Below are 138843 nucleotides of genomic sequence, written 5' to 3' on the forward strand. Positions count from 1 at the left end.
AAGACTTAGTTTAGAGTTTTAGAAATCAAGACAGGGACTTCCCTGGTGGCAGTGGTTAAGAATCCACCTGCCACTGCAGGGTATATGGGTTCGATCCCTGGTCTGGGAAGATCCCACATGCCGTGGAGCAACTAAGCCCTTGCACCGCAACTGCTGAGCCTGTGTTCTGGAGCCCACAAGCCACAACTGTTGAGCCTACGTGTCACAACTACTGAAGCCCGCGTGCCTAGAGCCTGTGCTCCGCAATAAGAGAAACCACCGCAATGAGCCCCTGCTCGCTGCAACTAGAGAAAGCCTGCGCGCAGCAACGAATACCCAGTGCAGCCAAATAAATAAATAAGTCTTAAAAAAAAAGAAATCAAGACAGTGTGGTGTTGGCAAAAGAATAGACAACTCAATGGAACAGAATAGAGAGCTCAGAAATAGAGCCACACAAAGTCAGCTGATCTTTGACAAAGGAGAAAAAGCAATTTAATGGAGAAAATATATATTTTTTCAACACATGGCATTGGAACAATTGGACATTTATATGCAAAAACAGAATGTAAACATAGACGTTACACCTTTCGCAAAAATTGACTCAAAATGGATCATAGGCTTAAATGTAAAACCCCAAACTATCAAACTTTCATAAGAAAGCATAGGAGAAAATGTAGGTGACCTTCGGTTTAACAGTGAGTTTTTAGATACAACCTCAAAAGCATGATCCACGAAAGACAAAATTGATAAGTTGGACTTTATTAAAATTAAAAACTTCTTCTCTGAGAAGAGAATGAAAAGCCAAGCCACAGATTGGGAGAAAATATTTGCAAAGACATGTATGATAAAGGACGGATGTCCACAATATACAAAGAACACTTAAAATCCAACAAGAAAACAGACCAATTTAAAAAAATGGGCAAAAGGTCTGAATAGACACCTCACCAAAGAACATATACAGATGGCAATGAGCATATTGAAAAGATGCTTGCTATCATGTCATTAGGGAATTGAAAACTAAAATAACAATGAGATATCACTCTACGTGTATTAGAATGGCTAAAATTTAAAAATTGAACAATATCAAATGTTGGCAAGATTCAGAGCACAGGAACTCTCATTGCTGGTGATTCAAAACGGTATAGACACTTTGGAAGACAATTTTGCAGCTTCTAAACTTACATGATCTGGCACTCAGCACTCCTAGGTATTTATCCAACTGAGTAGAAAACATATTCACCTGCATACAAATGTTTATAGCAAGATTATTCATAATCACTCAAAACTGGAAGCAACCAAGGTGTCCTTATATAAATGAATGGATAAACAGTGATACATCCATATAGTGGAATATCATTCAGCAATAGAAAGTAATGAGCTATCATGCCACTAAAAGACATGGAGGAACCTTAAAGGCATGTGCATAGTGAAGGAAGCTAATATGAACAGCTACATACTTATGATTCCAATTATATGACATTCTGGAAAAGGAAAAACTATGGAGACATTAAAAAGATAAGTCGGGACTTCCGTGGTTGGCGCAGTGGTTAAGAATCGCCTGCCAATGCAGGGGACACGGGTTTGATCCCTGGTTCAGGAGGATCCTACATGCCGCAGGGCAACTAAGCCCATGTGCTGCAACTACTGAGCCTGTGCTCTAGAGCCCACAAGCCACAACTACTGAAGCCCGCGTGCCTAGAGCCCGTGCTCTGCAACAAGAGAAGCCACCGCAGTGAGAAGCCTGCACACCGCAACAGTGTAGCCCCTGCTCAGCGCAACTAGAGAAAGCCTGTGTGCAGCAACAAAGACCCAACACAGCCAAAAATAAATAAATAAATTTATTAAAACAAACAAACAAACAAAATAAACAGTCGTTGCCAGAGGTTCATGAGGAGGATAGAAGGGATTAACAGGTGAAGCACAGGTGATTTTTAGGGTGGTAAACTATTCTATATGATACTATAATGGTGGATATATTGTCAAATCCATAGAATAGTACAATACAAAGAGTGGATTTTAGTTAATAACTGTGTCAGTCTTAATTTATTAATTGTAACAAATGTGCCACACTAATGCAGGATGTTAATAATAGGGGAAACTGTGTGTGTGTGTGTTATGTGTTTCTCAAAATGGCGTAATATATGGGAACTCTGTACCATCTGCTCTTATATTTAATATGTTTTTAAAAGGGGAAATAAGCAAATGTTAAAGAGATGTTGTTAAAACCATGAGTGTGCAAAGCTGAGGTATTTTATAGCGTGTAACAAAGTAACTTTAGAAAATTTAAAAGGCAGGAGGAAAGCCCTATAGTAAACATTGTAATCAGTGATAGAGTGACAGCTTTTTCTGAGATGGGAAAGAGAAAAAGATGTCTTTCATTACAATTATTGGTACTAGAGAAGATCACAGCCACTTCAGTAAGGCAAGAAAAAGAATAAAAAGTATAATTATTGGAAAGGAAGGAAGAAAATTGTCATTATTCTCAAATGTATTGATTTTGTTTGTAGAAAATCACTAGAATATATAAATGAATTTGGAAATGTTGCTGTATGCAAGACGTAGTATATGAAAGTTAAGTATATATACTAGGAACAATTAGTAAATGCCATTTTAATAGTAACATCATCAAATAACCGGGGGGGGAAATCTAAAAATGAACAAAACATCTATGTGGAAAACTACAAAAATTACTGTGAGAAATTAAAGAAGTCCTAAATAAATAATGGAGTATATCATGTTTCTGGGTTGGAAGACTTAATATTGTCAAGATCTCAATTCTCCCCAAAGTTTCTATAAATTCAACATAATTCCAATAAAATTTTATAAAGTTTTCTTGTGTAAATAGATATGCTGATACTAAAACATAAGTGGAAATTAAAAAAAAGAAAAAAAGAGTAGCCGAGAATAACCAAGGTAATTATGATGAATAAAAACAAAGTTGGGGACTTCCCTGGTGGTCCAACGCAGGAGGCCCAGGTTTGATCCCTGGCCAGGGAACTAGATCCCATACGCATGCTGCAACTAAGAAGTCCACATGCCACAACTAAGAAGTATGCGTGCCGCAACTTAACATGCTGCAGTGAAGATCCCACGAGCTGCAACTAAGACCCAGGGCAGCCTAAATAAATAAGTAAGTAAATAAATAAATAAATATTTTTAACAAAAGAAAAACAAAGTTGGGCTTAACGTTACCAGACATCAAGAGCTTAAAGCTTCATGATAAAAACCGGGTCTTATAGGCACAGAGGCAGACAGACCAGTGAAGCAGAATGCAAAGTCCAGAAGTACGGGCTTCCCTGGTGGCAGAGTGGTTGAGAGTCCTCCTGCCGATGCAGGGGACACGGGTTCGTGCCCCGGTCTGGGAAGATCCCACATGCCGCGGAGCGGCTGGGCCCGTGAGCCATGGCCCTGAGCCTGCGCGTCCGGAACCTGTGCTCCGCAATGGGAGAGGCCAAAACAGTGAGAGGCCCGCGTAACGCAAAAAAAAAAAAAAAAATCGATTCCTATATACTCCTGTGTGTATTTATTTATAACCAAGTTGCAATTTTAGTGCTTTTCTAATGAAGGGTGAAGTTAACACATTTGAGGTAGGAAGCAATTTCCAGGAAAAAAAAAGTTTTGGAAGGGCCAGAACCTGATTTCTGACTACTCTTATTCCTTTAGCTATCTCTGTTTCTATTACCAATGTTCCAGGCTCTGTCATTCAGGGTGTTTATTTTATTCATTGGAACATGATTTGGGAATTTGGCTTAATTTGGCAGTTTGGAGTCTTATCACGCCTATTTAGAAAAATATATATTTATTTATTTGGTTGTGCTGTGTCTTAGTTGTGGCAGGTGGGCTCCTTAGTTGTGGTATGTGAACTCTTAGTTGCGGCATGCATGTGGGATCTAGTTCCCTGACCAGGGATCAGACCTGGGCCCCCTGCATTGGGAGCACAGAGTCTTAACCACTGGACCACCAGGGAAGTCCCTTATCATGCCTGTTTAACTTGTGCACATTCAAGTATCTGTGTATGTGTGTTGGGGGGATAATGTAAATAATGAAGGCAATCTACTTTTTCATTCAGTAATCATAATGTTGGGTAGTAAGCATGAGATGAGAAATGCAAACTTGTGTTCCAGCTATTGATTCTCACTTGTGTCCGAATGTGTGAGCATCTTGTTTGAGTTAGTGTGATTCTAGTGTTTAAAGAGACATGTTTTGGGAATTCCCTGGAGGTCCAGTGGTTAAGACTCCGTGCTTTCACTGCTGAGGGCTTGGGTTCGATCCCTGATCAGGGAACTAAGATCCCACAAGCCACACAGCTTGGCAAGAAAGAGAGAAAGGGAGGAAGGGAGGAAGGGAGGAAGGAAGAAAGAGAGGAAGAAAGAAAGAAAGAGAGGAAGAAGGAAAGAAACATATTTTCCATACAGCATGCTCACTCAACACAGACTGCTTCATCTGCTGTGCAATTGAAGAAATAGATTCTAGTCTAATCCTGAGGGAACAACAGCTGTGTTAAACTTTCTAGGGCACTTTATGTAGGGTCATGGGCTTGGGCTCTCAAGCCAGACTACCTGGGTTCAAATTCTGGCTCCGCTCTTCCTATCTGTGTGGCCTTGGCAGGTGCCCAGTGTTCCTATCTGTAAAATGGAGATCGTAATAGCACCTCATGGCATTGTTGTGACAATTAAAGAGTGACAGCTAGCACGTGTAAGTGCATAATCAGTGTTAACTATGATTATCAGTATTGTTATTATTACTGAGAGGTGATAGAGTATGTTGGTCTCCAAGATGGTACATTCTTGAGGGATTTTCAAGGGAAACTTAGTTAACTCCTTTCTACCTTCAGCTTGTACTTTAGAACCCAATGCCAGTGTGTGATATGATTCTGCTGTACCATGCTCATTTCTCTATCTGGTCCTTGGTCTTTTCGTGAGCTGACGATCAGTTGTGGCTCATTGTGGAATGGTTGTATGGCACAGAACACAGACATTTGTGGTGGTGGGGCAAGATGTATTACCACAGAAGCAATGTAGATGTGCAGACACCCTGAAATATGTTTAATATATATAAGTACACATTTCCAGCCATCGGCATTTTCCTATGTACAAAGTTCCATTGAGTCTTTTTAAGATCAGTGCAGCCCTTATGCTTCTGTCCTTTGCTTTTCTCTAGAAAATGATTGGAGCCTATATTGTACAACAGTATCTACGCTGTCACTGGCCCCATGGTGCTGCCTGTGGGTGCTTTATTGTAGGGTGCAGTGCTCTGGTGTTTTATGGATCTACTATCTTCTCCAAGCCCATGGATTTTCCATGCACTGCTGATTGTTACCTTTGGAGAATTTTGGAGAACTTTTTAGGTGGCTGTTTGCCGTTTCACCTTCCACACACACAGGCACAGACTCTCATATTTACCTTCCGGTACTATGGGGATTGAGACCCTATTGTTGTCCCTGACCTCGTCCCCATCCACTCTTTGTCTCTCAGGAAAGCTGCTCTTTGTTTTCAGCTGTGACTGCGGAGCGCTGAGGCACACACAGCTATTTGCCACTGTGCTACATCAGCAGCTCATCTCCACTGCCAGAATGTCAGAACCTCCCTCTGACCCTGCCATGCTGACAGCTACTGCTTCCACTGGGGGACTGCTGGTGTCAACTAAGCTTTTGTTTGCTTCTCTCTGCTTTGCTTTTTCCCCATCTTCTGTAACTTCTTGGCTTTTGCTCAGGAAATGAGCTCCATCTTTCTGCCCTGTGAGCAGATAGATAAAAGGTGAATGGGTTTTATTGTTGAGCTTTTCTTGGCCATGTTATTTGAGGCTCAGGCACCTGAGCCTGTTTCATGCATCTACCACCAAAAGTGGGGTTTGCATAGGAATTAGAATGATTTAGCCCTCACTAGGCTCAATGCCTGGGAGGTGAGAGATTGGTCTTTTTTTTTCTTTTTTTTAAAGTTGTCTCCTACAGCTCACTGATTGATGTTGTGTTCATCTATTTATTTATTTATTTGGTTGCACGGGGTCTTAGTTGCGGCCAGCGGGCTCCTTAGTTGTGGCAGTTGGGCTCCTTAGTTGCGGCTCACCAGCTCCTTAGTTGTAGCATGTGAACTTTTAGTTGCGGCATGCATGTAGGATCTACTTCCCTGACCAGGGATTGAACCCAGGCCCTCTGCATTGGGAGCTCAGAGTCTTAAGCACTGCGCCAGCAGGGAAGTCCCGAGAGATTGGTCTTTGAATAGAACAGGTTGTGATCTACTGTTCCATGTCCATGACTTAGAACAAGGGAAATAAAAGTTTAATGAATTCTGGGTTAAGGGGATTTGTGTAGTGTGTCTAAAACAGCTTTGGAATGTGCAAACATTTAATATGTCATAGTAGTGATGAACAATTATAGTGCACTTGTGTATTACGAATTGAGGAATCTTGAAAAAGTTATGAATATCCAAATGGCTCATTAGATTTTATCTTTCAAGTTATAAATATTCTAAAATGTTAACACCATCTCATTTTTGTGCTTTTTTCCCCCTTTCTTCCTAGAATATTTTCCTTCTTGGATATAGTAACTTTGTGCCGATGTGCACAGATTTCCAAGGTAGAGTATTAACCAAATTTGTAATGAAGAAATATAAGTTTTATTAGAATGAGGATGAGTTCAAGTTAAAAATTAAAATGTCATCTTTTATATGTAACATAACACAATGTTATCATAATTCCACATTTGATTATCAGCTTAATGTCTATCATGAATAAACATTTGGAAATATAAAGGTTGAATCAAGACTTTCTTTAACAGTCGCAATAAATATATCTTTTTCACCCTAATCTCTCCCAACCTCCCAGGCTTGGAATATCTTAGCCCTGGATGGAAGCAACTGGCAAAGAATAGACCTTTTTAACTTTCAAACAGATGTAGAGGTAAGTTAACCTTGTTTTAGACAAAAGACTTTTTTAAAAGATAAGTAAACTGCTCACTCTTTCCTGCCTTTTTATTTTGCTGCATTTAGATTTAATATGAAGGTGCCAAGGTGGAATAGAGAGGAAAAAAACCTGGAAGATATTTGCATACTTCAAGACCAAAATTCTGTTTGCATTTTACTTTTTAACTTTTATCAGTAACAGACTTCTACTTTTCCCCCTTGATCATGTTTATAATCTAAGTTTTACCACTCAGCTTTTCAAAGCCTCACACCTGTATCATTAACACCTGGTTCAATGCTTATCTTAGGAGACTCTTGACAAATATTTATTGATCTGAAAACTCCATTGAGAATTCTAATTCAGCATCAGGAATGGAGAAATGGCAGAAGCAGGGACTCGGGAATGAGGCTGGAATTATGAGATATAACTCCAGCTCAGCCACTTAAGACATTTACTCTCTTAGTGCCTCAGTTTTATTATTTATAAAATGAAAGTGAAATAATCCTTAGAGCCTTTATAATTCCAGGATTCTGGTGTATTTATCTGGAAATATGTAAATATCCTCATTTAAGAGTGGTAAACCAGGTCAAATGAGAAAAGTTTATTTTAAAACAACTTTAATATTAAATACCAATTTATAACCAAAAAGAAACAGGGAAGTAATAAAGAGCATTGTACATAGTAATTGTTGGGAGTGCTGTTTTAAGGGTCTGGGGATGTTGAAGTTCATTATCTACCCAATGTTAGTAAAACCTTATTGATTTCTAGTTTAGCCAACTCAGTTACAATTGTATTTTTTTTTTTTTTTTGCGGTACGCGGGTCTCTCACTGTTGTGGCCTCTCCCATTGCGGAGCACAGGCTCCGGACGCACAGGCTCAGCCGCCATGGCTCACGGGCCCAGCTGCTCCGCGGCCTGGGGGATCTTCCCGGACCGGGGCACGAACCCGCGTCCCCTGCATCGGCAGGCGGACTCTCAACCACTGCGCCACCAGGGAAGCCCTGGAATTGTATTTTAATTCAGTTACTCACATAGCATGTTTATCACTTGTTTTTATTGAAGTAAATTCTTTGTATCTTTTTTAATGGATAAGGAAATGAATGTGTTTAACAGTGAGATGGGCCCAAACAATTTCCTGTGACTCACTTAAGCTGGTGTTACCTACAAGAACTGATGGCCAGTGGTGGAGGCCCTTCACCTCCTTCTCTAGGTTACTTGCTGCTTGCCAGGCTCTGGTCCCATCTCAAACCAGTGGAGCAGAATCCCCTACAGGAGGTGGGGCTGAGCACAGCATTTCCCACTGCTCAGGTTGCTGTGCTCTGAGCTTGGAAGCTGGCAGGGGCCTCAGGGCTTCTCACTCCCTGGAAAGATAAGCTGTAGCTCCTGGCTTGGACCCTGGTCCATAAATCAGGAATTCTTTAATGCTCTTTCCAGACTACACGATTAACAGTGCCCTTCCCAAACATGCTGACGTGTAATTCCCCTTCAAACTGATAATCTGTAGTTCATGGTTCATTGTGTTACTTAGTGATGTTGAGGAGAACATTAAATTCCAAAAATTGTGGTCATTTCTTCTGGCCAAAGAGTCATTGTTTTAAAAAGTTTTGTAAAAAATTTTTTTTCTGTGGTTTTTTAATTGTCTCCTCAGTTTTCTTTGATGATTTTTCCAAACTACAACTTTTTGGAATGCACATAAAAAACTTTTAAATTCAAGATATTAAAAAATACTATTTCAGGACTTCCCTGGTGGTCCAGTGGTTAAGACTCCATGCTGGTTTGATCCCTGGTCGGGGAGCTAAGATCCTGCAAGCCGCGCAGTGCAGTGCGGTCAAAAAAAAAAAAAAAATACTATTTTAAGTAAATGTCATTACCTTGTGCATTATTTGATTTCACAATTTTAGCTGACTGCTGACTACAGCTATATAAACACATTGCAGAAGTACTTGAGTACTTCTACCAATGACAGACCAGTTTATGGTTTACCAGTTACGTAGAGAACTACATGTGAAAAATATAGTCTAATACTATTTAGTTCCCCCTTTGGGCTACCACTTTGAATCCAGGTTGATTCTGAACCAAGTGTGGGGCCTCCCATAGACACTAACAGGACCCTCTGGATGCTTATACTGGGAAGCATCCCATGGATAAACTCATGGTCTCAAATTCATTTCTTTGGGACGAAAGTGGTGATTTATGGATCTGTTGAGAGAAGAGAAAAGGTGCCAAGGATCAGGACTAAGAGTATTTACTGTGTGCCAGGCACTCTTCTGAGCACTTTTTGTATATTAATTAATTTAATCCTCTCAAAAACACCATGTTGAAGAAACTGAGGCACAAAAAGTTTGAGTAACTTACCTGAGGTCCCTCACCTAGTAAGAAGAGAGAGTAGGTACCTTGAACAGTGGGTTTCATGACTTGAATTTCAAAGAAAAGGCAGACTAGCACATGCAGGTGACTAATGTGCATTGGGCCTCTCCTTGAGCATCACTCTCTCCTAAGTAAACATCAGGTTTCCCTGATGTTTAGGCATTTTCCATGCCTTTAAAAGTTGAACATTTTGTGGTTAGTCCCCATGGTCATTAAAGATTCTGTGAGGCCAAAAATGAGAAATAACCAAGTAGTATGTTATCTAAAACTCATAAGTCCAAGGGTCTCTCCATTAGGCCTTATTTTTCTGTAAAGCCCTTCTTTCTAAAATGCATACCTACAACATATCTAATAGATGTTACACAGTGTCATTTGCATTTGAAAAGGATTTACTCATTTTTTTCTCTTAGTTGGAAACAGTGGAACAGAAAATTCTGAATGTAATTTTTTTATTCCAGTACAGTACAAAAACTTTTACTCCAAAAAAGGAAGAATAGGAAGTTTGTATAAACGTGACTAACTTGAAATGGAGAATATAGATGGTGTGCTCTATTTGTAGACATTGGTGTGGAATTGTTTTTGCTGTTTTATTTAGTACTTAAATATTTATCTTGGATTTCCAAGTCATAATGTTTTTCCTCCCACTGACAGAAATTTATTTTACAGGTGTCTGGAGTGTTGGTTCAAAAACTAATATTTATTTTTTATTTATTTATTTTTTTTGGTATGTGGGCCTCTCACTGTTGTGGCCTCTCCCGTTGTGGAGCACAGGCTCCGGACGCGCAGGCTCAGCGGCCATGGCTCATGGGCCCAGCCGCTCCGCAGCATGTGGGACCTTCCCGGACCGGGGCACGAACCCATGTCCCCTGCATTGGCAGGCGGACTCTCAACCACTGCGCCACCAGGGAAGCCCCAAAAACTAATTATTAACTTAGATAAGACTCAAGAAAGCATAGATAAAGTCGCCAGCAATATCAGAGTTTGGATTTTCAACTTAATTATTAGCCAGATATAATATGTGTGAGCCCTGCTTCTGTGATACTGTAGTTTGATGTGTCCTAGTGAATTCTTAGTGCTTAGAGTTCAGTGTCAAGATTGCTCTTTTATAAAGTGAGGATAATAAGTATTAAAAATGAAACAAAATGGCCTTTTCAATGTTTTCTCCCTTGTGGAGGTGGTAATTGTGCAGAACATACAGCTTTTAGAGTCAGTTAAACCTGTTATAAACCCCAATTCTACTACTCACTAAAGTGTAACCTTGGCAATTTAACCATTTAATTTCTTTATGTGAAAAATGAAGATAATGGATCCAATCTGTATTAGTCAGGATTCTCCAGAAAAACAGAACCAGTAAGATACGTGTGTACTATTTACAGTAGCCAGGACATGGAAGCAACCTAAGTGTCCATTGACAGATGAATGGATGAAGAAGATGTGGCACATACATACAATGGAATATTACTCAGCCATAAAAAGAAACGAAACTGAGTTATTTGTAGTGAGGTGGATGGACCTAAAGACTGTCGTACAAAGTGAAGTATGTCAGAAAGAGAAAAACAAATGCTAACACGTATATATGGAATCTAAAAAAAAAAAAAAAAAAAGATTCTGAAGAACCTAAGGGCAGGACAAGAATAAAGACACAGATGTAGAGAATGGACTTGAGGACACAGGGAGGGGGAAGGGTAACCTGGAACAAAGTGAGAGAGTGACATTGACATATATACACTACCAAATGTAAAATAGATAGCTAGTGGGAAGCAGCCGCACAGCACAGGGAAATCAGCTCGGTGCTTTGTGTCCACCTAGAGGGGTGGGATAGGGAGGGTAGGAGGGAGACGCAAGGGGGAGGGGATATGGGGATATATATATGTATGTATAGCTGATTCACTTTGTTATGCAGCAGAAACTAATACAACGTTGTAAAGCAATTATACTCCAGTAAAGATGTTTAAAAAAGTGTATATTAATATAGACATAGAGATTTATTATAAGGAATTGGGTCATGTGATTATGGAGGCTGAGAGGTCCCAAGATCTGCAGTCAGCAAGCTGGAGGCCCGGGAGAGCTGATATGTAGCTCCAGTCTGAGTCAGAAGGCCTGTGAACCAGCAGAGCCAGTGGTGTAAATTTCAGTCTGAAAGCTGGCAGATTCAATATCCAAGAGGAGTTGATGTTTCAGTCCAAGTCCATGGGCCAGAAAAGATCAATGTCAGCAGTCAGGCAGGAGTTCTCTCTTAATCAGCCTTTTTTGTTCTATTCATGTCTTCAGTTGATTGGATGAGGCCCATCCACACTAGGGAGGGCAGTCTGCTTTACTCAGTTTACTGATTCAAGTGCTAATCTCATCCAGAAACCCTTACAGACACAGCCAGAATAATGTTTGGCCAAATGTCTGGGCACCCTGTGTCGCAGTCAAGTTGACACATAAAATAAATCATAAGTTCACCCTTTGTCAACTTGGCACCCATAGGCATGTCCTTTAACCATACTTAATTTCCAAATAAAGACGATAACAGAGGTCATAATGCCACCTAATATGATACAGCTATCCAGCGTACAACCCGAAAGACACTCAGCCCTTCCTCAGAAGAGGAGGTAAAGTCCTAGAGTCAATTTCACTCTTCTTGATATTCTGTGCCTTAAATACTTTGATGTAGAATTGACAGTACTTAAACACTTATGATATAAAGTCAGTACACGTTGTGTCACATGATACGGGGATAAGAGAGGGAAAAAATACATATTTGTACCACACACACATGCATTCATAATAAAATAGGGAGAAAATACTTATGACAATTATAGTCCTAATTTCTGTAACTGGTCATGTGGTCAGAGTTGGTATTTATAACTACCTTCTGCTTCCCATTCTGTATTCTCTTTGTCTTCAGCAAGCACCTCAGCTGGTCGTGGTTCCTTACCTGGTAGAGTGACCCAAACCATCATTCCTGAAGCCATGAGTAGTCTCCTTGGATTGGCTTTTAGTTTTCCATTGACTTTAATCAGAGGGCATATTAATACTAAGAGATATCCTAAGGGATTTCCTGTATTCCATACATAGACTCTTCCTTATTTCAGTGTGGAGCAGTAGTCCATGTGGTTGTTGTGAATATTAAATGAGCCATAGCAGGTACAAGAAAGTGTTAAAATCATGCCTGAAAAAGTAGAAGTGCTTAATCAATGTTCATTTTCTTTTTTTCCTCCCCTAATGTATCTGCCAGTACCAGCCAAAGTTCCCATTTTTAAAGCAAATGTGTTTAAATAGGGGATTGCTAAGAAGAATGAGGAGTAGATTTTATGATACATCTTCAAATTTTTAGAGTGGTAATGTTTAGCTAAAATAGAATTTCTTTTTTTGAGCAACATTGTTTTAGATCTCTGTGTTCCCAGCACAGCAGTGTTCCCCAAAAGCTTGACCTCAGAAAGCCTTGTAATTGATGGAGTAGCCATGAGCCCTGGCTAGGGAAGGCCTAACTCCAGAGTCAAGGCTTTCAAAAAATAGTGTGTGATTTAAAAAAAATACTTAATGTTTTCATTGAAAACATTTTTTCAGTGCTTGCAGCCCCTTTATACACTAGGAGCAGAAGTGGGATGTTGGAGGAATGTTCCAAAATACCTTCTATTACACCTGGAAATACATATTCAGTTCCTAAATTTCAGGTTATTTTGCTGTTAGATAAGCAGCATGAAACAAGATTTTTTCCAACTTTCTCCACTGAAGGGTCGAGTGGTGGAAAACATCTCAAAGCGATGCGGTGGATTCCTGAGGAAGCTCAGCTTGCGAGGTTGCATTGGCGTTGGAGATTCCTCCTTGAAGTAAGTCAGTCCACCGTGACTCACTCTGTTGTGGCAGCCTGTAGCTGACATTTTCATCAGCAAAAATAAACCAAGCATATTATTTGCTTTTCTTCTGTTAAAATCTTTCTATGGTAATTTGCATAGAGTAGTGAGAATATCATGATTTTGGAGCCAACAGGCCTGACCTAGAAACCGAGCTCCAGTGTTGTCAGGGATGTGACCTTGGGACAAACACTTTGTTGTCAGTTCTGTCTTCTGCAAAGAGAAGGCAGTTATAGCTCTTTCATGAGAATGTCCTGGGTATCACATGAAATAACACATATGTAGTACCTGGCACATAATCATATTATGATATTAGTTCACCTCTCTTCCTTTCTTCACTTTCCCATCTTCCTAGGTTCCTTCTCATAATCGTGGCTACCTTCTTGTATAAATTATACTAATTAACAAAATAATTCTTTCAAAAAATTCCTTAGCATAACCTGGGATTTTGCTTAACCATCATGGGTTGTGATTATCACATTCATTTTATAATAGTTTATAATAGTTGGATATACCCTATGCAACCAAATGCTTGCCCACCTCTTATTGGATAGCCATTATTTATTGGAAATGTTATCACTCCACTGTTAAGGACATGTGCTTTGAGCTTTTCTGGAGACAGGACATAATACCTTTATGTCTTTATCCTTGTGGCCTCTTGTATTGCTTGAGGTTGGCTAAATTAGGACACGCACTGCCCCTAGAATCTTGGAGCGGACTGCCTCTTGGAGACTTAAGCATACCACAGTATAATCAGTCACAGACCTCCAGTAAGAATGTGCAGTGTACAGTGATTTCAGACAGTAGAATTTGTAATTGAAACATCTGCACCATTGCTAAGAAAATCAATTCATAATATCAATATCTTTTAAGGATCAAAACATTCCCTCTGTGTTATGCAACACAGGTTTTTTTTTAAAAATCAATTCAGGTCATCAGAATTTTCTGATACTTCAAAAGCTTTGTAAACCAGTGGAACAGATTGATTCTGCTTTAACAGGAAGCTTAAATATACCGAATAGGTCCTAAGACGACTTGTAATAGAGAACATAAATCTAATAGTGGTTCCATTAAAGAAACTAAAATAAATGTGAAGATATGGATTGTCAGTGAGGAATATCAAAGAAACACATTCTCATCTTGGCACTTGGAATAGAGCCAAGATGAGGAAAAAACTATCCTATAAAGTGAAACTATAACAAAACTATCCTGTAAAGCTAAGAATGTTATTGGTTTACCATAAATTTTAGAGCCGAAATCTATGTTAATATCTATATAAATTTTTAATATGTGAGGCCAGATTACTGTGAGAAATAATGATAAGCATAATCACAGAATCATGATTCAGAGAGCCCCGGCAAGCGGGGGCTACTCTTCGTTGCGGTGCACGGGCTTCTCATTGTAGTGGCTTCTCTTGTTGTGGAGCACGGGCTCTAGGAGCACATGCTTCAGTAGTTGTGGCTCGCAGGCTCAGTAGTTGTGGTGCACAGGCTTAGTTGCTCTGCGGCATGTGGGATCCGTGTCCCCTGCATTGGCAAGCAGATTCTTAACCACTGTGCCACCAGGGAAGCCCTCAATGCCTTTTAAAAAAAATTTTTATTGGCGTATATTTGGTTTAAATATAGTGTTAGTTTCAGGTGTACAGCAAAGTGATTGAGTTATACATATATTCATTCTTTTTCAGATTCTTTACCCATATAGGTTATTACAGAATAATGAGTAGAGTTCCCTGTGCTATATAGTAGGTCCTTGTTGGTTATCTATTTTATATATAGTAGTGTGTGTACGTTAATCCCAAGCTTCTAATTTATCCCTCCTCTCCACATTTCCCCTTTGGTAACCATAACTTTGTTTTTGAAATCTGTGAGTCTGTTTCTGTTTTGTAAATAAGTTCATGTATCATTTTTTTGTTAGATTCCACATATGAGTGATACCATGTGATACTTGTCTTTGTCTGTCTTACTTCACTTAGTATGATAATCTCTAGCTCCATTCATGTTGCTGCAAATGGCTTATTTCATTCATTTTTATGGCTGAGTAATATGTCATTGTATATATGTACTACATCTTCTTTATCCATTCCTCTGTTGATGGACATTTACGTTGCTTCCATTTCTTGGCTATTGTAAATAGTGCTGCCATGAACATTGGGGTCCATGTATCTTTTCTAATTATGGTTTTCTCTAGATATATGCCCAGGAGTGGGATTACTGGGCCATATGGTAGCTCAATTTTTAGTTTTTTAAGGAACCTCTATACTGTTCTTCATAGTGGTTGTACCAATTTACATTCCCACCAACAGTGTAGGAGGGTTCCCTTTTCTCCATACCCTCTCCAGCATTCCTTGTTCGTAGACTTTTTTATTATGGCCATTCTGACCACTGTGAGGTGATACCTCGTTGAGGTTTTGATTTGCATTTCTTTGATAATTAGTGATGTGAGCATCTTTCCATGTGGTTTTTGGCCATGTATATGTCTTCTTTGGAGAAATGCATATTTTTTTTGCGAATTTTTTGATTGTAATGTTTGTTTGTTTTATTTGTTGTTTTTTTTTTGTGGTACATGGGCCTCTCACTGTTGTGGCCTCTCCCGTTGTGGAGCAACAGGCTCCGGACGCGCAGGCTCAGCGGCCATGGCTCACGGGCCCAGCCGCTCCGCGGCATATGGGATCTTCTCGGATCAGGGCACGAACCCGTGTCCCCTGCATCAGCAGGCGGACTCTCAACCACTGTGCCACCAGGGAAGCCTTGTTTTTGTTTTAAATATTGAATTGTATGAGCTGTTTGTATATTTTGGAAATTAATCCCTTGTTGGTCACATCGTTTGCGAATTTTCACCCATTCCATAGGTGGTTTTTTCGTTTTGTTCATGGTTTCCTTTGCTATGCAAAAGCTTATAAGTTTGATTAGGCCCTATTTGTTTATTTTTGCTTTTACTTTTTTTTTTTTTGGGTGGTACGCGGGCCTCTAACTGTTGTGGCCTCTCCCGTTGCGGAGCACAGGCTGCGGACGCGTAGGCTCAGCAGCCATGGCTCACGGGCCTAGCCGCTCTGCGGCATGTGGGATCTTCCTGGACTGGGGCACAAACCCGTGTCCCCTGTATCAGCAGGCAGACTCTCAACCACTGCGCCACCAGGGAAGCCCTGCTTTTACTTCTTTTGCTTTGGGAAAATTATCTGAGAAAGTATTGCTACAGTTTATGTCAGAGAATGTCTTGCCTATGCTCTTTTCTAGGAATTTTATGGTGTCATGTCTTATATTTAAGTCTTTAAGCCATTTTGAGTTTATTTTTATGCATGGTGTGAGGGAGTGTTCTAACTTCACTGATTTACATGCAGCTGTCCAGCTTCCCAACACCACTTGCTGAAGAGAGTGTCTTTTCCCCATTGTATATGCTTGCCTCCTTTGTCGTAGATTAATTGACTGTGGGTATATGGGCTTACTTCTGGGCTCTCTATTCTGTTCCAGTGATCTCTATGTCTGTTTTTGTGCCAGTACCACACTGTTTTGATTGCTGTATCTCTGTACTATAGCCTGAAGTCTGGAAGGGTTATGCTTCTGCTTCCAGCATTGTTCTTTTTCCTCAGGATTGCTTTGGCAATTCTGGGTCTTTTGTGGTTCCATATAATTTTTAGGATTATTCTAGCTCTGTGAAAAATGTCATGGGTATTTTGATAGGGATTGCATTAAATCTGTAGATTGCTTTGGGTAGTATGGCCATTTTAACAGTATTAATTCTTCCAATCCAAGAGCATGGGATATCTTTCCATTTCTTTGAATTATCTTCAGTTTCCTTTATTAATGTTTTATAGTTTTCAGCGTACAGGTTTTTCACCTTCTTGGCCAAGTTTATTCCTAGGTTTTTTTTTTTTTGATGCAATTTTAAATGGAATTTTTTTAGTTTACTTTCTCTTTTTGGTATTTCATTGTTAGTGTAAAGAAATGCAGCAGATTTCTGTATATTTATCTTGTATCCTGCTACCTTGCTGAATTCATTTATTAGTTCTAATAGTTTTTATGTGGCGACTTTAAGCTTCTCTACATAGAGCATCATGTCATCTGCAAATAGTGACGGTTTTACTTCTTCCACTCCAATTTGGATACCTTTTGTTTCTTGTCTCATTGCTGTGGCTAGGACTTCCAATACTATGTTGAGTAGAAGTGAGAGTGGGCATCCTTGTCTTGTTCCTGAATTTAGCAAGAAGTCTTTCAGCTTTTCACCATTAAGTATTATGTTGGCTGTGGGTTTGTCCTAAATGGTCTTTATTTTGTTGAGATATGTTCCCCGTATACCCACTTTGGTAAGAGTGTTTTATCATGAACGATGCTGAATTTTGCCAAATGCTCTTTCTGCATCTTTTGAGATGATCATGTGGCTTTTGTCTTTTGTTGATGTGGTGTATCACGTTAATTGATTTGCATATGTTGAACCATCCTTGTAACTCTGGAATGAATCCAACTTGATCATGGTATATAATCCTTTTTATGTGTTGTTGGATTTGGTTCGCTAATATCTTGTTGAGGATTTTTGCATCTATATTCATCAAAGATACTGGCCTGTAATTTTCTTGCGTAGTGTCTTTGTCTGGTTTTAGTATCAGGGTGATGGTGACTGCATAGAATGACTTTGGGAGTGTTCTCTTCTGTCTTTTGGAAGAGTTTGAGAAGGATCAGCATAAGTTCTTTGTATGTTTGGTAGAGTTCCCCAGTGAAGCCATCCAGTCCTGGCCTTTAGTTTACAGGGAGGTTTTTTTGTTGTTGTTTTAAATTACAGGTTCTATTTCATTTCTAGTGATTGGTCTGTTCAAATTATCTGTCTCTTGACTCAGTCTTGACAGGTTTTATATTTTAAGAAACTTGTCCATTTCTTCTAGGTTGTTGAATTTGTTGGCATCTAACTGTTCATAGTATTCTCTTATGATTTTTTATATTTATGTGGTATCAGTTGTTATTTCTCCTCTTTCATTTCTTATTTTGTTTATTTGGGTCCACTCTTTTTCTTCTTGGTGACTGGCTAGAGTTTTATTGATTTTTAAAAAATCTTCTCAAAAATCTAGCTCTTGGTTTTATTGATCTTTTCTATTTCTTAAAAAATTTTTTTCCCTTGTGATGAGAACTCTTTTTAAAAATATTTATATTTATTTTGGCTGTGCTGGGTCTTAGTTGTGGCATGCGGACTCCTAGCTGCGGCATGCGGACTCTTAGTTGCGGCATGCGTGTGGGATCTAGTTCCCCATCCAGGGATCAGACCCAGGCCCCCTGCATTGGGAGTGTGGAGCCTTAACCACTGGACCACCAGGGAAGTCCCTGATCTTTTCTATTTCTTAAAAAATCTGTATTGTATTTATTTCCTCTCTGATCTTTGTTATTTCCTTCCTTCTCCTGGCTTTGGGTTTTTGTCTGTTCTTTTAAAAATTCTTTTAGGTGGTAGTTTAGTTTGCTTATATGAGATTTTTTTGTTTCTTGAGGAAGGCCTATATCACTATGAACTTCCCTCTTAGAACTGCTTTTGCTGTGTTGCATAGATTTTGTAGGTTGTGCTTTCATTTTCTTTTGTCTCAAGGTATTTTCTGATTTCTTTATCTTATTGTTGACCCACTTTTTTTAGTAGCATGTCATTTAATCTCCATGTATTTGTTCATTTATTTTTTCTTTCAGTGGTTGATTTCTAGTTTCTGGTTGTGTTCAGAAAAGATGCTTGAAATAATTTCTATCTTCTTAAATTTGTTGAGGCTTTTATTGGTGACCTAGTATGTAATCTGTCCTAGAGAATATTCCATGCACACTTGAAAAGAATGTGTATTCCTTTGGGGGTGTGTGTGTGTAGTATCCTGTAGATATCAATTAAGTTCTACTGTTCTGTTGTGTCATTTAGGACCTCTGTTTCCTTACTGATTTTCTGTCTGGATGGTCTGTCCATTGATGTCCGGGGTGTTAAAGTCCCCTACTATTATTGTATTATTGTCCATTTCTCCCCTTATGTCAGTTAGTATTTTATGTATTTAGGTGCTCCTGTGTTGGGTACATTTATGTTAAAGAGTGTAATATCTTCTTGTATTGAACCCTTTATCATTATATAATGTCCTTCTTTGTCTTTCTTTATGGCCTTTGTTTTAAAGTCTATTTTGTTTGAAATGAGTATGCTACCCCCACTTTCTTGTCGTTTCCATTTGTATGAAATATCTTTTTCCATCCCCTCACTTTCACTCTGTGTGTGTCTTTTGCCCTGAAGTGAGTCTCTTGTAGGCAGCGTATTGTAGGTTCTTACATTTTATCCAATCTGCCACTGTATGTCTTTTGATTGGAGCATTTAGCCCATTGACATTTAAAGTAATTATTAATAGGTATGTATTTATTGCCATTTTAATTCCTGTTTTCCAGTTTTTGTAGTTCTTCTTTGTTCATTTCTTTTGTGGTTTTATGTTCTTCTTTTGTAGCATGCTTGAGTTCCTTTCTTTTTGTTTTTTTTCGAATCTCCTGTATATTTTTGATTTGTGTTTACCCTGGAGTTCAAGTATGCTGACCCATAACTATATCTACTTGCTTTAAACTAATAGTCATACAAGTTCAAACACATTCTAAAAGATTTACTTTTTAATTTTAATTTAATTTTTTTGGCTGCGCCATGCAGCATGCGGGATCTTAGTTCCTGGACCAGGGATCGAACCTGTGCGCCCTGGCTTGGAAGTGTGGAGTCCTAACAACTGGACCGCCAGGGAATTCCCAAGATTTACATTTTTATACTCCCCTTCCCCACATTTTGTGATTTCGATGTCCTATTTTACATCTTCATGCTTATTCTTTTACTATTTATTGTATTTATAATTGCTTCTACAAAATTTTTTGATTGTTTTTTAATCTATGTACTAATCTATTTAAGTGATCTTCAATCTTTTTGTATATTTGCCTTTTCTATTGTGATTTTCTCTTTTGTATAGCTTTCTTGCTTCTCTATTTAGAGAAGATCCTTTATCATATTTCTTTTAGAGTAGGCTTAGTATTGTGAATTCTTTCAGTTTTTGCTTGTCTGGGAAATTCTGTATCTCTCCTTCTATTCTAAGTGATAAGCTTGGTCAGTAGAGTATCCTAGGTTGCAGGTTTTTCCCTTTCAGGATTTTGAATATATCATGCCATTCCCTTCTGGCCTGCAATGTTTCTGCTAGAAATCAACTGATAGCCTTATGGGGGTTCCTTTGTAAATGACTCTTTATTTTTCTCTTGCTATCTTTAGAATCCTCTGTTTAACTTTTGCCATTTTAATTATATGTATTGGTGTGGGTCTGTTTGGGTTCATCTTGTTTGGGACCCTCTGTGCTTTCTGGATATCTGTTTCCTTCTTTAGGTTTGGGAAGTTTTCAGCCATAATTTCTTTCTTTCTTTTTTTTAATTGAAGTATAGTTGATTTACAATGTGCCAATCTCTGCTGTACAGCAAGGTAACTCAGTTATACATACACATATATGTATGTATATATATATTTTTTTTAATATTCTTTTCTTTTTTTAAAATATTCTTTTCTGTTATGGTTTATCCCAGGAGATTGGATATAGTTCCCCGTGCTATACAGTAGGACCTTGTTGTTTATCCATTCTAAGTGTAATAGTTTGCATCTACCAACCCCACATTTCCAGTCCATCCCTCTCCCTCTCCCCATCCCCCTTGGCAACCACAAGTCTGATCTCTATGTCTGTGAGTCTGTTTCTGTTTTATAGATAGGTTCATTTGTGCCACATTTTAGATTCCACATATAAGTGATATCATATGGTATTTGTTTTTCTGACTTACTTCACTTAGTATGATAATCTCTAGTTACATCTATGTTGCTGCAAATGGCATTATTTCATTCTTTTTTATGGCTGAGTAGTAGTCCATTGTCTATATGTACCATGTTTTCTTTAGCCATTCATCTGTTGATGGACATTTAGGTTGTTTCCATGTCTTGGCTATTGTGAATAATGCTGCTATGAATATAGGGGTGCATGTGCCTTTTTGAATTATAGTTTTCTGTGGGTATGCCCAGGAGTAGGATTGCTGGATCATATGGTAATTTGATTTTTAGTTTTCTGAGGAACCTCCGTACTGTTTTCCATAGTGGCTGCCCCAACTTACATTCCCACAGACAGTGTAAGAGGGTTCCCTTTCTCCAGACCCTCTCCACCATTATCTACAAATAACACCATTTGTTATTTGTAGACTTTTTAATGATGGCCATTCTGACTGGTGTGAGGTGGTACCTCATTGTAGTTTTGATTTTCATTTCTCTAATAATTTGTGATGTTGAGCATCTTTTCATGTGCCTGCTAGCCATCTGTATGTCTTCTTTGGAGAAATGTCTGTTAAGGTCTACTGTCTATTTTTTGATTAGGTTGTTTGTTTTTTTTTGTTGTTAAGTGTATGAGCTGTTGTATATTTTGGAGATTAAGCCCTTGATGATTGCATCATTTGCAAATATTTTCTCCCATTCTGTAGGTTGTCTTTTTTTTTTTTTTTTTGCTGTGCTAAAGCTTGTAAGTTTGATTCAGTCCCATTTGTTTATTTTTGTTTTTATTTCTATTGCCTTGCAAGACTGACCTAAGAAAACATTTATGTCAGAGAATGTTTTGCTTATGCTCTTGGTGAGCCTGGCCAGAAGTTTTATGGTGTCATGTCTTATGTTTAAATCTTTAAGGCATTTTGAGTTTATTTTTGTGCATAGTGTGAGGGTGTGTTCTAACTTCATTGATTTACGTTCACCTGTCTAACTTTCCCAGCACCACTTGCTGAAGAGACTTGCTTTTTCACATTTTATATTCTTGCCTCTTTTGTCAAAGATTAATTGGCCATAGGTGTGTGGATTTATTTCTGGTTTCTCTGTTCTGTTCCATTGATCCATATGTCTGTTTTTATACCAGTACCACGCTGTTTTGATTACTGTAGCTTTGTAGTATAGTCTGAAGTCTGGGAGAGGTATGCCTCCTGCTTTTTTTTTTTTCTTTCCCCCTCAGGATTGCTTTGGCAATTCTGGGTCTTTTATGGTTCCATATAAATTTTTGGATCATTTGTCTAGTTCTGTGAAAAATGTCATTGGTAATTTGATAGGGATTGCATTAAATCTGTAAATTGCTTTGGGTAGTATGGCCATTTTAACAATATTTATTCTTCCAGTCCGAGAACATAGGATATCTTCCATTTCTTTGAATCCTCTTTAATTTTCTTTATTATGTTTTAAAGTTCTCAGTGTATAAGTTTTATATAGTTCTCAGTGTATAAGTCTTTCACCTCCTTGGTCAAATTTATTCCTAGGTATTTTTTTTTTTGTTGGTGTGATTTTAAAAGGTATTTTTTTTTTTTTTACATTCCCTTTCTGATATTTCATTGTTAGTGTAAAGAAATGCAACCGATTTCTGAGTGGTAATGTTGTATCCTGCTACTTTGCTGAATTCATTTATTAGATCTAGTAGTTTTTGTGTGGAGTCTTTAGGGTTTTCTATATATAGTATCATGTCATCTGCATATAGTGACAATTTTACCTTTTCCCTTCGAATTTGGATACTTTTTGTTTCATCTTCTTGTCTGATTGCTGTGGCTAGGGCTTCCATTACTATGCTGAATAGAAGTGGTGAGAGCGGGCATCCTGGTTCCAGATTTTAGCAGGAAGACTATCAGCTTTTCACTGTTGAGTATTATATTGGCTGTGGGTTTGTCGTAAATAGCTTTTATTATGTTGAGATATGTTCCTTGTATACCCACTTTGGTAAGAGTTTTGTTTTTAAAAAAATTTATTTATTTATTTATTTATTTTTGGCTGTGTTGGGTCTTTGTTGCTGTGCGCGGGCTTTCTCTAGTTGTGGCAAGCGGGGAGTATTCTTTGTTGCAGTGCGTGGGCTTCTCATTGTGGTGGCTTCTCTCATTGTGGAGCACGGGCTCAAGGCACGTGGGCTTCAGTAGTTGTGGCACGCGGGCTCAATGGTTGTGGCTCACAGGCTCTAGAGCACAGGCTCAGTAGTTGTGGCGCATGGGCTTAGCTGCTCTGCGGCATGTGGGATCTTGGCGGACCAGGGATCGAACCCGTGTCCCCTTCACTGGCAGGCGGATTCTCAACGACTGCACCACCAGGGAAGCCCCTGGTAAGAGTTTTTATCATGAATGGATGTTGAATTTTGTCAAATGCTTTTTCCTCATCTATTGAGATGATCATGTGGTTTTTGATTTTTTTTGTTGTTGTTAATGTGTATTACATTGATTTATTTGCATATGTTGAACCATCCTTGTGAACTTGGGATGAATCCCACTTGGTTGTGGTGTATGATTTTTTGTGTGTGTTGTTAAATTCGGTTTGCTAATATTTTGTTGAGGATTTTTTTCTTTTTTGGTGATACCTTTGTCTGGTTTTGGTATCAGGGTGATGGTGGCTTCATCACAAGTTTTTGGGAGTGTTCCCTCCTCTTAAATCTTTTCAAAGAGTTTGAGAAGAATCGGTATAAATTCTTCTTTGTATGTTTGGTAGAATTTGCCTGTGAAGCCACCTGGTCCTGGACTTTCCTTTGTAGTGAGGTGTTTTTTTTTATTACAGATTCTATTTCAGTCCTAGTGATTGGTCTGTTCAAATTATCTGTTTCTTCTTGATTAAATTTTTATGGGCTGTATGTTTCTAGAAAGTTGTCCATTTCTTCTAGGTTGTCAAATTTGTTGGCATATAATTGTTCATAGTATTCTCTTATGAGTTTTTTGTACTTCTGAAGTGTCAGTCGAGCTTTCTTCTTTTTCATTTGTTATTTTGTTTATTTGAGTTCTCTCTCTTTTCTTCTTGGTGAGCCTGGCCAGAGGTTTGTTAATTTTGTTTACCCATTCAAAGAACCAGCTCTTGGTTTTATTGATTTTTTAATCTATATTTTATTTATTTCCTCCCTGATCTTTATTATTTCCTTCTTTCTGCTGACTTTACGTTTTGTTTGTTCTTCCTTTTCTAATTCTTTTAGGTGGTAGGTTAGGTTGTTTATTTTAGATTTTTCTTGTTTTTTGAGGAAGGCCTGTATCTCTATGAATTTCCCTCTAATAACTGCTTTTCCTGCATCCCACAGATTTTGTGTGGTTGTGTTTTTATTGTCATTTGTCTCAAGGTATTTTAATTTCCTTTTTGATTTCCTCGTTGATCCATTGGTTTTTTAGTAGCATGTTGTTTAGTCTCCATGTAATCATTTTTTTCTCATTTCTTTTCCTGTGGTTGATTTCTTTTCTTTCTTTTTTTTGTTTTTTTGAGGTTAATTTGTGCCTTTATTTGCCAGTATAATTTAACTACAGTTGCCTGCAAACTGTTCTGATCTAAAAAATACATTTTACATCACAATCCAACAAACACACATACATATATAATATGTATACTTAAAAGTGAAAGAAATGTTTTGCCAAAAAGGCCTACCCTGAGTGTTAATTTTTTTTTGAGACTTTTTTAAACGCAGTTTTGGTTTACAACAAAGTTGACAGGAAGGTACAGAAATTCCCCATATACCTAGTCCCCTCACATGCATAGCCATTATCAACAGAGTGGTACTTTTTTAAAAAAAAACAAAACAGGGATGAACTGCATTGACACATCATACCCACCAAAGTCCACAGTTCACCCTAGGGTTCACTTTAATGAAGTGAATAATGTTGCACATTCTATTTTGGACAAAAAGTATAATGACATATATCCATCATTATAATGTCATTCAAAGTATTTTCACTGCTCATAAAAACTTATACGCTTTGTGTATTCATCTCCCCTTTCTCCCAAACTCCTGGAGACTGTTGATCTTTTTATTGTCTCCATAGTTTTGCCTTTTCCAGAACGGCATATAGTTCGAATCTATTGTTCTTTTTTCTTTCTCCTTGAAAAGAGAGGTTCAAAGCCTTTATGTTTATAAGACCACTCGTGACCTGCCCATACATGAACCACGGCTCTAGGTGGCAAACTCCCCCACTAAATACTGTAGCTTTTCTTCCAGTATTGAGCCCTGTCCCACTGGTCCTGCCCAGCAGCCACATGGAGGTGCAGGGGAACACATGTTTGGTATTTGTTCATAGGAAGGCCACAAGTTTTGTGCCCCTTGTCACAATGAAACCTGTGGTCGATTTCTAGTTTCATGCCATTGTGGTCAGAGAAGAGTCTTGAAATAATTTTTTTCTTTTTTTTTTAAGGGTGAGAGGCTTGTCTTTTTTTTTTTTTTAAATATACATTTATTTATTTATTTATGTATTTGGTTGTGTCGGGTCTTGGTTGTGGCGGGCGGACTCCTTAGTTGTGGCTCACCAGCTCCTTAGCTGCGGCACATGGGCTCCTTAGTTGTAGCATGCAAACTCTTAGTTGCGCCACGCATGTGGGATCTAGTTCCTGGACCAGTGATCGAACCCAGGCCCCCTGCATTGGGAGCGTGGAGTCTTAACCACTGCGCCACCAGGGAAGTCCCTTGAAATAATTTCTATACTCTTAAATCTGTTGAGGTTAGTTTTGTGCCTTAGTATGTGGTCAGTCCATATGCACTTGAAAAGAATGTGTTCTGTTTTTTGTTTGTTTGTTTGTTTTTGGATGTAATGTCCTGAAAATATCAATTAAGTCTGTCTGTTCTGTTGTATCATTTAGGACTTCTGTTGCCTTATTGATTTTCTGTCTAGAAGATCTGTCCATTGATATGAGTGGGGTGTTAAAGTCTCCTACTGTTATTGAATTCCTGTCAGTTTCTCCTTTTATGTCTGTTAGTATTTGTTTTATGTATTTGTATGCTCCTATATTAGGTGCATATATGTTGACGAGTGTAAAATCCTCTTCTTGTGTTGGTCCTTTTATCAGCATGGAGTGTCCTTCCTTATTTTTCTTTATAGCCTTTGCTTTAAAGTCTATTTTGTCTGATATGAATATTGTAACTCCCTCTTGCTTGTTATTTCCGTTTGCATGAAATATCTTTTTCCATCCCCTCACTTTTTCTTTTTGTGGTACGTGGGCCTCTCACTGTTGTGGCCTCTCCCGTTGTGGAACACAGGCTCTGGACACGCAGGCTCAGTGACCATGGCTCACGGGCCTAGCCGCTCCGCGGCATGTAGGATCTTCCCGCACTGGGGCACAAACCCGTGTCCCCTGCATCGGCAGGCGAACTCTCAACCACTGCACCACCAGGGAAGCCCATGCTGTCTGCTGTTTTGATTGGGTAATTTCCATTATTCTATCTTCCAGATCACTTATTCTTTCCTCTGCATTATTTATTCTGCCATTCAGTGCCTTTAGCTCAGTTTTCATCTTGGCAAATGAGTTTTCTAATTTTTCTTGGCTCCTCCTCATAGTTTTTAGTTCCTTTTTACAGTAATGTGCATTTCTGTCAGTAGCCTTTCTTGATTCCTTCAGTATTTTCATTTGCTCCTTTTTGAACTCAGTGTCTATTAGACTGAAGAGGTCTGTTTCCTTGTTTGTTCCTTCAGGGGAATTCTCTGGGTCTTTTAACTGGGAATCGTTCCTCTCCTTCATTTTGCTTATATTTCTCTTACTTTGTGAGTTCAGGAGAAACAATTATCTACTGTAGTCACGGAGGGCTGTTTATATGCAGGAGCATCCCTGCATAGCTTGTGTAGGTTCAATATTTTTTTGCTGTGAGGGCTGTTTTTGGTTTGGATGCTTGCTGTCTCTTTTCTCCACATGTGCTGGTTGTTATCCCCTTGATAGGGGGTGTGCAGGTGCATGTTCCATTCATGCTTCCAGGAAGGCAGGGACAGTGCTTGGCTCTTGGTCGCGGGACCCTTGGTGGCAGCGGTGGCGGGCTGCATTCGCTCCTAGGGAGGGGAGGGCAGTGGTTGGCACTGGGTTGTGGTACCCTCAGCGGTGGTCGTGGTTGCTCCCAGGGAGTTGGGGGCAGGAGTTGGTGCCTGGTCACGGGACCCTCTGTGGCAGCGGCGGTCTGCGCCTGCCTCTGGGGTCTGAGATGGCAGTGCGGTGGCTCACACCAGCCCCTGGAGCTCGTGTAGGTGGTGCCCTGCTGCCTGAGGGAGCTCATGGAGAAAGAACCTCCTATGGTGGCCTGCCCTTTGAGTGCTCCCCAACAGTTGTGCCCTGCCTCTCTGGTGGGCCCAGGCCTCCTCCCATACTCCATTGGTTGTGTCTCACCACACCCTAGCCCCCTCAGGGTGTCTCCATGCAGCCAGCCCCAGTCCTCTCCTCCAGATTTGACCTCCGAAGCCTGAGCCTCTGCACCCAGCCTCTCCTGCCCCAGCAGATGAGCGTCTCAGGCCAGGGAGTGCTGCGCGGCACTGACCTTCTGCGCAGGTCTCTCTCCACTTTGCCCTCTGCAAACCAATTGCTGCGTTCTTCTCCAAGGCTCTGAAGCTCCCCCTCTGTCCCAGCTGATCTCAGTGAAGGGACTTCCCAGTGTGTGGAAACCTTTCTTCTTTCACAGCTCCCTCCCAGGGGTGCAGGTCGCGTCTCGATTTTTTCTCTCTTTTATTTTTCTTTTGCCTTACCTAGGTACATGGGGAGTTTCTTGCCTTTTTGGAAGTCTGAGGTCTTCTGCCAGCGTTCAGTAGATGTTCTGTGAGAACTGTTCCACATGTAGATGTATTTGTGGGAGAAGGTGAGCTCCATGTCCTACTCCTCCAACATCTTGATCCAATCTCCCATAATTTCTTTAAATACATTTTCCATCCCCCTCTCTTTCTTTTCTCCTTCCAGAACCCCTATTATGTGTAGGTTGACATGCTTTATATTATCCCATAGATCTCGTATGTTGCTTTCAGTTTTTTTCATTTGTCTTTCTGTCTGCTCTTCTCTTGGGTGATTTCCATTATTCTGTTTTCCAGATCACTTATTTATTCTTCTGTGTCTTTTAGCCTGCTCTCCATTGTTTCTAGATTGGTTTTTCTCAGCAATTGAATTGTCTACTTTTGAGTGGTTCATCTTTATAGTTTCTAGTTCCTTGTTACAGTGACCTTGCTATATATTTGTATTGCTAATCCTTCTTGATTCCTTTGTCTTTTTTATTATCTCCTTTTTGAACTTGGGGTCTAGTAGACATTACTTGTTCTTTCAGGAGATTTCTGTCACTGTTTAATTGGTAGTAGTTCCTCTGCTTTTTCATTTTACTTAACTTTCTTTGTCTCTATGAATTTAGGAGAAACATCTGCTGTGGTTTTGAAGGGCTGTTTTTATGTGGGAGCATCAGTGTGTAGACAGTTTGTGTCCAGTGTTTTTGGTGTGAGGGCTGGTTTTGGTATGGATGCCAGCCACATCTTTCCTCAGAGTGTGCTGGGTGGTATACCCTTGATAGGGTACAAACACAGATAGGGGCTGTGTTTGGTGGTGTAGTGTATTGAGCTTGTGCTGGATGTGAGGCGGGGCTTTCTGTTTGCTGCATCATTGTCACTGCCCTGTCGAGGGCAGGGTCTGCTCCCCGGATGTTGGAGTAGAAGCTCTGAGGGTCGGGCTTGATCAGGCTCCATTGTCCTTGAGGGCATGCCCTGCGCCAAAGGAGCTTATTGCTGAAGCAGGTGAGGCCTGTGTGGTCACAGCAAACCTGTGTACCACCTGTGTAGGCATCGGCAGTCCCGCTCTGAAGCAGCCCAAGGTTGCATCCCTTTCTCTGTTGTGTTTATCCCAGATCTAGCGCAAGGCCATGGTGTGGAGTAGGCTGGGGCTCGGGGCCAGGGCATTGTGGCTGCAGGAACTGAGGTGGCTGTGCTGCCACCTGAGATCTGGGCTGCCTCTGTGGTAGTCTTCTCACGGGACCTGTCTGCCCCAGGTCTAGGGCTAAGCTAGAGGTGGAGCCCTTGGGTGGAGTCAGAGTGCTCTTGCTGGAGAATGAAATGCTGCACCCTGCTGCCCGGGGCCTGTCTGCCTGGGATGCGGCACTTAGCTGCTGCACACGCTCGCTCGTACTGCTCCCCAGTGTGCACACATGCAGGGTCTGCCGCAGCTAGACCCGCTGCCCTGTGTGGATGTTGACAGTGGCCTCTGCCGCTCTGCCTGGATCACACCCTAGGTGTGTGTCTGCATAGCGAGACTGAATCTTTGCCCAGATCTCACACCAGGCTGTGGCGTGGAGTGAGCAGGGCCAAGGTGTTCGCCGCTTCAGGTTGGGAAGTGCAGCAAGGCAGCAGCTGCCAGTGCAAGGCTCTCTCCGCCCTGATTGTCAGCAAGCCAGAACGTGCACACTCCTCACAAGTAGAGACTAGGCTACCCCAGCCCTTCTGTGCCTCAGTGGATTCCCAGCAAGCAAGGGGGCTTGTCTTCTTTTGCAAGACCCCAGGCCTGGGATGCCCAGATGGTGAGTCGACTTGCTCCCTCCCCAGGGCAAGGGCCCACCAGTGTACACTTTCTCTTCCTTTCAGATCCTTCCCAGGGGTGCAGATCCCGACCTGATGCCCTCCCCCTACCCTGTGCCCCCTGCCTTTTTTTTTGTCCTACCCAGTTACATGGAGATTTTTCTTGCAGCTTTGGTTGTTTAGGAGTTGTGCCAGTTTCTAGTTCGTTTTCTGTGAGAATTTTTCCTCATGTAGACGTATTTTTGATGTGTTCATGGGGGGAGATGAGCTCCACATCCTCGTACTCTGCTATCTTGATCCCCCTTCTTCCTACATTGGTTGATGTTTGAATGTTAAACCAACCTTCCACCCTTCAGATAAGTCCCTCTTGAGTTGTCATGTACTGTATTTTTAACATGTTGTTGGATCCTGTTTGCTAAAATTTTGTTAAAATTTTTTACCTCTGTGTTTGTGAGGGATATTGTTCTGTGGTTTACTTTTCTTGTGATATTTTTGTCTGGTTTAGGTATCAAGGTACTACTGGCCTTATAGAATGAGTTGAAATGTGTTTTCTCCTCTTCACTTTTTTTGGAAAAGTTTATGTAGAATTTGTATTGTTTTTCTTAAATGTTTGGTAGAATTCACCTTTGAGGCCAGCTGGGCCTGCATGTTTCTTTTGTGAAAGGGTTTTAACTGCAAATTCTATTTTTCTAATATATATAGAACTGTCCAGGTTTTCTATTCCTTCTTGAGTAAGCTTTGGTGTAGTTTTTACCTTTCAAAGATTTTGTCCATTTCACCTAAGTTCTAGAACTTTTGGCATAAAGTTGTGAGTAATACCCTCTTACTATCATTTTAATATCTGTAACATCTGTAGTGAAAGCTCCTCTCTTTATTCTTGATTTGGGTAATTTTGTTTGTTTGGTTTTTTGTTTTTACTCTATGAAAGTAGTTGCCACGTCTAATAAAAATCACAATGGTTGTATAGTACCTATTGCAATATATATATTCTTTGAATTTTTTACTGACATTGATACCAATTTTTAAAGAGTAAAGATGAGTAAATTTCTCTGATATTGGTAATTTTTGTCTTTTTTTCCTGGTCAGTCTACCTAGGGGTTTATTAATTTTATTGATATTCTCAAAGAACCAGCTTTGGATGTCATTGATTTTTTTCATTTTTTTTTTGTTTTCTACTTCATTGATTTCTTCTCTGGTCTCTATTATTTACTTTATTTTGGGTTTCATGTCTTCTTTTTTCTAGTTTCTTAATGTGGAAGCTCCTTCTTGTAACATATATATATATATTTTAAAATTAATTATTTTTGGCTGCATTGGGTCTTCATTGCTGCGCACAGGCTTTTCTCTAGTTGCAGCGAGTGGGGGCTACTCTTCATTGCAGTGCATGTGCTTCTCACTGCGGTGGCTTCTCTGGTGGAGCACGGGCTCTAGGTGCACACACTTCAGTAGTTATGGTGTGTGGGCTCAGTAGTTGTGGCTTGCAGGCTCTAGAGCACAGGCTTAGTAGTTGTGCATGGGCTTAGTTGCTCCACAGCATGTGGGATCTTCCTGGACCAGGGCTCAAACCCGTGTCCCCTGCATTGGCAGGTGGACTCTCAACGACTGCACCACCAGGGAAGCCCATAGGTTGAGTATTTTTTATGATTACATTTTATGTCTTTTTTTTTTTTTGCGTAGTAGCTATAACTCATTATTTTGTAATCTTAGTGGTTATTTTTGAGTTTATATTATAGATTTTAAAGTGATTTTAGTCAATCCTAAAATTATATTACATCTTACTTCCATTTTCCTTTGCTCAGCCTTCATGCTGTTATTGCCATACACTTTAAAATTCCAAATATGGTATGAAATCCACACTAGATTGTTAGTATTTTTGTTTTAATAGTCAATTATTATTTTTTTATTATTATTTTTTGCGGTATGCGGGCCTCTCACTGTTGTGGCCTCTCCCGTTGCGGAGCACAGGCTCCGGATGCGCAGGCTCAGTGGTCATGGCTCACGGGCCCAGCCACTCTGCGGCATGTGGGATCTTCCCGGACTGGGGCACGAACCCGTGTCCCCTGCATCGGCAGGCGGACTCTCAACCACTGCGCCACCAGGGAAGCCCAACAGTCAATTATTTTTAAAGAGATTTAAATAATTAAAAAATTGGCTCTCTATACTCAAGTGGTTACTATTTCCAGTATCCTTCATTTCTTTGTGTAGACACAAATTTTCTTATGTCATTTTTTTTTCTGCTTGGAGAATGTTCTTAAAGATTTCTTGCACTGCATATCTGATGAATTTTTCAGCACTTATGCCTGAAAAAAATCTTTATTTTCCCTTCAGTTTTGAAAAATATTTTTGCTGAATATAGAATTCTGTATTGACAGTTTTTTGTTTTCAGTATTTTAAAGATGCTACTCCTCTGTTTTCTTTTTTGTTATCAGTGAGAAATCTTCTATCACCCTTATTTTATTCCTCTGTATTAGGCATATCTTTTTTCTCTGGGTGCTTTTAATGTTTTTTCTGTCACTGGTTTTGACCAATTTGGTTAAGCTGTACCTTGGTGGATTTTCCTTCATGTTTCTTGTGCTTGGAATTTTTTGAGTTTCTTGGACTTGTAGGTTTATAACTGTCTTGTCATAAAACTTTTGACCTTTATTTCTTCAGATTTCCCCCCCCCCCCCGCCCCACTCTTCCATTCTTTAGGGACTCCACTTGCATGTTCATTAGGTTGTTTGAAGCTGTCCCACAGTTCTTTCATGCTCTGTTCTTTTTTTCTTGTTTTCTTTCCATATTTCATTTTGGATACTTTCTCCTGCTGTGTCTTTAAGTTCACTAATCTTTTCTTCCTCAATGTCTCATCTGCTGTTAATCCCATCCAGTAAATTTTCATCTCAGCCATTGTGGTTCTCATATTTAAAAGTTTAATTTGTATCTTTGTATATCTTTCATGTCTCTATATAACGTGTTTAATAAACATAACATGTTTAATAAACATGAGATGTTTAATGTAACATCTTCACTCTAGCTTCATAGAACTGTATTCTACAGAACATAGTTATGATAACTTTTAATGCCTTTGTCTGCTATTTCTAGTTTCTGGGTCAGCTTTGATAGATTGAATTTCCTCCTCATTATGGATATATTTTTCCCTCTTCTTTGAATGGGTGGTAATTTTTTGTTCAGTGCCAGACATTGTGAATGTTACTTTGGGTGCAGAATATTTTTGTATTCCTATAAATATACTTGAGTTTTGTTCTGAGATGCAGTTGAGTTACTTGGACATAGTTCCTTTGAGATCTTTTTTTTTTTTTAATTTGTTGGGTTGGACCAAAGCAGTGGTTAGTCTAGGGATAATTGTACTCCACTCCTGAAGCAAGACGCTTCTCAGTACTCTACCCAGTGCCCCACAAATTATGACATTTTTCACTGTTGTCTGGTGGGAATGGGTACTTACTATTCATGGCCCTGGGTGAGCTCTGGCTGCTCTCCCCTCTAATGCTGCTTGTTGAGTCTTTCCCTGGCTTTAGGTAACTTCCTCACATGCACACTCTGACTAGTACTCTACTGAATTCCTGAGGGGAACGCTCTGCAGATCTCTGACATTTTCTCCATTCTTGTACTCTTCTCTGATACCTCTGATTGCCTTGCTCAGACTTTTGGCTCCATATCCTCAGCTCAGGGAGTCCACCAGGCTCCAGCTGAGTTCCCTTTCCCTGTACCGTAGCAGAGCGGAAGTAACAGGTAAGAGTGACATCTGGTTTGAGGCCAGGTTTTGGAGACTTAGGGGTATGCATGGAAGCATCAGGATTCAATCCTATAAGATACTGCAGAAGCCATATTTCAGGAAAATGCAGATGACCTGAGCCAGTCCTTGCTGAATATGTTAAGGAATAAGTGGTGAGTAAGGGGTGTTTAATTTTCTGCTCTGGCCTTGCTGCCAGCCCACAAATCATTGAGGACATCACCCTTCATGGCTCAGTGTCCTCACCAGTAAATGATGGTTCCTGGTACTGATCAATTACTGACCCTATCGGTGGCCGGAGATGGCTTCTCCAGAAGGGCCCTGGGGTAACCAGGTGACAGCATGGCACAAGACTCAAGCCCCCTTGCTGCCAGCTGATTTTTCTACAGAGGAGAAGGAACAGGGAGCCAGACCTCTACTCTCAGATGACCGCCAAAATCTGAGTGAAGAAGAGTTTCAACTGATATGTAGTCAGTCTAGGGCTTTGCTTTCCAAAGTGGTGTCCCCAGAGTAGCAGCACTAGTATCGCTTGGGAGCTTCTTAGAAATGCAGACCACCAAGCAATTTGCCTGGATCTACCATCAGATTCTGCACTATGAGAAGAACCTCAGTTGTTACACGTGCTCATCAGAGTTTGAAGAACACTGGTAGCTGTAGTCAACAATTATATATTATACACTTAAAAACTTGTTAAGAGGGTAGATCTCACGTTAAGTATCCTTTCCACAATAAAATAAAATTTTGAAGAGCATTGTTCTAAATGTAAATGGTTATACATGCCCTCTAGTGGCTGCCTAGCAACTTGCAGGGAGTTTTAAAATGTTTTCTCATTTTAGGACCTTTGCACAGAACTGCAGAAACATTGAACATTTAAACCTCAATGGGTGCACAAAAATCACTGACAGGTAAGTAGTGGAAATTACTTTGGTGACTGGTTGGCTGTGGGAAGAGTGAGGGGAGAGAAAGGGGGTTGAAAATACCTTTAGTGCATCTGATTTTTTTCAGCACGTGTTACAGCCTTAGCAGATTCTGTTCCAAGCTGAAACATCTGGATCTGACTTCCTGTGTGTCCATTACAAACAGCTCCTTAAAGGGGATCAGGTAAGAGTACCTGTTGTTAGCGGTCATGAGAAATACCCAAAGCTCTGAGCATTTTGGTGTGTCTGAAACCTTTCTCACGGTCCCGTTGGAGCAGGAAGTGGGCGACTCGGGTTACAGAGGTCTCTCTCCCCTGAACTGCTTGTGGGCTGCTAAGCTCAGAGCTGGTCCTAAAGCCTCCGTGGGATGGACTGCACATGTGTGGCTTTGCTTCCTGTTCTCCAGCGAGGGCTGTCGGCACCTGGAGTACCTGAACCTGTCATGGTGTGATCAGATCACGAAGGATGGCATCGAGGCCCTGGTGCGGGGTTGTCGCGGCCTGAGAGCCCTGCTGCTGAGGGGCTGCACGCAGGTACCGGGAGTCCTCACGGCCTGGCTTGTCTAACGTGTATCTAATGTTAGGTGTGTGCACGTGATTATGGAACCTGTGCCCCACTGTCCCCTCACCTGGTTCCATCTCTTTTTTGTTTTCTCCATTCACTCAGCTAGAAGACGAAGCTCTGAAACACATTCAGAATTACTGCCATGAGCTTGTGAGCCTCAACCTACAGTCCTGCTCAGTAAGTAACATGCCTTTTACGTGAGCTCCCTCCTGTTCCTGTTCCCTCCGTCAGGAACCTGCTGGGGCCCTGCTGGGAAGCAGCCCAGGCAGGTGGGAGGATTGCCACACCCTTATGTCACATCCTGTGTCCTTATGTGATCTCCCAGTTTCCCACAGGATGGAAGAACAGCAATCTAAACAAAAAGGCCAATACAAAGCCATGGGCACTTCCCCTAAAAACAGCATAGATCAGGGTCTTGGTTTATTTTAAGACATCAGGAATGCTGTGAACTAGTCACTAACCTAAACAGTTCCTGGTAAGGTCTCAGTGTCTTGTCTTTACTTATAAACTGGGGGTGATGACACCTCTCATGGTGTCTCAGTGGATAAAATGAAATAACAGATATGAAAGTGCTTTGAAATATAAAGGGCATATTCAAGAGCAAGGTGTGATTTTCATCAGTGCATTATTAGCCTGTGAAGGATGATTTTTCTTCACTGCCATTGTAAATATTGGTAATTGGAGAGGGTGCTTGCTATGGCCAACTGGGTTTCTCAAGGAGAATGTCAATTTTGAGGAAAGTAAGAGAAATCCCTTGTATTTGGCATTTAGTAAATGAATCATAAACCTAAGGTCCCTAATGGTGGGAGGTAAAGCAGAAACTATCTTCTGGGCAAATATTGACCTTATGGGGCTGCACTGTTCAAAAATAGGACCTTGAATTGCATGTAGGGTAGCACTGGCAGGTGGCTTGAAGTATGATATAAATGTATCTGTTTATTTCTGCATAAATCAGCATATTCAAATAAAGATTAATTTGAATCTTCATGGCTAAATTCATAGAATTCTAAGCCATTTATTAATAATTTAGTGATTTACTTAATTTTGCTATTTTCTAAAACATTTCAGACAACATAAAAATACATGTATATGATTTATATAGTAGATATCTAAAGCATTAATATGTAGAAACTCAACCAAAAATTAATGTCACTTAAGCAAGTCTCATGAGCTGTTCATTAAATCTGATTTTTAACACAAGTTTATGAATATTTCCTGAAAAAAAAAATCAAACGATTCTGGGTAGAAAAATGGAATTTAAAAATTTTACTCTCCATTAGTAATGCTTGAATATTTTAAAGCTGTTCAGAAATAACATAAATATCTGTCTTCCCTGTACTTCACCTTATTTTGATTAAATTATCAGGATAAAATGCTAGTAACTGGCAACCTAAACTAGTTGACTAACAGGGGACTCCATTTGTCTGCGGCTCCCATTTCACTGTTGCCCGTGCCTTCTGATTTTCCTTTCTGCTTTGGTTCTCCCCAGCGCGTTACGGATGAAGGCGTGGTGCAGATTTGCAGGGGCTGCCACCGGCTGCAGGCCCTCTGCCTGTCTGGCTGCGGCAACCTCACGGATGCCTCCCTCACAGCCCTAGCCTTGAACTGCCCAAGACTTCAGTGAGTGCACCACGCTTTCAGCTTTGCCACTCAGAGCTTGGGGCTGACTGGGAGGGCTTCCTGCAGGAGGAGAAAGGCCTGGCAGTGGGTTGAGGCGGAGGCAGTGGTTGTGTTGTTGGCTTTTGTCAGATGTATTGGGGTGGGACACTGTAATCTAGTTCATTTAAGGATGTGTGGAGAGTCCCACACTGTCCACCACCAGGGAATCTGAGCCTTAGTTTCCTGATGGACTTCACTCATGTGCCCACCTGATTTGCCTCGCCCTGGTATTACTTTTTTTTTTTAACATCTTTATTGGAGTATAATTGCTTTACAATGGTGTGTTTGTTTCTGCTTTATAACAAAGTGAATCAGCTATACATATACATATATCCCCATATCTCCTCCCTCTTGCGTCTTCCTCCCACCCTCCCTATCCCACCTCTAGGTGGTCACAAAGCACTGAGCTAATCTCCCTGTGCTATGCGGCTGTTTCCCACTAGCTATCTCTATTACATTTGGTAGTGTATATATGTCCATGCCACTCTCTCACTTCGTCCCAGGTTACCCTTCCCCCTCCCCGTGTCCTCAAGTCTACTGCGTCTTTATTCCTGTCCTGCCCCTAGGTTCTTCAGAACCATTTTCTTTTTTTTAGATTCCATATATATGTGTTAGCATACGATATTTGTTTTTCTTTCTGACTGACGTTTCACTCTGTATGACAGTCTCTAGGTCCATCCACCTCACTACAAATAACTCAGTTTTGTTTTGTTTTATGGCTGAGTAATATTCCATTGTATATATGTGCCACATCTTCTTTATCCATTCATCTGTTGATGGACACTTAGGTTGCTTCCATGTCTTGGCTATTGTAAATAGAGCTGCAATGAACATGGTGGTACATGACTCTTTTTGAATTATGGTTTTCTCAGGGTATATGCCCAGTAGTGGGATTGCTGGGTTGTATGGTAGTTCTATTTTTAGTTGTTCTTTTTTTTAATTTTTGGCTGCACTGGATCTTTGTTGCTGCATGCGGGCTTTCTCTGGTTGTGGCGAGCAGGGGCTACTCTTCGTTGCAGTGCGCGGGCTTCTCATTGCAGTGGCTTCTCTTGTTGCGGAGCACAGGCTCTAGGCGCACGGGCTTCATTAGTTATGGCTCGCGGGCTCTAGAGCACAGGCTCAGTAGTTGTGGTGCACAGGCTTAGTTGCTCCATGGCATGTGGGATCTCCCCGGACCAGGGCTCGAACCCGTCCCCTGCATTGGCAGGCAGATTCTTAACCACTGTGCCACCAGGGAATCCCCCATTTGTTTTTGTTTTTATTTCCATTTCTCTAGGCGGTGGGTCAAAAAGGATCTTGCTGTGATTTATGTCATAGAGTGTTCTGCCTATGTTTTCCTCTAAGAGTTTTATAGTGTCTGGCCTTACATTTAGGTCTCTAATCCATTTTGAGTTTATTTTTGTGTATGGTGTTAGGGAGTATTCTAATTTCATTCTTTTACATGTAGCTGTCCAGTTTTCCCAGCACCACTTATTGAAGAGGCTATCTTTTCTCCATTGTATATTCTTGCCTCCTTTATATAAAAATAAGGTGACCGTATGTGTGTGGGTTTATCTCTGGGCTTTCTATCCTGTTCCATTGATCTATATTTCTGTTATTGTGCCAGTACCATACTATCTTGATTACTATAGCTTTGTAGTATAGTCTGAAGTCAGGGAGCCTGATTCCTCCAGCTCCGTTTTTCGTTCTCAAGATTGTTTTGGCTATTTGTTGCCCTGATATTACTTTGACATGTGAGCAGACAGATAGCCTCATGTCCAAATGGCACCAGGTTCTCCTCTAAACCAGCTGCTAAATGGACAGAAGGAGGAAAAATCACAGCCACCTTATTTATCATTTTTCCCTAGCAAGAAGAAAAGTTTTAACAAATAATGATTTATTTTCTGATTCTCCATGTAATATTGTGAATATTAAAACTTTAATAATGGCACCAAAATACTAATCATGCTTAACATCAGTTGAACTCATATATGTTCCAGGCTCTTTGTTAGCACTTTCACAAGCATTGTCTCACTTAGTCCTCACTGCATTGCTAGGAGGTGTAGGTACTGTATTCTCACTTGTTTTGCAGAGGAGAAACTGAGACTCAGTGAAAAGCACATGGGGCTTCCCTGGTGGTGCAGTGGTTGAGAGTCTGCCTGCCGATGCAGGGGACACGGGTTCGTGCCCCGGTCTGGGAAGATCCCACATGCCGCGGAGCGGCTGGGCCCGTGAGCCATGGCCGCTCAGCCTGCAGGTTCAGAGCCTGTGCTCCACAACGGGAGAGGCCACAACAGTGAGAGGCACGCGTACCGCAAAAAAAAAAAAAAGAAAAGCACATAATTTATCCTGGGTCACATGACAAGTAAGAAGTAAAACTAGAATTTGAACTTGTAGAGTTTGATTTTAGAACCAGCAACCTTAACCCCTACAAAAGAGGCAGAAAAAAGATACTTGTTTTGTTACTCTTTACTTATCAGTGAAACTGATCCATTTCTCATACACCAGTTAGATATCTTTTTTTTTTTTTTCCTTTGGCTGCACCATATGGCATGCAGGATCTTAGTTCCCTGGCTGAGGATCGAACCCATGACCCCTGCAGTGGAAGCGTGGAGTCCTAACCACTGGACTGCCAAAGAAGTACCCCCCCTGCCCCCCCCCCCTTTATTTTGGTTATACCTTCTGAGGATTGTCTTATTTTGCCTTTTCCCCGTTTTTCTTACTGTTGAATTAGGGAAGATTCTAGAGAATTTTGATGTTTCTGCATGGTAGAAGGAATATAGGTGGTCAAAACTGGTCAGAAAGGAGGTCAAAATTATTGCTATAAGGGAGTAATTTAACTTAAAAATATTATTTAAGCATCCATCCCTGTTAAGCATGGATGTTTTCATTGGCTGTGAATTTTTAAAATTTCCTTTAGGGTGACTGGGAATTTCAATAAATGCAGTATATCAAGATGATTTTGTTGGGCGAAAGTACATTTTAATTGTTTAGAAGTCAACACATATTAGAATAATATCTAAAAACAGCAACCATGTGCTGGTATTGTGGGAAGATTCCTGGATTTACTGACCAAGTTTGGGATGGGACTTTGGGCAGGTCACATTCCTCCTGAGCCTCATTTTTGTGTCAGAGTGGAATAAACTCAAGAGCATTGTAAAGTACGCTTTTCTGTTGTTAACCAGTCGCCACTTTGTCTTCTGTGCACTCCTTATCCCAGGATCTTGGAGGCTGCCCGATGTTCCCATTTGACTGATGCAGGCTTTACACTTTTAGCTCGGGTAAGACAGAGGTTTTACAAAATCAAACTCTAATTCACCTCCCTAGTCAAAGTGAATTGGAGTGGTCTTGGAGTGTGCAAAAAACTACCTTCAGAAATGACAGGCACCAAGTAGAATAGAGTCCTTGTGGGGGGGTGTTCTGAATTTTCCCCAGCAGGCTGGAAAGCTAGGCAGGTCCTGTACCAGGCGTGGACCTCACTCTCAATTGGTCAGGTGGGACCCCAATGAGAAGGGCCTCCTCCCTGCCAGGAGATGCCCTTCCTCACATAGACCCCGACTCAGCCTCTCAGTAGCATCCCTCAGCTGGACTGGGCTCTGCCTCTGCCCTCTCTTTCCACACTGCCCTGCCAGTGCCAACCACTGTGGGGCCCCTATGGCCTGCTGCCCAGAACCCATGTCCTCCTGGGGATGCTGATACACTCTTCCTCCTACCCCAGCCCTCCACCATCCCCACCGTGGCTGAGCGCCCACCCCCACGACCTCCCAGAGCCCATTCCATGGCTAAAATCTCTGTGCTGATACCTGTGAGCCACTGGGAAGGTGCAGACAACTGCCTTTCCAGGATGAGAGAAGGAAATGCAGCCCTAATGCCCATTTCCAAAGTGAATATGATTCAGAGGGCACCTGCTCAAAAGTGCTGGCTCACTGGGTCACCTTCGGAATGGGGTGTCTTATGGACTCTTATGGACTTTTTCAGAATTGTCATGACCTGGAGAAGATGGATCTCGAAGAATGCATCTTGGTGAGTGGACTCCTGACAGCTCTGCAGGGCGCCCCTCAGCCACTGACAGGCGTAACCAGAGACGCCAACTGGCCATTGTCTGGACCCTCCTTGCCCCAGCATAGGTGTAAGGGCTTGGGAACCTGTGAGGGCCACAGGAGGGGGATGCATAAACTTTGGGCTGTTCTCAGTCATCAGTTACAGCCAAGTTCAGGATAGCACCATCTTTTGCCAAACATTAAGAAAACAAAAGGACTCATTTTCACAAAACTTAAGGGAGAAATAAGCTTGCATGTCCAGTGATGAGGTGACTCTACAGAGAAGAATCTTGGGGGACCCTCTTTGTCCCTTTGTCCCTCGGGCTCCCAGCCCAAGTGTGCTTGAGATGAGTTTTTAATTCTCTTTTGCACCTTTTGATTCTTGTATTCAGGAGAAGCAGGATTAGGTGTTAAGTTCTGGTGTAGAAGCCACACTGACACCACGTGTTTCTCTCCAGATAACCGACAGCACACTCATCCAGCTCTCCATTCACTGTCCTAAACTGCAAGCCCTGGTGAGTCTGAGCTTTTTGTTACGTTACTTACCTCTTAGGGATGAAAGAACCCCCGTACTACAGCAAGAGCTTTCCTTTCCATAGGGTGTCATCATTCTTGGTTTCAAAGGTCTGTGCGTTGGGCTCACTTGGGAGGCAGGGTATCTAAATGTCACTGCTTTCATTTTAGGGTGTGAACCTAATACAGGGACCAGCGTCCTTACTCAAATTCATGTTCATCATGTCGGGTATAGTGAAAGTTAGCACGGTTAAAATGAGGCCATCCTTATGTTACATTTCATATCTGCTCAAATATCTATGGGGGGGATTAGAATATACTGAAAGATCTAGAATGAGCAATGAAAAGTGTCATTGACACTCTCAGCCATGCAGACGTCGCATGCACGTTTCCCATCCGGCTGCTGGATGTGAAGCAGGGGTGGAGTCCCCATTTGGCTGCCTGCTCCCACCAGATACACTGACTCACTGAATCCCAACACAGCCCTGTGATGCGAGCACCATGGATATCCCTATTTTATCAGTGAGGAAGCTGAGGCTCAGAGCGGTTAAGAAGCTTGCCCAGATTTACACAACTGCCCAAAGGACCCAGATCTCGTGGCTTCCGTAGGGTCTGGTCTTTCCACTGCCCTGAGATACACGACAGATTTTTAAGCCAGCTCTCTCTATCCCCTTTGAACTTGCTCTGTCAGCAAGGGCTAGGATTTTATAACATCATTAGAGCTCCATTTGGCCTTGAGTTACTCTCCCCACCAGTTTTCCTTATTTCCACATTCCTTCTGGATGCTTCTCCCTCAGGCACAAGTGTGCTGGGCTTTGGACAGCTCTGGGACTTTGAGTTTGGTGTCAGATTTCAGAGATAGTCAGAAACCAACCTGTTTCCAGATTCTCTGCTGAAACTGTTTCCCCCTACACACCTGCAGATAATTTTGTCGTTCTAATGTCTTTACTCCCAAATTAGTTCTGATCTGGTTTTATAATTGATAGAACCAGTTGTCTGATGGGCTTTCTCCACCCCTTGTCCCCGTGTCCCTGAGATGGCCTGCTTCTCAGAGGTGTGGGGAAGGTTAGGAGCCCTGTGCTTTGTTTCCTGTTTTAACCCCCCTCCTCCCTGTTGCCCAAGGGCTCTCTCCCCAACTCGGAGATACCCTGGACTTGGACTCCCACCCCTTGGGCAGTGTCGTCTCTTGTGTGCACGGGACAAGGCCTTCCACCAGCTCCCTAACTCCTGCTTCCTCAGGAGTGCAGGCCCACCTCAGCGACGGGTCAGGAAATGTCTTCCAAATAGTGTTCTCCCCAGCGGGGATCCTGGTGACTGAAATCTTCTCCATCTTCCCCGATATTCATACAAGCTACTTCCAGAAAGGGGGCTTAGAGTAAAAGATAAACTATAATAAAACCCAGAAGTCCAAGATAAGAGCCTCAGATGAAAATAAAAAAGAAAAATACCTGGAGGATTATTAGCAGAAAAGCAGGGAAACAGTTGCAGTTGAAATCTAAACTTAGCTTTGGAGATGCCTAGTAGCCCACACAGAAAAGGGAAATGCTGTGGATTAAATCTGATTATATTCATCAAATTCACTCTACAAACACCTCTTGAGGAGCACTACATGCCGGGCACTGTTCTAGGCACTGGAGAGTGAAAAGATCATTCATCAGAAGAGACAGACTTTATCGTCACTCAGAAATTGCACAGCAGTGTGTGTCTGGATCCTTGTTAACGGATACTCCAGGGGCTCTCCCTGCTACGGACATGGTAGCAGCGCCTCTGTCAGCCCCCAGGTAGAGCCAAGGGTGAGTGGAAGCTCAGGGTTGTTGGACGTGCGTTTCTGCCGCTGCAGGTCTCACAGCACAGATGCACAGTCTTGGTGCGGGGCAGCCCAGGTGCGCCTGGGACACGCGCATAGGAGCAGCCGGTCCCCACCTCCCTGGGGGAGGGCCAGAGCTCTCCATGCTGGAGCCTGGGGTCCACCCCAGGGAGTCCTCCCCCAGCCTGGGGAGCTCAGAGGAGCCAATGCTATTGGGGCAAAGCTCCATAGATTCAGAATTTTGAAATCTGGTTTTTAGCTTTTACTAAAGGTCTGCAAGCAGGAAGAAATGAGGGAAGTGACCACTAGCCCTGAGCCAGGTAACTATCACACCTCATTTGCTAAACTTCAGTTCCCCGGTTCTTCTTTACATGTGAAGGAGGCAAGTGTGCACATACCCCCACCCCTTCCAGGAACTGCTCTGTGATCCTCAAGGGAGGAAGGGCCTTGTACTCTCACAAAAACCAAATCTAGAAGGCCATTTTGAAAGGGAAACTCATCATGTTTCTTTGAAAATAAGTCAAATATACAGTTGCAAACAAGGGGAACTCCAGATTCAAAAGAACACAGAGGAGTTTATGAAGTTTGTTCAAAGGAGGTTAAGGATCCTCTTTGTTACTTTAGTTTGTGGGATGTCATCAGCAGGTTCTGTTGATAACTGGGGGGCTGGTTTCCTCTTCAGTACCGGAGCCGGTTTTTTTTGACTTTTAAAATATTAATGCAGCTCATTGGTCCTAGAAGCTATCTAAGAATTTTAGCTATTATATTAAAGAATAAAGAATTACAGCCAATAAAGACTGTATTATTTTCTTGATGCCACAGAGTTTTATCTTTCACCCTGATTTATCACAGCCTTTACCAGTGAGATTTATATCTTCATATGTTTTCTTGTTACTAATTAGTGCCCTTTTCAGCTTAACAAAGTCCCTTTAACATTTCTTGTAAGGCAGGTTTAGTGATGATGAACTAGTTTAGCTTTAGCTTGTCTGGAAAACGCTCTCCTTCCGTTCTTTTTTTGTGGCCACGCTGTGCGGCTTGCAGTGTCTTAGCTCCCCAACCAGGGACTGAACCTGGGCCCCAGCAGTGAAAGCGCTGAGTCCTAACCACTGGACTGCCAGGGAATTCCCATCTCTCCTCAGTTCTGAGTAGCTTTGTTGGGTTTAGTGTTCTTGGTTGGGATTTTTTTCATTTCTGTCAGCACTCTGAATGTATCGTGCCCCTCCCTTCTGGCCTGCAGCGTTTCTACTGAAAAGCCTGCTGATAGTCTTACGGGGAGTTCCCTTCTGTGTAACAAGTTGTTTTTCTCTTGCTGCTCTTAAGATTCTTTAATTTTTGACATTTTAATTGTAATGTGTTTTGGCATGGGTCTCATCTTATTTGGAATCCTCTGGGCTTCCTGAATCTGCATGTGTTTCCTCCCCCAGGCTAGGGAAGTTTTCAGCCATTATTTTCTCCATTAGCTTTTCTGCCTGTTTCTCTCTCTTCTCCTTCTGTTACCCTCATAATGAGAACGTTAGTCCACTTGATATTGTCCCATAAGTCTGTTAGGGTATCTTCTTTACTTTTTTTCATTCTTTTTCTCTTTGCTGCTCTGATTGGGTGATTTTCACTGCCATGTCTTCAAGTCACTGATCCTTTTATCTGCTTCATCTAGTCTGTTCTTGAAACCTTCTACTTTATTTTTCAGTTCAGTTGTATTCTTCAGCTCCGTGACCTCTGTTTGGTACTTTTCCCAGATAAGGGCGTAAACTCCTGTCTGGGGGGATACTGACCAGGGAGAGTGCAGAGATGGCATGTACCTGCACCTACCTTTGCTGAGAGCACATCTGTAGGCCTCTAGATGTGTACCAGACCTGAAGCCCGCCGTGTAAGCTCCAGGACAAGCAAATAGGCCTCTTTCCCAGAAAGGCTGGGGGTGTGTTTCAGCCTGATGTCTGTAAAGTGCCCTGGAGGTGGTAGCCTGCCAAGAACTCTTTCATGTTAAAGTCCCATGGGACCTAGGAATACAAGCCTTCTTTGGCCATCAGGGCCAGGTGAGCAAGGAGCATCCCATGGGCACCTTATACAAAGACTGGGGCACCAGAAATAGAAACCAGGTCACCAGGCAGATGTAAAAGCTCCCCTCTGGGAGATACTGGTGCTCTGGAGCATGGCAGAGGGGAGAGCAAAGACAGCATCAGCCTCCAAGGTCTCTAGTAAGGATTACAGTCAGCCCTTGGACGTGTGTTTAATTAGAAGCTTGTGCCCCTGGCTGCAGCTGTGAGGACAAGCTCCTAGTCCTCCTTCCGAGAAAGACGACTCCTGGGTGTTTTCTCTTGCTGATCCCGGGACGTGGGAGCCACTTAACAATCTCTCCATTGGTTACAGTCCCGTGGGACCCTGCAGGCCAGGAGATGGACGTGTCCCCTGGCAACAGCTGCAAAAACTGGGGCACCAGACACACGTGAAACTCTCCCCCTGAGAGAAACATAGAGACAGAGAATGAGGATGGCACCCTGGCGCGAGGCAGAGGCAGGGCCAGGAGAGGATGCGAAATAGTGCTCACCGGGAAGGAAGAAGCCCAGAATTTAAAAAAGAAAATGTCATCCAGTGGCTGGAGCTCGGCAGAGGGAATGTGCAAAGATGGCCCCCGCCCATCTCTAGGCCCTGGGGGCACCCCAGCAGGCCCCCCAATGTGTCACCTAGCAGGCGAGCCTCCCACACCCAGGCTGGGCTCCCCTCCATCAGCTGGGCCCTGGGGGTGGGGAGGGCCCGGGTGTGAAAGTCCTTTGAATTCCTCCTCACATTGCTGTGGTCTCTGGGTCTCCGGAGGTCAGCGGGTTGGTTTTTCCAGCTAGACGTTCAGGTGCCTGATGTGGGGTTAAACCGTTCTAAACCATTCGCTCCTCAGTGAGAAGCTCCAGGTTATGAGTTCCCTCCTGCCCGGGGGTCTCCGCGCTTGGGGCCGGGGTTCATGACAGACTGTGACCCAGCCTCTTCTTCCGCTTCCAAGTGGGCCTTCTCTCATCTGCCCAACGTGGAGAGTCGTTCAGCCAGTTTTTATGTTTTTTTCTGGAGGAAGCTGTTCCCTGTGTAGCTGTAGATTCGCTGTTTGCGGGAAGAGGTGAGTTCAGGATCCTCACGGCGCAGACCGCCCTCTGCAGTGTCGGTTCCCATCTTTACCTGGCGGGAAGGTGAGAGAAGCCGCTGCCCATGGGCCCACAGCTTTGTGCTCCATCCTCCCACTGCTCAGTGGTTCCCAGGGACGCTGCCTGGGCCGGCTTCCCTGCTCTGCCTGGGCCGTGAGCCTTGGAATGAGAGGGTCCGGCAAACATCTGTGCTTCCCCTCATTCCAGAGCCTGTCCCACTGTGAGCTCATCACGGATGATGGGATCCTGCACCTGAGCAACAGCCCTTGTGGCCACGAGAGGCTGCGGGTGCTGGAACTGGACAACTGCCTCCTCATCACTGACGTGGCCCTGGAGCACCTGGAGAACTGTCGTGGCCTGGAGCGCCTTGAGCTGTACGACTGCCAGCAGGTCACCCGCGCGGGCATCAAGCGGATGCGGGTAAGTGTCGGGCAGCAGCCACACCTGGCAGTTTCTCAGCAAACGACAAATACACCAAGAATCAACATCCATTTTCTACATTCTGTCCTGGGCCAATAGTTATGCAAACTATCCTCTTAGACTTCTTCTAAATTTCCTTATTAGACCCCACCCTGGAAAGAGTCGACTTCTAGAATGGGTCTGGGTGGAGGTTCCATGTGGTCTGTTGATTAGCAAACTTATTAGAAGGAAAGGGACTTCAGGCCGTTATCAGTAGGCTTGATCTTTGCTAATTTCTAGGTATAAAGTGTCTTAATAACTGTGGCGTTCTTTCCGCATGTAGTTCACCTGCATCGTTCTTGAATACGCTTTAAGTTTAGGCAACTTAGACCCCTAAGCAGCCCCAGGTGCTACAGCTGTTACATCTCTACTCGGCTTGCACACAGGGACAGCGACCACCCCTTTGTCTTTAAAAGGTGCTGTCTGGGGAGACGTGCGTGTCGACAGGAGCAGCGTTAGCGCACACCAGAAATTCTGTGGGACTATCTGCCTAATGGTAGAATGAACTGGGCTCTGTAGGAGAGCTGTGGGCTTTTCTGGGGTTACGCCTGCAATCCCCACACTGTCTTATGACTACACCTTGCCTTTCTACTTTCAGGCCCAGCTCCCTCATGTCAAAGTCCATGCCTACTTTGCTCCTGTCACCCCGCCGACAGCAGTGGGAGGAAGTGGACAGAGGCTATGCAGGTGCTGTGTCATCCTCTGACAGCAGCTGCCCAGCCCAGGGCTTCATGAGGTGTCCCTTCCTCCCGAGGACCCGAGTCTTTCTGACGTACTCCACCAACATCCAAATCTGTTGATTCTCCATTGGGAAAGGCATTTACAGGTAAAAGACTTCTGCAGGGACTGCAGTAACTCTTGTGATAGTTTTTACCTTTATTCTGCTGTGATGCAATCAGTTCGAAGCCTTGTGTCAATTACCACAGGGCAAGAGTGGTCATAGTGCAGCCAGGACCGTGCAGGAGCCCTGGATCTCTAGAGGTGGGTGCCTCCCTCGGTACAGGACTCCTGCCCTTGGCTTTGTCAGCATTCCTCGAACAGACCATTAGTGTTAGCACAAATTGAGCAGAAAAATAAGCTGTTGATTCTCTACCTGATACTTCAGCCAGGGGCCTACTTTTATTCACAACGATTCCATTTTGATTAGCAGGACTTTTCCACTTTGAAGATTAAATAGTAACTTTATCAAAGTGACTATACTGCAAATTCATAATGCCCGACAGTTTTCTATGTAGCGACTTACGTGGAAGGCAAGTTAATAGGTTTCCATGAGACACCAAAGAATGAGGACTCTAAACAGGGTGAAGCAAGGTCTTCACCTTTCTGTTTCTGTCAACTTGTCATATATCCTTTTGGGGACCAAAAACTAAACAAAAGCAACTCAGTTTGTGTTGCCTGATTGGAAATCATAAGCTCTGGCGTAGGCTATGGCACATAATGTGGTGTTGTTATAGAAAAGCTGATCATGTCATGTCTCACAAACTTTGGGGGACCTTAAAGAAACAGAATTAAGGCTCAAGTTATCTATAATATAATCAATTAAAAATAATGGATGCATGTAGAATGGGTGTGATTTTTTTCCAAGTTTATTTTAAAATCTTAGAAATCAAGTTACACCAGGACTATTCAAAAATTTTACACACTTAAAACTAAAATCAGTAAAGTGTTGGCACCTTTGAGACTTACATAAAAATGAATAAACCACTGCAATGCTTAAGCCAGAGGGTTTTATTGCTATTATCTCACGGCAGACAAATCTGAGCAAAACCATCTTCCAAATTCAGGCGTTCCTAATGTTACCTGAAATCTGATAAGATGATCTGGTTTCTGCTCTGTGCTGTCCACATTTGTGACCTTTACTGCATCTCTGTGTTAATGGTAGCCAACCCTTCTTAGTAACCACTCCCCAAACTGAAGAGCCCAGAGCTCACGGGAAGCTGAGGGAAACAGCAAAAACGAGAAATTTCTCCATGACGAGCAATACTTCTAATTGGGTTATGGTTCTATTAGGTGGAGAGTTTTAGAAGCATTTAGGATCCAAGGCCTCAGCTGCATTCTGGGGAGAGAAGGCAAATAGATGGATAATACAACTCTATAAATCAATTAACAGGATTATCAGAATAAGCATTAAAGTCCTGATGATTTTGCTGCCTTATTGTGTGTATACCATAGCAGTTATCTAAATATACATTTACACCACTGTGTGGGGGAAAAAATGGCTGTTGCAGGAAGCTATGAATATAGTTTCTATTTCAAAAATTTAAATGACCATGGGCCTTCTATACATTATCTCTTTTGAGCCCGGACACAACCTCTCACGGCTACTGGACTCTGGCTGAATGACGTTGGACCACATCTACAAAACAGGAGAACCTCTGTTAAGAAAAATCAGGTTTGCTTCCCCTTTAAGTGTGGCACAGTCACTGGATAAGCTGTCCTCAGTTGCATCAGCTTTGAGGAAACAAACTGAAAACACACACTCCCATCAGCTCTTATAACAACATTGGGACTGGTGTGTACTCAGAACACACACAGTGAACTCCTTGATTCTATGACATGAGGTGACACACTGGCAGGAACTTGGATTTTAAATGAGACACACATTTGCAAAACAATCGGAAAACATTTATTATACTGAAATGTGTACATCCTACTATTAAAAAAACAAAGTAGCAAATTTGCTGGTGCCATAATTTAACCTGTTTCACTGGGACAGACTAATGTTCAGTGCTGCTTGGTGTCATTTCAAGTTTGATGAGCTTTAATTATTTTTACCCCACTTGTAAAAGCTGATGAGGAATTCAAAACAGCACACAGCATTAAAAATGACATTTATTGTTCCATAAATCTTGAGACTCAAAAAGGAATGCTAAATAGACAAGCAAAACTCTAAACAATTAAGAGAGAAGCTCACTTCTTTCCCAAGTGACTGGTACAGAAAACATGTGGTCATACAAAAGCAAAGGGGAAATGACGGAAAGGAAAGCTCTCCTGCTTTAGGGTCTATACAAGTTATGGATATTTTCAAACCAAAGATGGAATATTTAGAGACATTACTTTTTCATATCAGATAACCCCCTTTATGAATAAAACATAAAATGCCAAAGCTTTCACCCACTGAAGTAGTTTTGTCTTCTGGGAGAGATTTTAAACTCAAAATTACCCATTCCTATTTCTGCCTGAACAGAGATAGATAGATAGATAAGGATCAAATAATACACTCAAAACCAAGACACTGGGTGAACGGACAGAAATGGTATAATTAAAATGGGATCGAAAATTGTGTCTAGTACACCACAGGCCTCAAATGCTTGCTGATGAATTCTGGGAAGGCTTCGGGTGAAGGGGAGAGATACTAATGATTGATTGATAGTAGAAAAAATTGCAAAAACAGTGATTCCCTTTGGAAAGTATACTGGCCAACAAGCATTGGTTTTGTGAAAGAGGCACTCTTTTTATAGAAAAAGAAGCTATTATGTGGTGTATAAAAAAGTCCCTAAATAATCACCAGAATGTTACCCGTGATTGTACTAAAGCTCCATATTAGAGAAATGTGAGGAATTTTGATGGTACAATATAGTGTTTGTCTGTGATGTCTAGTGTTCCACAAATAAATTTCAACTCTTGATAATGAAGACCCCTTAACACCAAGTCAGAAACTATCACACTGTTTTCTCCTGCTTAGGTGTATGTCCAATGTTGGGGACAGGTCTTTAAAAAAGTTTAACAGTATGGTGCAGGGTGGGGTGGGTAGACAGAGACAGAGAGAGGGAGGAAAAGGAGAAAGAAAACCACATGAGTTTAAAAGGCATTGGGGCTTCAAAAATGAAAACCAAAATGCTAAAAACGGAAGCAGAAGCAAAAAGTTTTTCAATAAATCTGTGACAAAGCAAAAACACAAAAGTCTTTGTACCTATTAGGATTTACACTGATCCTCTCACCAAGGTACTCTTGATAATGCAGTTTGCTTCACGCCCCTCTTCCTGGCTTGGGGCTTCTCCGATCTGGCATGATCACGGCAGATGCGCACCCTCAGACATGATTTTTTCCAAGAAGGCGCCAAGCCTCTCCCCTGACCACTGATCGGCCCATATCAGCGCCGGCCTCCCTCTCCCCACACGTGGATTTGGCACTGGCCCCGCAGCAGCCAGTGCCCCCCCACCCCCACCCCGGTCAGCATAAGGTCCCGGCAGCAGAAGCCGAACTGGCCCAGAAAGGTAAATGCCCACAGTACGTCTTTACATTCATTTCCAAACCGCATACAGTGTAAAAAGACAGCGAAGGCTGCTTCTAGGGACTGTGTCTACTGGCCTCTCTGGCAGAGAAGCAGGCGGCCTACCTGCACCGGGGCCCGACGTGCTCACTGTCCCGGGGCGAGGCCGAGGCAGTGAAGCGAAGGAGACGTGCCTCTCATCCAGCTTGTGAGAAAGGTCATCCTGTGTTTTCAATATGAAACATTTCATACGGTAAAATCCAATCCCAAGACTTCTTGGATTCAGTCTTCACACACTTTTAAGCGTAACTTTAACTGGTGCTGAATAGAGTTCAGACTACGTCAAGACGTCACTTCAAAATTATGTGGACGCCACCGCCGTTTTCAGCTGCGGAAAAATGAAAGGGACGTTAGGCGCAATTTTTTACCAGGCTGGAGAATCAAGACTACGTTGAACACTCCTAGAACTCTACAACCCCCCGCCCCAGTTCAGAGGGTACCTTTAAATATTCTAGAGGAAAACAAGCTAACTTGCTCCAGTCCCTCTTGCCTACGGCAGCATCACATGCACATTCCCTTTGCCTGCCCCACCCCCCACCTGAGGGCAAGGCACAGGGCACAGGCTATCCAATGAACTGGGTGCTCACATCCACCTTTTCAGGAAATAATTTTTGAACTCCTCAAAAGTAGATCTGAAACATTTTAAAAAACACATCACTACTTTTGCGCGATGGCCTAGTGTTTCTCGGGAGATGGCGAGAAGCAGCAGTACAGGCGGTCATCAAGAAACAAATGAATTTTTCCATAAGGACCAATGTCTGAAAACAGTACACTGAGCAGGGCGGGGACGTCCTGTGATGCCTGACACCAGAAACCCCACCGCCTTCACAGGACGCAGCCACACATTCACTGTACGAACTGCCTCTTTTATAGACAGTGTGAGTTTTGCAGAGTAAAAACTGCATTGTTTTGAGAACGAAAAATTGAGCCAGAACGGTACTAAACTAAACATGTCTGATAAGAAAAGATAAAGTGGGCCAGTTCACAGACTAAACAGCCCTGCACTGCAGGTTAACTTGGTGGCTTAGGAGACATGTCAGGCAGGCACAGGGTGAAGTCCTAACTTCAGCTCCTCCCTTCAAGGTGGGCTGCTCTCTTCCCAGGAAAGGGTGACACGTGACATCGTGCTCTTTGAGGTGCAGCTTTAGATCTTAACTCATCAGACTTTTAAAGGTCTCTTCTCATAGTAACTTTACATTTAAAAAACCCCTCCTTTATCCAGCCCTGTAACTGGAACTCTACTGAACCCCGTCTGGGCCCGCTCTTCACATTCTCTCCCTCCATAACCTCAAGAATTTCTACCGCTTTGAGTCACGGCGGACACACTGAAGGCTTCCAGGTTTACACCTCAAGCCCAGGCCTCTCTTGCCAGCCCGAGCCGGCTATGATTTCCACGTCCTAAAACAGAAGCCTTGGCCGCTTCCCCCAAGCCCGCCTACCTCTCCACCGCGACCACCGCCTGCCCAGCTGCTCCTGTGAGAGTCACAACCACTCCTCCCTCCAGTGTGGAGCCCAGCAGGGCCCTGTCTATCAGCGTCCAAGATCCCGTCACCTCTCATCTAGATGACATCTCCTGCCTCCAGTTTTCCCACCTTCTCATCTGTCTCCAGAGTTGCGAGTGGAAGAAAAGAAAAATCTATTCACATTACTCGTCTGTTTAAACAACATCACTGACTTTCCAGTGCATTTCAAATAAAATCTAAACTCCCACCACCGCCAGGCATTGCCTACCAGACCCGCCTCCAGCTCTGCTTGTCCTCGCCCTGCACAGCAGCCACGGGCCCTCTCAGCCCTCCAGAGCAGCCACGCTCCTTCCTCTGCACCCGGCCCCGCGCCAGCTGGGGTGCTGCTCCTCGTGTGTTCAGTTCCCCCTCAGTCTCCAGGTCTCAGCGTTCGTGACAGCTCCTCAGAGAAGCCTCCACAGCTGCGTGGCCCCCTCGTCCACAAGCAACCCCACTTCCCCATTCATTCATGGCACCTAAATTACCTATTTGTAATCTGTGTGCATCTATGGACCAATTCTGGTTTCCTTTCCCCATTACAGGAGGGGAAGACCTTTCTAGCACCAACGGCATGTGTCTGACATGAGGTGCTCAGTAAAATGTTGGCTAAATGGACTGGGGTTTTTCTCCAGGCATCCAGAAGGACTGATTCCTCTTCCTTGCTTGCTAGTTAATTTCCACAATATTTCAGTCACTAGAAATATTTCCTTGATTCCTTTTTCAAACTTCTTAAAATTAGTAAAGCCAGCATTTCCAAAAGTAAATATGCAAGATGACTGCTGATTTCAGGCACACACTATCTTTCATGATTCTCGCATTTCAAGACACACGTACCTTTTACTGTGGAGAATAAAAAACAACTCTCATCTTGAAAGTTCTGAACCATCTAGAAGGATAAAGCAGATGTATAATTAAGATCCAACTGTCTTTTCTTAACTGAGTAAAAGTAGTAAAAGAAGAATGTCATAATCTATATATAGCTGCACAAGTACAGGACTCAACGGCCAAAATGGTAATTCAAATAGGCAGTGTGAGGTAGCAAGGGCTTACACCTGCTGTACTGGCCAGCTCGGTGCTGACCGTGCTTGCCCATGGGGGCCCGGCGATCTGGTCAGTCACCCTCCGGCCCACGGGGAGGCATTTGCCGCTGGGTTCTGTGATAGTGACTAACAAAAAGTTGCTGCCAAAGTGCTCTTACTTGCTTGTCACTGAACACGGGGCGGCAGTGAACTGCCCTTCTAACCTCACAGCTTTTTAAAATCAGCCATCAAATAGTACACAAAAGGAAAACACATTCAAATGCCTTGCTAAAAAGGGCCAAAGGCTCGCTAACCCAGAGCCCCCCAGTGACCAGTGTCGGAGTTCAAAGAGGGCGGGATCGGAGCTCCGGTTCTCCTTTACCTGTATTCCTTCTACCACCCAGGACACCTAGAACTCTTGGTTATAAATTCTTCCCAATCTTGATTCCCAACTCTGAAAATGATTCTCATGAGTACTTGCCAAAGGTGTCACAGATTTTTTTTCTATAGCACTTCAGTAATACATATAAAAGTAAATATCAGTGTGAAAGGGAAAAGGGCATGCCAGTTACCTGATCGCTAACAAGAATGTGAATACCGGTGGGACCCTGTCTGTAAACCTGGTTAATTTGGTGGAAAGGAATATTAAACACCAACGCAAGTTTTCGAGCAACTTCTGAAGCAACCATTTCTTCTAAGTAGATTGCATGATAAACTGAAATAAAAAATAAGAACAGCATTTTAGCAGTAATCTTTGATCTATTTTCCACCTGATCTATTGGAAGATCACTCCTTTCAAAGTACTAAAGCAATATAAGAATACTTCTCCCCTTACTACCCATGTGAATATAATAATACATTATCTATGCTCACACATAATTTAATTTACAATAACCTCTGTACAAAAGTATCTGAGGTTTTATCTTAAAAGCAAGCAGGAAGTGACTGCAGATGGGCACAGGTGATCATTCTGGAGTAATGGGACTGACACTGGATTGTGGCAATGGCTGCAAAACTGTAAACTGATTAAAGTATCGCTGAATTGTGCGCTTGCAGTGGGAGGACTTTGTGGTATGTAAGTTACACCGAAAGAAAGCCATTTTCAAAAATGCTATGTATTTCTAGCCACATATAAAAAGAACTCTAAAAAGGTCATAGTTTTTGATTCAGTAAACCTACTACTGGGAATTTATCCTAAAGAATAAAAAGCTACCTCTCCCCTCTTCCTTTCCCCTAAAGAATTAAAAACAGTGTAGAAGACGGCACACGAGAAGCTAAGGATGTGGACCACGAGGCCTCCTGCTTCTCTACAGAAAGCCCAGCTGTTTTTGGAACACCTGACGATGCAGCAGCCCTTGTCTGCAAAGCGTCAGGCACATCTGCAGTGAGCCTGAGTCTCGCAGGTCCTGCTGTACTACTGACTCAAGCCAAACACGGATCAGGAACATCAGTGCTTTTACTTTGCTTCCCCAAACAAGGGTTTTTTCATGTGTGTGAGTACAGAAACCTTTGCTTAGAATTTGGAACTACAATTAAGGTAAGACTACAGAGAGGCTCTAAAGCAGGGGTGCCATACTCTGCCCTACACTTGTTCTTTTAAAATTAAATTTTATCATAACAACAGCCGAGAAGGGCCACTGCCTCTCACCGCTGCCAGGACAACCCGGTGGCCCCCACCAACTCAGAAGGACAGTGGCAGGAAGCCGAGTGTCCTGGCCCCCCCATCCCTGCCCGCCCATACCCACCGTAGGGCGTGGCGGCGCTGCCGTCGCCCCCGCCACCCGCTGCCTGCTGCTGCCCCTGCGGCGCCGGCTGCTCGCGGCAGACGTAGAGGGTCAGGCGGGGCCGCACCGACCTGCAACCAGAAGACAGCGCTTGTGAGCCGGCAGGAGGGCCGCACGCGCAAGCGACAGCTACAAGAATCTAGGGTCTATTTCCTTAGGAGAACTTTACAACGTTACTTCATTATACGAAATAATTTACTAGGAAGAATATAAAAACACACACCTCACACCAACTATCACAGGTTATCACAGGTGGTCTAATCTGATGATCCAGACTCTAAACCATTGAGATGGTCGGTCAGATGCTGGTAAATTTAAGTTTCAAGATTATGTCAGCAATGTAACATCAGTAAAATTCAGTTTAATGGAATTCTCACACCACAAGTCTAGAAATACCAACGATAGTAAATGGATCTTAAAAGCCAGCACAGTTTACAGTTCTATCATTTTAATTCACAATTAGAAGTTTACATTTTTAATAACTGTTTAGTAGTGTCACATGACCTTGAAAACCATAGATTCTGTAGAGCTCACCTAAATGAGAAGTTTGTTTTCTTGGCAACAAACCCAGTCGTCTTCCAGACCACAGTCCTGCCCATGTGCATTTCTAGTCTTACAGTCTACCTCTGCCCTCAGTGCCTGCATCATATCTGGGCCTGCCTGAAGGTGTACACAAAACAGTCTCCTCGTGAGCACGGCGGGCCAGCGGCCACAGCGCAAGGGCACACGCCGACGTGGCGTGGACACATCCTGCCCGCAGTCCCCACGCGAACAAGGGCACATTCTTATTTCAAGCAGAACAGTTCCTTTTAAACACGGTATTTTACCTTGACTTCAGTGAATTATAGAGCCGAATTCCATCGGCTGCACCACAAATTTGTACTAGATCTTCCTTTGTCAGTTTTAACAAGTCGGCACCTGGAGAAGAGCAAAAAGAATCTTCTCAAGGAAATGGGAGAAGAACCAAGCAGTACGGGCTACTCTGCAGCATCTGTCTTCACAGTTTAACGTCCTTCGAAGCCATCGCCAGGTCTCCTGTGTATACACATACACATGAACAACACACACACATACCTGTCCCTCACAGCCAAAGAGAATGCTGGCTCTCCATGTTCTCTATCAAGAAGGAACTCAGAAGCCCAGAGGCTGGAAAATCAGAGCAATGAGCCGACAGCAAAGGGCCGACAGGAATGTCTCTTCCCAATACAGGATTTCAGTGCCTGCCTTATTCTGGCTGGGTGGAGCTCGTGAAGATGAACATGATTCTGACCCCAGATAGTTCACCTTGAGATGACCCAGACCAATCTTTAATTTACAAAAGGAAGAAATGGAAGTCAGAGTTTGGGGGACCTGCCCAAAGGCACACAAGTTGGCAGCAGAGCTAGGACTAGGTCTCTTATTTATTTATTTTTGCGATACACGGGCCTCTCACTGTTGTGGCCTCTCCCGTTGCGGAGCACAGGCTCCGGACGCGCAGGCTCAGTGGCCATGGCTCACCAGCCCAGCCGCTCCGCGGCATGTGGGAATCTTCCCGGACCGGGGCACAAATCCGCATCCCCTGCATCGACAGGCGGACTCTCAACCACTGTGCCACCAGGGAAGCCCCAGGACTAGGTCTCTTTATACTGTAACATGCTACATACAGTGCAACATTCTATAACAAACAACTCCATCACAGCAGCCAGTTTTAATACAAAAGCATGACAGAGAATTGCATATTATACTTAAGGTTTCCCCCAGAAGTATTTGGTGTGTAAGTGACATGGTATCTAGCATTTGCTTTAAAGTAGGACAGAAAGGGAAGGTGGGGGGAGTGGGAGAGAAAGACACTGATCTAGGCTGGTCGTCTCTGGAGCTGGGTGTGGTGACACGAGCTCATCAGACTCTTTCTTCTATGTTTTACGTTTGAGTGTGTCTACAGTCTTTTGTTTTACCTTTTATTGACGCTCAAGATGTAGTTTATTGGGAGAATTAAGATGCCCTCTGGGATTAAAGCATGACCTCCATATGATAAATATCCACTTACATATGTAACGAGATTAATGGAGTTATCTACTTTTGAGGGCTTGAATGTTAAGAGCCTAATCATCTTCTAGTTTGTAAAAGGACAAAGACCAGAGGAGCACATCTCCCATGAGGCACGAGCACTGTTGGAGCTGTTTATGGAGTCAGGTAAGCAGAGACAGACGCTGTCATCTCTACCAGGGGACCTTCCATACACACCTCTGCCAACAGGGCTCCCAGGAGCGACCAGAGACGTGTGTGCCCATCCTTCACCCACACACAGAGCTGGACAGACACTGCACAGCCCTCTCCAAAACATGACTGCCTAACAGGCTAAGAGAAAGAAGCCTCCCTCTTCTCGCCTTTCTACTGTTGGGAAGCTCACAGGGGAAGGAAAAGGCAGGAGGCCAAGCCACCGTGATCACCAGTCAGAACTATAACACGCATCGTCTGACAGAACAGGAACCTGGGCCCTCGTGGCAGAGCCTTCCGACTGTGCAGTGCTCTCCCTGTCTCCCCTGTGAGCATCCAAGATGCGCCCCACACCCCGCAACACGCTGAAATTTTTAAATGAGTTTTTCACAGATAAAAGGCTTACTTAATCATAAAAATGTGCATCCCAGCTAGCCAACGACTTTCACCCAGCACTTTAATTTTAAAGAGACAAAGCGCTACCTGGGGAATGACTAACCATGACACAAGCACAGCAATAAAGGGCTGATGTAATAGAAAACCACGTTCTTTGTGAAACCAGGCTTTCCTCTAGGCCAGCTGTGTGCACACATGTTCTCTCCTCTTAAAAGGCTCGAGCTGCATTTGGATGGTCCCCCAACACCATGGGCTAAGGAGAGCCAGCTGCCACTTCACCATGGCCCAGGAGGAGTTTGGCCAGGACATGTTACTAAGTGTTCTGTCAGGAAAGGGTCCCAGGGCCAAATATGTTTAGGAAATGCTGCCCCTGCCCCAGCTGGCGTTATCTTATTACTGTCCCTCCAAACAGGCTTCCTATAGCACCAGCTGAAGCAGCACCGCCCGGTCCTTTCTGAAATTACATCTAAATACTCCCTTAGCTTACTAGGCAAGAAAAAAACTTAGGTCTATAAAAACCATATATGAGTACATTCATACCCTCTAATGCTACATAGCAATAAAGAGGAACAAACTATTGATACAACATCTTGGATGGAAGTAAGGGCCTTATGCTGAGAGAAAAAAAGGTAACATACTGTATGATTCCATTTATGTAACATTTTCGAAATGACAAAATCATGGAGACAGAAAATACATTAGTGGTTGCTAGGTATTAGGGATCATGGGGGAGGGGTAATTAGGGAGATCCCTGTGGTGATGGCAAGATTCTGCATCCTAACTTCGGTGGTGGTGGGCATACAATCTATACATGTGATAAAATGACACAGAACTGTATACACACATAGCACCAATGTCAATTTACTGGTTTTGATACTGTACTGTAAGTATGTGAGAAACTGAGTGAAGGGTACACTGGAACATATCTGTGTTATTTTTGCAACTTACTGCAAAGCAAAAATTATTTCAAATAAAAAGTTAATAAAATCAAAAAAATTGCATATAACTATATACACGTATACAAAAATGAGGGCATGTAAACCTGGTGAAACAGCATCGAGTTCCTGTTCTGATACTGCACCATAGGTCTGCAAGACACTACCACTCGGGACACTGGGCAGCTCCCTGTACAGGTACACAGGAGCTCCCTGTACAGGTTTGGGCAACTTCTTACGAATCTACATACAGTTACTTCCCCAAAATTTAATTACAGCTAATAAAAGTACAAAAACAAACAACGTGTGGGTGTGCACACACAAACACAAACATACCTAAAAAATTGGAGAACAGTCTTGTGTAGGAAGAGAATCTGTTTTTGAGCAGCCATTGTTGTGTTTCCTGGATCGTGGCTGAAGGCTGAAGTTGCTATTAACAAAGAAAATGAACACAAAACAGAGGAAACTATTAAGGCTTACAAAAAATAATCCAAGTCACTGGCATGTTATAAAGAACATTTAAACAAAACACAGAAATCCTCCAGGTTTAAAGTTTAAAACACCCACGAAGAGCACAGGTGTGATTATTCAGTGACCCAAACAATGACTCAAACCCCTGTCAGAGGCTTCAAAATGCAGGACCCTGCAAGCATGATAGTTTAGGGTAAAGATACTTACTTCACTAGAGGTCTGTGAAACTCCATCTCCTTGATGATTTGGGGAAGAAGAATTGCTGGGGAGAAGGAAGAAAAGAATGATTATTATGATATATATATTTTAATCAAGACATTAAAGGCTATTAAACTAGGTGAACTTAAAATAATACTGTGGGACAGAGCAATGTAACTATGGAAAAAGAGTGCACAACTGGTCAAGGAGTCAATATGTTGATAAGATTAAGACACAGAAGGGAATTCCCTGGCGTTCCAGTGGTTAGGACTTGGCGATTTCATTGACATGGCCCATGTTCAACCCCTGGTTGTGGAACTGAGATCCCTCACAAGCTGTGCAGTACGACCAAAAAAAACCAAACAAAAAAGTTAAGACACAGAGGACGGTTTAATTTGTGCCTTCTCCTCCTACATCTGTTCTAGTAAAAAAGTCACGTTTCATGACACAGAAGGGCTCCAATGATTTCCAGGGGTGCCAGGAAAATGACAGATGCTCATTCATTTTAGGAAAAAAGTATGAGAATCAAATAAGATAATCAGTTGAAAATAACTGCAAAAGAATCTACTTTAATTATGAGCTACAAGAAATGATATAATAATCCTAAGCCAAAATAAAAATAATATCCCTTTAATGAATATATTTATCCATGATTAAACAGGGTGAAATTCAAGAGAACAAAAGAAACAAACTTGTGCCACTAACCCTGTGTTTCCAAGGGAAAATGAGAACAGCTGCTCAGGGAGTGCATCCACCTTTCTGGTCCCTTCTTAGCACCTGTACCCCAGTTACTTAGGTTTACCATGTTGATTGTTTACTGTCCTCTGCCCACTGGAACTTGAGCTCCTTCAGACAGGGCTTTCTCTCACTCACATCACAGTACCCGGAACAGTGCTGGGCACCGTGGGCTCTCGGGAAATATCTGGTGAGCCTGTGTGTACACGAATTCACAGCTCCTCTCTGAAACTGTTGTCATTTTCTAGGATTATTCAGTCCCCTGCATGGTAACATGTTGGTCCCAGAGTCCAGGAGTGTCCCCCTACCCTGAAGCACAATAACCTACATGGAAACAAGCTGCCTCTTGGTCTATCCATCGCCTCAGGGAAAAGGCATGTTCTCCTTTGTTTTCTCACCAGACCCTGCTACAGACTGAATGTTTGTGTCCCCTCAAAAACCACAGGTGGAAACCTTACCCCCAATGTGCTGGACAGTATTAGGAGGTGGAGCCTTTGGGAAGTAATGAGCATTAGAAGAAGCTGTGAGGACGGAGCCCCAGGAATGGGATCAGTGACTTCGTTAAGAGTCGTAAGAAGAGTCTGCCTCCTTCCCTCTGCTCTCCGCTGGGTGAGTACACAGGCCGGTAGCCTGCACCCGGAGAGAGTCCTCACCAGAACCCGTTCCGGCCAGCATGCAGCCCCTGGACACTCAGCCCCCAGGCTGGGAGAAATGAATTTCTGTTGTTTATAAGCCACTCAGTCCCTGGTGTTTGTTATAGCAGCCCGAGCTGGCGTGACCAGAGTACAAAAATGAGAACCCTTTCCTTTTTTTTTTTCTTTCTTTTCCCCGCACCCCGTGGCTTGCGGGATCTTAGTTCCCCGACCAGGGACTGAACTGGGCCACAGCAGTGAAAGCGCTGAGTCCTAACCACTGGACCACCAGGGAATTCCCTCCTTTATGGTCTTAACTTTCATAATTTTACTTCCCAGCAAGAAATGTCATAACAGCGGGGACCTTCTGATCTGACTACTCAGCAGGAGCTCCTGAGCAAAGCCCCAGGAAGGACAATCTCCCTGGGGCACTGCTGACCAGCAGCTAACAGTCAAGGCCAGAAAATAGGATGAACAGAGCCCACCATTCCCATTTCTAAAACCAGAGCAAGTCTTTAAAATGGAAAGTCCTTCAAGTTTTAAAGACTTAATTAAAAAAAAAAAATTAGTGTCTTTGGGAGGGAGAAGAAATAGGGTAGAAAATAATCTTTGTTCGACATGGTGAGCATTGAAGTGTACTTTATCATAAACTCAATTGTAACATATTCAAGTCACAGTTTCACCTTAATAACTCACTGTCCTTTTCTCTATCCATGAAGCTCATTAATGCTGATTTTATCTCACAAAGACTGTATCTTGAAAATGCAACCTTTTCTATAATTTCCACAGTTGTGAGTGTGTGAGGCACAAGGGGGCTAGGAGCAAAAAGGCGGGAAGGTGAAGAAAAGACAGTTTTGCCCTGCAGCAGGCTATTTGTAATTACCACATACCCCAGATACACACACAAAGAGGCTGCGTAACTTGACAGGAAGGGACATAAAGGAGCACGGGCACTCGTCACGCACACCGGCTACCTGTCCGGGACACTGCAAGTGCTCTGCTGCGGGGCCGTGAAGGTGGGCGCCGTGGAAGGGCTGCTATTCACATAGGCGGTGGGGGTGTCAGGCCATGGAGAGCACTGCGGACAGAAACAGAAATAAATTAACAGTTCGCTTCTAAAGTACATGGGAGTAATAGCCTTGTAATTCACTCTCTAGTCTGGCCAAATGCAAGATCGTGAAACACAAGACACCTAACATTCATCAAGCAACCTCACAGAAACGCATCAAACTGACTGGTGTGTGGCAGGGAAAATGTTACCTGCTGTGCATGTCTAGACACTGATTACTCTCAGAGAGGACCTGAGGTGACGACAGCAGCAAACATTTCTACAGGTGTTTTAAATGTGTGTTTAAGTACAATGTGCTTTCAAGAACTTTCACCTCCCTCTTCATCCATTCCCCAGTAGGTACCTATCGAGGTTTAAAGAACAGCAGAGGCAAGAAAGGATTCAGAAGCAACATTTGACATCGCGTGGTGACAAGGACAGTAGATCTGTCCCACCTAGTGCTCTTTTCGCCCTCTTCCCCAAGGAGCAGCCTCACCGGTACCCATGTACTTCCCCGATCTCTCTAAGGTTCATGATCATCCCCAAGTAAGATGAGACAGGCCCAACATCAAAATACATCAACTGTGGATGGTACTGCCTGTAGCCATCTACCTACCTACCTACGTTTATTGTTTATACTTTCTAGAAGGAGCAGGGTGGACTTAAATATTTTTCAGCACTTGGCACAATTCTGACCAAAAATAGAGCCAAGATACAAAGACACACTAACTATTACAATTAGGAATACTGAAAAAGCTAAAGTCAAAACATGCTGAATAGGCCAGGGTGGCCTCAAGTGCTGAGGATGGAGGGAATTCATCTCACTCCACGGTATTCTTTCTAAGACTGAGAACGCCCTGGGTTTCAAAGGTCCCCTTTCATAAGCACTCTCCTCCCATTTCACACACAGACGGCATCCTGTCTCACCATGGCTGTGGGGTGTAAGGCTCTGCCAAAAGCCAAGTTAAAGACCATTCAAAGAAATCAGGGTAGACACTAAGGAAGTACACAACTCTAAAATTCTTCTCTACGTCAGGGGGTTTTCAATTCTTTGCTTTCAAAATAATTCAGGAGGACATCTTGTCAGCTGACAGACACTGAAATAATTTATTAGATCATACAAAGAGAGATCATTGGAATTTCTGGCAGGTATCTCAGAAGGAGTTCCAAGACCTGAATGACACTGCTGAAAGAAAAATAAATTTATCTAAACAAAGTTTCTCTTACCTATAAAAAATCTAGAATTTAAATATGTTCTACCCTGTCTCATCATTCAAAATGCATTTCCAATAACATTTCTATTTTTATAATTAAAAATTTTTCATCAAAATGTGTATGATTTGTTGTTTTGATAAACTGGTAAAAATAATGTTTTAAATTCCTCAACTGACTTAAGTCTTACATGGTCACAGGAAATTTTAAAAATTAAATTTCAAATTATATTGTTTGTTGTAAAAGAGTAATTAAGGTGACCATTAAAAGATTTCCAGGCATGAAAGTATGTCCTATTTGGACAATATTATTTAAGGGGAGTGAAGGAGAAAACATGAAATGAAGAAGGAAGAGCAGAGTAAAATTTCAGACTTAAGTGATGGCTTCACCTTAAGTTGTAAATACAGATATTCAAGTATGTCAGAAAATTGTTTCCTTTGCAGCTACTTAAAAAAATTTTTATTGCAGTACAGTTGCTTTACAATGTTTTGTTAGTTTCTACTGTACAGTAAAGTGAATCAGCTATATGTATACATATATCCCCCCCTTTTTTTGAAATCCTTTGGAACTATTTAAATTTATGATGAAAACTTTCAGATGTCAACCTAAAAATGTGCAAGGGAGTATATTCTTTTTCAAAATTCTTTTGAGTGAAGTCAAGACCACTAGTGTGAAGGACTCTGAGCTCAGAAACCAAGTCTCCCCAATGGTTACAGGAGCTTCCAACAGCGTGTCTGACACCCATCAACAGCATGGGTACAGGGCTTCCCTGGTGGCGCAGTGGTTAAGAACCCGCCTGCCAATGCAGGGGACATGGGTTCGAGCCCTGGCCCGGGAAGATCCCACATGCTGTGGAGCAACTAAGCCCGTGTGCCACAGCTACTGAGCCTATGCTCTAGAACCCACAAGCCACAACTACTGAGGCCCGCACACCACAACAAGAGAAGCCACCGCAATGAGAAGCCCACACCGCAACAAAGAGTAGCCCCCACTCGCCGCAACCAGAGAAAGCCCACGCGCAGGAACAAAGACCTGATGCAACCAAAAATAAATAAATTAAAAAAAAAAAAGCATGGGTACAAAGAAAATAAAACAGAAATCCCATAATCTCAACATTCTTTACAACTACCCATTAGGTATCCCCTCAGAAATGGGGAAAATGACTGCAGACTTAATGTTTCAACTATTATCAACTTTCAAAAAAGAAATCTAATTTGGCTGGAATGCATTGCTAAACCCTCTCTGCATGTTGTACCAATTTCACTATAAATGACATTTTACACAATGCCCATTCTTTTTAAACTAGGGTCTTTTGTTTTTCTTTCCAGTTTACAAAGTAGTACCTCCCCAGCTTATACAGTTTGAGGAACCCAAGATGCTGTGGGCCGCCTGGCAGGTCTCCTAACTTGCGGATGTCACATGCTCATGGTCACCTCTACTACTTGGAAGATCTTCCCGCTACACCATTCTCCCCAGATACAAAATATTACAACACGGCATAACACGCACATCAAAACCGTATAGACCTTTCAATATCATCAAGTCTCCCCAGATCTGCTTTGGTAATTATTGCCAGCTGTTTGAGGAAATAAAGCCATCAAAAGCTCCAAGTGAGCATGGCAGGTGATACAGCAAAGACACCAAATTTACTGAAACTCCATAAACATACCTATTTCACTTTTACACATCTAGATTCTTCTAGCAGTAGAAAAGCAGGGCTGTTTGACATCTAAAACTTGCCCAATAAATAGGAGACTCAATTCACAGAACACAGGAAAACTAGCATTCAATGAAAACTGGTCCTGTTAGGAGGCCTCTACTTTTAGAAATGATGGATTCCAAGTTCCTCAATGGCCAGGCTGGATGAAACACCAAGACTCTCCCACCTGCTTTTTTCGTAAGTTTCTCTTACAGTCTTGACCCAGGAGAGTACAGGCATACCAAGGAATATTTTCAGTGTTTCTTCTACCTTGTCATTCTTCCCTGTCTTTAAAAGTAAGCAATGGTACTGATTCATCAAGGCTCCAGCGATATCTGGCCTGGACTTGTAGAGTCGCAGCTTTGGTACACTAGGAACAAAGTCCCTCCGCAGGCAGATTAGAAAATGAGGACTCACTGCAGACTGTAGACACTGGCAACCCAGATTTGAGCCAATGAAATACAGCTCAGATGCAAAGACCAACAGAGACACTAAGGGTTTGGTTGTGCTGTGGCTCTTGGGAACCTACAGTGCTGCCTCTATTCAGTGCAGGACCATCTCACACATCGCCATGTAGCTTTGACAGGTAAGTCTGGATACCCTTTCAATTGAAAGCCAATTGTAACTATCAGAGAACTGTAAGAAATGCTGGCCTTCTTTTGTAGGTGCTTGAAGAAATATATAAAATGCTGCGGATTTTCTTTTTTAAGGGATTCATCTGTACCTTGCTTTTAATGAACAGGTTTCCAAGAAGACCTCTAACCACCCCTAGAAGTATCTTAACCAAACCAAATGCGGCCCTGGGAAGCAAGCAATGCACACCTGGAAGATGTGAAATCCTAGGCCAGTGAACTGCTGACGTTTTGCATACTTTAGACTTGCATCTTCGGATGAGCGCTAGGCTATAACAGATTTCTTTAATTTACAAATTATCAGACCCATTCCTTTTAATTAGTTTATAACAAAAGGGGAAAAGTGATTTGAATTACCAGTGTCTCCCCAAAAAAGTTTACTAAGAACCATTTGTGTCTTCAGCTGGGAAATTAGGAGAATAAAAAGATAAAACTGGAGGGGCGGGCGTTTTGGGGAAGGAGTATACAGTTGTTCCATACAACTTTTGATTTGAATCAAAAAAGCCCACTTAAAGAAAATGCAACATGGTGTGCTCCCCTGCCCCTCAGAGAGGACATTTTCAGTTTTATTGCATATATTATTTAAATGCATATAGAAGTATTTAAAATATTTTCACTCAATGCTTTAATTTGGAAATAATGTTCCTGTGATAATGCCTGTGGCTTTCATAGTCTACAGATAATTACAGATACATGTGTAAGAGTGAAAACTCCATTTCTGGCACCTTGATAGTACAAACACTGCAATGATGAAACATAACCATTAATATGTATGATAAGTTATTTTTAAAAATTATTTAATGTTCTCTGTTTACATTTACTGCTGGTATATAGCTGATCTAAGTTTATATAACAAGATAACCCTTTGTCAACTGTTTGATGAAGAACTGTGTTATAAAATAAAGATCTGCTCTACTTAATAAGCTGGCAAAGTTCATATTCAACCAAAACCCCCCTGGACTACAGTGGGGAACCAGGGCTGAGTGTAGCAAGGTGTCCTATGCTGGCCTGAAGCATAAGGTCACAATGCAGGTGCCAAGAGGAAACACTAATGCAGTCAAGGATTGTTTTTCTACCAGTGCTGCCAATCAGGCTTTTAAAAGCAGACATGTTCTTACGCTCCATGCAGGGAAATGGGACACAAAGTACTGCGTATGTTAACGTCAAGCTTGCTGCCATAATTTCTCCAAATATCTGTGACACTTTCTTATCAGTTACACACACGAGAAAGCAAAAACCTTTTTTAATTACACAAAAATAACTATTTTACTAAAGAAAGTATTTTCAATTAATCTCAGTGCTCGTAAAGCAAGTGTATGTGCAAAGGAGAGAGAGGGAGGGAGGAAAGGAAGGAGACAGGGAGGGAACACATTTTTGAGTGTCATTTGTTTTCTCTCCAAAACCACCCAATACGGTCAACTTTGTTTGAAAGTGTTAGATTTAGGAAATTTTCCTCAGTGAGGAACAAACAGAAAGCAGGAAGTCTAAACAAAAGCAAATTAAATCAAGACAAGGACATCAAAAACAAATTTGGCTTTACTTTTCAGTGGAAGTTGGTCCTATATCTAACACTGCACAAGGTTTCTTGCACAATGAAAAGAGAAGCAGAAGCCCTTACACTGCCTCGCTTTGCCAGAGAATCACCGTAGTCTGCTGGCAAAGTCCGCTTGCTGGACTTTTTCTGCTCATGTTCAACTGCATCTTCAATTATAGGCTCAAGCCTCATCTGGACAAACACCAAAGATTGGGATCAATGTCTTTTCATTATACAAAGAAAGATCTAATACCCTGTTTATGCCTCTGCCGTCCAATTAAACAAACGTATGACTAGCAGGATTCAAAGGTAAGGAAGATGCAAAACCCCAGCAGTGACAAACATCGGACATTCTGGGCCCCAACATAATTTCTATCAACTCCAAGGATTTTAAGGTCTGTTTCTGAGACCCGATTGGGATTTCAGCATCTTCGTCCACGATCCCACCCAGGAAACGAATCTATTAAAATCCCCCAATTTAAAGAGAATATTTTCCCCACAAATATCACCAGGAACATTATGTCAATCTACCACCCAATCTTCCCAGACCCTTTGCAGCCAAACTCATCCTCAGAGGTGGTGCCAGAGTGCACAGCTCGGCTTCTCCTCAGAACCGGAATGGTGCCCGCATTACCTCTGTGAGGACCGTGGTGTCATAGGACGGCTGGTACTTCTCCTTCTCATGAGCGGTTCTCTTCTCCATCTTCTCTCGATCAGTTTTTTGTTTCCTATCTGCACCTTTCGGCTTAAAAACAAAGTAGACTTTTTCATCTATCAGGCTTCAGACAAACACCTTTACCAGCAACACTGGGCCTCACTTCCTCAAAGCCTAGTTTCCATCTCTTACCTTAAAAACTTTGATTTGGCAGCTAGCTGAGTGTAGATGATCTGTGTATTCTCCATTTTCATTCTGCTTAAAGGTGTCAACCTGGATCCTAAAAGGCACTCCCTTTTCACCTCCGTGCTTCCGGGGAGTAAATTCTGTGCTGATGCAGTGTACCTAGAAAATGAGTCAGGCTGAAATGGATTCAAAGTCTTGTCCACTGATTACCCTTCTACTTTGCTCCCTTTCAGATGTTGGGCCACAGGTATAAATTCAAGATCCTTTAAAAGGAACTCCCACATATTACTCAGGTGTCTGTCGTGAATTTCTAACTGTTTTAAACATGTATGACTTTCCTTTCACAAATCCAGCTGAGCCCTCCTGAACTTTGTGGGAATGGGCTCTGCCCCATTCCAGTGCCCTCCTCGAAGGCAGGACTTGCTCCAGTGATGAGCGCATCAGTACAGTAGCTTCCTGTGTCTGTCCCCTAACCCCACCCCAGACTGGACCCACGGTCCTCAGCCTTGCGTGGGGCTCAATCCACAGCAACCATCACCTCGTTACTCAGAGCCCCTGCTGTTTGCCCTCTACTGCCATCACCCCAACTCCAGCCAGCTAGTCACCTCACTGCTGTTCCTACGGTCATCAACTCGTGATCCTTCGCCTGGGGAGCTTCCACAGTCCACCAAGCCCACTCCTCACTCCACCTGCATCCATCTGAACTCTCCTGTCAACGCTTCACAGTTCACAGAGGATCCTGAGGGCAGTATTCATTTTCCCACCACTTCTGCCCACTCTTGCAACAACACCATGGTGACAGCTCCAGGGCATGGCACAGTGTCATTAACAAGACCTTGGTAATTTCTGACTGCTACACACCCCCTCTTCTAAGGACTCAAGGTTAAAACTGATTTCTGCACCAAGACTGTACACAACCTGAGAGGTAAGGCCAGCTCTTCCATTGCTCTCATTCACCACATAACCAGTCGCCCTGTCAGATGAACAATATGAGAAAATATTCAACTAATATGAACCATGGCCCTACTGATTATTAGCTGATGGGTGATACTACTTGGAAGACCACGAAAATGCAAAATACTAAATTCTCTATAGTTCACACAAATCATAGCCTACTTCGGCCAGTCAGCAATTAACTGATTTTCCTTTTCTGTATAAAGATTACCTACTCAGTAGTTTTCATTTCACCATTTACAAATTTGAACATACTATTAGAATTACTGTTGATTTTATTTTACATATAATAATACCATATCTGTTTTTCAAAAACTAATCTCTTAGGACAGCAGTCCCCAACCTTTTTGGCCCCAGGGACCGGTTTCATGGAAGACAATTTTTCCATAGACTGGGGGTGGGGTGGGGATGGTTTTGGGATGATTCGAGCGCATTACATTTACTGTGCACTTTATTTCTATTGTTATTACATTGTAATATATAATGAAATAATTATACAACTCAGCATAATGCAAAATAAGTGGGAGCCCTGAGCTTGTTTTCACTTGCCACTCACTGAGAGGGTTTTGATATGAGTCTGCAAGCAATTGATTTATTGTGGTCTCTGTGCAGTCAAACCTCTCTGCTAACGATAATCTGTATTTGCAGCCGCTCCCCAGCGCTAGCATCACAGCCTCAGCTCCACCTCAGGTCATCAGGCATTAGATTCTCATAAGGAGCATGTAACCTAGATCCCTTGCATGCGCAGTTCACAGTATGGTTCACATCCCTTGGGTGCACAGTTCACAGTAGGGTTCATGATCCTTTGAGAATCTAATGCCGCCACTGATCTACAGGAGGCGGAGCTCAGGTGGTAACGTGGGTGACAGGGAGTGGCTATAAATACAGATGAAACTTCGCTAGCTAGCCTGCTGCTCACCTCCTGCTGTGCAGCCTGGTTCCTAACAGGCCATGGACACTAACAGTCCGTGGCCCAGGGGTTGGGGACCCCTGTCTTAGGAGACACAAACTGAGTATTCATGGGTGAAATGAAATGCCTAGGCGTTGCTTTACAGTATTCCACCAATAACCAAAAAGGGGAAACTACTAATAACTGTCGAAGCCAGGAGATGGGCACAAGAGGATTCATTATTATCCTCTCACTTTTGTGGGGGATTGAAAGTGTCAGTATCAAAATATTTTTAAATAAAGCTAGACAGAATCTTAAAACTACACTTTTTTCAATCATATCCTTTAAAACAGCAGGTTTTGTTCAAGAGAAATGCATCTTAAGAAGAATGGAAGTTTTGATTATTGTTACTACCAGTGGTAAAAGTGATATTTAAATAATGCTTTACATATTAAGATTGTCTTTACAGGTTAGTCTATAAATGATGAATTTAGTAGATTAACTCTAACTTAACAGAGTGTGTTGTGTATAAAAAACATTACAAGATAGTTTACAAATAAGCATTTAAAGAAAATGATATCACGTATCAAGAATTCAAGCTCACCCACAGCCTCCTGAATGACGCTAGTATAACTCTAATAATGTAAGAATCCAAACCTGAATGAAAGCAGATGTGCGTTTTGCAGGATCCCACAGAAATTCAACTGCATTTAACTGGCTTGGATTTGTCTTTGTGTCAATTATTCCCACAGACATTGGAATATCTGTATTTTAAAAAGAAGTGACACAGAAACAAAACTATGAATGATTAAAAGGTTACAATCTACTATGATTCTGTTCTAATGAAATTATTATACCTCCCTGCTGAACTTTTCCCTTCAATGTTCTCCATGGTCAATCATTTCAACATAAAAACCCACCTAATGTGTATCATACTTTCTCCCACCATTTCTATTTCATTTTATTAAGAATATGATGGATGGTGCCAATCAAAAATGAAATAAATGGTTTAAAACTCATAAAATTCCTGGCTCAGTTTCGTTAAGCACCAAAAACAACTTCATTTTTAACTATAAAACAACTCAAATAGTATGGAGGTTCCTTAAAAAACTAAAAACAGAACTACCATACGAGCCAGCAATCCCACTACTGGGCATATATCCTGAGAAAACCATAATTCAAAAAGAGACATGTGCCACAATGTTCACTGCAGCTCTATTTACAATAGCCAGGACATGGAAGCAACCTAAGTGTCCATCAACAGATGAATGGATTAAGAAGATGTGGCACATACATACAATGGAATATTACTCAGCCATAAAAAGAAACGAAATTGAGTCATTTGTAGTGAGAGGGATGGACCTAGAGTCTGTCATACAGAGTGAAGTTAAGTCAGAAAGAGAAAAACAAATACTGTAGGCTAACACATATATATGGAATCTAAAAAAAAAATGGTTCTGATGAGCCTAGGGGCAGGACAGGAATAAAGACACAGACGTAGAGAAAGGACTTGAGGACACAGGGAGGGGGAAGGGTAAGCTGGGACAAAGTGAGAGAGTGGCATGGACATGTATACACTACCAAATGTAAAATAGATAGCTAGTGGGCAGCAGCTGCATGGCACAGAGAGATCAGCTTGGTGCTTTGTGACCACCTAGAGGGGTGGAATAAGGAGGGTGGGAGGGAGATGCAAGAGGGAATGCATATGGGGATATACGTATGCATACAGCTGATTCACTCTGTTATACAACAGAAACTAACACAACACTGTAAAGCAATTATACTCCAATAAAGATGTTAAAATACATACATACATACATACATAAAACAACTCAAGTCACACAGGTGACTAAAACTCTCTACGCAATCGCCCATGATGTGGTGCTAGTGTATTAACAGGTATAGCTAAACAACTGCCTCATCTCTCCGTGGTCTTCTGACTTGTACCTAAATCGAGGAGTCTGTCTCCTGGGCGATTCCACTTCCAACCTTCAAGTTGCTGATGCTCTGTATATTGGAGCCGTCTGTCATGGAATACAACTCTTATGATGCTCTATGGAATAAGTAGGGGAAATGAGCACTTTAAAATTGTTCCAGCTAAAAAGCACAAGTGTTTTCACTTCTTATGCATTAGCCTATAATAGAAAAGCATACAAAAACAAATTCTGGGGCTTCCCTGGTGGCGCAGTGGTTGAGAGTCTGCCTGCCGATGCAGGGGAAACGGGTTCATGCCCCGGTCCGGGAAGATCCCACATGCCGCGGAGTGGCTGGGCCCGTGAGCCATGGCCACTGAGCCTGCGCGTCTGGAGCCTGTGCTCCGCAACGGGAGAGGCCACAACAGTGAGAGGCCCGCGTACCACAAAAAAACAAAAACAAAAACAAAAACAAATTCTGCTTTAAACATTTTGTAAGTGTTTTACAAAACACTGTTTTGTTCTTGGATACCTGGGTATGGGTACAATTATTTGGTGCAAAGAATTATTACTATCATTTTTTTTAACTTTTTTTTTTTTTGATGTGGACCATTGTTAAAATCTTAATTGAATTTGTTACAATATTGCTTCTGTTTTATGTTTTGGTTTTTTGGCCATGAGTCACGTGGGATCTTAGCTCCCCGACCAGGGATTGAACCCACAACCCCTGCATTCGGAGGTGAAATCTCAACCACCGAACCAGCAGGGAAGTCCCGGTACAAAGAATTATAACTCAAAAATAACAAGAGCAAATAAAATGGATTCTTAGGTTAAATTTTTTTTTTTTTTGCGGTACACGGGCCTCTCACTGTTGTGGCCTCTCCCGTTGCGGAGCACAGGCTCCGGACACGCAGGCTCAGCAGCCATGGCTCACAGGCCTAGCCGCTCTGCAGCATGTGGGATCTTCCCGGACCAGGGCATGAACCCGTGTACCCTGAATCGGCAGGCGGACTCTCAACCACTGCGCCACCAGGGAAGCCCTCTTAGGTTAAATTTTTATTAAAAAATTTGATACTGTAATTCAGAATTAAGGTCCATGTCCATAAAAAATTAGTAAGAATTATATTTCTATAAAGAAAACATCAGGGAATCCCCTGGTGCCCAAGTGATTAGAGTTTTGCGCTTCCACTGCAGGGGACCCTGGGGTTCGATCCCTGGTCGGGGAACTAAGATCCCCGAGTGCTGTGAGGCACAGCCCCGCCCCCCAGAAAAAAAAAGTCAAGGGCAGGGGGGTAAATCTGCCCACCACCCCAAAAAGAGAACCTATATGCAAAATTCATCCTCAACTATTTAACCTGCAAGTGAGATTATCTGAGGTAAGCAAGGGAAAAACAAAACAAAACAGATAAAACACAGGTAAACTTCATCCAAACACTCAGGTTCATTCCTAGGGAAGGCTTTAACTCCACTCCACAAACTCTAGGCCATTCTCTGCTCTCCACCCATCCCACCCTCACCTCCCACAGGTTTGGGCTGCCAGCTGCTGTTCCATTCCAAGAACAGGATAACAGGTCATCAAAATGGATTCAGATACCAGATTTGCACTAATTAGTGTTTCTGACATGTTTATAAATAACTGTTTCTCAGACTATGATGCAGTAAGATAATCGTATTTCCAGTAGACGCTCTGCTGGTTTGGGCAGGAAATAACTTGTTAGCGATACATATCAATACTATCTTTAGTGCCCCTGCCTTCCGCACCCCCAAAATGCTGTCCAAAACATAGCTGATAAATATTTTGAAGGGAACCATTTAAAAGTAGAAATACTGTAATTTGAGATAGTTTAAAAAGAGGCCAAGTCAGTCATTAGGACCTCTGTGGACGTCTATGAAGGCACAGTTGCCACTCTGATCCACACCCAATTCCCCACCAGCACCCACTTCACACAAGCGCCTGCTGGCAGCAAAGCCCTCACAGAGTGATGGTGCTTGAGCCAGTGGTGGCTCCTGGTTCACAGTCACCAGCAGGTTGATCTCTCAGAAGTGCAGCACAGAAAATGTCATGATTTTGATTCTTCCATATTTAGTAAGAACCAGATCAAATCCATGAATTCAGATGAAAATAGTATGAGAATACAGGTATTAGTTTTAAGTGCTTTACTAAACCCCATTCTAGGTCAGACTAAGAAATAAGACAGTAAAATAAGGAATATGGAGGACCATAGTTAAGAAATGGCAAGATATAAAAGAAAACCTCTTAAATAAAACTGGAAGGGGAAAAGCTGTTATCTGGAAGTTCTGACTAAAAGGAGACAATACACCAAGAGAATCAGCCACAGATAAAGGGGCCCTAACAATAAGACAGAAAGAGAACAATCAGAGAAAGCACTTCACTGAATATTTTAAGCAGGTCAAGAAGTTCCAAAGCACCTCTGATCAGCAGCATTTGATCCCGAAGACCGCCCCCCCACCTCAATAGCAGAGTCAAAGATCATGGGGCCAGGAAATTAAACTCTAGATGGCTGCAGAGTATTTTAGGGATCCTCTAGATGAAGAAGCATGTGGTCTTTAAGAAAGTTATCCTGTAGTCTCTGGCAGTAGCAGACTGTAACTCTGAATCCCAGGCAAGCTCTCAGAATGTAACTGGATGTATTCTGGCACATCCACCAAAAATCAGACATGTGGCTTATCAAGTGGAAGATGAAACTAAGACTTCTTAAAAAGTAACCCTGTGACTTTCACAATGACAAAAGAGTTCACCCACATCTTCCCTTAAACAATATATTACTAGGCTGAATTTTAACCAGGTGTGGTACAATTTGGCAAAGATTTGCCGGGGTGCCCAATACTTGTCTGACAATGAATGACGAGCTGGGAGCAAGACATGCTGAGAGAATCTTCAACACTGCTAAGCCTTCTAGACTCTGAAAAATGAGAGCTGTTGCTCCTTGACCAAACCATAGCTATTTGTCACTAGAGTCCAGCAGAGCATAACCAATTCAATGGGACTTGCTCACTGGGAACAGTGCTGATGCCTTTTTAAAAGGGTGAATCTAATTAGTGTTCAATACAGGTGAGAAAGCCAGTAGGAGGGAATAAAAAAAATAAGGCCATCTGACCCACCCTTTAGGGAAACGATCAAACCCATTGATGGAACACAGACATGACAGACTCCATGTTCAGATGGCACACGTGAGAATCGGTAAATAACCTCTCTCCTGTTCTGAGAATGTTGGGAGCCTCGGGAGTCAGAAGAAACCTGGGAGCTTACTCCAGGTTGGCAAGACAATGATCCACTGGGGACTAGAACCTCTCACAGGATTGGGAGCTTCCTGCCCCCAGGAGTGGGAAGAGTACTCCAAAGACTCTCAGGCCTCCAGTGCTGAGCAGCTGCTTTCTGGACAAGCCTAATTTGTTAGCATTAGTACTGCTGTCCACTCCCCCCCACAGGCTGCCTTCCCCATGCTCGCCAGTCTGAAAAGGGTTGGGCCTTTCCAATGGAATGCCTCTCCACAATGAGGGCCCAGCAGCACTCGGGCCCCAACAGGCCTCTCTGTAGGAAGATGGAAGGACCGAGAGAACTCATCCTGCTTCTCCCTTGCTAACAGCCACAATGAAGTTTTCCCTTTTCCCAATTAAGCTTCTTCAGTAACCCTTACCCTGTAATGCTCTGGAGTTTATGATACTGTGTGGTGCGTGACAGGTAGAGGCTAGAAGGACCCACCTTGCATGACACTGCAGGGGCCGGGGATGGGTCTGAAGGCACATCCATCCTAAAAGGAATGGGTTGGCTGCGCCTCCTAGGCCTGGAATAACTGACTCTTCATTCAGACACACCAGTAGCGTGAAGAGATCAAATTTTACTTAGAGAAATTTTCAGAGGTGAAATAAAAGTTTCAAAGTAACACTTATATTTTCCCCCCACACTATCTTTTACTTTTAAAGAGAAACAAAGTTTCCACACTATCTTCTACGTTTAAAGAGAAACAAAGTTTTTGTTGTGGTAGTGGGTTTTTCTCCCTCCTTTAGCTGCAACTAACTTTTCTCTGGCGCCTTGTTTCCAGAGGGCCTTCACATTTACTTCACTCAGTAATTACTATAATTCCTATTTTACAGAGGAGTAAACAAAATATAGCTCAATAGAGTTTTAATATAGCCATTACTTTCTTAAAGTGAAATTAAATAATTTTTTAATAACTCCTGCAACAAAAAACAAAACTCTTGCAGTAAAACTGCTACTTTTTTGAGTCACTGCAGTACCTTTTAGGAATTTAAACAGACGGTCCTTACCTTTACCAGTTTTCCAGTGATCTCAGGCACATCTCCCATTTTCCGATTATCCAGCATGCGAATTTCGTAAGACTGACCTATTTTTAAAAATTGTGTATCAAAAACAATCCATATAAAGAACATCACTCTGTGTAACAAAAATTCAACTCAAACGTACGACTGCCCGATATTAAATTCTAAAGAAGCAAACTCAGGTTAATCTTTCTCTTCCCTGCAAATCATATTTTCCTCCTTCCACTCTCAAAGAAGACTGAAGAGTTCCTCAGTCAGTTTACTTTCCTCTGTTATCCTCTCACACTCATTATCTGAGACCAATTTTTCATAACAGCTTTATTGAGGTATAACTTACATGCCATAAAATTCACCCTTTTAAAGTGTACAATTAACTGGTTTTTAGTAAATGCAGAGCTGTGCAGCCCAAACTGCTATTAATTTTAGAGCACCTTCATCATCAAAAAGAAAACTCATACCCGTGAGCAGTCCCTTCTCATCCACCCACCTCCAGCCCCTCACAACCAATCATCAATCTACTTTCTTTCTCTTGGGATTTGGTTGCTTTAGACAGTAGATATAAATGGAATCACACAACAGGTGGCCTTTTGTGACTGGCTTTTTCACTTATAATGTTGCCAAGGTTCATCCAGGTTGTAGCATGTGTCAGTCTTTCCGATTCATGGCCAAATTATTCAACTGAATGCACACACCACACTTCGTTTATTCATTCAACAGCTGACAGACATCTGGGTTTCCACTTTTTGGCTATTATGAATAATGATACTAGGAACATTTGTGGACAGGTTTTTGTGTAAACTAAGGTCAAATTTTAATCCTGGAGCTTTCTCCCTTGTGTCCAATGAACCCAACTCACATCTTGTCACTGCTCAATTAGGGTCCATAAAAAAAACACGAATAGAAACTCACACACCAATCTATTTAATTAAGAAAATAAGCTGCTGCTGCCAAAAGTTAGTAATATGCTCCAAATCCACAAAAAAGATGTTTGGATTACCTGTCATTAAATAATAAAAATGACAGCATAATTTGATATGCAGAAAATTAGTAGTAATTAAAGAGTGCTTCTAGTAACATATGAAGTTGAGGCTCTTTATAATAAAACTACCAATACCTTGCCCACACTCCACTGGGCTTACAAAAATATACAAAAGTACAAGATCATAGGGTCAAAACATAACAGTTACCAAAATAAAACTAAATCACTCCAAGGCTGGTGAAGGAAAACAACGGCTGTACACACCACTAAGCAACAGTCAGATTCATTCAACACACTGAGAGAGATTAAACTAAAAACACCCTTATGGTAACAGAGATTTTTTAAAAAGTTAAATCTGCAGCATACTTAACAATGGATCTGAACCTGGAAAAAGAATAAACAATAACTTCTTTAAAAACGGAAATGAATATCCAGGAGTGGTCACGAGCCCCTACTGCCACCCTCCCAGACCCCAGGGGTGGTCACGAGCTGCTGCTGCCCCCACTGCGTGCTCCGAGGGTGTGCCTGAGCCGCTGCCAGACCAGACACCAGCCGTGGCATCTGCACACCCCGCCCCTCTCGGGGGTAATGACCAGCACACACTGAGTAAAGAGGCAACAGGCATCCATACTAAAAACAGCCTCGTACCAAATATATTAAACACGTACAAGCTACACAGGGACACCCCCACATAAACAGCCCTCTAAGACCAAAGTAGGTAACTGTTTCTCCTAAACTCACAGAGTAAGATAAACACAAGTAAAATGAATCAGCAGAGGAACCACTCCCAGTTAAAAGACCAACAGAATTACCCTGAAAGAACAAACAATGAAGCAGACCTCTTCAGTCTAATAGACACCGATTTCAAAAAAGAGGCAATGGAAATACTGAAGGAATTAAGAAAGGCTATTGACAGAAATGCAGATTACTGTAAAAAAAAACAAAACAGCTAGAAACTATAAAGATGAACCAAGAAAAATTAGAAAACTCATTTGCAGACGTGAAAGCTGAGATAAAGACAATGAATAGCAGAAAGAATAATGCAGAAGAACAAGTCAACTGGAAGATAAAATAATGGAAACCACCGAATCAAGACAGCAGACAGAAAGCCAAATGAAAAAAAGAAATGAAAGCAACATAAGAGACCTATGGGATAATATAAAGCACGCCAACCTATGCATACTAGGAATTCCAGAAGAGGAAGAAAGAGAAAAGAGGACTGAAAAAATATCTGAAGAAATTATGGCTGAAAAGTTTCCAAACCTAAAGAAGGAAACAGATATCCAGGTACAGGAAGCACAGAGGGTCCCAAACAAGATAAATCCAAAACAGACCTACACCAAGACATATTATAACAAAAATAGCAAAACTTAAAAAGAGAGGATTTTAAAGGCAGCAAGAGTTCATTACAAGGGAACCCCCATAAGACTATCAGCTGGTTTCTATACAGAAACGTTGCAGGCCAGAAGGGAGTGGCAAGATATTGGGTTGGCCAAAAAGTTCGTTCAGGTTTCCCCATACCGTCTTATGGCAAAACCCAAACGAACTTTCTGGCCAACCCAATATATTCAGTTCTGAGAGGGAAAAATGTGTAACCTAGGATACTCTATCCAGCAAGATTATCATTGAGAATAGAAGAAGAGATAAAGAATTTCTCGGACAAGCAAAAACTAAAAGAATACAGCAATACTAAACCCATCCTAAAGGAAATATTGAAAGGTCTTCCCTAAACAGAAATGAAGAATCTATAGGAAAGAGAAAATCACAACTGGAAAATAAATCATTTAAATGAGCTAGTACAGATTTAAAAAGATTAAAAAATTTCTGTGTAAGTGATGATAACCACAATGAACAGCAAAAGGATAAACATGAAGATGTAAAAGAGGGCATCAAAATTGTAAAATGGGGGCTTCCCTTGTGGTGCAGTGGTTAAGAATCTGCCTGCCAATGCAGGGGGCAGAGGTTCGAGCCCTGGCCCAGGAGAATCCCACATGCTGCGGAGCAGCTGGGCCCGTGAGCCACAGCTGCTGAGCCTACACTCTGGAGCCTGTGAGCCACAGCTGCTAAACCCATGTGCCACAACTGCTGAGGCCTGTGCACCTGGAGCCCATGCTCCACAATGGGAGAGGCCACTGCAATGGGAAGCCCGTGCACCGCGGCAGGGAGTGACCCCTGCTTGCCGCAACTGCAGAGGGACTGCCTGCAGCAGCAAAGATCCAACGCAGCCAAAAATAATTAATTAATTAATTAAAAAAATTGTAAAATGGGGGGCAGGGAAGAAAATGTAGAATTTGTTCTCCCTAAAATGTGCTTGAGCCTATATGACTATCAGTCTAAGGCAAGTAGATATAGGAAGGGGTTAGCATACTTGAAAAACAGGGTTATCACAAATCAAAAACATAGATTCACAAAAACCAAAAAGAAAAGAACATAAGTATAATATCAATACAAAAGAAAATAATCAGAACACACACACACACACATGCACACACACACACAAGAACAAAGAAAAAGGGACAGAGAAGAAATAAAAATCAATGGGAAAATAAGGTTTAAAATGGCAATAAACATTGGGTTGGCCAAAAAGTTCCTTTGGTTTTTAAGTAAAAATAAGATACGTTTTTCATTTTTACCCAGAACTTTATTGAACAACGTATTCACCATTTTCTTCCACTACCTTCTGCCATTTTTCAGGAAACTTCATAATTCCATCTTCCCAAAACTTTTTATCTTTTTGAGCAAAGAACTGTTCCAGGTGCCTTTTACAGTCTTCCAGAGAATGGAAGTTTTTTCCATTAAGAGAATTTTGTGAAGACGTAAATAAATGGAAATCCGAAGTGCAGTGTCTTGTATATACGGCGGATGAATCAGAACTTCCCAGCCAAGCTGTAACAGTTCTTGTCTGGTCATCAAAGAAACATGCGGTCTTGTGTTATCCTGATGGAAGATTATGTGTTTTCTGTTGACTGATTCTGGACTCTTTTTGTCAAGTGCTGCTTTCAGTTGGTCTAACTGGGAGCAGTACTTGTTAGAATTAATCGTTTGGTTTTCTGGAAGGAGCTCATAATAGAGGACTCCCTTCAATCCCACCATATACATAATATCACCTATTTGGATGAAGACCCGCCTTTGGTGGGGTTGGTGGTGGTGGTTCATTTCGCTTACCCCACGATCTCTTCCATTCCACATTATTGTACAGCATCCATTTTTCATCGCCTGTCACATTTTGTTTTAAAAACAGAACGGTTGTGTTACGTTTAAGTAGAGAATTGCATACGGAAATCAATCAAGAAGTTTTTTTTTTGCTTAACTTACGTGGAACCCAAACGTCAAAGCGATGAACATAACCAAACTGGTGCAGATGATTTTCAGTGCTCGATTTGGATATTTTGCTTATGTCAACTATCTGCTGCGTGGTATAACACTGATTGTTCTCAATGAACACCTCAATTCGATCACTATCAACCTCAATCTCTCTACCTGACCATGGAGCAACGTCCAGCAAGAAATCCCCAGCACGAAACCTCGCAAACCACTTTTGACATGTTCAATCGGTCACAGCACCTTCTCCATACACTTCACAAATATTTTTTGCGTTTCAGCTGCGTTTTTAACCTTTCCTGAAATGATAAACCATAATATGCTGAAAATGTTGCTTTTTTCTTCCATCTTCAATATTAAAATAGCTACACAAAAATTCACCAATTTTTATTTTTTTTTAATGCACACTGATATGATAGCTGTCACAACAGAGTCTAACAAAATTGTTTCAAATGAAGTTAAAAATAACTAAGCAATACTAAAGCCAGCTTACAGAAAAAAAGCAAATGAACTTTTGGGCCAACCCAATACATAGCTATCAATAATTACCTTAAATGTCAATGGACTAAATGTTTCAATCAAAAGACAAAGAGTGGCAGACTGGATTAAAAAATAAGAGGCTACAATGTGCTGCCTACAAGAGACCCACTTTAGGGCAAAGGACACACACAGATTTAAAGTAAGGGGATGGAAAAAGATACTTCATGCAAACGGAAATGATAAGAGAGTGGGGGTCACAATACTCATAGCAGAAAAAGTAGACTTTAAAATAAAGGCCATAAAGAAAGATAAAGAAGGACACTATATAATGATAAAAGAATCAATACAAGAAGAGGATTTTACATATATGCACTTAATAAAGGAACACCCAAATACATAAAACAAAGACTAACCAGACATAAAGGGAGAAACTGACAATACAATTTAACATCACACTGACATCAATGAACATATCTTCTAGACAGAAAATCAATAAGGCAACAGAGATCCTAAATGACACAAGTTAGACTTAATTGATATTTTCAGGACGTTACATCCGAAAAATCCAGAATACACATTCTTTTCAAGTGCACATGGAACATTCTCTAGAACTGACCACATACTAGGGCACAAAACAAGCCTCAACAAATTTAATAAGAGTACAGGAATTATCTTAAGCATCTTTTCTGACAACAATGGCAGGAAACTAGAAATAAACAACAGAAAAAGAAATGAGAAAAATAAAACACGATTACATGGAGACAAAACAACATGGTACTAAAAAAATAGGTCAATGATGAAATCAAAGAGGAAATTAGAAAATACCTTGAGACAAATGACAATGAAAACACAACCATACAAAATCTATGGGATGCAGCAAAAGCAGTTCTTAGAGGGAAGTTCACAGGAATACAGGCCTTCCTCAAGAAACAAGAAAAATCTCAAACAACCTATCACTTAAAAGAATTAGAAAAAGAAGAACAAACAAAACCTAAAGTCAGCAGAATGAAGGAAATAATAACTATCAGAGAGGAAATAAATTAAGAAAAAATTAAAAAACAATAGAAAAAAAATTCAATAAAACCAAGAGCCGGTTCTTTGAAAGGATAAACAAGACTGACAAACTGCTGGCCAAGCTCAACAAGAAGAAAAGAGAGAGAACCCAAATAAACAAAGTAACAAATGAAAAAGGAGGCTTAACAACTGATACTGCAGAAATACAAAAAATCATAAGGGAATACTATGAATAATTACATGCCAAAAATTCGACAACCTAGAAGAAATGGAAAAGTTTCTAGAAACATACAGCCCACAAAAACTGAATCAAGAAAAAATAGATAATTTGAACAGATAGATCACTAGAAGTGAAATAGAATCTGTAATAAAAAAAAAACTCCCTATTAACAAAAGTCCAGGACCAGATGGCTTCTACCAAACATATAAAGAAGAACTCATACCTATCCTTCTCAAACTCTTCTAAAAAAACCGAAAGGGGGGAACACTCCCAAGTGCATTCTATGAAGCCACCATCATCCTGATACCAAAACCAAAGACACCACGAAAAAAGAAAATTACAGGCCAGTATCTTTGATGAATATAGATGCAAAAATTCTCAACAAAATATTAGCAAACCGAATCCAACAACACATAAAAAGGATTATATACCATGATCAAGTTGGATTCATTCCAGAGTTACAAGGATGGTTCAACATATGCAAATCAATCAACGTGATACACCACATCAACAAAAGACAAAAGCCACATGATCATCTCAAAAGACACAGAAAAAGCATTTGAAAAAATTCAACATCCATTCATGATAAAAAAAACTCTTACCGAAGTGGATATAGAGGAAACATATCCCAACATAATAAAAGCCATTTAGGACAAACCCACAGCCAATATAATACTCAATGGTGAAAAGCTGAAAGCCTTCCCGCTAAAATATGGAACAAGACAAGGATGTTCATTCTCACCACTCCTATTCAACATAGTATTGGAAGTCCTAGCCACAGCAATCAGAAAAGAAAGCGAAACAAAAGGTATCCAAATTGGAAGGGAAGAGGTAAAACTGTCACTATATGCAGATGACATGATACTATATATAGAAAACCCTAAGGACTCCACACAAAAACTACTAGATCTAATAAACGAATTCAGCAAAGTATCAGGATACAAGATTATCATTCAGAAATCAGTTGCATGTCTTTACACCAACAATGAAATGTCAGAAAGAGAACGTAAAAAAAACAATACCTTTTAAAATTGCGACCCCCAAAATAAAATACCTATGAATAAACCTGACCAAAGAGGTGAAAGACTTATACGCTGAGAACTATAAAACATTAATAAAGGAAACTGAAGATGATTCAAAGAAGTGGAAAGATATCTCATGCTCTTGGATTTGAAGAATATTGTTTAAATGGCCATATTACCCAAAGCAATCTACAGATTTAATGCAGTCCCCATCAAATTACCCATGACATTTTTCACAGAACTAGAACAAGTAATCCTAAATTGATATGGAACCATAAAACATCCAGAATTGCCAAAGCAATCCTGATGAAAAAGAGCACACAGGAGGCATAACCATCCCAGACTTCAGACACTACTACACAGCTACAGTAATCAAACAGTGTTGTATTGCCACAAAAGCAGACATACAGACCAACAGAACACAACAGTGAGCCCAGAAATAAACCCACACACCTACGGTCAATTAACCTTCGACAAAGGAGGCAAGAATATAAAATGGAAAAAAGACAGGCTCTTCAGCAAGTGGTGTTGGGAAATTGGACAGACGTATGTAAATCAATGAAGTTAGAACACACCCTCTCACCATACGCAAAAATAAACTCAAATGGCTTAAAGACTTAAAAGACATGACACTATAAAACTCCTAGAAGAGAACATAGGCAAAATATTCTCTGACATAAATCATACCAATATTTCTTAGGTCAGTCTTCCAAGGCAACAGAGATAAAAATAAAAATAAATGAGACCGAATCAAACTTACAACGTTTTGCACAGCAAAGGAAACCATAAACAAAACGAAAAGACCACCTACAGAATGGGAGAAAATATCTGCCAACAGACAGGGTCTTAATTTCCAAAATATACAAATAGCTCATAAAACTGAACACCAAATTTACAAACAACCCAATCGAAAAATCAGCAGACCTACAGAGATATTCCTCCAAAGAAGAAATACAGATATCTGGCCAGTAGGAACATGAAAAGATGCTCAACATAGCTAATTATTAGAGACATGCAAATCAAAACTACAATAAGGTACCACCTCACAAAGGTCAGAATGGCCATCATTAGAAAGTCTACAAATAACAAATGCTGCAGAGGGTGTGGAGAAAAGGGAACCCTCCTACACTGCTGGTGGGAATGTAAGCTGGTACAGCCACTATGGTAAACAGTATGGACATTCATCAGAAAATTAAAATAGAATTACCATATGATCCAGCAATCCCACTCCAGGGCATATATCCAGGCAAAACCATAATTCAAAAAGATAAAGGCACCCCTATATTCACAGCAGCACTATTCATAATAGCCAAGATGTGGAAACAACCTAAATGTCCACTAACAGACAAACTGATAAAGAAGATGTGGTAAATAGATAAAATACAATACTACTCAGCCATAAAAAAGAACAAAGTAATGCCACTTGCAGCAACACGGATGCAACTAGAGATTATCATACTAAGTGAAGTAAGTCAGAAAGAGAAAAACAAATACCATCTGATATCACTTACATGTGGAATCTAAAATATGACACAGGGGACTTCCCTGGTGGTCCAGTGGTTAAGACTTTGCCTTCCAATGCAGGGGCTGTGGGTTCAATCCCTCGTCAGGGAGCTAGGATCCCACATGCCTCGCGGCCAAAAAACCAAAACATAAAACAGAAGCAATATTGTAATAAACTTAATAAAGACTTTTTTTTTTTAAAATAAGACCTCTGCCGGGTCTTTGTAGTGGCATGTGGGCTCTTTTAGTTGGGGCATGCAAACTCCTAGCTGTAGCATGTGGGATCTAGTTCCCTGACCAGTGATCAAACCCAGGCCCCTTGCATTGGGAGCATGGAGTCTTAGCCACTGGACCACCAGGGAAGCCCCAATAAAGACTTTAAAAAATGACACAAATGAACCTATCTACGAAACAGAAACAGAATCACGGACATAGAAAACAGACTAGTGGTTGCCAACGGGGACGGGAGTGGGAGAGGGAGGGAGAGGGAGGGGTTGGGAGTTTGGGATTAGCAGATATAAACTAGTATATACAGAATGGATAAACAACAAGGTCCTACTGTATAGCACAGGGAACTACGTTCAATATCCTGTGATAAACCATGACGGAAAAGAATATGAAAAAGAATGTGTATATATATATATATATATATATATATATATATATATGCGTCTGTGTGTATAACTGTATCACTTTACTGTACAGCAGTATTTAACACACTGTAAATCAACTATACTTCAATTTAAAAAGTTAAAAAATAAAAGATTTTAAAAAAGCAAATGAATAGATATCATTGATAAATACAGCATTACATATCTGAAATTACACTCAACCTCAAGAATTTAGGACACAAAAATTAACAAAATGTTTGTGCTGATTATCAGATCAACAAAAAACTGTTTAATTAATTTAAAAAATCAAGTGGGTAAAGATGGGGAAGAAATAAGCACATAAAATGTGGGGAAATGTAAACTGATAAACTGTTTTTGAAAGATAGTCTGCCTGCACCTGTTAACAAGTTAAATACTGCATCTTTTGACTCAGGGATTCTGATTATCAAGAGGGGGAATATTTGCACCTCACATTAGTCACAGAGGGCTAATCTCCCTAGTACCAAAGGAAAAGAACTCTTACAAAATTGCTAACAAATGCCCAACAACCCTAACAGAAAATGAGCAAATGACATGAACATGTACTTCACACAAAAGAAGGAAAGCCAACAGTTCTTAAACATATTAAAAGACATTCGAGGGCTTCCCTGGTGGCACAGTGGTTAAAGAATCCACCTGCCAAGGCAGGGACACGGGTTCGAGCCCTGGTTTGGGAAGATCCCACATGCCGTGGAGCAACGAACCCCACGCGCCACAACTACTGAGCCTGCACACCTAGAACCCAAGCTCCGTAACAACTGCAACTCGCCACAACTAGAGAAGGCCTGCGTGCAGCAACGAAGACCCAATGCAGCCAAAAATAAATAAATAAATAAATTTATTAAAAAAAAAAAAAAAGAAAGAAAAAGACATTCGACGTCTGGGAATTCCCTGGTGATCCAGCAGTTAGGATGCCGTGCTTCCACTGCCAGGATGCTGGGTTATATCCGTGGTCAGGGAGCTAATAAGATCCCGCAAGAAGCGACACACAGCCAAGAAAAAAAAAAAAGACATTCAGACATTTGAACTCCATCAGAGACATGCAAGTTAAAGCCATACTGAAATGGCTTTTCACCTATCAGATTAGCATGAATCTCTCAGTTTGAGATGTCGTGGCTAAAGGGAAACAGTCACTCTCCTCTATGGACAGTAGAGGTGGAGATGGTTTAAGAAGCAGTTGTCACTCTGGAGAGATTCTGAAGGTAGAGCCTATGTATTTTCTGGTATATTAATTAAAGTGTGAGAGAAAGAGCAGCTGAGGGTTACTCCAGATTTTTGGCTAAGGAACTTCCTGACATGGGGAAGATCACAAGAAGCAGATCTCAGAGAGAAAATCAAGGAGTGCGATTGCATACATTTTATCAAGTTGATTTATAAATCTGAGAACCCAAAGAAAAGCAGTCTGTGAGATGGGAGGTGGACCAAATGCACAAGGAGGGAGGGAAAACTTCTCTCGCCAGGATTCCCTTGTGGTCCTCAAAAACTCAAAATTCTAAGGATTGAAAAAGATCAAAGGAAGAAATCTCAATGTGCCTTATCTTCTTTTGTATTATTTTATCTTCTTCTGTATTATCTTCTTTTGTATTATTTTTCCTCCTCAACCTTAGGATATTTCTGTGCTCAATATAAAGTTCAATCTGTTTCCACGAACAGATCTCAGGCTTGGCTGCTCCTGTATTAAAGCACTATAGATTTTTATTCTTCTGAAGTCAAAAGCAGGTTTTTAAAAAAGGCTCTGTAACACTTATTATGCTTCAAATGATTTCCCTGTTGGAAACGATATATGTCCTAGCTTTCTTCCTTCTTCAGTTTTATCCCATGTCTCCCACTATTTAGAAATCCCTCCCCACCAAGTTTTACTCAATGGCAATATCCATTGATATACTACCAGACTTTTATTGGTTCAATTTCTCCTTCTATTTGATCCCCCTCCATAATTCTCCTAATAAAACAACTTCCTGAAATGTTAGTCTAGGTTCCAAATGAAATATTAAAAAGGTCCCACTACCAACGAAGTATAAAGTTAACACAAACTGCAATACTCTAAAAGTTACTAGTCCTATTTTTAGCTTTATCTTCTGAATTTACCTGTCACATTTGGATTTGTTTACTCCTTTCTTGGCTTAGAAAAGCAAAAGCACTGACAGAATTGAAAAATGTAAGTGCTATGAGTTCACGTCCCCAACTACCTTTGAATATAGAGTGTAAGATGGACTCTAGAGCAAAATGGAGCCCAAGGTGTGACAGATCCACCTTGGTTAAGTTCAAAGCATTTATTTCTACGGTCCTAATACAGAACTTTAATCTATAACAAGAACCAAAGCTAACCTCAAGGAAATCTACCACAGTGTAAAATGAACTTACCAAAAAATATATTTTCTTTTTTGAAGCATCAATCATTTAACAGTATTTTTAATCCAATAGACATGCTACTTTATTTCCTAGACCTAAAACTTGTTTGCAAGGTAGCTAATACTGGTTAATTAACAGGGTGCTCCAAGTAGAATTTGGCCTCCATATGAACAGGTATTTCTGATCTAATAGCAGCAATAAGCTGATCCGGAATAAATCAACGGTTTAAGATCAGAAGTCTCACTCATGGGGCTTTCCTGGTGGCACAGAGGTTAAGAATTCGCCTGGCAATGCAAGGGACACGGGTTTGATCCCTGGTCCGGGAAGATCCCACATACCACAGAGCAGCTAAGCCCATGCGCCACAACTACTGAGCCCATGTGCCCTAGAGCCTGCGCGCCGCACCTAATGAAGCCTGCACGCTCTAAGGCCTGTGTGCCACAACTACTGAGCCCATGTGCTGCAACTACTGAAGCCTGTGCACCTACAGCCTGTGGTCCACAACAAGAAAAGCCATTGCAATGAGAAGCCCACGCACCTCAATAAAGAGCAGCCCCCTCTTGCCGCAACTAGAAAAAGCCTGTGCGCAGCAACGAAGACCCGACACAGCCAAAATATAATAATAAATTAAATAAATAAAAATGAATAGTGGGCTTCCCTGGTGGCGCAGTGGTTGAGAGTCCGCCTGCTGATGAGCCATGGCCGCTGAGCCTGCGCGTCCGGAGCCTGTGCTCCGCAACAGGAGAGACCACAACAGTGAGAGGCCCGCGTATCGCAAAAAAAAAAAAAAAAAAAAGAATAGTAAGATATTCCTATTAAAAAAACCCCAAAAAACAAGAAGTCATGTCACTCTTATCATGGTGGGGAAGCATCATGGATTCAGCTGGGGCTACTGAACAAGGGGCAGCCTATTCCAGCCAGATCCCTGCCCAAAGGGATAGGCAACTGCTTACTCCCCTTTCTGTGGCTCCATATTGGGACTACGGTTTTTTTACTCCACAAAGTTAGAGGTTTAGGGACCTCCCTGGTGGTCCAGTGGTTAAGAATCTGCCTTCTAATGCTGGCAACGGGGTTCGATCCCTGGTCGGGGAACTAAGACCCCCACATGCTGTGGGGCAACTAAGCCCGTGCGCTCCAGAGTCTGCGCACCACAACTAGAGAGCCCACACGCCACAACGAAAGATCCTGCATGCCGCAACTAAGACCCAATGCAGCCAAATAAATAAATATTTAATAATAATTTTTTTTAAAGTTAGAGGTTTAAGTTTTCTCATTACCTAAGAGCTGAGACGGACAGCTGCCCAGGCATAACCAGAAAAACACAAATACAGCTTTTAAACTCTGTACTTCTATCATTCAAAACAGTACGAAAACCGACACTCTAAAGCATCAGTACTTGTTCCAATTTCTACCTGAGATGAAGTTAAGACTACACAGGATTATTTTTCTTTATGTTGCACAATGGTATTACACAATGACAAATATTCTTTAGCAACAGCTGCTCCGGAGGCAGAAGGTGAGCAATGAGCTTGAAGGGGAGGCTACTAGGAGTGACCAAGCTATGGCCTAAGAATAGCTACAGCCCCACCTATGTGTCAACGCTCCTCTGAGGAAATCTGTCTATAAGAAGTGGTGGTGAGGGGACGCTCACATATTTGCCTGAATATTCAAAGTAATAAAAAGTTGAAGCATGGTCTCCAGACCAGCAGCATCAGCACCACTTGGAAACTCGTCAGAAATACAAATTCTCCAGCTCCGCTCCAGACCCACTGACTCAGAAACTCTATCAATCATGTTTGACAAGCCTTCTAGGTGATCCCAATGCATGCTGTCGTTGGAGACCACTGCTCTGTGCAAAGCTACAAATATCCAGTCAGTCAATGCTGTTTCTAGCACAAAGCATTCGGGACCTTCTCCTGGGAATAACTTGTCTATGCCAAAATTAAGAACTAAGTCATTCTAAAGCTGTTTAAAGTAAATTACATTATGATTCCTTTATAAGCAACTAAAATTCATTAAATAGTCATTTATTATTTGACAGGATTGTAAATCCTGTAACAGTCTAGGATAGCTCTCACTCCAATACACACACATGCTCCACAAATCCACTTATCCTCATATATGTTCATTACACACGTGTATACAGTCCATATATTTGAATATACATATATGTGCACATTTACACACACACAAACTCATGCGTGCAAGGGCTCAGGGTTCATTAGATGCCCATTTCAAGACCCAGCTTTGACTGGGCCTTCAGAGATAACCTAGGAGGCAGTAAGTACTATAGTATGCAGAGTGTTTCTGTCTAAAATCTTAAGAGTAAATGACAGCCACACTATGGAAAACAGCTCTGATACACAACAGTAGCTCATTATGCACCAGTTTGGAGATCATCTACATAGTACACATTTGCCTTGGTTGATGGGTTAGTTTCCTATTGCTGCTGTAACAAATTTCCACAAACTCAGTGGCTTGAAACTATGCAAATTTATTCTCACACAGTTCTAGAGTTCAGAAGTCCAGAACGGGTCTAATGGGCTAAAATGAAGCTGTCAGCAGGCTGCATTCCTTCTGGAAGCTGTAGGGGAAAATCTACTTCCTTGACTTTATCTACTTCTTGCAGTAGCCTACATCCATTAGTTTGTGGCAGTCTTCCTTCATCTTCAAATCTCCCTCTGACTCCTGCCTCTCCTGCCTACTTCTTTCACTTTTAAGGACCCTTGTGATTTCACTGGGCCACCTGGATAATCCAGGATAATCTCTCCATCTCAACAGCCTTAATTAAATCATACCTGCAAAGTGCCTTTTGGTATAAGGTTAAAATATTCACAGGTTTTGGGGATTAGGATACGAACATCTTCGAGGCACCATTATTCTACCTGCCACAGTTGCTAAGCAGTGCAAACATGTTATTTCTACAGTTCAAAACTCTGCTACAGGGGGACTTCCCTGGTGGTCAATATTGTTAAGAATCCGCCTTCCAATGCAGGGGACGTGGGTTTGATCCCTGGTCGGGGAACTAAGATCCCACATGCCACAGGGCAACTAAGCCTGCCCGCTCTAGAGCTTGCGCACCACAACTAGAGAGCCTGCATGCTGCAACGAAAGATCTCGTATGCCACAACTAAGACCCGATGCAGCCAAATAAATAAATATTAAAACAAACAACAAACAAACTCTGCTACAGCCTTATTTAAAAGATTGTAGGGACTTCCCTGGTGGCACAGTGGTTAAGAATACGCCTGCCAATGAAGGGGACATGGGTTCGAGCCCCATTCCGGGAAGATCCCACATACCTTGGAGCAACTAAGCCTGTGCACCACAACTACGGAACCTGCGCTCTAGATCCCACAAGCCACAACTACTGAAGCCCGCGCTCCTAGAAGCCATGCTCTGCAACAGAAGCCACTGCACCACAACGAACAGTAGCCCCGCCCCGCTTGCCGCAACTAAAGAAAGCCCGCGCACAGCAACAAAGACCCAATGCTGCCAAAATAAATTAAAAAAAAAAAAAAAAAGATTGTAATCATACTTGCCAACAAACCTGGCAAAAATCCTGAGTCATTACACAGGTATCTAGTCCCAGGGTTGCATTCTAACCATCTGTAAAAGTTGCTCATCTATCTGCCATAGGAAACTAACACATTAGCCAAGGTCTAACCACTTGGTTTTCCAGTACAATCAGAAAGCATTAAAGCTATCTAGTTATAAATAATAGTAACAGCAGCAAAGGCTAGTGTTGTGCTTCCTATGTGCTGGCCACCTTATAAGTGCATTACACATATTAACTCAATTTAATTCTCAGCTACCTTAGGTGGGGGTTATTTTATTAAAGGAACTTGCCTGGACAAGCAAGTGGTGTAATGGGATCTAAACACAGGCAGCCTGGCCCCAGAGACAGCTAATGACAACCGCTCACTGCTGCCCTCTACCTCTCACCCCGCTACATGTAGAAAAACATTTAAATCACCAGTCACTGTAACGAGTTGACACATTTAAAAGGAACAAAAAGGTATGTGAATAATGTGTGTAAAGACATCCCATATGCAGCAAAGGTGCATATATCCTGGGCAGTTCTATCTCATTCTTCTACCAGGCATTACTTTAGGGATGGAAGTTCTCTCTTAAATTTCATCCTTTAGTGACAAGATCATTATATTCACCACAACTATTGCTTAAGCATATAATTCAGTCATCATAGAATAAGTTTATTGGAATAAATAAATTAATGATACAATATTTTTGTTATACAAAGGGTATCTTTTAACAGGATTACAATCTTCTTAGGTGTCTAAAAAGGGTTCTAATTTAATGGCTACTTGGGGCCAGCGAGCAGAAGAGTTTTATTGTATACTCTTTCATACCTTCTGAACTTTGAACCATGTATATAAATCATTTAGTTACACTGTTAAATTTTAAATGGTGACCATTAAGTGAAAAGTTAGAAAACACTGGAACTATTCTAGTAAAGAGACTCAGTGGTTAAGAAAATGAGATTTGGAATTAGAAATCTCTGGGTTTAAGTCCCTATAAAAAGCATGGTCAATCTAAAAAGATAACTGTAGGAAAAAATTACTCCCTCTAAAGCTTTAATATAAAGTGGGGATAACTGTGCTTTCACTGTCACTATTATTTCCAAGTAACAGAGAAAAAAGTGACTGCTTAATTTCCCTCTCACTTATTATAATGAGTGGGGAAGCTTAAAGGAATTAAAACTTGTGCTGATGAAGAACAACTTCAAGTGCCCTATCTAATCCCTTCTTTATAAAGCTTTTGTATCCTTTTTTGATAAACAAGGCAACACTGCCATGATGAGTCATTTTCCCTTGGTGGAGCTGAAGAGTTCATTTGAAGATAAGAAAATTAACTCATGAGTAAATCTGAATAAAAATCTAACTCCTAAGAACAGGAAGACTAAAGAGTAAATTATGTCAATATTTAACAGTCACACTATCAAAGCTGATGTACAGATGATACTATACTAAAATGGGTCACTGAGACGCATTTTACATACTTTGCAGAAACTTCCCAGGGCAATGTCACCCAGCTAAAAAATATCCATGGAATTTTACTGGAATTCCTACATAAAAATCAATCATTTTTATTTTCCATACCTATGCCTGATTCTCTTTATATATTTCATGAAAGGCTTCTGTAAAAAAAATCAAAACTATACATGCACTACTTAGAATGTTTCCTTTTGAAAAGTGAGTCTGATCAACTTAAGATACTCTGCTGGAGGATCAGATCAAGATGGCAGAGGAGTAGGACGTGGAGCTCACCTTCTCCCACAAATACATCAAAAATACATCTACAACCTAGAGACTGTCCTACAGAGTAAAGTAAGTCAGAAGGAGAAAAACAAATACCGTATGCTAACACATATATATAGAATCTAAAAAAAAAAAAAAAAAAAGAAAATGGTCAGAAGAACCTAGGGGCAAGACGGCAATAAAGACGCAGACCTACTAGAGAATGGACTTGAGGATACGGGGAGGGGGAAGGGTAAGCTGTGACAAAGTGAGAGAGTGGCATGGACATATATACACTGCCAATATAAAACAGATAGCTAGTGGGAAGCAGCCACATAGCACAGGGAGATCAGCTCGGTGCTTTGTGACCACCTAGAGGGGTGGGATAGGGAGGGTGGGAGGGAGATGCAAGAGGGAAGAGATATGGGAACATATGTATAACTGATTCACTTTGTTATAAAGCAGAAACTGACACACCATTGTAAAGCAATTATACTCTAATAAAGATGTTAAAAAAATACATCTACATGCAGAATGCTTCTAACAGAACATCTACTGGATGCTGGCAGAAGGACTCAGACTTCCAAAAGGGCAAGAAAATCTCCATATAACTGGGTAGGGCCAAAAAAAAAAAAAAAGAAAAGAAAAGAAACAGAAAGAGAGAGAAATGAATCGGGACAGGACCTATGCCCCTGGGAGGGAGCTGTGAAAGAAGAAAGGTTCCTGCACCCTGGGAAGTCCCCTCACTGCCTGGGAGATCAGCTGGGACAGAGGGGGAGGTTCGGAGCCTTGGAGGGGAGCACAGCAACCGGTTTGTGCAGGGCAAAGTGGAGAGAGACCTGCACACATGGTTGGTGCCACAGAGTAGCACTCCCCAGCCTGGGACACTCATCAGCTGGGTCAGGTGGGGGCTGGGTGCTGAGGCTCAGGCTTTGGAGGTCAGACGGGGAGGTGAGGACTGAGGTTGGCTGTGTGGAGATGGCCTGAGGGGGCTAGGGTGTGGTGAGCCACAACCGAGGGAGTCGAGGAAGAAGCCTGGGCCTGCCAGAGAGGCAAGGCACCATTGCGGGGGGCACACAAGGAGAGGGGTGGGCCGCCACAGAAGCTTCTTTCTCCGTGCCCACTCTCAGGCAGCAGCGCACCACCTACACGAGCTCCGGGGGCAGGTGCAAGATGCCACTGCCACCTCAGAATCCAGAGGTGGACATGGATCGCTGCCGCTGCAGAGCGTCCTGTGACTGAGCACCAAACGCTGTCCATGCCTACCCAGGAGTGTGCGCGACCTGCCACTGCTGCTGAGGGTCCCACAACCGGGAGCCAACCGCTAGCCCCGCCTTCCTGGGAGTGTGTACAGGTTGCACATCTGCACACCCCCTATCAAGGGGATAACGGCCAGCACACGTAGGGGAAAGAGATGACAAGCATCCAAACCAAAAACAGCCCTCGTGCCAAAAAAATATTAAGCCCACACAAGCTACACAGGGATGCTCCCACATATAAATAGTCCTCCAAGACTAGAGTAGATAATTGTTTCTCCTGAACTCAGAGTTAAGAGAAACACAAGTAAAATGAAGAAGCAGAGGAACCACTCCCAGTTAAAAGATCAAGAGAATTCCCCTGAAAGAACAAACAATGAAACAGACCTCTTCAGTCTAACAGACACCAAGTTCAAAAAGGAGGTGATGAAAATACTGAAGAAATTAAGAAAGGCTGTTGACAAAAATGCACATTACTGTAAAAAGCAACTACAGACTATAAGGAGGAACCAAGAAAAATTAGAAAATTCATTTGCTGAGACAAAAGCTGAGCTAAAGGCAATGAATAGCAGAATGAATAACGCAGGAGAAAGAATAAGCGATCTGGAAGATAGAATAATGGAAATTATGCAAGCAAAACAGCAGTCAGCCAAATGAAAAAAAAGGAAAGCAATATAAGAGACCTGTGGGATAATATAAAGCATGCCAACCTAGGCTTAATAGGGATTCCAGAAAGAGAAGAAAAAGAAAAGGGGATTGAAAATGTATTTGAAGAAATTATGGCTGAAAACTTCCCAAACCCAAAGAAGGAAAAAGATATCCAGATATAGGAAACGTGGAGGGTCCCAAACAAGATGAACCCCAACAGACCTACATCAAGACATATTATAATAAAAATGGCAAAGTTAAAGATAAAAAGAGGATTCTAAAGGCAGCAGGAGAAAAACTTAATTACAAGGGAACCCCCATAAAGCTATCAGCTGATTTCTCTACAGAAACACTGTAGGCCAGAGGGAGTGGCAAAATATATTCAAAGTCTTGAAAGGGAAAAATCTGCAACCTAGAATACTCTACCCAACAATATTATCATTTAGAATAGAAAGAGAAATCAGAATGTCTCAGATAAGCAAAAGCTAAAAGAATATAGCAATGCTAAACCTATCCTAAAAGAAATATTGAAAGGCCTTCTCTAAATAGAAAAGAAACCAGAAGATATAAGAAAGAGGAAACCACAACTGGAAACTAAATTGCTTAAATTAGCCAGTATCAAAAAGAAAACCTATTTGTGCAAGTGATGATAAACTCACAGAACAGCAGGAGGATAAACATAAAGATGTAAAAAAGTACTCCATCAAAATCATAAAATGTGGGGCAGGAGAGTAAGAAAATAGATTCCTTTTTTTTTTTAATGGAATGCGTTTGAGCCTATATGACTAACAGCCTAAAGCAAGCAGATATAGGAAGGGGTTAACATACTTGAAAAACAGGGTAACCACAAATCAAAACCATACAAAAGATTCACAGAAACCAAAAAGAAGAGAACACAAACATAAAATAAAAGGAAATCTTCAAACCACAAAAAGAAAAACAAAAAAAAAGGAACAAAGAAGAAACAAAAGAATCAACTGGAAAACCAGGTTTAAAATGGCAATAAATACATATGCCAATGGACTGAATGCTCCAATCAAAAGATAGAGTGGCACACTGGATAAAAAAACAAGAGCCTAGGGAATTCCCTGGTGGTCCAGTGGTTAGGACACTGTGCTCTCACTGCCAAGGGCTCAGCTCAGGTTCAGTCCCTGATGGGAGCTAAGATACCACAAGCTGCATGTCACAGCCAAAAAAAACCAAAACAAAACAGGAGCCTACAATATGCTGCCTACAAGAGACCCACCTTAGGACAAGGACACACACAGATTGAACGTGAGGGGATGGAAAAAGATATTTCATGCAAACAGAATTGACAAGAAAGGGAGTAGCAATACTCATATCAGACAAAACAGACTTTTAAACAAAGGCTATAAAGAAAGATAAAGAAGGATACTATATAATGACAAGAGGATCAATACAACAGGGTTTTACACTTGGCAACATATATACACCTAATATAGGAACACCCAAAAACATAAATACTAACGGACATAAAGGGAGAAAGTGATGGGAATACAGTAATAGTAGGAGACTTTAACACCCCACTGACATCAATGGACAGACCATCCAGACAGAAAATCAGTAAGGAAACAGAGGTCCTAAATGACACAACAGAACAGTTGGACTGAACTGACATTTTCAGGACTTTATATCCAAAAAAACCCAGAACACACAGCCTTTTCAAGGGCACATGGACCATTCTCTAGGATTGACCACATACTGGGGCACAAAACAAGCCTCGACAAATTTAAGAGTATAGAAATTACTTCAAGCATTTTTTCTGACCACAAAGGCATGAAACTAGAAATCAACAACAGGAAAAGAAATGAGAGAGAAAAGATTAAATGGAGACTAAACAACATGCTACTAAAAAAACAATGGGTCAACGAGGAAATTAAAAAGATACCTTGAGACAAACAACAATGAAAACACAACCATATAAAATCTATGGGATGCAGCAAAAGCAGTTCTAGAGGGAAGTTCACATCAATACAGGCCTTCCTCAAGAAACAAGAAAAATCTCAAATAAATAACCTAAACTACTACCTAAAAGAATTATAAAAAAGAAGAACAAACAAAACCTGAAGTCAGCAGAAGGAATCAAATAATCAAGATCAGTGAGGAAATAAATTAAACAGAGACTAAAAAATAGAAAAGAAAAACAATCACTAAAACCAAAAGATGGTTCCTTGAAAGGGTAAACAAAATTGACAAACCTTTGGCCAGGCTCAACAAGAAGAAAAGAGAACCCAAATAAACAAAATAACAAATGAAAAAGGAGAAATCTCAACTGATACCACAGAAATACAAAAAGAATAAGAGAATACTATGAACAATTATATGCCAAAAAATTTGACAACCTAGAAGAAATGGACAACTTTCTAGAAACATACAGCCCATGAAAACTGAATCAAGAAGAAACAGATAATGTGAACACACTGATCACTAGAAGTGAAATAGAAACTGTAATAAAAAAACTTCCTACAAACAAAAGTCCAGGACCAGTTGGCTTCACAGGTGAATTCTACCAAACATACAAAAAAGAACTTATACTGATTCTTCTCAAACTCTTCCAAAGACTGAAGAGGAGGGAACGCTCCCAAAGACATTTTATGAAGCCACCATCACTCTGATACCAAAACCAGACAAAGATACCACCAAAAAGAAAATTACAGGCCAATATCTTTGATGAATATAGATGCAAAAATTCTCAACAAAACATTAGCAAACCGAATCCAACAACACATAAAAAAGATCATACACCACGATGAAGTGGGATTCATCCCAAGTTCACAAGAATGGTCCAACATATGCAAATGAAACAGTGTAATACAGTACATTAACAAAAGAAAAGTCAAAAACCACGTGATCATCTCAAAAGATGCCGAAAGAGCATTTGACAAAATTCAACATCCATTCATGATAAAAAAACTCTTACCAAAGTGGGTATAGAATGAACATATCTCAACACAATAAAAGCCATTTATGACAAACCCACAGCCAATACAGTACTCAATGGAGAAAAGCTGTAAGACTTCCTGTGAAAATCTGCAACAAGACAAGGATACCCCGGGACTTGCCTGGCTGTCCAGTGGTTAAGACTCTGCGCTTCCAACGCAGGGGGTGTGGGTTCGATCGCTGGTTGAGGAACAAAGATCCCACACACCACACAGCGTGGCCAAAAACATAAAAAATTTTTAAAAATTAAAAAAAAACACTCAAGGATACTCACTCTCACCACTTCTATTCAACATAGTATTGGAAGTCCTGGCCATAGGATTCAGACAAGAAAACGAAATAAAAGGTATCCAAATTGGAAGGGAAGAGGTAAAACTGTCACTATATGCAGATGACATGATACTATGTAGAGAACCCTAAGGATTCCACACAAAAACTACCAGACCTAATAAATGAATCCAGCAAAGTAGCTGGATACAAGAGTAACATTCAGAAATCGGTTACATTTCTTTACACTAACAATGAAATACCAGAAAGGAATGTAAAAAAACAGTACCTTTTAAAATTGCACCAAAAAACAACCTAGGAATAAATTTGACCAAGGAGGTGAAAGACTTATACACTGAGAACTATAAAACAGTAATAAAGGAAATTATATCCCATGGTCTTGGATTGGAAGAATTAATACTGTTAAAATGACCATACTACCCAAAGCAATCTACAGATTTAATGTAATCCCTATCAAATTACCCATGACATCTTTCACAGAACTAGAACAAATAATCCAAAAATCTGTATGGAACCAAAAAAGACCCAGAATTGCCAAAGCAATCCTGAGGAAAAAAAAAAAAAAAAGCAGGAGGCATAACTCTCCCAGACTTCAGAATACTACAAAGCTACAGTAATCAAAACAATGTGGAATTGGTACAAAAACAGACATACGGATCAATGGAACAGAATAGAGAGCCCAGAAATAAATGCACACACCTATGGCCAATTAACCTTTGACAAAGGAGGCAGGAATATAAAATGGGAAAAAGGCAGTCTCTTCAGCAAGTGGTGCTGGGCAAGTTGGACAGCTGCATGTAAATCAATGAAGTTAGAAAACACCCATACACCATGCACAAAAATAAACTCAAAATGGTTTAAAGACTTAAACATATGACACCATAAAACTCCTAGGAGAGAGCATATGCAAAACATTCTCTGACATAAATTGTACCAATGTTTTCTTAGGTCAGTCTCCCAAGGCAATAGAAATAAAAACAAAAATTAAAAAATGGGATCTAATCAAGCTTACAAGACTTTTCATAGCAAAGGAAACTATTAAAAAAAAAACACCATAACCTATGGAACAGGAGAAAATATTTGCAAATGATGTGATGCCACAAGGGCTGAATCTCCAAAATACACAAACAGCTCATACAATGCTACAACAAAAAAACAAACAACCCAAACGAAAAATGGGCATAAGACCTTAATAGACATTTCTCCAAAGAAGACATACAGATGACCAGTAGGCACATGAAAATATGCTCAATGTCACTAATTATTAGAGAAATGCAAATCAAAACTTCCATCAGGTGTCACCTCACACAGGTCAGAATGGCCATCATTAAAAAGTCTACAAACAACAAATGCTGGAGAGGGTGTGAAGAAAAGGAAACCCTCCTACACTCTTGGTGGGAATGTAAGCTGGTGCAGCCACTATGGAAAACAGTATGGAGGTTCATCAGAAAACTAAAAATAGAATTACCATGTGATCCAGCAATCCCACTCCTGGGCATATATCCAGACAAAACTATAATTCAAAAGATAAGGCACCCCTATGTTCATAGCAGCACTATTCATAATAGCCAAGACATGGAAACAACCTAAATGTCCACCAACAGATGAATGGATAAAGAAGACGTGGTAAATATATAAAATGGAATACTACTCAGCCATAAAAAAGAACAAAATAATGCCATTGGCAGCTACATGGATGCAACTAGAGATTATCATACTAAGTGAAGTAAGTCAGAAAGAGAAAGACAAATATACCACTTATATGTGGAATCTAAAATATGGCACAAATGAACTTATCTACAAAACAGAAACAGACTCACAGACACAGAGATCAGGTTTGTGGTTGCCAAGCGGGGAGAGGGGAAGGGAGAGGGATGGATTTGGAGTCTAGGGTTGGTAGATGCAAACTATTACATTTAGAATGGATAAACAAGAAGGTCCTACTGTATAGCACAGAGAACTATATACAATCTCTTGGGATAAATCATAATGGAAAAGAGTATGATAAAAGAATGTATATATGTGTATAACTGAGTCACTTTGCTGTACAGCAGAGACTGGCACAATATTGTAAATCAACTATACTTCAATTAAAAAAAAAAAAGACACTTTGCTAAGTCCAGACCTTTGTTAACTTATCAGTTTAAAAGAGGTGGGGTGGGACTTCCCTGGTGGTGCAGTGGTTGAGAGTCCGCCTGCCGATGCAAGGGACACGGGTTCGTGCCCCGGTCCGGGAAGATCCCACATGCCGCGGAGCGGCTGGGCCCGTGAGCCATGGCCGCTGAGCCTGTGCTCCGCAACGGGAGAGGCCACAACAGTGAGAGGCCTGCGTACCACAAAAAAATAAAAATAAAAAAATAAAAGAGGTGGGGTGAAAGACACTCCAGCAACATTTCAATCAGGTTCAAACTTAGCCTGAATCTAGGAAAAGCTATGGATCCTCTCTTTAGAAAAATATACATTCATTAAAAATTTGAAAATGATTTAGGGGATTCACAAAAAATCTTGGGTTCAGAACCTTTTGTCAAAATATAATGCTAGGAGATAAATGCTAGGAGAGAAACCTGTGAAAGAACTGTCTGATATTCATGTAAGTTTAAAGTATTATAATTTCTTTTTAAAAAGTGTATAAAAGTAGAATTTCTTTATGGTTACTCAAATGCGTTTTTAATGATTATTCAAATATATGTTTTCAAAAATGCAGCCTGTATATGCAGTTCACTTTTCCACTTTTTTTTCCTTAAAAGCCTGGGAGAAATTAAGAGGTAAATTAACACAATTCTACAACCAAGGACATACTCATCATTAATATTGCAGGGAGCATAGTCACATGCCAGTAAATCACTTGCACTTATTATACTGATTACCATAAACGTGGGTGTCAGCTGGGAGGGGGATACAAGGGAGCCTGCCAGGGTACTGGAAATACTGGACATAGGTAGTATTTTCAAGGGAATGATCTGTGTAAAAATTCATTGAGCTGTACACCTAAGACTTGTGGGGAATTCCCTGGTGGTCCAGAGATTAGGGATCCATGTTTCTACTGCAGGAGCCTCAGGTTAGATTCCTGGTTGGGGAACTAAGAGTCCACATGCCGGGCGGTGTGGAAAAAAAAAAAAGACTTGTGCACACTACTGTAGATATTCAGTAACTATTTTTTAAAATTTAAGCTTGACCAAACTGACATTGAGCAAGTCTATCAACTGCTCTAAGCTTCCGTTTTTAAAATCTGTAATGGATCAATAACACTTCTCCTCAGGTTATTGTGGGAAGTGAGACAACATACATATAGTATTTAGTACACTGCTTCATACACAGTCAACACTCTGTGAATGCAGGTCTAATACATTATCACTATAGATGGTGGACTGCAATTTTTATCAATGTGAGATGTCTTTATCCAGTTTAACAATAACAGTGATAAGTTATGGATATTCCCCCAGGCCAACAGACAGACATACCCAATGTTCTTTAAACAGAGGGGTGTATGTGCACATGCTCATTCATCCCATGGTATACATGTAACTTATTCAACTATTCCCTAAGTAAGAGAAATTCTGGTTATTTCCTTTTTTTGTCATTAGAAATAAAGCTACACTGAATATTGTAGCCTTACCTCTACACTGCTTCTTCTGATACTTTTATAGCTAAAAGAGATTACCATAGAGACTCTTAAGTTTCAGATTTGAAAGAACCTTAAGTCTCAAATTGAATGCCTACCCAAACAAATCCTAAAATAATATTAACAACAAAATTAGAGTGTTGCCATAGGCAACAAATTAGAATTACCTGAAGTAAAACCTCATAAATTCTAAATTAATATGTTAAACGAAAAGTTAGAAGCTATTCTTCCACATTTTGAAATAATCACTAGTAAGTAGTCTAAAATCTATAGTTCCTTCCAAAAGTTTGAGGAATTAAAGAGTCTATTTAATGACAGAAAAATAATCAGAATATACTCCTAAGTGAACAGATGTTAATTCTCATTTTGTTGAAATAAAATAAATATACAGACAAGGAAACATACCTAGGATGTTAACTGGTTCTCCTGAGGGGGATGTAATTGAAGTCCACTTTCAGCTTTATCCCTTGACATATTCCCCAATTTTTCTACGAAGTATGTACTATTTTTATAACAATAAAAACGTTCAATTCTTTTTAAAAATAAGAGTCCAACATGCTTTCAGTATAGGTCTCCAACAAATGAATTCCTGCATAACTAAGTACTTTTGTTTACATTGGTAAGTCACATTGGCCAGTGCCCAAACTGCTGAGAGCACCTCAAAAAAAATCCTTTCCTCTTTCCAACTGTATATCCTACCCTCACATCTCCGTTTTCCATTCTGCCCACTCTCGCTTTCATATCACCGTAACATAGTATTCTCATTAAATGTAGACAAGATTTGACGCAGTTTACTTTAGCCACAGACTCCACCTTGCTGGACTCTATTACCAGCACAAACCTGCTTCGTTCCTGAGACCAAGTCCCTTGCTAGCTGGACTCCTGATTCATTCTCAAGTTCCACACTGAAACCATGTTCCTAAAAATAACTGACATCCTTTATTACCTGCTCCTCCCTTGGATTTTGTCTAAAGAAATCCTGTAATAAATCTTGTTCCACAGACCCTCTTTGTGCAAATAAGTTTCCACAAACAATTGCTTTGTTGGCTCACACTAAAATTCCTACAATTTACAACTAAAGTTGTAAAAATTGAGAAAAAGAATCTAATTTTCAATTATTACCATTAATCTAGGCTGCAATGCCAAAACCCTATTTCAGATTTTTGTGAACTCTTAAAGTGTGATGCAGCCGTACCAACCTTGGTTCAAGTACGTGAGCGTTTCATCGTGCAGCTTCACAGCTGGTGACGTTGCTGCACACATCACATACTGGAAGGGCGGGTGTTTGGTTTCGTCATCCAATGGAAGGCTGGAATCTTCCTGCTTGAAAATTGGCAATGCCAAGACATCGCTGAAAAGCAAAAAAAAAAATCAACACTGACCTTATTCTGGGTTTAAAACATTTAAAAACATAAAAATATTTAGGGGTAGTTTCTTTTAAAATTTAAGATCAGATATGATATGTAGAATAAAAGAACTATTAATGCTAATCTGGCTCCCCCAAAAGATAGTTTTAATAAACCATACCTCTAGTGTGAGTTGGGGGGGGGTGCCTACGATTAGGCAGAACATTAAAATAAGAAATATTTAATAGTTAAGTCCAAACTACTGACAAAGAGATCACGCTAATAATACATGTGGTACAAAAAAAAAAGTTATGTGAAAAAAATTAGTTAAAAACTTTAAACTCATTTCTATTAAAAAATAAATAAAAGCAAGAGTACATAGCCACCTGTTTTGAAAGGTAGGTCACACTGGCACCATGAAATCACAAAGAAGCATTTGATTAAATGGTATTTTACAAAAAGTTCCCTGCTGGTCCCAGCTAAACGCTGAGAGCATAACGCTTCATACTTAGTCTACAACAATGGCTTCTTCTGAGAAGCAAACAGTAGCAGTAGAAACAGCTGCTATTTTTCCCCCCAAGAATAACTTGGGTCATTGATCGGGAGAGGGATGGGGGGGTCTTCTGGGGTACTGTCTATATTCTGTTAACTTTGGTGGTTAAACACACATGGATGTGTCTGGTTTGCCTTTAAAAAAAAAAAGGAGCTGAGGTATAATTTACATACCACAAAATTCACCCTTTTAAAGTGTATAATTCAGTGTTTTTTAAAATATATTCACAGAGTTGTACAGTCTTCACCACTATCTAATTCCAGAACATTTTCAGCACCTCAGAAAGAAATCTCATACCCTTAGCAGTCACTCCCTATCCCCCAACCCTGGCAACCACTGATTTGCTTTGTCTCTATGGATTTGCCTATTCTGGATATTTAATGCAAAAAGAATCATGTGGCCTTTTGTGACTTGCTTCTTTTAGTATGCTTTCAAGTCCATTCATGTTGTAGCATGTATCAGTACTTCATTCCTTTTTAAGGCTGAATGATATTCCATTGTATGAATATACCACATTCTGTTTATCCATCATTGGATGGTGGACCTTTGGCTTGTTTCCATTTTTTTGATTATGAATAATGCTGCTATGAACACTTGCATGTATTTTTGTGTAGACATGTTTAATTCCCTTGGATATATACCTAGAAGTAGAATTGTTGGGTCATATGGTAACTCTTTACCTTGTTGAGAAACTGCCAAACTGTTTTACAAAGTGACTGCGCCATTTTACATTCCCACCATTAACATATGAAGGGTGGGTATTTCTTTTTTTGAGATAATTCACTGAGCTGTACATTTATATCTCGATGGTTTTTCTACATCCATTCCTCAATAAAAGGTAAAACAGCAAAATATCCAAATGAATAACTACTATAACAACAAGAACAGCAAAGGCTTGTCTGAATTGTTTATTTCTTCTTACAAGCTGTTAACTGACTCAGATATCTGGCTACCCCATTTTAATTAAATTCAATTTAAAAGCAAAATGTGGAAATAAATGAAATGAAAGGGAAACCCTGCATTCCCTCCTCCCACATACATTTCTATTAAAGCACCAGACTGATTAGTCAGGGACTGAATTACCCACTAATTCTCCTTCTTTATTTATACCTAGGAACCGTCAAAACACTCCTAAGTCAAAAGTATAACTGAGGAACACATAGTCAGGAATGGTCCCCAGCCTTCCTCCAGGACAGGGATAAAAAACCTTGGAGCAGATATAAAAACTTTTCAGGAAACTTACAAATGGTACTTTAAGATTCAGAGCAGCTCTCTTTATTAAAAACAACCACAGCAGTCAAAGTGGCTCCATGGTAGATGAAAATATATACATATTCTATGTCATATATATGTAAGCGTTTCAAGTTCTCTTCGTGAGAGAATTCCTGGCGGTCCAGCGGTTAGGACTCCATGCTCTCACTGCTGAGGGCCTGGGTTCAATCCCTGGTTGGGGAACTAAAAGCCCACAAGCGACATGGTGCAGCCAAAAAAAAAAAAAAAAAGTTCTCTTGGTGAGAAAGAAATAAAAAATGAGATGAGAGCTATAACTCAGATGCATTTAGTTAATTATACTAAAAAGTGACATGGAGAATAATTTTAAGATCTTAACACTAACTGCTTGGGTTGATCATTACATACAGGTCATCAAAATAAGACATCAGACTGCATAAGAATGGCTATTTGTAAGTAAACTGTTACACATAGTAAATAAAATTTTATTTGCTTCTGATTCTATAAGGCAACCACCATTTTATTCACTTGGTTATAGGCTACTATGCTCATGGTAGGTGCTAAAAGACTCTTGAATAAACTTAACATATAAACACATAGAGATCATTTGTTAATGAAATCCCAATTAATTTTTTACTTAATTCGAAAGAAAATGCATTCTAACCAACACAGCAGCCAGAGAAAGCCTCTTCAAACAGAATTCAGATCATTTCATTCCTCTGAACTCTCCCCATCAGCTCACTTTCGAAACCAGGGTCCCTACAAGGTCCGACAAGGCCCTACTCAATCTGCTCTTCTTTCCTTTTCACAGTCTCTCTGCCTCAGCCAGACTCCTTCCCCGCCTTTTCCAGGGCCTCTCTGCATTGGCCCCTCTTCTGCTTGATGTCCTACTGGCTCATTTCATTCAAATGTCACCTTTCCAGTGACAACTGTAATCTTCCCATCTGTACTCCCAGTTTCCCCTTTCCTGCTCTATCCACAAAGCGTTTCATTTTCCAACAGTATACGAGACTTAAATTTGTAACCTCCATAAGTATATAACCACCCTCCAAATTGATTTCTCTTCACTGACTAAATCCAGCATCTAGCACAAAGAAGGAGCTCAAATATCTGTTAAACTGATGAATGAATTGTAGCACTGGTAATCAGTTATTACTAAAATGAAAAACTAGGTCTCCAGATAATTTGTCATAATTTCTACCAGGCTGAACCATAGGAATTTCTGGTATTCACCTGATTTTGTCATCTCATATGCCAGACAGGTAGGCCGCCCAGGGATCTGACAAGCAGATGAAAAGACTCAAGGCTTTGAATTATTCCAAGTAATTCTGAAATGCAAGTATCCAAAAATAACCAGGCACACAAAGACAAACACGACTTTAGGAGCAAGAACCAAGAGAAGACTCTGTCTGTTGGTATTCATTTCTTTTCTGCCTTTGTTGCAGAGGGTTAGAGGCCTGAAAACTACATACAAGACTTCTTGCCAGCTGGAATCTTCCTAGGTTGCTCCAAAGGGAAGAAGCACTGGTGGGAAATTAAAAGGGAGTGGGAAAGAGCAGAAGAGGCAACCATAGCTGCAGGAGCGCTCAGGGCATCAGCAGCCATGCCTCCCGCAGCCAACTCTCCTCCCTGAACCCTTCTAGCACCTTTGCAATCAAATACTTCACTAAATCCTTCTCTGCTTGAAACATCTCAGTGTTCTCTCTTTTCCTGATTGGACATAGACCAATACCCACTGAAGACTTCAAGATGCCAGAATTACTGTACCCGTATGATAAAATTAAGCTTACTCTGTTGAAAGAAATAAAAGATAAGCCTGAAAAGATCTGCAAGGAACAGGAAATTTCAAGGGACAGCAAACCTGTAAAGGAACAAATAGAATTTTGAGAACCGGAAGATAAAATTGCTAAAATTAAGAACTCACATTTAATAACAGCTCACACAGAAATGAAGATATATAAGGAATCTGGAATATAGGTAAAAGAAGTTATCCAGAAGGCAGCATGGAGAGCAAAATGATAGAAAATGCAGAAGAGATGTTAAGAAAGAAAAGACAAAGTGAGAAGATTTTACATTGAAGTCTCAGAAAAGAATGGGGTAGAGGCAATATTCGAGATAAAGGCTAATAAGCGAATTCCAGAATTGATGAAATACACTAACTCACTGATTCAAGAACCCCAAATAACCAAAGAAACATAAATAATTTTAAAAACCACACCTAAATACACCAAGAAAAACTTATAAGCCAGTACAGTCATGTGGAAGTTCAATTTTCTCAGTAAAGTACCAAGTATGGAAATCAACTGAAAGTAGGCCCTAGGAGGAAGAGTTGTGGGTCTGAGATGGAGCCACCCCATCCATACGGAGAGCTGGAAAGGAACTGGACTGGAGAGGGAATGGACAAGGGCACTGAGGTGAGACCACTGAGCAGCAAAAGGATGCACTTGAGAGCTGAGGTCATGCACTTCCAGTGAGGCCCAATCAGTGCTTTCCTAGAGCCACATTCAGCTACCTAAGAGGTGAAGAATCAGATTTAATCAGAGTTATAGTTTTATTAAAATAAAAAATAGGAGAGGGGCTTCCCTGGTGGCGCAGTGGTTGAGAGTCCGCCTGCCGATGCAGGGGACACGGGTTCGTGCCCCGGTCCGGGAAGATCCCACATGCTGCGGAGCGGCTAGGCCCGTGAGCCATGGCCGCTGAGCCTGCGCGTCCGGAGCCTGTGCTCCGCGACGGGAGAGGCCACAACAGTGAGAGGCCCGTGTACTGCAAAAAAAAAAAAAAAAAAAAAATAGGAGAGGGGAATAAAGCAAGAGGGGGGCAAGGGAGACAAAGGTATATGCAAAAGGTAATTACAATGATTGACCAGGGAAACTTAAACTGGCTGGGGAAGAAAACAGGAGTTCAAGAGGGTAAGGAGCAGTGAACTGAGAGCAGCATCAGTGACTGTAGATCTTAATGGGTTCAGTGATGGCAGGAGGAGGGTAATGAGGTAGTGAGTGAAGGGCAGGGGGCAGCAGGTGAACTCTGAATTTGAGATTACAGGTCGGCTGCATGACTGGTACTGCCAAGGTCTAACCTATGACCATAGGATTGAGTAGCTGAGATCATGTCATTATAAGAAAGATAATCAAGAAACAGAAGTGTCAGGTTACTGGAAGTCCCATTTAAATATCTTTTGAAATCACCAAGAATTAAGACAGTAGTAGTGGGGCTTCCTTGGTAGTGCAGTGGTTGCGAATCCACCTGCCAATACAGGGGACAGGGGTTCAAGCCCTGGTCCGGGAAGATCCCACATGCCATGGAGCAACTAAGCCCGTGTGCCACAACTACTGAGCCTGAACTCCAGAGCTCACGAGCCACAGCTACTGAGCCCCTGAGCCACAACTACTGAAGCCCACGTGCCTAGAGCCCGTGCTCCGCAACAAGAGAAGCCACTGCAATGAGAGGCCTGCACACTGCAACAAAGAGTAGCCCCCTGCTTGCCGCAACTAGAGAAAACCCACGCACAGCAATAAAGACCCAGTGCAGCCAAAAATAAAATAAATAAAATTTTTAAAAATCTGGAACTTCTCCTACTCCTGACAAACAAGAATCAAGTGCACAAAAGGACTGGTCCAGTGTGCCCTAAAAAATGAGATACATGTCTAGGAGAGACTGATCAAAAAGAGAAGGCACTGATCAGTATGAGTAAAAAAGATATAACTAACAATATAAAAACTAATAAGATGAGAATATTAACAACTTTATGCCAACATATTTGAAAATATGGATAAGATGAACAACTCCCTAGGAAAAAACACCAAAGCTTTCTTCAAGACATAAAAAGCAGGACTTCCCTGGTGGCTCAGTGGTTAAGAATCCACCTGCCAATGCAGGGGACACGGGTTCTATCTCTGGCCCTGGAAGATCCTACATGCCGCGAAGCAACTAAGCCTGCGTGCCCCAACTACTGACCCTGTGCTCTAGAGCCCACATGCTACAACTACTGAGCCCGCGTGCCGCAGCCACTGAAGCCCACGTGCCTAGAGCCCATGCTCTGCAACAAGAGAAGCCACCACAATGAGAAGCCCATGCACCGCAATGAAGAGTATCTCCCGCTCACCGCAACTAGAGAAAGCCAGCGTGCAGCAACGCAGACCCAAAGCAGCCAAAAAAAAAACACATAAAAAGCTTTAAAAAATAATCCTACAGAGACTGATATTGTGGTTAATACTCCCCCAGAGTAAACTTTCACAGGCGAGTTCTAGCGAACTTTCAATGGCAGCTCTTACACAAACCCTTCAACAGAACAAAAGCAGAGGAAATACTTCTAATTCATTTTATGAAGCCTATGCTCTGCAACGGGAGAAGCCACAGCAGTGAGAGGCCCGTGTACTGCAAAAAAAAAAAGTTTAGGTCATAAAGAGAAAGCTCTCCTGCTCACTTGAAGCTGATACAGCCTTAATGTTTTTTTTAAAAGGACAGGAGAACCAAAAAAAAGAAAAGAAAAGAAAATTGAGGACCAATCTTAGCTATAAACAGAGACAACCTATTTATGAAATTTTGGAAGCATTCTCTAATCAGTAAGAAGACTGAAGATTCAAGTTCTTAGTGCTTCTAAACAACACTGCAGTGAAGGCTAGACCACACACTAAGGCAAGAAAATGAAATGTAAAGATTACACAGGAAGTGGGACTTCCCTGGTGGTCCAGTGGTTAAGAATCCATCTTGCAACGCAGGGGACACTGGTTCGATCCCTGGCCGGGGAACTAAGATCCCACATGCCACAGTGCAACTAAGCCCGTTCACTGCAATTACTAAGCCCACGTGCCGCAACTACAGAGCCCACATACCACAGCTAGAGAGAAGCCCGCTCACTGCAAAGAAGAGCCCGTGCACCACAACTAAGACCCGACGCAGTGAAAAACTAAATGTTAAAAAAAAAAAAGATTACACAGGAAGAAATAAATCTATAATTATTTAAAGATATCAACTAGGAAATCTGAGATCCTACAAATTATTAGAACTAATAAGTTCAGCAAGGTCCTGAAGAGAAGAAAAAGAGAATTAAAAAAGCGACAAGAAAAAAAAAATTATATATATAGCATTCCCAACTGATTTTTCTCCTATCCAGAAAGATTATTTTCTTCTACTTTGAGAAGACTTCTCAGTTATTCATTGGTGGGCAGCAAAGGGTGCAATGGGAAGAAGTGGAGGTCAGATCTCAACTCTGGAGCTTCAAATCCCAGCTCTGCCCTTTGTTGAGTGACACCGGGACTCTCTGAACTCTAGTTTGTTTTTAATTTAATAGAAAATATTTTAAGTATCCAAACTCTAGGCACACATTAGACTAGAGATTCTCAAAGTGTGGTCCGTGGAATCCTGGGGAACCTGAGACTTTCAAGGGTTCAGGAGGTCAAACCTATTCTCAGAATAACACTGAACCATTATTTGCCTTTCTCACTCAGTTGACATTTGCACAAAACCGATGGTGGTTAAAACTGCAGGTGCCTTGGCATGAATCAAGGCAGTGGCACCAAACTACACTAGCAGTCATTGTATAAAAAGTATTAATTTTATTAAATATTGGTCCTTGGGTAGGTATAAGGTATTTCTGCTGCACATCTAAGTGCAATGGTTGTCTCAAGGAAAAGTTTTTTATGAAATTATGATCTGTGAGCTGATCTAGCAGCTTCTCTCACAGAATATCATTTTTACTTGAAATAAATATTGACAAACTATGATTATTCATACCTGAGTATCTGACAGAAATTTCCTCAAAAATGAATAAAGCGAGCCTATCATTTCAAGGAAAACAACTGTGATAGCATTTGTTACCAATGATAAAATCTGCACCCTCCACCATGTACTTTCTCTGATGGGACAGTGGTGATACTAAGGAATATGATTTTTTGATACTGCATAGAAAAAAATGTCAACATTTAGAAGATCTGCATAACTCAAGAAATCATTATTTTCCAAATGACCAATGCATGCATATTTCAAAATTACTCAGGGTAAGAGACCCAATCAAAGTTCAAAACAGACAAACTGATTCTAATGTAACAGTACAAAAAGTACATTGATACAGTTTCAGAGTCCACATTGTAACTTTAAGAAACTACCACTTTTCAAGTGCTGGTATATTATCAGACGACTTTCCAAAATGGTCTGAAAGGGCTATTAAAATAATCTCCCCTTTTCCAAACACATATCTACGTGAGGCTGGATTTTCTTCACATATGTCAACCAAAACAATATATTCCGATAGCAGATAAGAGAATCCATCTGCTTTTCTACACCAAATATTAAAGAAGTTTGCTTAGAGGAAAACATAGGCAGAACACTCAATGACAAATCACAGCAAGATCCTTTTTGACCCACCTCCTAGAGAAATGGAAATTAAAAAAAAAAAAAAATCGGACCTAATGAAACTTAAAAGCTTTTGCACAGCAAAGGAAACCATACACAAGACGAAACGACAACCCTCAGAATGGGAGAAAATATTTGCAAATGAAGCAACTGACAAAGGATGTATCTCCAAAACTTACAAGCAGTTTATGCAGCTCAATATTAAAAAAAAAACAACCCAATCCAAAAATGGGCAGAAGACATAAACAGACATTTCTCCAAAGAAGATAATACAGATTGCCAACAAACACATGAAAGAATGCTCAACATCAATCATTAGAGAAATGCAAATCAAAACTACCATGAGGAATCACCTCACACCAGTCAGAATGGCCATCAACAAAAAAATCTACAAACAATAAATGCTGGAGGGGGTGTGGAGAAAAGGAAACACTCTTGCACTGTTGGTGGGAACGTAAATTGATACAGCCACTATGGAGAACAGTATGGAGGTTCCTTAAAAAAAACTAAAAACAGAACTACCATACGACCCAGCAATCCCACTACTGGGCATATACCCTGAGAAAACCATAATTCAAAAAGAGTCATGTACCACAATGTTCATTGCAGCTCTATTTACAATAGCCAGGACATGGAAGCAACTGAAGTGTCCATCAACAGATGAATGGATAAAGAAGATGTGGCACATATATACAATGGAATATTACTCAGCCATAAAAAGAAACGAAATTGAGTTATGTGTAGTGAGGTGGATGGACCCAGAGTCTGTCATACAGTGAAGTAAGTCAGAAAGAGAAAAACAAATACCGTATGCTAACACATATATATGGAATCTAAAAAAAAAAATGGTCATGAAGAACCTAGGGGCAGGATGGGAATAAAGATGCAGACCTACTAGAGAATGGACTTGAGGACACAGGGAGGGGGAAGGGTAAGCTGGGACAAAGTGAGAGAGTGGCATGGACATATATACACTACCAAATGTAAAACAGATAGCTAGTGGGAAGCAGCCGCATAGAACAGGGTGATCAGCTCGGTGCTTTGTGACCACCTAGAGGGGTGGGATAGGGAGGATGGGAGACAGGGAGACGTAAGAGGGAAGAGATATGGGGATATATGTGTATGTATAGCTGATTCACTTTGTTATAAAGCAGAAACTAACACACCATTGTAAAGCAATTATACTCCAATAAAGATGTTTAAAAAAAAAGAAATTTACAAGTGTAAGACAATACCACTCTTCTCACAAAGTGTTTTGTTTCCAAAAAAAGTTTTTTAATAAAATATATTTGTGGTAATATATAATGGTTTGTAATTGTTATTTCAAATGAATTAATAAAATTTAAAAGTTCTTGCTTATGAAGAGACTACAAAGGACACAGCATACCATTCTATTCAGGTAGACTGAGACAAAGTAATCTATAAATGAATGACATCAACAGTGGTCCCACTCTACTCAAAATTGTTCTGCTGGGACTTCCCTGGAGGTCCAGTGGTTAAGACTCTGCACTTCCAATGCAGGAGGCGTGGGTTCAATCCTTGGTCGGGGAACTAGGATCCCACATGCTGCACAGCGTAGCCATAAAATTAAAAAATAAAATAAAATAAAAATGAGCCTTTAAAAAAATCATTCTGCTAAAATGACAGAGATCCTTTAAAAGCTAAATAGTATTCACAGGTATTCTATTGTTACTTCCAACAAATTTTTATGTGTTTAAAAACAACGGTTCTGACCATTACATAGCAGAAGTGTCGGAGTCATAGAGAAGGAAAGACTAAGGAATTGTTTTTGAAGGAGGTAAAGACTAAATGCAATATGGGATCCTAGATTGGAACCTGGACTAGAAAAAGGGCAATAGAGAAAAAAAACCTGTGAAATTCAAATGAATTTTGCACTTTAGGTAACAGTTCTGCACCAAGGCAGTTTTGAAGACTGTATTCTGGTTATGGAAGTAGAAGCTGGGTAAAGGGTATATGTCAACAATCTACACAATCTTTTTAACTTGTAAACATAAACTCCTAACTCATAAACTCAGAAAGTTTAAAACAAAAAGACTCTACTACCAAGGTTCAACACAGAAGAATTTCACAACCATGTATCAGACATGTCCCAAAGCAAGCAAAATAAATATTACAGAACTTCTTTTAAATTCAGTCACAGAGCTTACAGCAAAATAAGATGAACCATCAGATGGTATTTCCACCAAAAGTAAATGTTCAAGTTGTCCTAGCAAACTAATAAGTGTCACTCTGATGAAACATATCACATTTATGAGACCGTTATCAATAAACTACCAAGTTTCAAATAGCCCTGACTGAAGGGCATAAACTGTACTAAATCTTACTTAGTGCGGGGAGAGAACACCTGATTTTAAAAATTGAACACAATAAAATCTATGGACAAACAATAGGAGGTACATAAATTAGCTGAGTGAGTTCTTAGTCTACATAAAAATTATTTTTTGAATATAAGGTTTCAATACACAGCAAATGTTTTTCCAAGGCAATCAAAGTATATTATTAGAATCTAGCCTTTACAGCAGGGGTCAGCAAGCTACAGCCCAAAGGCCAAACCCAGCTGGCCTGTTTTTGTACAATCAGGACCTAAGAATGGTTTTTACATTTTTTTAAAGGGTTGTAAACAAATAAAACAGAGTGACAGAGACCCTCTGGCCTACAAAGCCTTAAATATTTGCTATCTGGCCTTTTATAGAAAAGATTTGCCAATCCCTGCTTTAAGGTAATAACAAATATGGATACTATACTCTGAAGTATCTTTTTTTATCAACAATTTATTAAATTCTTTCAAGATTAAACGCAGAAGAAGTTTTTAAAATTTGAAATGAGAAATTTTATAGAAATTATTGCCAATTCTGGAAGCAGTCTCAGGTACCACCCTAATAAATTGTTCAAATTTCACTGATCCTGAAAATTTTCTATACTTCCAAGAAATGTCACCTACTCAAGGACATTCTGCTTTAGCATGAGACCCAAAGAAAATTATAAGCTATTAATAGCTGCATAATAAACCATATCCTTTGTCATCTTTTACTAACTTAACACTGATCAAAGTTAAAATTTTCCCATTACCTCAAAGGGTCTATAAACTGACATTTTAATCTTTCAATCAATATAGGAAATCTGTCTTCACCCCAAACCAGTTTTGATTTAGCAAATTATTTGTAAACTATGAATGTACCTCTCACTTAAGAATATGTGAAGTATACCTTTTGTTTCAAAACAGATGTATACCATAGTGAAGTTTAAGAGGGCTCAGACCAATGCCCTTTGTAAAGTAATAATTTAATATTAAAAAAGTTTTTATGCGTAAAGAATTCACATTACTTTTATTTTTCAAATTACTCGTTAAATCCTGAAAGTTAACTTATTATAGATTATACATTTCACGTGAACACTTAAGATGGAAATAAATTTACCAGGTGGCCCAAAAGACCCTCCTAGGAGAGTTTTAATGAGTTTTACTTTTTCAAGTCCTTTGGTTATCTGCTCCTTACTTCACAAAACATGAATGACCCAGATTTCAAGTTACAATGGGTTTCGGCCTTCATTCAGTGAGGGGAAACTCAGTCCTCACTTGGAATGGTGGTGCCACTGACAATCGCTTTAACAACTACAAACTTTGGTTTACACACTTACAAGAAGAGGATTGGTCTATTAGCTTTCTATGGTCTCTTCAACCATCTCTAGACTCCTGATATTGTAACTAAGATTTTAAAAAACATTTATGACCTGCCTCATTTCAAACAGAATCTGCAGCAGCCTATGCCTCACATACAAATGGGATACCAGAGTACACACAGAAGAACACAAACAGACAATGAGAACGAGTGTAGAAAAAAAAAGGGAAGCAAAGATTTTACCAGAAATTAGCCTCATCATATCCCAATACTATCAGCCTACATCATTTAATGCAAATATATATTTCTAAATTGTCAGACCACTGAGAGAAACCACATGTTTCTTTCATGCTATCTTCCTTCAAAGCTGAAGAAATCATTTCCTAAAGAAGTCTTTAGAAATACCTCTTGGTTTAAGCCATACAAAAAGCAAATACAGTAAGCATACTTCAATTTGGGTTTTTTTTTTTTTTTTTGGCCGCACTGCATGGCAAGTGGGATCTTAGTTCCCCTACCACTCCGGCGCGGAGTCTTAACCACTGGACCTCCAGGGAAGTCCCTCAAGCATACTTCACTTTGAAAGAAAAATGGAAAGCTGCCTCCAGAGCAAATTTTTATCAAGACGTCACTTTTCCAATAATTTCAAATTTAGCGCCTAAAGTTTATTTCTTGAATTTGAGAGAACAAATGAAATAGACAAGAATCATGAGCCTTACTTCCCTGGAGCTCGGGAATGTCCCGCTTCCCCGATGCCTGAGGAAAGGAGGCCATTGCCCTTGCAGAGAGGAGGCTGGGCACTCCCCAGCTCCAGGGCCGGGCGTGGGAAGCGTAAGGGCCATCAAAGGAGGACTGCAACAGCCTAACGCCTTCTTCAGACCTTCTTCAGATCAAGGCAATCTTGGAGTTTTCCTAAATTTGTATTTGAAATAATGGGCCTTGAATTTGCAAGAGGCAAGTACCCTCCTGGCTCCTCTTGAGGACCCAATTAAGTACAAAAAACTAAATAAGCTCCTTAAAAATGGTATTTGCCTTCAAAGATACTAGAAAATTCAGATTAAATGACACATACCATATAACCAATAACCAAAAACAATCAATGGAAAAAGTCCCCATGGAAAGTGTTGTAAAAAGACACAGAATTACAAAGATGTCAGAAAATACCTTTAAGGACAAGGTAGTGAAAAGGTTTAATATCAAGATTTTCCTTCTAGACCATAAACAAAAGTTCACTAGTTGGCTGAAACACACAGAACTCGAGACAAAAAAGTAAAAGCTCAAAATAACCCTCAGTAAGCAAAGCTCTCAGCAGCAAACCTTCACTTAACCATAATTGAGAAGAAACACTGAATCTGCCTCACCTGCCCTCTTCTGCCTTCACTGCAAGTCCAGGGTCTCAAGAAGCAGCATGGCCCTTGAGGCCCACACATGTTTTCACTGTGAATCAGTGCCTCTTGTACTGCTGACTGGGGTGACCTTATGACTTTCAGTAGCTCAATTTCCTCAACACTAAGACAGTTGTTCTAGAAAATAAGCCACCTCATCCAGAGCCCTCAAGTTGCACAGCTGCAGAGAGAGGAAGTGCCAAGTTCAGGCAGACCAGCACAGACCCAATCAGGGTCAGAGACCGGCGACCTGAAGCTTTCATCCATGTGCTTCCACACCCTAAGAAACATCTCCACTTTTCAGCTCAGAGTTTCTGTTTAAGATTTAAAAGCCAAATTATTTCAGGGAGCAGCCCCTACCATCCAAGGCCTGCTCTGACCCAGAAGTCGTTCTTCTTCAAGACTTTAATGCTCCCTGTCCTCCCCCAGAGCTGCAGTGAGAGGTTATGAAAGCTACTGGGAAACTGGACAGCTCGTCAAAGACATCAGTCATTACTTTAAAGAGTCTCTTCGCAAAATCTCATTTAATTCGCATTAACGAAAAACTGACAAACCACTGAATTTTACACTTTAATCGGGTGAACGTATACTAAGTAAACTATATTTCCATAAAACTGCTAAAAAAATAAAAATACAGAGCTGCCAAACTGATAGGAAAAACCCAGTGTTCTTCAGGATAAAGGCGAGAGACTAAGTTCAGATCTGTTTCAACCTATCAAAATTAAACAAAATGAATGGCTGCTTTAGTCTCAGACAGCTGAGACTAAACAAACTCTTGTTTGTGGTGCAATCAGTGCATCTTAAAGCCTTCTTCAAAAGGAAACAGCCTGAGAGGGTAGTCCCCCCAGTGAAAAACTTCACTTTGAGACAATTAAAAAACCCAAGTTAATGTGCTTTTCCCCCCTGTGGCTACTTTCACTTATGATAATTACTATGGGAATATCAAGTGATTAAAATTTGCAACCAATAAAGGCTACAATGTAGAACAGAATAGGAACTAATGCCAAAACCCTGGAGAGTGTTCTCCCAACACTAGTCCTAGCATTTCGTACACTGTATTCCAGCTCTAAGTGACTTGTAAATCACTTGCAAGGCAAGGAAGTCCCTTCCCCCAACTCAAGCCATCCTAACAGCGGGGCGTATTTTACAGCAAAAATGCAGCCCTCAGGGGCGGTCCCCGGGCCAAAGCTTGCGGGGCCGCCCTCCGTCGCCGGCCCCCGCCGTGGGCAGAGGCCCGCGGGGCTCCATGGCGCGGTCAGAGGCCCAGGGTCGTGCAGGCCTTTCCCAAGGAGACAGAGGCTTCCGCCAGCCCGCCCGCCCGCCCGCGCCCGGGCACTGGTACCTCATGCTGTAGGCGCCGGCGCCCAGCTCCTGCCCGATGCCCGAGAGGCTGGCGTCGAAGTCGTGCACCAGCCCGGACTCGATCACCTCGTCCATCTTGAGCACCCAGGCCATCTTCCGGCTTCGCCGCCGCCCGGCGCGCAGCGCGGCCTCCGCGAGCGGGGCGAAGAGGCCGGAGCTCCACGGGCGCGTCCTGGGGGAGGGCGCGGGTGAAGCCTCCGGCGGCGCGGCGAGTGGTCACCAGCGGCAGCCCGGGCGGCGGCCGGGATGAGAACAGCCAGGGCCCCGCGGGCAGGGCACGGCGAACCCGGCGAACAGCTGCAGCGGGAGCGGCCGGGCCGCGGGCAGCGCCTCCCTCCCGCGGACGCCGGCCCCGCGCCTCATGCCGCCGCCGCCCACCCCCTGCGCCGCTAGCGCTGCCGCCGCCACCGCCCGCCCCGCCCCGAGGCCCCCGGCCGCATCCTCCCCAGGACTGCGCGGGGGCGGGAGCTCAGCCCGCCCGTCACCCGACCCCCGGCCTCGATCCCCGGCCCGCTGCCCGCCCGCCCCGGCTCTAGCGCCCCGCCGCCCCGGCCAACCCAGCCGACGCCGTCCCGCCGGCCCGGACGCTGGCTTCGCTACGGCTCCGACTCCAGCTCGCTCGCCGCTTCCGCCTCCTCCAGCCCCGCCCCGGCCGCGGCCCCGCCCCCGCGCTCGCACCGGGCCAAGCCCCCCTCTCACGGCCCCGAGGTTCGCTGCACTCCCGACGCTTCACGTTGAAACAACTGTAGGGCCGTGCAGCGCGGCCCCGCCCACGCGGCTGGTTCCCAGCCGCTGCGGCCTGGCGGCCTCCCTACACACCAGCCCAGGAAGAGGCGGTGCCAAAGGGCCCCCAGTTTCCGCCCATCCAGAAAGGCGCGCTGATTGACAGGCGATCTGAACAATAACGGCAAGCGCTTCGTCGAAGCTCCCGTGAGTCTCTGTGCCCCTGTGCTAAACAACCAGTCAAGATCTTCTTCCTTTTGGGCGGGCTCGAGGACTGAATTTGCTGCCAAAAGAAAGAGTTCATTGGACCGCACTGTAGGAAGCCGCCCTAAACGCCACTTCTGGAGGTGTTTTGATCCCGTGTGGTCTTTGTGGGTACTTTCTGGGTTTTGCCCACACTACAGATGGAGAGAGCGGTTGTGTTAGCCAATAGGCTCACACCCTGTCTGGAGGCTGAAAGGCCCATTGGGCAGAAAGTCTTGATTGACGTGAGTGCAAGACAATCATCACTCCCGAGGAAGGGCTCCGGAAAGTTCCCTCAACTGCTAATTCCCGTGAGTGGTTTGGCGAGCTTGAACTAAAGGAGGGGTTGGGTCGCAGGAACAGATGGCAATTACGCTGTTGTTATTGTTCTTGCTTCTGGGGTTCACTGGGCTTAGGGGATTCCCATCCAGGGCCTCTCCTATGAGTGCAGCTAAAATCATGTCAAGGGCTCCCATACTCATGTCTGATGCTTGATACTGGCTGTGGACCGGGACCTCAGTTGGGCCTGCTGGAATGCCTACACGTGGCCTTTCCATGTGGTCTTGATTTCCTCACAGCGTGGCATACGGGTTCCAAAAGCTAGTGTCCCAAAAGACAGGAAGTAGCAGTTGCTGGTGTTTTAGGACAAAGATTCTTTGCTTGATCAAACTTTAGTCAATCTGCTGACCTCCTGTCCCATCTGTAAAATTCAGGCTTAGCAAGAACCCCACTAAGTCATTCTAGGAACCCTCTAGTTCCGTATCTGATTAGGTTTCTTAGCCTCCATCATCACCTAGGTCAGAGGTCCCCAACCTCTGGGCCGCAGAGCGGTACCTCTTAGGAATCAGGCCGCACAGGAGGAGGTGAGCAGCAGGCAAGCAAGCAAAGCTTCATCTGCCGCTCCTCATCGCTTGTATTACCGCCTGAACTTCCCACCCACCCATTGCTTGCAATTACTGCCTGAACCATCCCCCGGGCCGTGGAAAAATTGTCTTCCACGAAACCGGTCCCTGGTGCCCTGGTCAGTTGTGGACTGCTGACCTAGGTAATATCTGATCACCCTGGACTACCTTCAACAAGAATCCTGTTAGGTAGGTTTAACCAGAAACCCCCTTACCTTTGATGTTTCCTCTTAGTGAATTTCCATCTGCTAACCCCCACCCTGCTCTTTGGCTCTAAATTCCCAATTACCATGCTGTATTTGAGGTTGAGCCCAGTCTCCCCCACTGCAAAATCCCATTGCAGCCATCCCTGTACCAGTCACCATTCTGAATAAAATCTGCTTACCAGCTTTAACAACTATCTTTTTTTTTTTTTTTAAACACGTAAGGCCTGGGACCAGAAACTGATACAGAATCTTTATTCTGCACTGTATTCTATTAGTCAAGCAGCCACAGAATCAGATTGATGGGAGGAGAGTTAAATAATTTGGGGCCCATGTTTTAAAACTTCCAGAATCCACCCTCTGGCCACAAATGTTTTACATTCTTTTTACATGCAGCATACACTCATCCCCTCCCCAGACCCCTGTAAAGTTCTCATTCCAATACAGCATTAAGGTCCGGAATCTTGTGAGGTCCTGGAGCAAATGAGCTCTTGGATGCAGTTACTTGGGTGTAACTCAAGTGGTTCCTCTCCATATGAAGGTCTGTGAATTAAAAAGACAGGAGATCTGCACTAACCACTACCACATACATCACATGCAATGAGAGAGGCATGGGAAACTGTGTCTCTATAGGCATTTCCCTTCAAAGAGGAGAGCAATGAAAGGCACATAGTAGTCACTAGTCCACAGAACTTCTGAAGTCTAACTGGGTAAATGTTGCCGGTTCCTTGATTAGGACTCTGTCAACTTCCTGAGAGTACTCAGTGGCTCTTTTCTCCATCCACTGGGCTCTTGGCTCCACCCTCTGAGTTATCCTTCCATCTCCATAAAAGGTACCCATGTTTACAGTTAAATCATTTTCTCAGCTGCTTCCTGTCTATAGTTGTGCAGCGGTCTAAAGACCTCTCTTCACGTTGTACCGTCACTGTCCCTTTCAGTCCAAGCTGATACAAATCATTTTTAAACTTTGTGGGTCATGTGAATCAATTTATAATCTAGTCCAATAAGCAAAAACTTCACCAACACACAAGGGGGGGGGTGCAGCTTAACTGTATTCTTCTGGTTCAGAGTTTCTCATAAAGTCACAGTCATGATATCAGCTGGGGCTTCAGTTGTGAAGGCTTAATCCGGGCAGGAGGATCCACTTCCAAGCTCACTTGCATGACTGTTGGCCAGAAGCCTCAGTGCCTCAACATTTGGGACCACAAGCCTGCTTGAGTGTCCTCAAAACTTGGCACTTGGGACTTCCCTGGTGGCACAGAGGTTAAGAATCCACCTGCCAATACAGGGGACACGGGTTTGAGTCTCGGTCCAGGAAGATCCCACGTGCCGCAGAGCAACTAAGCCCGTGCACCACAACTACTGAGCCTGTGCTCTAGAGCCTGCGAGCCACAGCTACTGAGCCTGCTCCCCTAGAGCCCGTGCTCTGCAATAAGAGAAGCTACCGCAATGAGAAGCCCGCACACCACAATGAAGAGTAGCCCCCGCTCACCGCAACTAAAGACCCAACACAGCCAAAAAACCAAAACAAACTATGGCACTGGCACAGAGTAAGTAAACCATGAAAGAGGAAGGAAGCTGCAGTCCCTTTTATGACCTGGTCTCCAAAGTCACACACCATCCCTTTCACTTTATTTCTGTTCCATAGAAGTAAGTCATTCAAGCCAGCCTTCATTCAAAAAGATGAGTCCATCTTTTGAAGGGATGAATGTCAAGGAACTTGTGAACATATTTTTAACCAGAACAGCCACATTCATCATTATCACTTAATAGGTTTTTTGGTTGTTTTTTTGGCTGCACCACATGGCTTGTGGGATCTTAGTTCCCTGACCAGGGATTGAACCTGTGCCCTCTGCAGTGGAAGCACGGAGTCCTACCCACTGGACCGCTAGGGAATTTCCATTTAATAGGTTTTTGAAGGCACTAAAACAGCAGAATTAGATCAGAAAAAAAAAATCGAGGTATAGAAATGGAAAGAAGGAGGTTAAGATTATCACTGTTTGTAGACTATATGCTCATATATGTGGGAATCTCATGGGAAACAAGTAAAAATTGAATAACACAGTGGCATATGCCATGAATATTCATAAATCAATAGCTTTATATAAACAAACAAGTTTGAAAATATAATAGAAGGAAAGGATCAATTTACAGTATAATTTTAATCTTTTCTTTTTTTTGGCCGTGCTGCTTGGCATGTGGGATCTTAGTTCCCCAACCAGCTATCGAAGCCATGCACCTGCATTGGAAGTGCAGAGTCTTAACCACTGGACTGCCAGGGAAGTCCCTACAATGTAATTTTAAAAGATAAAATACCTAGGCACTAACCTAATAATTGTAAAGAACTATGTGAGCAAAATTTTTTAATTCTCAAAATAAACACAGCTGTACATTGAAAACAAAAAATACTACATCCAGGGACTTCCCTAGTGGTGCAGTGGTTAAGAATCCGCCTGCCAGTGCAGGGGACATGGGTTCGATCTCTGGTCCGGGAAGATCCCACATGCCGTGGAGCAGCTAAACCTGTGCACTGCAACTACTGAGCCTGCGCTATAGAGCCTACGAGCCATGACTGCTAAGCCCATGGGCCACAACTACTGAAGACTTCATGCCCTAGAGCCTGTGTGCAGCAACTACTGAGCCCACACGCCGCAGCTACTGAAGCCCTTGCACCTAGAGCCCGTGCTCCACAACAAGAGAAGCCACCGCAGTGAGAAGCCTGCACACCACAATGAAGAGTAGCCCCTGATCACTGCCACAACTAGAGAAAGCCTGTGCGCAGCAACGAAGACCCAACGCAGCCAAAAAAAAATACCACATTCAGTTTTATAATGGTAGTTCTCCTTAAGCTAACCAATACATTTAATATGATTCCAGTAAAAATAGTAACAGAATTTTATTTTTTTTTTTTGCAATACACAGGCCTCTCACTGTTGTGGCCTCTCCCGTTGCAGAGCACAGGCTCCGGACGCGCAGGCTCAGCGGCCATGGCTCACGGGCCCAGCCGCTCCACGGCATGTGGGATCTTCCCAGACCGGGGCACGAACCCATGTCCCCTGCATCGGCAGGCGGACTCTCAACCACTGCGCCACCAGGGAAGCCCAGTAACAGAATTTTTTAACTGGACAAAATGATTCTAAGATTAATATGGAAAAATAAATGAGCAAAAACAATCCAAAAAATTTGAAAAAGTCAAAAGATATTAGGACATTGTAAAACCTAAATATGTAAAGAGTGTGCATTGGTAAATGAATAGACAGATGAGCAAGGGAAGAGAATGAAAAATCAATATGAATATGGAAATTTATGCAGTAAAAAGTGGCATCTCAAATCGTGGAGGAAAATGGGATATTCAATAAGTGATTTGGGAATCAACATTAACTATCTGAAAGACATATCAGAATAAACTCCAAGTGACTTGAAGTTTTTTGTTTTTCCAAAAAGGTTTGAAAGGATAGAAGCAAAATCATAAAACACTAAAGAAAATATGAGAACATAATTTTAGAGGAGGAACATAATTTCCTTCAGAGATGAAAAGGCTTTTTTAATTATGACACAAAATCTAGAAATCTTAAGAGGCTGATAACATTTGAAAACATAAAAATTGTACTTTTCTTCTTAGTAAACACCACCATAAGCAAAATGAAAAGAGAACAGAAAAAAACTGTTTAGAACTTAGATCATGGACCAAAGTTTTATTTCCCTAATATATAAAGTTCCTATAAATAGATTAAACAAAGTACCATGAAAACGGCGTTTGTACACTGCAACTCCAAAAAATACACAAATTGGAGCACATCTTTGAGATATACCCACACAGAAAATTTCATTGAAAAGAGCAACTAAATTGAGGGGCTACCTCTTGCAGGACGACCTGAAACCTCACCACTAGAATGTTATGTTGCCAGTAATGGTAAAGATGAGCCGCATCTGAAGAACACTTTGTTCTTGCTGTTTTGCAAAACTGTGAGAGCAGCTCTTACAGCTCTCAACAGAAAAGCTGCTATTGCCATGCTCAGTGATCCCATACCTACCATTTCCTCTCAGATGTGACCCTGGAGATCAGCAAATGAACGACTGTTCTTCTTACAGAGCCTTCATCCAATCAGTACTTAGTAACAGCTAATGACCAGGAAGACAGCTGGTAAACAGGAAGGACGAGCTCCTGATGGAGAAAATCGGGTCTGAGAAATGTTCACATTTGAGCGCCAGATTAAAAAGTGCTACCTCCTTGGACTTCTGCACAGCAAGAAGTCCTCGAGAAAAATCAATGATAAATAGCATGATTTTCAAATGCTGGCAAGTTAGCAAAGACACTTTCTGTGTGATGGTCCTTGGACTTTGCTTAACCATTTCAAAATATGCATCCTTTCAGATTCTTTGTTAAGAGGTTCATGGTGCTAGTGTCTGTTGTGTTCCCTCAAAATTCAAGGTGATGGGAGGTGATCATGAGGGCAGAGCCCTGGTGAATGGGATAAGTGCTCTCATAAAAAGAGACTCCACAGAGTTCTCTAGCCCCTTGTGCCATGTGAGGACACAATGAGAAGTCTGCAGCCCAGAAGAGAGCCCTCTCCTGTCTATGCTGGCCCGCTGATCTCAGACTTCCAGCCTCCAGAATTGTGAGAAATAAATTCTGTTGTTTATAAGCCACCCTGTCTGTGGTATTTTGTTATAGCAGCCTGAAGAGATTAAGACAGTGGGGTGCTGGGTGTACCTTTGGGACATATTGAGGTTTTGGAAAAGCCAGTGCTAAGTACCCAGTGAGCTGGAGTGTCAGTTAGGTTTTGCTGTGCAACCAGCCATTTTAGAATTTAGTGACTTAAAACAACCAGCATTTACTTAGCTCATGCTTCTGTGGGTCAGAAATTTAGCTGGCCTCAGTTAGGCAGCTATTGTGAGCTCAGTGAGGCTTCCTCATGTTGCAGCAATGAGCTGGGGGATGGCCTTGCTGATCTTGGCCGGCTCTCGCCAACATCTGGGGTTTGCCTGCATGGCATGGCCTCCCGTCCTTCTGCAGACTAGCCCTGCCTTATGCTCATGGCGGTTGAATGGGTTACAAGAGACAACAGGACAGTGTAAGGCCTTCATCGGCCCAGAACCGGAGCACCATCACTTCTGCTGAAATCTCTTGGCCAAAGCAAGTCATAAGACCAGCCCACGTCCAAGGGATGGGGAAACAGACTCTGCCTCTAAACATGAGGAGATGCAAAATCACAACAATTATGAGGTTATAAATGCTGACAGGGAGCAAAGATGATTTTTGTCTGCTGGTTCTTAAAATGCTTCACCATAATAAAATGCATGTTTTTTCAGATTCTCTGTTAAGAGAAATAGGGGCGGGATTGGGAAATTGTGGCCATTTTTGTAAAAAACATGCCACAACCAGTTAGGTAGGAAAATGTTTGAAATACTGCAAGTCAGCTGGATATAAAACTAGCAAAATTTGTTCCTGGAACAGTTAACAAATATGCTTATTCTGAGGTTGATGGATAACAATATCATTAGGTGGGATTTGATCAAAGTCCCTTTGCCTTTAAAATGAGAATGTACCTTCCTGGTTCTGTATGTGCATAGGAAGAATGCCCTTCAACCATATTTTGAGAACTGGGGACTATGTCACAAAGAATATGAACATCATGTGGAATACGTAACCACAAGTAAGGGCCAGGTACTCTTTTGAATGTGAGACACTGGTTGGACTCCGTAGCTAGCTTTGGATTTGAATTCCAGTTCTGCCAATTATTACTGTGTGATCTAGGGCTAGTTACATAACCTTTCTTTACCTCAGCTTCCTCATCTGTAAGATGGAGATAATAGTATATCTCCTTCATGGAGTTGTCATGAGGATTAAATAAACTAATACATTGATTGAGCTTGAAACTCTGCCTGGTTCCCAGTAATCTCTGAAGAGCTTTTAGTCTTGGACCTATCCCATCAACAAGAATGACCTGACTACTATAGCCTGGATAAGAAGGCAACTCAAGCATAGACATCGTTCATGGTGTCTTTGACTATGTTGTAAAAACCAACAAAGGACGAAATGCTATTTGACCATATGTGAATGTGAACAGTCTTCAGCTTATCATCATTTCACTGAGGCACCCCAGCCACTTGGCAGTTGCTTGAATATTTTACTCAGTTATGACTGACTGAAAAAGTTTTACTCTGGAGAATTGTGGAACTGGTAATTCATATGCTTCCAAATGCCCTTCATCTTGAGGAAAACAGAACAGGTAATTTTTTTCTCTCCTAGGCAAATTTAATGTAATATTATGCTTCTCCAAAAACTCAAGCCTTTCTTACTTTTTCTCCGACTATGTATTTTAAAATTTTAAAAACTTACAGAAAAACTGAAAGAACAGAAAAATGATCACCTGTATATTCTTTAGTCATATATTTGACTCTTGTTAATATTTTATTTGTTTTTTTCTCTCTTTACCTACTTATTTATTATTTGCTTAACCATGTGAAATTAAGTTGCATATTTCTTGACAATGACAATTAAGTTGCAGTATTTCATACGTAAATACTTCAAAATGTATTCTAAGACAAAGAAATTCTCCAACAGAATTGTAATATCATTATCACATCCCAAAAATTTTAAACTTCAATTGAGTTATTTAATTTCTATTATTATATATCATTAAATAATATCTATTAACATTCATTTCCAAATCTTTCCATTTGTTCCCAAATTGTTTATTATAGTTTTTTCTTTAATCCAGAATTCAATTAAGGCTCACAATTACATTTGCTTTTTCAGTCTCTTTAGTCTCCTTCAAAGCAGTTTTCCCCACTGACCACCTGAGTTTTGTTTTTTTTAAATTTTTATTGAAGTATTGTTGCTTCACAATGTTGTGTTAGTTTCTGCTGTACAGCAAAGTGAATCAGCTATACATATACATATAATCCCCTCCTTTTGGATTTCTTTCCCATTTAGGTCACCACAGAGCACTGAGTAGAGTTCCTTGTGCTATACAGTAGGTCCTCATTAGTTATCTGTCTTATACATAGTAGTGTATATATGTCAATCCCAATCTCCCAATTCCTCCCACCCCCCCTTTCCCCTGTTGGTGTCCATATGTTTGTTCTCTACGTCTATGCCTCTATGGTTTTTTTAAAAAAAATAAATTTATTTATTTTATTTTTGGCTGCATTGGGTCTTCGTTGCTGCGCGCAGGCTTTCTCTAGTTGTGGCGAGCAGGGGCTACCCTCCGTTGCAGTGCATGGGCTTCTCATTGCAGTGGCTTCTCTTGTTGCGGAGCATGGGCTCTAGGTGCATGGAATTCAGTAGTTGTGGCATGAGGGCTCAGTAGTTGTGGCTCGTGGGCTCTAGAGTGCAGGCTCAGTAGTTGTGGTACACGGGCTTAGTTGCTCTGCAGCATGTGGGATCTTCCCGGACCAGGGCTTGAACCCATGTCCCCTGCATTGGCAGGCAGATTCTTAACCACTGTGCCATCAGGGAAGTCCTTTTTTTTAAAATAAACTTATTTTTTATAACTTTTTAGATTAATAAGTTTTTTAGATTAATAGAAATATTAAGATGATAGTACAGAGAGTTCTCATATAACCTACACCCAGTTTCCTTTTTATTAACATTTTTTATTAGTATGTTCCATTTGCAATTAATGATCTGGTATTGATTTATTACTATTATTATCATTTTCATTAAAGTTCATAGTGTGATCAGATTTCCTTAATTTTTACCTAATGTCTTTTTCTGTGCCAGGATCCCATCCATGATGCTGCATTACATTTAGTTTTCACATCTCTTTTGGTTCCTCTGGGTTGTGACAGGTTCTCCGACTATCCTTGTTTTTGGTGACCTTCACAGTTTTGAGGAATACTGGTCAAGTATTTTTTAGACTGCCCCTTTATTGGATTTGTCTGATTTTCTTCACATGATTGGACTAATGTTACAGGTTTTGAAGAGGAAAACCACAGGGGTAAAGTGCCACTTCATCACATATATGAAGGGTCTACAGTATCAACATGACCACTGCACCACCAGAGAAGTCCTCCCCCACTACTTTTAAAGTCTAATAGTTTTACTAGGACATGTTTAAGAATTCATCATTTCAGAATAATTTTTCCAGGAACAGGGTGGGCCTTTTCAATACGTTGATTCAGATCTTTTTTTCTTTCTGGAAGATATTTTTGGGTTTTGGTTTTCTATTCTATTTACTTGTTTTGTTTTCTTCTTTAGAAGCTCCAATTGTATGGATGTTAGATCATCTTTGCCTATCTTCTATCACTATGGCCTTTTCTCTGATCATTTTTACCTCTGTCCTTATTTCAGTTCATTCTCTTGGTTGTCTTTATTTATCTCCTCAATATCTCTCATTATGTTTTTCAGTCAAATCTCCTTCCTTGGAAATTTTAATTTAGTCTTCTTTTCTGAGTTGCTTTGAAATTTTTATTAAATTTCTGTTGTATGTTCTGTCAACACTTTTCATACCTTCCTGTTTTACATCCATTTGTATTTCTGAGTTTAAAAATTTTTGACTTTAGGTGTTCTTCTGTAAATTCTGTAAATTCTTCTCTCTTTTTTTTTAGTGAAAAAAAAAGATTCATTTGCGAGTATTGTGAATAGTCTAATGGGAATTGAAAAGCACTTACTCATAAAAGGATACATAAACCTATAAAGTCACAGCAGTATTCCTTTGCCTCAGCCTTTGTAATATACTAAACACAGATAGCATGTTTCAGGCATGGGCATCACTAGATGCAGCCCCAGGTTCTCACTGAGTGAATAAGTAAGAGCTGAAGGTATAGATCCTCTTTCTTTATCTATTTACATTCATGCTCCAGATTACAAAAACCTTAAACTTGAGGCTCTCATGATACTATGGTGATGAGCTGATGAAAGTGGTTCTTAAGAAGTTCAAGACTCCCATTTTGAAGCCGGAAAGATGACCTTGGAAAATTGTTCATTATATTCAGGAACAACAACATTCCTTTTCTCTCAACATAGCTACTATTAGATTCCCATAGCTGCTGTGACAAATTACCACAAACCAGGTGGCTTAAAATAACACAAATGGGGGCTTCCCTGGTGGCGCAGTGGTTGAGAGTCCGCCTGCCAATGCAGAGGACACGGGTTCGTGCCCCAGTCCGGGAGGATCCCACATGCCGCGGAGCAGCTGGGCCCATGAGCCATGGCCGCTGAGCCTGCGCATCCGGAGCCTGTGCTCCACAACCAGAGAGGCCACAACAGTGAGAGGCCCGCGTAGCGCAAAAAAAAAAACAAAAAAACAAAAACAAAAAAACACAAATGTATTCTCTTAAATTCTGGGGCCCAGAAGTCTGAAATCATTGTCCCTGCGTTAAATTTAGCTCCTGTTTCAGATGGCTCTTTGCTGAAGCAAAGCAATACCACCATAGTTGTACAGGCAGTTACTGACCTGCAAATTCCTCTTTCTGTTTCCCACTCACCAGAATACCAGAAGCAGTTTGCTTTCATCTGGCAGGGACAACATTATACGTCCACTTTTCTTAGAGGTACATCAACTCTCGGGTTCAGTGTCCCTGTTTAGTTTGCAGGAACTATGATCACTCCATCATTCAACAGGTCTATATTTATTTACAACAGTGATGAAGTCATCCTGGTTAAAACAGCAAGCAGATGCCTTGTAGACAAATGTTTGGCAAAGCATGGTTGATAAATATCCATAAAAAGCAGGTTAAATGTGCAGTATTATTAGATTAAGTAGCACTCAACTCTTGTAATTTACAAGAGATTGCGACTCTGGAAAGCAGTGTATAAGCTGCAGCTTCTCAGGTAATCCATGATGAACTCAGCTCATGGGCAATTAGATCTTCAAGCAAAGAGAATTATTTTCAACTCAAGGTTTCACAAAGAGTCACACTGTGGAGATATTTTCCATACATCTCCTTGGACTGGGGGTATATTTTTGGAAAGATACTTTTATGTTAGAAGGATTGCAGAACAGAACCCCAGTATTTAAGTGTCCCAGAACTGTGTAGCTGGGCACTGATAGGCACAGATATGAAAGAAAAATCTCAGGTTAGATTATGAGCACTTGTCATAATCTTATCTTGCATTTGATATCAAGGGAATCAGAAAAAAACCCTGGCTTCTCGGACATTCTTAAAGGGGGATTCTCTTAGAATAAAGAAGAATTTTATAGAGGGAAGGCAAGCTGTTGCACTATTTTTAGTCACATTGTAGCCTTTTAATAAACTGGCAAGTTAAATTTGAGTCATCATGACCTAGGGCCATTTTCCAGAAATATTGAATAATGTAGTGCTGCCTGTCTTGAATGTGGGGTATTTTTCCTTCTCTGTTCTTCCTTTTAGCCAAAACACTCTATTGGGCTGTCTTGGCCACGTGAAAATTACCTTTATGGATTTTTTGTGCTAGGATAATTAATTGAGATTGTTGATGGGTCAGTTTGTTTGTTTTGGTTTTGCTTTTGCTTTTTACAATTTCATAGGATGTGGATATCAGAAAAAGGACGAATTGACAATAATTATTAACACAGCTATATTGTAATATTTTTGCTTCTAGTACCCTGATGAGAGAGATAGGTAATTCAGCACTACCCATGAGTGTGTGTGTGCATATAAAATTATATATAACATATACACATACACACACAATGTGCATGTGTATATGTGTATATATATGTATATACATATATATGTGTGTGTATATATATATATGTGTATATATATATATATATTCATTCTAATCTCAGGCCACTTCTTTCCCTACAAAGTGGATGAGTCTGAAGCTCTCCCCCATAGGGAGGATTTCCTTTCACTACTACCTTTCAAGGCCGCTCCTGAGTGAGTGCCATATGCACCACATACTAAGATGAACCATCCATACACTAAACCCAGGCACTTCCCTGTTCCTACAGCAGGATGCACAGGACCTCAGCATGGCCGAAGGCATGTGCTGACCAGAAAGGGGCTGACAGCTGGGGACTGTGTGCTGACCACACTCCCTGCCTTGGAACAGCAAGTCCTTCCATCTACTTTCATCCTAACTTCTCTCCTATTTAAAATGAAAACTGCAATGAAAACTGGAGTAGAGATATTGGGGAAGAAAGAGGAGAAGGAGAATCTAAATGCTAAAAAACTGTATTATTCTGTTTCACTAGTATATGTTTTTCTGTATCTATGAATACTTTCTTTAATATGTGCTGTATGCTTTCTTTCCAGAAAAGCATGGACAAATGAAATACTCAAAATAAGTTGCCTTACATAAAGTGCTAACCACAAAAGTAAATACGGGGACTTCCCTAGTGGTCTAGTGGTTAAGAATCCGCCTTCCAATGCAGGGGATGCAGGTTCAATCCCTGGTCGGGGAACTAACAGCCCACATGCTGCGGGGCAGCCAAGCGCATGTGCTGTAATTACTGAGCCCGTGCGCTCTGGAGCCCCCGTGCTGCATCGAAGATCCCGTGTGCCGCAACTAAGACCCTCCGCAGCCAAATTAATTAATAAATTAAAAAGAAAAAGTAGGGGCTTTCCTGGTGGTGCAGTGGTTAAGAATCCGCCTACCAGGGCTTCCCTGGTGGCGCAGTGGTTGAGAGTCCGCCTGTCGATGCAGGGGACATGGGTTCGTGCCCGGTCCGGGAAGATCCCACATGCTGTGGAGCGGCTGGGCCCGTGAGCCATGGCCGCTGAGCCTTCACGTCTGGAGCCTGTGCTCCGCAACGGGAGAGGCCACAACAGTGAGAGGCCCGTGTACTGCAAAAAAAAAAAAAAAAAAGAATCCGCCTACCAATACAGGGGACACGGATTCGAGCCCTGGTCCAGGAAGATTCCACATGCTGCGGAGCAACCAAGCCCATTCGCCACAACTACTGAGCCTGTGCTCTAGAGCCCGCAAGCCCCAACTACTGGGCCCTTGTGCCACAACTACTGAAGCCCGCGCACCACAACTACTGAAGCCCGCGCGCCTAGAGCTTGTGCTCTGCAACAAGAGAAGCCACCGCTTGCTGCAACTAGAGAAAGCCCGTGCGCAGGAACAAAGACCCAATGCAACCAAAAATAAAAAATTAATTAATTAATTAAAAAGAAAAAGTAAATAGGGCTACGGAACTGCAAGTAAAATAAATTCATTTGGTAAAGTAAACAGAACTTTTATCCGAATGATAGGTAACGAAAGACTAGAACCACCCTTTGTTCTTACTCATCCCCTTACTTGGAATGCTTGTCTCCTCTTCTTGAGCATAGCTACTGCCTTAGTTTTGTGTGGTCATGTGACTGAGTTCTGACCAGTGGAATATGGACAGGAGTGACCTGAGTTACTTCCAGCCTTGGCCATTTCAAAACTCTTATGAGATTCTTTGCATTCTCCTGTTTAGGGTAGCATATTCAGGTTTCCTTTAACATCCAGACCTGATGGAAAGAATTTCACATCATTGGAGATCTGGACTTTGAGTGGGGTGTATTGACTGGGACTTGGGGTTACATCCCTTGCAGAAAGAGTTGACTATGTTCTATGTACAGGATAAAGGTATACACAGACACTTGGTCACGTGAAAGGTGGATTGTAACAGACTGGCTATGTTACTAAACCAATTTCCTTTTGTTTAGGCACATAAAGTACAGTTCCCAGTCTCTCTTGGAATGTTAGAGGTGGCCTTGTAATTACCCAAGTTCTGGCCAATGGCACACAGGTGGAGGTATCTTTTGCCTCCTCCATGCTCAGTCATTTAAATTTGCCTTTGTGATCATCTATGCTCTTTCTTCCTGTATCATCAAGTCAGCAGAGGACTGTGAGGCCTAGGGCATGGTGGAGGCACTCTCTGGGCCACAGGAGCTAGATCCCTGAATGTTTCTGTGCCGCAGAGCCCCTAGACAACGTGCAGTACATAAGTGAAATAAATGTTTGTTTTATAAAGCCATTGTAATTTTGGAGATGTCTGCTCAAGCAGATAACTTGTCTGTACAACCACAGGTCTAGCTGCCTCTATTAGTTTCCTATTGCACTGTAACAAATTACTGGGTGGATTAAAAAAACACAAATTTATTATCTCACAGCTCTGGAGGTCAGAAATCTGCAATCAGTATCACTGGACTAAAGTTAAGGTGTTGGCAGGGCTGTGTTTCTTCTGGATGTTCTAGGGGAGAGTCTGACGCCTTGCCTTTTCCAGCTTCTGGAGGCTGCCCGCCATCACGTCTTCAGTTACTCTGACTCTCCTTCCTTCTTTCACTTATAATGATTACATTGGGCACACCTGGATAATCCAGGATACTCTCTCCATTTCAAGATCTTTAAGTTAATCACATCTGCAAAGTCCCTTTTGTCATGTAAAGTAACACATTCACAGTTTCCCGGAACTAGGATATGGACGTCTTGGGAGCCATTATTCTGCTGCTGATAAAATAAATTATTTTAAGATGGGACAAGAAATTTTGAACATAAAATTCCCTCTCTGCCCATTTGAGCCACTACCCTCTCCCCTTTAGTGTGCATTGTGCATCTGCATTACACATTAACTAGATCCCCTTGAAACACACAGAAATGCCACCAAAAAAAAGCTATTTCCTTCTGGTGCCAGCAAGGTATCTCCTTAGGAGACAACATTCCTTTCTCAATCCTGTAAAGGCTAACAATAACCCACTATTAGTCTTGTTGGACTATGTAAACTGTCAGTATGTTATCTGTACAACCCTTTGTCTAAAAATCTTATATAACTGTGCTTTGACCTCTAGTGGGTGGAACAGTCCTCAGAGCTTTCTGAAAGTCTGTCTCCTGGGTTATAATCCTCAGATTGGCTCGAATTAAACTTTCTACTTCCTTCTTAGAGTGGCTCTTCATCGATTTTTACACTGACACTTCCATACTTCACTTCCTTCATCTCTTTGCTCAGTATTCTGCTCTGTTAGGTCTTCACTGCCAGTCTTTGTAAGACTCTATCACATCCTCACATTTTTTCATCCCCCCTCCCTGATTTTTTTCCTTAGTCTTCATCACTATCTCAAGTATGCTATATTTTTCTTACTTATCTTTTCAACTAGAATGTAAGTTTCATGAGGGAAGAAATTTTTTCCAGTTTTGCAGTGTGATATTCCTAATGCCTAGAACAATGCCTGACATTTGAATAGGTGCCCAAGTACTTGTTGAATAAATGACTTTTTTTTTTTTTTTTTGCAGTACGCGGGCCTCTCACTGTTGTAGCCTCTCCCGTTGCAGAGCACAGGCTCTGGACGCGCAGGCTCAGCGGCCATGGCTCACGGGCCTAGCCACTTCGCGGCATGTGGGATCTTCCCAGACCGGGGCACAAACCCATGTCCCCTGCATCGGCAGGCAGACTCTCAACCACTGTGCCACCAGGGAAGCCCGAATAAATGACTTTTTAAAGAATGGAATGGAATTACATATGTTTTGCAGTATTTATTGCTCAAACAATAAATTTGATTGGTAACTTGAATCAGCCTACTTGATACTTCACCATGATACAACGTACATTTCATTGTTAGAGGTTGTGTGATCATAGGATGCAGTACTAGGATTCCCAGGGTGTAGTTAATAAACTTGTGCATAAATTTCCTATGAGAATGCGTAATGTAAAAAAAAAAAAAAGCTGCTAACTGGAAAGATTCAAAGTGGAGTCCATAAACTGCTTGACAATTGTTAAAATAAAAGGATTCTAAAATCAAAGAACAATGCAATATAAATAACATTAGTGCTGTTTATCATAAATACCTCTAGATCACTGCTTCTCATACATTAGCATGCATATGAACCACAAACCATAACATACATATGAATTACCTGGGAGCTTGTTAACAAATGCAGATTCTGAGGTGAGGCCTGGGATTCTGCACTGATGAATTTCTGAGTGATGCTGATACTGCTGGTCCATGGAATAGCAAAATCTTACATGATATTAAAATCAGAAATTTCAAAGGTAATACTTCTTCTTTTGCAGGAAAGGTGTTAAAAACCAAGGTCTGGGGACTTCCCTGGTGGCATAGTGGTTAAGAATCCACCTGCCAATGCAGGGGACACGGGTTCGAGCCCTGGTCCAGGAAGATCCCACATGCCGTGGAGCAACTAAGCCCGTGCACCACAACCACTGAGCCTGTGCTCTAAAGCCCACGAGCCACAACTGCTGAGCCTGCGTGCCACAACTACTGAAGCCCATGTGCCTAGAGCCCGTGCTCAGCAACAAGAGAAGCGACCGCAATTAGAAGCCCACTCACCGCTACAAAGAGTAGCCCCGGCTCGCCGCAACTAGAGAAAGTCCCGCATGCAGCAACAAAGACCCAAAGCAGCCAAAAATAAATAAATAAATAAAAACCAAGGTCTGGGGACCTAAAGTGAGCATCAATCTTCCCCAATCATCATTGATGTGGTAAGGGATTTTCTGAACTGAGATATCACTTTTTTGGTTTTTTTGACCAAACATCATACACCAAAGACTGGTGTTTGTAATGTATAAATACTGGTTTGAATACAGAGGCAGGAAAAAAGGCAGATTGGGTCAAGGAAGCAGAGGAAAAGACCAGAAGTCTTAGTTACATTTCTGTAGGGATAAGACTTTAATAAAACAAATATATATGACGTCATACAAATGAAGTCATACCCCACATCTCAAATGGTCTTTTTCCTCTCTTCCTCAGTTCCTCCTGTCTCTATATCCCAGATTTGCAATCTTGAATGTACCCTTTTTTCCCCCAAACTTTAAAATCATATATCATGTACACGTTAGTTGTTTTTTTTTTTGGTTGTTGTTTTGCACCATGAACAATACACATCTGGAAGTGCTGGTGTAATTCATTTACTTTTTAAGAAAATCAGAGTGGTAAAAGTACATAGCTTAAAACATCCATCAATAACAAAGCACAGTCCCCTGCCCCAACCTCCCTTCTCATGACGTTGCTAGTTTCCAAAGCAGCCACTTTCAACCTTTAGCTATATCTCCTGATATTGTATGTGGTTTTAGACACTATCTATTCACTTTCTTCAAGGGAAGGTAAGGATTCGGTAATCTATATACCTCCTACCCAATCAGAGCTAAAGCAGCTTTTTGGTGAAGTCAACTTTCATTAATACTTTCATTAATCATTATGTGTAAATATTCACAAATAAGGATATAGTATATTATGATACATACTTTGCTTTTCATTTGCTTGTCAAATTACCTACATTCACTCCCAAAGTCTGAGAAAACCCCTTCTCAATACATTAGCTCATCATGAATCCCCCTCTTTCTTTTCCCTTTTTCCCTCTTCTCGGAGACATTCCCTTACTATACCTGTATTCCAGTCTGGGCTGACTGCCCCTCCTTAGGGCTATTGTATGGTGTCTTCCTGCGACATCTCTTGCCAACCAGGCTGGAAGACAGGCAAGCAAAGGATGGAAGGACAGTTAGAAAGGATGATGAAATAAGTATTAGTCTCAGCGAGATGTCAGGGCTGCAGCTTAGCTGCCCTGCCTAGCCACACTTTGGGTTATCAGGCATCTCCAAGACAAATGTTGTTTGGGTTGAATTATAAGGCCTCATTTTATCAATGCTTCCAGGACAATAGAGGATATGGAAATTGCATCCTCTTCTTTAACTACTATGGATATTATTTTTACCTATTCTGAGTACTTCTCTAGGTGAGATGTGTGCATTTTTAGAAACTCACTATTTTTATGCACCAGTTTTTCAAAATACCTAAAGAGCAGTTTCTTTTTAAATTTTGAATTTTATTTATTTATTTATTTATTCATACAGCAGCTAAAGAGCAGTTTTGAAATGCCATAAGTGGTGGTGTTTTTTTTTAGATCTTAAAGACACCACTATTCACAAAGTTGGGAGGGGACCTAAAAATGTTCATGTACTATAACTAGAGCATTTATAGCACAGAGATTAAGTCTTCTATCTCTGGCCTCAGTCTGGGTTTAAAACACAGCTTATGAGCTACGTGACTTGGGCAAATCAATTAACTTCTCTAAGTCTTAGTCTCTCTTCTGTAAACTGGAGATGATGATGATAATAATACTTGCCTTGTAGGATTAGAATGAAAAGTTAATGCATCTAAAGTACTTGGCACAAAACCTGACACATAGGAAAGAACAATTAGTATACAGTATTTATTACATATTTTCATGCTAAAATATAAAGCAGCAACAAAAGTCAGAATGTAAAGACACATAGAACAATTTTATTGTTTTTAGGAGACTTGGATATTCTAAAGACTCACTGAATTAATTTATTCATGTATTCATTTATAAAACAAGTATTAAGACTTGCTATGTTCAAGTATTGTGGACAGTGCTAGAAACACATAAATGGTTTAAAAAAAAAAAAAAAAGGCCTGTGCAGCATTACAGCAGCCAAGAGTTGGAAGCAACACAAATTTCCAAAATAGATGAATGGATAAAGAAATGTAGTATATACACACACTGGAATATTATTCAGCCTTAAAAAAGGAGGCAATCCTGGCACATGCCGCAACACGGATGAACCTTGCGGACCTTATGCTAAGTGAAATAAGCCAGTCACAAAAGGATAAATATTGTATGATTCCACTCCTATGAAGTATCTAAAGTAGTTAGAATCATAAAAACGAAAAGTAGACGGATGGGTGCCAAGCGCTAGAGAAAAGGTAATTAGTGTTTAATGGGAGTAGAATTTCAGTTTTGCAAGATGAAAAAGTTCTAGAGGTCTGTTGTACAACAGTGTGAATGTGCTTAAGACTATTGAACTGTACACTTAAAAATGGCTACAGCGGTTAAGTTTAATGTTACATGGTTTTTTACCACAATCAAAAAAAATTTTTTTAAAGCCCCGCAATTAGCAAATGAAATGCTGGGTCTATGATGGCTGGGTGGAGCAGCTCAGGTCCAAGGATGGTGAAATAAATGAGCACAAAGGAAGACAGCAGCAGCGCTGGGAGTCAGCTGGATGGCTGCACCCCGTCTAAGACTGCAGCTCTAAAGGCCCTCACATGTGGAGTGTCAGGCTATGTCCAAGAAACAGGCATTATTTCATTTAGTTCCATAATATTCTTATGTGATAAGTGCTATTGTTTTTGCTGCTCTGTAGATGAGGAATTGAAGCTTTGAGAGATTAACTTGCCCAAGTGGTGGAAATAGTGATTTTGCACTTGAGTAGCTTCACTGCATAATCCATTCTCTGCTACTATCCTCTCTTCGGAAGGTGAGGAAATCTAGGACAGATGCCAACTAGCTGATACAACAGCAGAAGGCAAGGGTGGTGACAGGAGGCAGAAGGTGCCTTAAAGGAGGCAGGACTTAGACAAAGTGGGTCTCATTCCATATGCCAAATTTAGAAAAACCCATCAGTGGTGAAGTCAGAATCACTGAAATCAGTGAATGAACAAAATGAGCAGAGTGCAAGAGAGGAAGCCATGATTGAAACTTGCAATCTTTGTGGGCAACACATCTCAATACAGCAACTTTTAAAAGAGTTGCTTTGGGACTTCCCCGGTGGTCCAGTGGTTAAGAATCCGCCTTCCAATGCAGGGGACGTGGGTTCAATCCCTGGTCGGAGTTCTAAGATCCCACATTGCTGCAGAGCAACTAAGCCTGCCCGCCACAACTACTGAGCCCACACGCCACTGCTAGAGAGAGAAAACCGCATGCCACAACTAGAGAGGAGTCCGTGCGCCACAATGAAAGATACCGCGTGCTGCAACTAAGACCTGATGCAGCCAAAAAATTAAAAAATTAAAAAGAAAATAAAGAGTTGCTTCAATTTGCCTACTCTGCTCTTTTATATACTCAGTAGAGATATATATATAGATAGATATATATATAAAATACACCATGGGTATCATTTGATATATTATTTACCCAAACATCTTTACACAGAGTTGTTCACAGTAATCAGGTGGTGAACAGAGTTCTTAATTACTTTTGTATTTTGACCTCATTTTAATGACCATTATTTATTTATTAAAAAAAAAATCTTTGAGGGCTTCCCTGGTGGTGCAGTGGTTGAGAGTCCGCCTGCCGATGCAGGGGACACGGGATCGTGCCCCAGTCCGGGAAGATCCCACATGCCACGGAGTGGCTAGGCCCGTGAGCCACGGCCGCTGAGCCTGCGCATCCGGAGCCTGTGCTCCGCAACGGGAGAGGCCACAAGAGTGAGAGGCCCGCGTACCACAAAAAAAAAAAAAAAACAAAAAACTTTGAGGCATTTTTAAAAAAAGAAATTTTATTTATTTAGTTTTGGCTGCGTTGGGTTTTCGTTGCTGCACACAGGCTTTCTCTAGTTGCGGCAAGCGGGGTCTACTCTTCATTGTGGTGTGCGGGCTTCTCATTGCGGTGGCTTCTCTTGTTGCAGAGCACGGGCTCTAGGCGCGTGGGCTTCAGTAGTTGTGGCATGTGGGCCCAGTAGTTGTGGCTTGTGGGCTCTAGAGCGCAGGCTCAGTAGTTGTGGCGCCCGGGCTTAGTTGCTCCTCAGCACGTGGGATCTTCCCAGACCAGGGCTTGAACCCGTGACCCCTGCATTGGCAGGCGGATTCTTAACCACTGCACCACCAGGGAAGCCCATGACCATTATTTTTTAAATTATTTTTAATTGTGGTAAAATACACATAACATAAATTTACGATCTTAAACATTTAAAAATGTTTAGTCCAGTGGTATTAAGTATATTCACATTGTTTTGCAACTGTCACCACCATCCTTCTCCAGAACTCTTTTCATCATTGCAAACAGTAACTCTGCGCCCATTAAAAAACAACTCCCTATTCCCTCCTCCCTGCAGCCCCTGACAAACACCATTCTACTTTCTGTCTCTAGGTATCTCATACAGGTGGAATTACACAATATTTGAATATCGACTTAATACTGGCCAACAAACCTCAAGGCCATTCTTCTGAGTCTCCTCAGTCATCCACACTGCTGCAGACCTGGAGGAAACCTCACTGTATGGGAATTCTCTGACCTCAAGAGCTAGAAATCAGTTCTTTGAAATAAAAATCACCATTTCTCTTAAGAGGAAAATTTGAAGGACTACCCTAGCATTGGACTGAGACTTTAGAATGGAGTAAGTTGTAGGAGAAAAAGTAGAAAATAGTTTGG

The 138843-nt window shown here is 41.5% G+C and overlaps 2 protein-coding genes and 1 pseudogene across 5 annotated transcripts; 1 reads left to right on the forward strand and 2 right to left on the reverse strand.

Moving 5' to 3' along the window:
- Positions 1-6457: 6457 nt before the first annotated feature.
- Positions 6458-55757, forward strand: FBXL2 (F-box and leucine rich repeat protein 2; the record flags this gene model as incomplete). The annotated part of the gene is made up of 13 exons (XM_022553938.3): positions 6458-6553; positions 6802-6876; positions 12969-13063; positions 33913-33981; positions 34082-34177; positions 34400-34526; positions 34660-34734; positions 36047-36177; positions 39416-39476; positions 40174-40218; positions 40694-40750; positions 45891-46103; positions 46741-55757. Coding segments are annotated over 13 exons (1248 nt in total), but the record flags the coding sequence as incomplete, so codon positions are not given.
- On the reverse strand, positions 25109-25183 carry LOC115804039 (small nucleolar RNA SNORA11; annotated as a pseudogene).
- On the reverse strand, positions 48957-117146 carry UBP1 (upstream binding protein 1). Of its 4 annotated transcripts, XM_022553936.3 has the most exons (16): positions 116724-117146; positions 102081-102232; positions 75296-75372; positions 71040-71145; positions 69750-69856; positions 67256-67408; positions 67043-67153; positions 66493-66600; positions 61258-61361; positions 58926-58980; positions 58584-58677; positions 55548-55638; positions 54682-54791; positions 53509-53651; positions 52752-52803; positions 48957-50743 (listed from the first exon to the last, which is right to left on the reverse strand). In XM_022553936.3, exons 1-16 carry the CDS (start codon positions 116834-116836, stop codon positions 50706-50708), a joined length of 1614 nt encoding a protein of 537 aa, XP_022409644.2. In that variant the 5' UTR covers positions 116837-117146; the 3' UTR covers positions 48957-50705. The 4 variants fall into 4 exon arrangements, with proteins under 4 accessions (XP_022409644.2, XP_022409645.2, XP_089775132.1 ...); XM_022553937.3 differs by lacking the exon at positions 66493-66600 and having other exon boundaries at positions 116724-117145; XM_089919006.1 differs by lacking the exons at positions 102081-102232; positions 116724-117146 and adding an exon at positions 101287-102057.
- Between the last annotated feature and the right edge of the window lie 21697 nt (positions 117147-138843).

The sequence above is a fragment of the Delphinapterus leucas genome, chromosome 10 (genome assembly GCF_059928025.1).
Source record: "Delphinapterus leucas isolate spDelLeu-1000000601 "Yukka" chromosome 10, BTC_Dleu_Yukka2, whole genome shotgun sequence".
NCBI lineage: Eukaryota > Metazoa > Chordata > Mammalia > Artiodactyla > Monodontidae > Delphinapterus > Delphinapterus leucas.

Bases quoted from the DNA above. Each gene is read 5' to 3' on its own strand.
- UBP1 (XM_022553936.3), bottom strand. From the start codon at position 116,836: ATGGCCTGGGTGCTCAAGATGGACGAGGTGATCGAGTCCGGGCTGGTG. The intron at 102,233-116,723 runs GTACCAGTGCCC...TTTGCTTTTCAG, and splicing joins GCCGGCGCCTACAGCATGAG to CGATGTCTTGGCATTGCCAA. The intron at 53,652-54,681 runs GTGGGTATGGGC...TTTTTATTTCAG, and splicing joins CAGCGCCGCCACGCCCTACG to TTTATCATGCAATCTACTTA.